The sequence below is a fragment of the Pelobates fuscus genome, chromosome 4 (genome assembly GCF_036172605.1).
Source record: "Pelobates fuscus isolate aPelFus1 chromosome 4, aPelFus1.pri, whole genome shotgun sequence".
Taxonomy (NCBI): Eukaryota; Metazoa; Chordata; class Amphibia; order Anura; family Pelobatidae; genus Pelobates; species Pelobates fuscus.
Window position 1 is genome coordinate 5,984,302 of NC_086320.1, and position 144,179 is coordinate 6,128,480.

The 144,179-nt window shown below is 46.0% G+C and overlaps 1 protein-coding gene across 2 annotated transcripts; it reads right to left on the minus strand.

The window, feature by feature from the left end:
- Nucleotides 1-29,521: 29,521 nt before the first annotated feature.
- On the minus strand, nucleotides 29,522-119,775 carry LOC134608257 (alanine aminotransferase 2-like). Of its 2 annotated transcripts, XM_063450939.1 has the most exons (14): nucleotides 119,688-119,775; nucleotides 90,561-90,694; nucleotides 60,627-60,716; nucleotides 60,087-60,195; nucleotides 58,034-58,167; nucleotides 55,891-56,134; nucleotides 53,369-53,448; nucleotides 45,840-45,976; nucleotides 45,543-45,714; nucleotides 44,875-45,030; nucleotides 42,163-42,275; nucleotides 31,150-31,417; nucleotides 30,429-31,108; nucleotides 29,522-30,114 (listed from the first exon to the last, which is right to left on the minus strand). In XM_063450939.1, the coding sequence occupies exons 2-12, from the start codon at nucleotides 90,681-90,683 to the stop codon at nucleotides 31,327-31,329; spliced, it is 1,449 nt and encodes a 482-aa protein (XP_063307009.1). In that variant the 5' UTR covers nucleotides 90,684-90,694; nucleotides 119,688-119,775; the 3' UTR covers nucleotides 29,522-30,114; nucleotides 30,429-31,108; nucleotides 31,150-31,326. The 2 variants fall into 2 exon arrangements, with proteins under 2 accessions (XP_063307009.1, XP_063307008.1); XM_063450938.1 differs by lacking the exon at nucleotides 29,522-30,114 and having other exon boundaries at nucleotides 30,366-31,108.
- Nucleotides 119,776-144,179: the final 24,404 nt, after the last annotated feature.

Sequence of the window (144,179 nt, forward strand, 5' to 3'; positions counted from 1 at the left end):
ATCCCTACGAGCGCACATCACACTCATCCCGAAGGAAGGGAAGGATGGCGACTACTGCCATAATTATAGACCCATCTCCCTTATAAACAGTGACGCGAAGCTTCTGGCAAAAATCCTGGCGACCCGCCTGCAGCCACATGTGCCCACCCTGGTCCACCCGGACCAGGTGGGGTTCGTGATGGGGCGGGAAGCCAGAGACAACAAGACCCGGGCTTTGTCAATAGCCCACGGGGAGACAGGGGGAGCCGGGGGCCTTCTCCTGCTATCTACGGACGCGGAGAAGGCCTTCGACAGGATAGGATGGCCCTATCTGTTCCAGGCGCTTACACACCTCGGGATGGGAACTTATATGCGGAGCTGGATCGAGGCATTGTATAGGCAACCCACAGCCCAAATACTTGTAAATGGGGTCCCCACGGAAGACGTCGCGATACAGAACGGCACCAGGCAAGGCTGCCCCCTATCCCCAATCCTTTTCGTCCTGGCACTAGAACCTTTCCTACAAGCGATTAGGACTAACCGAGACATCACAGGACTGACCAAGGGCACCACACAACACAAGGTCGCGGCATACGCCGACGACCTTCTCTTCTTTGTCACTAAACCTGAACTCACCCTCCCAAACATCATTAAAGCCTTCCGCGACTATGGAGAAATCTCTAATATGAAAATCAATTTTTCTAAATCGTATATCCTTAACATATCCATACCCCAACAACGAGAAGCACATCTCCGCACGAGTTTCTCGTTCCAATGGGCAGACTCTAGAATTAGGTACCTGGGCATCTGGCTCACGAGAAAAGACACGGACCTCTTCACAGCAAACTTCACCCAAATGCTGGCCGTACTCAAGAGAGATGCCGGGGAATGGTCATACCCCCACATCTCCTGGTTCGGCCGGGTCCAGGTTATTAAGATGAATTTTCTGCCAAGACTATTATACTTGATGCAGACAATCCCGGTACGTATCCCCAGAGCATTCTTCGCGGCCCTACACAAGACCATGAGAGAATACGTATGGAACGGGAAGAAGTCTAGGTTAAAATTCTCTCAACTCACACAACCCAGGGATAAGGGTGGCATGGCACTACCAGATTTCCACCTATATTACACAGCTTGTCATCTTCTCAGGATAGTGGAATGGTCAAAACCAAACGTCCACAAACAAGGGAAGTTGGTAGACGAGACAGACCTACAGATCCCCATAGCACTGGCCCCCTGGCTGCCCAGAGGGAGGAGAGACGGGACACCCATATACGTGAGGAACACACTACAAGTCTGGCATAACATAGCCGACAAATCAGGCCTGACCCCCTACCCGTCCCCCCTACTCCCCTTGACACATAACTCAGACTTCCCACCAGGACTCGCACCTCTAACCCTCAGATGCATCCTCCCGGACCGACTGCCTAGGCTACATCACATCCAACCACCGGCGGGACGAAAGACCCTCAGGGATCTCACAGACGGGCAACCTCCGTCCTTCTTACAGACGTTTACGTACGCGCAACTGACAAGCTACCTTCAGACCCTACCCCAGGGCAGGGCACTACGGCGCCCCCCTACGGAATTCGAGCAGCTATGCCTCGATCCGGAACCGCTCCCGCACGGGATATCCAAACTGTACGGCCTACTACAGAGACAGATCCCAACAGAAACCCCTCGGTTTAAAGGGAAATGGGAAACAGCTCTGAACCTCAAACTGAATGATGGGGAATGGGACAAAATATGCACACTGACGCATCACTGTGCGGTCTTCAGTAGATACCAAGAGAACGCATACAAGCTGCTTACACAATGGTATCGCACCCCGGACACCCTACATGACATGTACCCGGAACACGCCGCACACTGCTGGCGCTGCGGGACGGAGACGGGGACACACCTACACATTTGGTGGTCATGCGAGAAGATACAACCCTTCTGGCAGGGAATGTACAAAATAATACAGAAATTTACAGACAACCCCCCGCCCTTTAAACCAGCAGCCATGCTTCTACACCACAACACGGTACCTAGCAACACTTACAAACGATCAATGACCATAAGAATACTAAACATTGCTAAACAACTTATCCCCCTACACTGGAGAGACAAGGAGCCACCTACCCTTAGGGAATGGTTTGCAAAAATGGAGGACCTCAGGGTGACGGAAGACTTATACCTGAAGGCCACGGACAGGACACAGAGATACCTAGACACATGGACGCATTGGATCCTGACAACCCCAAAGGATGAATTCCTAGACACACTAGGGGGACCCCGACAGAACCAAGGCCCCCAGACATCCTCGACGACAGACTAGGCCGTGCATACTCGCAACCCATATTCGACCACCAGCCCCCGACAGCAGATCTGGGACCCCCCTACCCTCATTTCTCTCTTCCCCCCCCCCACTGTTCCTCCCCATACCCCATACCGACGGACGACTGACTGACCAACAGACGGAGCCACACAGGAACCTCCGACCACTGTTACACCACGCATATTGACATTTGACGGCAAAGGCTAGGACAAAACACCTCAAGGACTTAAGTAAGACATATGGACAGACATAACAAGACCCACAAGCATAAGGTGGGGCATGACAGGCTGAGCACGAGTGACCCGAGGGTCCCCCACAACAGACGAAGGGACAGGATAGGGCTGAAAGGGCCAATCCATCAGCTGGTAGTATAGACCCTACCTGAACCCAGGCCCCGTTTTACCAACGACAACCGACACCACAGGGGCCTGAACGCCCCAATATAACCTCAGATAACACCCAAGGTTGGGACTCCCGGGTCCACCACACACACCTCCTGAACGGACCGCAAAGCTATAAGCGCAAACTATGGCACGGAACCCTAGTTCACGGCGGGAAACACTTTGGAGATGATTCCACTGTACAAGGTGGTGTTTGGTACATGTAATAATACTGCGGCCTGACAGGCTCTAGACCTATACCACATGGCGAAGCCTGTAATTATGTACGGATCATAATTGTATACTTACTATGCATTGTTGGCCTCTGCGTAGGCAACCACACGTTTTTCTTTTATTACGATGTAACTGCTTCCTATTGTTATGCTAACAAAATAAAAATACTTAATTTGAAAAAAAAAAAAAATAATAATTAAGATTTCTAAATATGAAATCAAACATGATTTATCCAGTCATATATCATGCTATTAATTTTAATTAATTTTAATTAATTAATTAAATGCCTGTATATTTACCAGTTAAGTAGATATTTTCTCATCAGATATCCTCAGGTAGCTAAATGTCATAGATCTCTTTCTCTGCATGGAGTGTGAGAGTTTCTTGGTTACTCTGGTCGCCCGATTCTGCCTGGATCTCTCTGAATCCCCAGAGTGTCGTAATGTCTCTCTCTTCAGTCTTTGAATCTTTGAATCTCCCTCTCTTCCCTTGTCTTAACTTTTTAAAGGGAAAAATTCCTTAGGTGATAGCCAATCACAAATGTGGGGTGTGGTTGCCTTCTAAGTAATCATTTTAATTTTCAGACTCTAGATGGCAGTATTGTTCCACTAGACATACCTATCCAGGAAAGAGTTAACTTTTCCTGGTGGCTATTTTTTGACGTCATTTACGTTATCTTTATGATGGCTATTACTTATTTTATCTGTCAGAGCAAGAGAATTTCTTCAGACTATGCGTCTGCAAATTCTGCTATAATTCCTAAAATTGATAGTTTGTGAACTAAGTTTCACCTTAAACTATAATGGGACGTTGTACAATATCGAAAGTAAAATTTAATTGTTTAATCTCCTCTGTCACCTAAGTCTGGGAATAGAATTTATTATATTCCATTAGTAATTAGACAGTCTGTCTACCCCCATTCTCAATGTCTTATCTATTTGGTTTGGTTATATACACATTCCATTCAGCTTGGGCAAAGCAGTCAGTCAAAGAGAAAGGATAGAATTTTGTGTCTCTTTGTTAACTTGAAGATACAAAATGGAGTCTGGTCTGTTCATTTTGACTTCAGAATATACACTTTGTATTTCTATCATAGCACAAAATGTCTGCCGATATAAATACCCTGACAGCACTATTTCCTTGAGTGCTCAAAACAGGCCTGTCATGATGAGTTGTACCTCCACCAGTCTGAATAATTCTTTTTCGTAGTGTGGTATTCCCCCCTGGGAAGTGGCAGAAGAGCGGCCGGAGTAACATTTCTTCAAAATATTATGTCAGGTAGAGGCAGAGTTGTCTGTGGGCGGAAATGTCTTAGAGAAGTAAGGTGCTTTGGCTGGATACAATAGAGAATAGAATTAATATCATGAGGAGCAAGAATTATTAGGACCGGCACTAGAGGTGCCACACCACTGGGGGCTGCCATATTGGATGTGGGCACGACTTGAGCAGGTTGAGGCAGGGTAGGTGTGATCGGGGTAGGGGGTGTGGCAATGGAAGGTACATGGGAAGTGGCTGAATAGGGCGGAGTTGCGGGGTAAGGGTAGGAGAAGGGCGGAGGAGATGGGTAGGGATTAAGAAGGGAGGAAGCATATAAAGGATATAGATATGGTGGTGGGAAGATGGAGGAATGAGCGGCGGGTGGAGTAGGAGGGGAAGAAGGTGGAGTAGGAAGGACATGAGATGAGGGAGGAGAAGGTGGAGTAGGAAGGACAGGAGATGAGGGAGGAAGAGGAGAAGGTGGAGTAGGAAGGACGGGAGGAGTAGGAGAAGGAGAAGGTGGAGTAGGAAGGACGGGAGGAGGAGGAGGAGGTGGAGTAGGAAGGACGGAAGGAGGAGGAGAAGGTGGAGTAGGAAGGATGGGAGGAGGAGTAGGAGGAGGAGAAGGTGGAGTAGGAAGGATGGTAGGAGGAGGAGAAGGTGGAGTAGGAAGGATGGGAGGAGGAGGAGAAGGTGGAGTAGGAAGGATGGGAGGAGGAGGAGAAGGTGGAGTAGGAAGGATGGGGGGAGGAGGAGGAGGAGGAGAAGGTGGAGTAGGAAGGATGGGAGGAGGAGGAGGAGGAGGAGAAGGTGGAGTAGGAAGGATGGGAGGAGGAGTAGGAGGAGGAGAAGGTGGAGTAGGAAGGATAGTAGGAGGAGGAGAAGGTGGAGTAGGAAGGATGGGAGGAGGAGGAGTAGGAGGAGGAGAAGGTGGAGTAGGAAGGATGGGAGGAGAAGGTGGAGTAGGAAGGATGGGAGGAGTAGGAGGAGGAGAAGGTGGAGTAGGAAGGATGGGAGGAGGAGGAGGAGAAGGTGGAGTAGGAAGGATGGGAGGAGGAGGAGGAGAAGGTGGAGTAGGAAGGATAGGAGGAGGAGAAGGAAGAGCGGACGGGAGAAATGGATTGGAGGGGGAGGGTGGTAAAGGAGAGGATGAGGGTGACGAGATCTATGGGACTGATGGGGGGGGGGGGGGAGAATAAGGATCCATCAGCATTCAAGACCAGGTAGAAATGAGGAGGCAGGTAGGATTCTCTTTCGCTATGGAGGCCGCAAATAGCCCATTTACAACAACTATTAACTGACCCTATGCTTTCCCTATAGAAAAATAATAAAAAGCTAACAAGCACATCTGTCTGAACAGGCCTCGAACGCTTCACTCCGTGGGTATCCCGCAGTGGCTAACCCACTACATCTCCCACAACAGACTTTTGCCTGTGGAGACAGACGCTATCCCTGACTCTCTCCTTTTTTTTTTTTAATATATATATAACATATCTCAAAATATAGTTCTTACATACATCACAAATATACATTATCACAATTTTATGTCTCGCAAAAGGGATAAAACTTATTTTACTCTTCACTGATAATGTATTAAAACATACAAAATAGACAAATAACATTGTTTTCTACGAAATAAATGAAAAAGATAATGGAGATTTTTGTTAAGCTTTATAAATAGCTACACATTAATTTACCTTTTTTGGTTTCCAGTTTCTGGCTGTTAATGTATTTGCTGCTAGTAACAGATGTGGAATCAATACATTATAATGCCCAAAGTCTCGACTTAAATGTATATGCAATAATAAAATATCTGGGCTTACGTCAAAATTTAGTTAGTCAGTTTTTTTAATCTTGGAGGCTATCATTTTCCAATAAAGACAGATTGGAGCACACTCCCACCTTCATAGTTTATACTAGTATCTAAATCCTTATTCCATTTGTAAATAGTTTATAATGTTTTCTGGTTCCTTTTCAATTAGATCAAAACATTTTGAGACCAATCCTTTAACTGTATCACCATTTGTTCAAGAAATCTTTGTTTATTAGAAATGTATTTGAGTAAATATTCTTTAAGATAACCCTTTTCCAGCATGTTATCAATTTTTGTACACAAAGTTGAAACACATTTGTTACTTACACGTGAATCGATATATATATATATTCCTCATCATTAACTACCACTGTCACAGACACATTTCTGATACAGGGAAACAAATAGCAGGATTATTTCAGTAATTGTAACTTTCTTGTTCATAATATGTAGAGTTCCAGGAAAACAGTATATCTTAAGACAGGATGAGCATGATAGGGGTAGGCTTCTTGATGGAGGCAGCCATGACAGGGGCGGGTAAGGAAGGGTGGAAGTGACGACCATGATATGTGTGGGAAAGGAAGAGACAGGAGGTAAGGGCGGAAGTGAAGTTACTTTAGGAGTGTTTGTGACTGTAGATAATGGTAATTAGGTGGAGGTCACGGGACTGGCAGGGCCAACCTCCTTTTTTTTTTTTTTTTTTTTTTACTAGGCGCCATTTTTTAAGGTGTTGGCTGACGTACTTTCAACATTACACTATATTATAACTAATAAAATAAGTCAGAGAAGCAACATTCTGTTCTGCAAAATGAAATACTAAAGTATGAACAGACCTGGCGGGTTAAATAAGACAGTTGAGAACATTATGCATTTAACAGCCCATAAAGCTGTCTCTAGAAACATGTACTTTAAAATAACATGATGCAAAATTCAACCAATTTACCTTATCATCCAAAAGCCATTAATCACTTTCCTAAATTCCGTAATCAACTCCGAGCCATACCCCCACTCTCTGCCTTATCACAAAACACAATATATATAAAGTGCTACGGAATCTGTTGGCGTCATATAAATGGCAACAACAATAACAATATACAAACCCTAGAAACCTTTTATACGACACATCACTCCTTAACCATCCTATCAACTTCTATGTAAATAACAAAATACACAATTAGAATAGATTTTAGCAAAAATCCCATTTCTAACTCTTATCAGTAGCTCTGAATAACTTCACTGAACACAGACCTGCCACATTCTCACTGAAGGGGGGGGGGAGGGGAGGGGGATTGAGAGAGAGAGAGAAACGAGAAAAACTGCAGGCATGAAGTTTAACCATGTCAGCGCCGTAAAGTAACAAGACAGAAGGATAGTTACATTACAATTATTGTGAGCAAAGAGACACAAAAACACAATATTTAGACAATACACCACACCTAGGGTACCCACACTATAGCAACAGTTGAACAAAATCCACAGAATAGCAGAAAGTAATATGGCCATGTACATATTAGAACGATATGAACAGTAAAACACAGCGAATAATCCCTGATCCAGTCAGGTCAATACACAATACAGAACCCCAACCCTCTATCAGGGTGGTACCCGGCTCCTAAATCGGCCAACAAACATTACAAAAAACCCCACAGCATTTAAGACTGGATAAACAGGGGGGGCGGGGCCTGACAGCCAAGATGGCCGGCCGCATAATCTCAGAGCTCCTGCTACATTAGATCTAAGAGCGGAGATACTGGGCGATCCGACAGCGCTAACGACACACGGTGACCAGCAAAGGGCACGGGACGACATAAGCTTTATAACGATGCCTACCCGGCACCGGAGCGCCGAAGAAAGGCTGAAACCGGCCATGCGGCCTATGCAAGAGCGGGACCTGTGGTCCGGGGGTAGAGGCCGATCCCACGGCCCGGGACACGCTCACCGGCGATAAAGCATAGCAGCCCTACCACCCCCCCCTATGGACCGGTGGGGGATATCCCGGTGTCACGACAGTGACCCCTTCACGCAGAGTGCAACCTAACTATAGAACGTATACCGGACCTTAGAATGGCCGGGCTCACGTTAGAGTAGTCGAATGGGATAGCCAGAGGTCAAGGGATAACAGAAGTCGGAATAACGATTAACAAGCCAAAGTACAGGGAACCAGAGAGTAGAATAGTCAAATAGAGTAGCCAAAAGTCAAATACCAGGAGAGAATATCAATATTACATAAAGAGCACTAAGGGAACCAGCAAGAACCACACTAGGGCGTCTTACTGCTGTCAAGACAGCCCTTTTATAGTGTGGTGTGTTTTGCTTTAAAACCACGCCCCCAAAAGGTCCGGGTGCGTGGTTGCGTCATGATCTTGTCGGCTTCCAGCCGACGGCAGTGGCGCGCATGCGCCGAACTTAGAAATTCCGCTCTGAGTGAGCGGCCGGCGTCAGAGGTGCCGTGCCGCTCAGTGAAGGAGGATGTTGTACAGCGTGGGTCCGAGGATGACAGGTAAGGTATCGTGACAGTACCCCCCCCACAAGGACCGCCCCCAGGGCGGTTAGAACGCCTCCTTTCAAATAAACGAATCAGGCGGGGGGCGTGCACATCAGAAGCGTCCACCCACGAACGATCCTCAGGACCATAACCCTTCCAGTCTAAAAGGTATTGAAGTTTACCCCTAGAAAAACGAGAATCCAAAATAGACCTCACCTCATATTCGTTTTGTCCCTCCACAACTTCAGGAAGAGGAGGAGGGGTATTACGAGTAAACCGATTACAAATTAATGGTTTGAGAAGTGAGACATGGAACGAATTCGGTATTTTCATATTAGAGGGCAAACGAAGACTGTAACAAACAGGGTTGATACGTTTGAGAACCTGAAACGGACCAATGAATCTGGGAGCGAATTTCATAGATGGGACCTTAAGTCTAATGTTACGGGTACTTAACCACACTTTATCCCCGATCATGAACGTGGGAGCAGGTTTCCGATGCCTATCCGCATTGGTTTTGTACACAGTAGCCCTTTGAGTCAATATTTGTTTAACCCCTAACCAAGTCTCCCTCATGTTCCTAACGGTGTCATCAACACTTGGCACTCCGGTAGAATGAATGGAACTTGGTAAAGTTGTAGGATTAAACCCATAATTTATAAAAAAAAAAGGGCTGTGTAAAGTGGATTCATGGACATGATGATTGTGAGCAAATTCTGCCCATGGTAACAAGTCCGCCCAGTCATCTTGATGAACCGAAGTGAAACAACGGATGTATTGTTCCAGGCATTGGTTCATCCTTTCTGTAACCCCATTAGATTGGGGATGATAAGAAGAGGAAAGGTTAAGGTTGATACCTAACTGTCCACAAAATGATTTCCAGAAACGAGAAATAAATTGAGGTCCTCTATCAGAGACAATATCATGGGGTACCCCATGTAAACGGACCACTTCTCTTATAAATATATACGCCAGTTCAGATGATGTAGGCAATTTATAAAGAGGAACCAAATGAGACATCTTGGAGAATCTGTCAATTATCGTTAATACGACAGTGTAGTTTTTTGAAGGGGGTAGGTCTACTACGAAATCCATAGCAATACTTGACCATGGAGTCTCTGGAATAGGTAAGGGCATGAGGAGTCCTATAGGACGACCCTTAGGCGATTTTGTTGTGGAACAAATATTACAAGCAAGGACAAACTCACGCACATCCTTCTTGTAGGAAGGCCACCAGAACCGTTCCGCCAGCAATGATGTGGTTTTATGTATCCCTTGATGCCCTGCCATTTTGGAGTCATGCATGAGGGATAGTACTCTATTCCGATAGGTTAATGGCACATATAGTTTTCCTTGTGGAACAGTTAAGGTAGTACGATCTTGGAATGTAGAGATCTCCTCTATTAATCCCGATGAGACTTTAGCATGGACAGTTGCTACAATACGATTATGAGGAATTAAAGAGGACATAACTTCATTGGAGGAAGTAACAGGTTCATATTGGCGGGATAGAGCATCAGCCTTAATATTTTTTGACCCTGGCCTGTATGCAACAACATAATTGAAGCGATTGAGGTATAAGGACCAACGTACTTGTCTGTCAGACATTTTCTTGGCTTCACTGAAGTAAGAGAGGTTTTTATGATCTGTAAAAATGGTAACAGGGATGGGTGACCCTTCAAGCAAGTATCGCCATTCTTTAAGGGCAGAAATAATTGCCAACAACTCTCTCTCCCCTATATCGTATCTCTTCTCAGTTTCCGTAAATTTTTTAGAAAAAAACCCACAAGGATGCAATGGTTGATCATCCGAAGGTCTTTGAGATAGTATTGCTCCTATCCCTGACTCGGATGCATCTACTTCTAGTATGAAAGGACGAGAAGGATCAGGGTGTCTTAATACTGGTGCTGAGGAAAAGGCTTCTTTCAATAAATCAAAAGCTCTTTTAGCTTCAGTACCCCATTCCCTGTGATTTCTTCCCTTCTTAGTCATAGCAGTAATAGGGGCTGTTATTGAAGAGAATCCTTTTATGAATTTTCTATAGTAATTGGCAAACCCCAAGAAGCGTTGGATTGCTTTAAGTCCAACTGGTAAGGGCCATTGCTGAATGGCTTCTAACTTTTTCGGCTCCATTTGGAAACCCGTACTAGAAATGATATATCCCAGGAAATGCACTTCTTCCTTGTGGAACAAACATTTCTCCAATTTACAATAGAGACCATTCTCTAATAACCTTGAAAGAACCAATCTGACATGTTCATAGTGTTCGTTCATGTTTTTAGAGTAAATCAGGATATCATCCAAATATACGATTACAAACATTTGTAAAAAGTCTTGCAACACATCATTAATGAAGTCCTGAAAGACTGCTGGGGCGTTGCACAAGCCGAAGGGCATAACTCGATACTCATAATGACCATAACGAGTATTAAAAGCAGTCTTCCATTCATGCCCTTCTTTTATTCTGATTAAATTATATGCCCCCCGCAAATCTAGTTTAGAAAAGACAGTAGCTCCTTTTAACCTGTCAAATAGTTCAGTCACTAAGGGAATAGGATAAGCATTACGGATAGTAATCTTATTCAAACCTCTGTAATCAATACAGGGTCTTAAATCCCCTTCTTTCTTAGATACAAAGAAAAACCCAGCGCCCGCGGGCGATGAAGATTTAGTGATAAACCCTTTCTTTAAATTCTCGGCAATGTACTCCTCTAATACTTTATTCTCGGCCATCGACAGGGGATAAACCGTACCTCGTGGAGGCATAGTACCAGGCAACAGTTCAATAGGACAATCATAGGGACGATGGGGAGGTAATTTTTCTGCTTCTTTAGGTTCAAAGACATCTTTAAGATCAATATATTGGTTTGGTATTTGGGTGGTCAATGGTTCCATAGTAGGTATATTGATTAAGCCTACTGGTTTAATCGGAGTAATGCATTTACTGTGACAAGAATCTCCCCACTTAATTATCTCCTTCTTTTCCCAGTCAATCGACGGATTATGCTGGACTAACCAAGGAAACCCAAGTATTACAGGAAAAATAGGAGATGTTATCTGTTGCAGAATGATAACCTCCCTATGAAGAAGACCTGTAGATAATACTAGAGGAATGGTCTCCTGGGTAATAAGAGGTATCGATAATGGTCTACCATCTATGGCCTCAACGGCCAAGGGTGCCGATCTTTTTTGGAATGGAAGGGTATTTTTCTGCCCGAATGAGAGATCTACAAAATTCTCAGCAGCCCCAGAATCGATTAAAGCAAGGGTGGATACTTTCTTTCCCTCCCATTCTAAAGTAATAGGTAGAAGAAGCCGGAGATCTTTTTTATCATTGAAGGAGGACATACACATAACACCCAAGGCCTGTCCCCCTTGTGAACTTAGGTGCGTGAGTTTTCCGGCCGGTTAGGACAATTCACTCGTGTATGTCCCTTCCTGCCACAATACAAACATAAACCTTCCCTCCTACGGTATTGTCTCTCTGTCTCAGACAATCTTGTAGCCCCTAATTGCATGGGTTCTGGAGGGGTTTCGGACGAGGGATAGGTTAGAGCAAGACGTTCCGGTATTCTCCTAGGTCTCTCTCTGGTATTCTGCCTATACCTAAGACGTTCATCAATATGAGCTAAATAGGTTATTAGCTCCTCTAGAGTATCTGGTAAATCTCTTGTGGCCACTTCATCTAGGATTCTATCAGACACTCCATTCAGGAACACATCTACGAATGCTTGTTCGTTCCATCTGACTTCTGCAGCTAAAGTACGGAATTCCAAGGCATAATCTACTAGAGAACGGGTACTTTGTCTTAGACGCAATAAGGATTTGGCAGCGTTAGTCTTTCTGCCTGGGGTATCAAAAGTTCTCCTGAAAGCTGCAACAAAGTTAGTGTAATTAAAGACTATGGGGTTGTCATTCTCCCACAAGGGATTAGCCCAGGTTAAAGCCTTATCTACTAACAGGGTGATAATATACCCGATCTTAGCTCTATCGGTAGGGTAAGCTCTAGGATGGAGTTCAAAATATATGCTTATCTGATTTAGGAACCCCCTGCATCCGTTAGGATCACCCCCATACCTGAGAGGTGCTGTAGCCTGATTGGAAGTGCCTGTAGGTGGCACTTCCATGGGATGTTCTTGGGGTCTCAGACTAGGAGTCTGCTCCTCCGGCTGGAGATAAGCAGTGCGGTTGATTAATGTTTGTACGGCGAGGGCGATCTGGTCCATACGATGGTCCAGCTCCTCAAACCTATTGTCCGCACCAAGCCCAAGAGGGTTAACACCTGCAGGGTCCATGGCCCTAGTGTAATGTCACGACAGTGACCCCTTCACGCAGAGTGCAACCTAACTATAGAACGTATACCGGACCTTAGAATGGCCGGGCTCACGTTAGAGTAGTCGAATGGGATAGCCAGAGGTCAAGGGATAACAGAAGTCGGAATAACGATTAACAAGCCAAAGTACAGGGAACCAGAGAGTAGAATAGTCAAATAGAGTAGCCAAAAGTCAAATACCAGGAGAGAATATCAATATTACATAAAGAGCACTAAGGGAACCAGCAAGAACCACACTAGGGCGTCTTACTGCTGTCAAGACAGCCCTTTTATAGTGTGGTGTGTTTTGCTTTAAAACCACGCCCCCAAAAGGTCCGGGTGCGTGGTTGCGTCATGATCTTGTCGGCTTCCAGCCGACGGCAGTGGCGCACATGCGCCGAACTTAGAAATTCCGCTCTGAGTGAGCGGCCGGCGTCAGAGGTGCCGTGCCGCTCAGTGAAGGAGGATGTTGTACAGCGTGGGTCCGAGGATGACAGGTAAGGTATCGTGACACCCGGTCCTCGCCAGGGGCGAATACCCCCATATTGCGGAGAACTCAAGCGACGAAAACCTCAAGCACCCAGGGCCTAACCAAGATGGCGGCTCAGAGGCAGATTGAAACAAGGCACTCACTCACCAAACCGCCCAAGCATATCCCGGATTTCTATAACCAGCTCTGTACCTAGCTCTGGAAGAAGCTGCGTACACGGAGACAATTATTCAGACAGGCACTAAGAGATGCTGAGGCATGGATTCGCCCAGCTACCAGGCGCAGTCTGCGGGAAAATCTTACCCGCGACTATGGAGCAGCATCTCCAGCGCAACGGAGCCACAAAAATACAAGGCGGGAAACTGCGCCATGTTCCCTGGGCAGTACTGCTCCTGCTCCCGGGCCTCAAAGCAAGACGCACAACTGCACACGACAGGCCGATCACGCGGCATCCCCAGAAACTGCTAAACGGAGACCAGCCAGCATACCCAAGCTGTCTACCACACAGGGACTTCGGAGACTTCCGACCTCCATGCTAACCTCACCAGCCCCCCAAGCCCCAGCCTACGACAAGACTCACCAGAACGGTGAACACCACACAGGGACCTCGGGAAGAGCCCGGCAAGAGGAACAACCAAAAGCCTTAACCCCTGGCGCGCTGGCGATCGCGCGAACCAACAAGCAAGACTACCCCCAGAAGCACACCAGCGGCATCGGGTGAGGACTTACAACTACCCGCTGTCCAGCTACCTGCCTAGACACACAATGGGACTTGGGACGCTCTTATAACCATTGCTAACAAGTAATTTCACTACATGTCAGATCCAGCCGTTTTACCATTGTTAGATTTGTCTTATTTTTTTTTATTTAGTTCTCCCACCTTGTTTTTTGTGAAAGACGTTTCAAATGTCGAGCTAATCTTTAATGTAAATTTTCTACAGAATGTTTCTCTATGTTTGTTCATGCATAACTATTCAGGCAAGCAACAATACTGTAGATGTATCTCGCTAGCTAAACAATCTATGCCAGCATAAGTACCAATCGCTGGGAGCTAGACCTGATTGAATAGCCTGCATAATGGCCTAATTAACTACATGCTATAATCCCACTGAAGTCTACCGACTTCTTAACTACAAATCTTAGCATACTTAATACCTACCACGAATGCCCTATTAATTCCCCTACTAGTAGCATTCACTCTGCTGTAATCACGCTAGATGAACGGCTAGCAAATGCTTAGATGTTATGGTTGACTCTACATTGTACATAATGCTGGATTAAGACTAGCATTTAATTTTATTTTCTTCATACTCTTGTAAGCCTAATTCACAAGCCTGTTAACTAAGCATGATCTACACTAGGTCCAGGCTTTTCAGTCTACTAAAATGGGGTTTAGCGCAATTCCGCGCCCCACACTAGATACCCGCTAGTCTAATTTAGCCAGAGTACCTGACTGCCACTTTCAGTTCACCGCATTTCCCGACACGAGCAACATGGCATAGGGCTACACTAATAATCTGTCTTTGACCCGATAAGCTTGTTCAGACACACATCCACTAAGTAACATATATAACCTGCCAGTACAGGGTAATCTGTTAGTTTTCTCGTGGTATGTATACTTGCATCTTATACCTCACCTTTGGATCTTGGTTATTCTCACACCACTTGAAAATACACAGTTGTGAATCTTAAAAGGTCTCAGGGACCCACTGTTTATCAATATCTGACAATCCTGATGCATAACTTAACCTATTTTTATCTTGTTTCAAGCGTTAAACACTCCTCTAAGCTACAGCTCATGCAGTTGACTTCTCATGTTAAAATATAAAAAATGTGCAAAGTACCTATATACCCCAATGTTATAAATGTCAGTAAAACGTGTGTGGAATGCCGTCGGGGTACCACACATTCACTGTTATACCTTCATGCACTACAAAATAAAGAATTTATAAAAAAAAAAAAAAGACTGGGTAAACAGGGGCAATGGTAGGGTGGGGACCAGGGGTGGTGACCGTGGTCAGCTACATTTCGGTCATTACTGACAGGATGATGGGAGTGGTCACCTCCTGGGGCCATAATAGGGCGCTGGCTGGGAGAACTTCCCAGTAACACAATTATTATAATACACAAACGATCTTAAACCTTTGTGATTAATTTCTTCCTCAATGCATCCCTCTTGTTGAATAGCCTTTGCTACTTGGTACCAGGCTTCGGCTGTACGGACCAAATCATGGTCCGACAGCTTCCCTTTCTTTTCTGTCAGTAGCTTACACCAGCTCTCTGGCTGCAATCTGCCGCACGGAGGTACGGCAATTCCACACACTTCAGCAATTTTATCAACTTTCTTAACCATCTCTTCTCCTTCTCTATCTTCTACCAAAACACATGCTAACCAACCCGTATTGGGTTTATCTAACTTCTGTCCCATCCTCCCTATACAAGGCGTCCCAGATATAGAGAAAGAAAAAGGAACAGAAGGTCTACAGTGCTCGACTGCTACGTAAGAGTGGGTTCCTACATACGTCTTCCCAAAACGTAGACTAGTCACTAATTCCGCCTACACGAGGTAGCCGCGGATTGGAGCGTGGCAAGAAGTGTGTGACCAATCACTTCTCTCAACAAAGAGAAATAGGAGGGGAAAGTGTAAATAGTACAGAGAGTAAGATAAAAGTAAGCACAGGAATCTGTGTGACAGACAATTAAGACAACATTTCAGTGTAAATACAGTGCATGCATCACAGTTCAAATAAATTCAACAGTAATCCCTTTCCTTTACTCGTGTGTCAGAAGCCACCTCCCTCAACCTCGTAGTGTCCCCGCTCGGGGAATGACTACCGCTAGTCTCACTACCTGGCGGCCACTAGAAACAGCAACAATCTCCGACCCGAGTCCCGTATAACCTCCCTAGTTACAGTGGTTCGTAACCACCTCTTCCCTCACTCCCGTAGTGCCCCTGCAGACCCACCCGCAAGTCTCACTACCACGTGGTGATGGAGACAGCAATGCCTGCCCGAATCCACACGCCACATAAAGTAAAACCGGAACACTACCAGCTTCAGCGCTCGAGGCTGAAGTGTTCCACCTCTCTGCAAGCAGAGTAAAGTGTCCAATGAGGCTAGCTAAGCTGTCAAAGCGACACTATGGGAACCCCCAGGAAGCAGTGAGTCTACACCGACCTCCACAGATCCCCCCTCCTCTTTTTCCTTTCTGCCGTAGCCACTCGGCACCTAAAAGAGGTAAACAGGTAATAGAGGACCCCCAGGAAAACTTCCACAGATCCACACCCCTTTTTCCTTACTGCCACAGCCACGTGGCTCCTAAAAGGGGTAAACAGGCAATCACGCTACCCGGGCACTAAGCTAAGGACAAACCAATACAAACACACCCAGGTAACAGATAGTCAACATGTGCATGTAAAGTAAGTATTAACAGGTAAGATGTAAGGTCTCTGGGCAAGCTATTACCTGACTTTGATGTCCTCCCGGCAGCAGTCTCAGACACTGGGGCAGGTTAATCACAGGGGGCAGGAACATACCGGCTAGGTGCTGCAGCAATCTCTACCGTGTATTCAGAGGTGATCAGACTCCTTCCTTCCCCCAGGATTAACCCCCCCCAGCGTCTTCTTGGACAGCTGTCCGATAGGTCATAACCCAGAGCCCCACGTTGATGCGCCAAATTGTAGTGGATTCTTTTATGCAAACTAATAAGTTTGAATGACTATCTGTTCCTGTCCAAATTAGAAATAATAAAGTTGCGTGCACGCAGAAGTAAATTCACACTGAGACACGAGGTTCAGGTTAATGAAAGAACTTCAGGAAATGTAATGGCAAGAGCACAAAAAATGGGTGCGCAGACCCTTATAAAGGCATTATTACATCACTGGAGAATTCAAGATAACATAGAATTATAAATCCGTAATTGGTTTAGGTGTAAAGTGGTTCATTCAAATGCCCTCCCTACTGGGTGTGCCATCTTATGTCATTACTGTCGTCATGAAGTACTCCTCCGGATTCCAGCACCATCTTGTTAGCACGAGGTGTTCACTCGATGGGAGGGGTGCTTTGGCAGCCATTTTGAGTAGTTGGCACTGTTAGTCTCAAGGCTTTTAGTAACTTCACATTTTATTAAGACCAACATGCAAGCTAGTTGCTACAATGTTTCATTCAACAGGAATCTATGGTTCCGCTGACACACACTTTCTTCTAACAAAGCACAAAGCATTCTTTAAGACAATTTTATGAGGCCTAAAGGCAATTTTTATATGAGGCCTAATAATTCTACAACACCTCTAGTGGCTGTCTAGTAGACAGTCACTAGAGGAGGACTTAAAGCGGCACTGTCATGCCGAACTTACCTTTCCTCAATCTCTTCCTCTTGTCCCCCTCTCTCAGGATCTGTTATTATTTTCTTCCCGTCTTCTTTAGTTTTCTTTAAAATCATAAGACAAAGTAGGGACTGAAAGGGTTAATGCTGTAATGGACTCAACTCCCCTCAGTTCTCGATCCCTCGGTCACCATAATCAACGTTGAAAGAGAATTCATGAGGAATTGGATGGTGCTTGCTATGTGCCTGACTGATGAAAATAAAGCAGCTGGCTTGAAGTATGCCTATTCTCCCCTCTTTAGAGAAAAAATCATTCTGATCTTTCTCTAAACCAACCACTTAAGCGCTGGGCTGTCATGTGTTGTGTGGTGAGATTTTTTTATAAGCTGAGTTACCTGGTGACTGGCATGAAGTATTGTAGGATGCCCTAGTGTGATAGTATTAGCAGTTTCAACAGCCATTGCACATGCTGTCAATGCTCTGAGACACGCCGGCATACCCTGTATCGGAGCTGGAACTACTTTGGAAAAGAATGCTATGGGACGCATACCGCCTTCGTGCTCTTGTGCACAGACCGCAGCTATGGTTTTACAATTGTCCCAAGCATACAAATGAAATGGTTTACAATACACAGGTAGTCCTAAAGCCGGGGCTTGCAAATCGCTTGCTTGGAACTCGCTTCCCTCCTCCATTAGATGCTCACCCAGTCTCCACTCCTTCAAAAAATCATTAAAAACCCACTTTTTCATAAAAGCGTATCAATTAAACTCTTAAAAGCTCCCAACTGATTCCTATTCTGCAACTGTCACTAGTCTAATACTATCCTTACATTTTGTGTCATTTTACCCCACTCCCTCTAGCATGTAAGCTCATTGAGCAGGGCCCTCAACCTCTCTGTTCCTGTGTGTCCAACTTGTCTGGTTACAACTACATGTCTGTTCGTCCACCCATTGTAAAGCGCTGCGGAATTTGATGGCGCTCTATAAATAATATAATAATAATAATAATAATAACTTTAAGGGCAATATATGCAGCTAGCATGTCTGGTGACCAGCAGACATTTTCAGGGCTGTCAGAACGTACAGCCTCCCTTAGGATTGAGTCATAATGGGAGCATTCAGGGATCCACTGGCGGCAGTAATTAATCATGCCGAGGAAGGTGAGCAACTCCTTCCGAGTAGTGGGTGTAGGAATCCTCTGAATGACCTCAATACGTTTTGGACTCAATTGTCTGGAGCCTGAAGCCAGAACAAAACCTAAGTAATCAACCTTTGATTTACACAATTGCATTTTATGTTCAACAACCTTGTGACCCACAGTTGCTGACAGTATCCACAGTGCTTGCCTCATAGCTAGGGCTACATAACAACAAATCATCAACATTTTGCAAAAGGACGGAACCATGACCGGGGTCCATGTTTTTTAGAGTATGTTGGAGTACCAACGAATAAACAGCTGGGGAATCCACATAGCCTTGGGTAAGCGTGTCCAGGTAAACTGACAGCCTTCAAAAAGTAAAAAAACATAAGTAGCTGTGTCTCTTGATCAATAGGTATAGACAAAAAAAAAAAAGAAATGCATTACTTAAATTAATGACAGTGAAGCAAGTGGCATCATGTGGAATGGCTGTAATGAGGGATGTCACTTCAGGGACAATGGGTGAAATGGGCACAATTAAACTATTCAGGGCTCTAAAGTCCTGAACTAAGCGATATGCTGGCCAGTGGTGTTGGGAGTGGGTCTGGTGTTATTCTTGCCTACCGGGCATATTTTGAGAATTGTGGGGTTGTTGGGGCTGCTGGGGTTTCCTGGGGTGTGGACACTCATTCCTCCACTGGCCATTCTGCCCACAGTTAAAACAAGTCTTCCTGTCTATTCCCCCTGCCCCTATAACCCTGATTTCCCTGTCTCCATCCCCTTGCCCCTCTTTGACCACCCCTTCCATGGGCTCTATGTGTTCCATCCCATCCTCTCTTTCGGGTCTGTGTAGGTGGACAGTGTTGCAATCCCTGAGCATAATAAGCAACCTTACTTCCTAAATCTTTTCTTAAGTCAAAACAACCTGCATTTTCCTTTTCTATAACCTTGGTAAGAAAATCTTAGTCACCCAAATTGGCCCAGTCTGAAATCAATTATTTCACAAGCAAAGAATACTGTGGCAACATACTACCAAGGCATGACTGTATTTTAAGGAGATCCATATCATCTCCAGACTTCAGACCTGCCTCATCCTTCCAACACTTGTAAAATCTCTTTACAAAAATCATATTACCAATATCTTCCTTTGCATTTTGCTTATATGCCAAAGCAGTGAATATAGACTGCTTATTCTTCCATAATCCCAACATTTCAACTTCCACCTCATTCCACATTTTAGCACATCTTACTGAAGTACTAAGCTCATAAACAACAATTAATTTCAAACATATAACTCATACTCCGCATACAATGTCTCACAAAACAGTATCTTTGTAGAAACACATAATGGGTACCCAGCAGATATGCCAATACAGAAATCACATTTATGGGCACACAACTACACACTCTGTCTCCCTCCTAGGAAACACGGATAGACACAATATGAAAGCAATCTTAAACTAACACCTCCAAATCTCCATTCCCATATAGCTATAACAGACCACAACTCTAACTATACTCAGCCAAAACGCTAGTATTCAACAGCTAATAAAACTGTTATTTGCTAGGTTATTTGGCTGGCATTCTTATCAGTATCACTAGACTGAGACAAACTGATTCACATATAATTTAAAACCACACAGCAACATATAAATTAAACCACTTTCCAGTTAAGCTGCACACTTCACACATTATCACAGTCACCATTTACACAGAATAAACAGTTAACAGGTTAGTATCTAAGATAGATACAGGGTATCTCAGGTAGATACAGGTTTTGAGACCATAAGAGGTCTCCGGTTAATTAAGACTATAGGTGTTCTGAGGAGCACGGTTTATAGATCTATGAGTATACCCCAAACTTCTCTTTCTCCCGGTCACCTTTGTTTGTCTTAAGTGTTCCTTGTGGGTGATTGTTTGTCTATATTGGGGACACACTTTGGTAAGTTAGTAGTGTCTCCACTCTGAGTCAGCAGTATGGGAAATGTGAGTTCAGGTCCTGAGTGACCAATATGTGTACATGTATATGTGTGTATGTGTATATAAGATAGCAGTACTTTTAAACACATGGAGGTTTTAAAAAAATACATAGGGATTAAGGAAAGAACGCAGGTAACTTGTTTTTCTTTGGTTTTTATTATATATTGGGGCTGATGTGTATTGTAGTCTTGCTGCCGCCCAGTGATGGGAGTGAGCGCAGGACTTATCTTTCTGCAAGATAGCAGTACTGTATATTAGAAAAGAAATGACTCACAGGTTGTACCTGATAGACCTACTTAAATCTTTTTGCTTTATTCTTTCTGTCGCATAGAAGTATAAGTTTATTACTCTGTTTTATTGTAAGTTATTTCACATGGGATCTGTGTGCCTGGTATGATTGTTGCTTTAAAAATACCATAAGCCCACTAAACTTTCTATGAGAGTGGGATAAGTGTAAATTAGTTACATTGTTTAAATGATGAGCTCAGTAGTTTTATACTGAGACAACAAAGGCACTTCATTAGTATTTGAAAGTTAATTCCCCATATGGGATTAATTGTATAGAACACCAATCAGCACATCTGTAACGGACCGTTTCGCTCAGAAGGGGATAAAAAAACGTTTAGGCGATAATCCCCTTTCCCATAGACCAGCAGCTACTGCAAGCACCAATCTCCCGAACTGCAAACTGTACGAATCTTCCAACTCCCGAACTGGAAACACACGAACCCAGGAAAAGCATATAATCCACTTACACTCCTGGCAGTCAGCATACAATCAAATTCCCCCAACAACGAGACGACACTTCGTTTTGAGGGTCAAGCAGAATCTGAGGTGCTGGCACACTCAGCCTGGTTTTTATTGCAGTTGTTACAAATAAAGGTCCGCCCCCAGGGAGGTATAAAACAACCACTCACACATCAGTTACATCCCACATATTCCCTCCCCTTATCCTGAGAGGAAACTCAATTATACATACAGTTAAAACATACTTTCTACCCAACTTTCATAACTCTAAAACCATACATCACATTCACATAAAAATACATATCCACAATCAATCCATCCAGGGGAACAACATATTAAAAAATGGCATGAATCAGACCAGGGGTTCAAAAGTTAGTAAAGTATCTTTTAAAACCCCTGCCAGCATGGCTTTCCGGCTCAGACCGGTTTTACAGAGCCCTCTCTCCTGGAGAAGTAATCCAATTACCTCCCAGGACAGAGACAGGCTCCATTGAGCACATGGGGACACAAAGACAGTAAAACACTTTAAAATACATAAAGTCACCTTTTACACATAACACACAGACATTTCACATATCCCCAGATAGCTGGGATCTGAGCGCACAAAACTACCGAATAGCGCGCAGATCCTATTCACACAGTTCAATTGCCATGGAGCCGAAGTCTTTAACTACACGAATGGGCTCCATGGCATAGCTATCTGGGTTAACACATTCACATAAAGTCGGGTCCATAGTCCAAAGGCAAGAGGCGGGCAAGCAGCCCCCTCCAAGGACACGTGGTGAGGTCGGTTTCGCCACACTTCTCCCCTTTACCCCCCAGACTAACAGGGTATTGGACCTCCTGCCGGTCAGTGCCCTGGTTAGTCCAGCAACCCACCCACGAAGCACAAACAGCAGTACCTCCCACCCACAATAAATGTTTACTCCACCTGGATAAAGTAGCAACTTGTCCAGGTCCAGGTTCCTCACCACGGCTGTGCGGGGAGCTGGTAGACTGCCTTGGTGGGTTGCTGAGAGGGCAGTGACCAGCGGTACTACCACTGAAGTAGCCTGATGCTTTATGCCCGGGGTGCTGTAACAGTGGAGTATACCATTGTTAATGTTTATTTCCCCAACACCGGTCAATTAGGATTTTTAAGAGAATTATGGAGTTAGTGACAGCAAATTTACGAGGTAGATTGGTAATGTGTAGTGATACGAACTTTGTTATGGATGGAGAACTTGATAATGCCAGGGAATATCCTTCTCAATCTCATAGGAGAGATAGTGACAAGACAGCAGAATTTTTTTCGAAATATATGACTGAATGTGGATTGTTTGACTCTTGGAGACTTTTACATGAGGGTGAGAGGGATATTACTTATTACTCGGTTTCCAAAAATATGTACTCAAGGATAGACAAGTTTATGGTAGAGAGTTTTTTTATTTCCACATGTCTCAAAATCTGACATATTGGACATTAATTGGTCGATTCATGCTCCCATTATTATGCATATTGATGAGACCTTATCCTCAAGTTCATGCCGTATAGCGGAATACACGCTTGTTCTATACTTTTATTGCAGACTTTACCACCTATTTGTATGTTTTCCCTTATTTCATGTGTTTGAACCTTTTGCTGTGGATGTCAGAGGTGGACAAGGGGGAGATGTGTGACGGAATACCACCACTGAGTACCATGCCCACATGTGCCCACTCGCTTGCCTGCTTATTTTTTTCAGGTCCTAATGCTGGGGATCTCCCTATCTGCTCCTACAGGAGCAATAATCACTGTCTGGTGGAGATCCAGGAGCCTCATGCCTGCAGCCGGACTGTCTGTGGCAGAACTAATACTTATTCATAAGATTGTGCTTGTCCCATTCTAAATATGATATTTAATCTAAGAGGGGAATCAAGACATATGGCAGATGTGAGAGTTATTTGTACAGAAATCAGACTTCCAGGCCATTCATGTGTGACTTCTCACATCGTGCAGAGTAGCTCTGTTGGGGTCCCAGCTTCAAAGAGGAATTTGGGCTGTAAGCTCTGACCTCCCAGACAATCCAATTAACCCCTTTTGAATTGGCAATACCACCTCTCCCAGGCAGCCAATGCATATATGCCCTACACAAGTTACATTAAATGGCAATATTCTATAGTGCAACAATGAAATATTCAAATGTGTGTTTGGGGTGTTTGGAATTATTGTAGATTTTTCTGTACCTGAGAGATAATTAAATGAAAGAGTTTTTCTCACTGTAACGGCTACCCAGGTATTGAGAGGGTATCTGCCGCTGGAGACGTCCTTTTCCCTGCAAGCTGCTGTGGAGAAGTAAAGCTGGTACAATCCCATCCACGATATCCAGAGAGAGTCAGGTTCAGCTGTAAACAGGAGCAGAGTAATCTTCCCAAATAATCCCCTTCCAAGAACGAGACGAGGCTACGTTTTGAAGGGTCAAGATGAACTGAGGACTGGAACACCCAGCCTGCTTTTTATTAGGAACAGATACATACAGGACACTCCCAGGGGGAGGATGAAAACAACCAATAATACGTATGGTAACACCCCCACGTCTCCTCCCCTCAGATAACCACATAACATAATTAAAATGTCCACATTTTTACACAAGTTCTGGATGTACCCCAAAAACGCTGGATAGCTCTCCTTCAGGGGAACAATATGTCCAAAAATCAGCCCATTCGGATGTATAGTTCGGGAGATACAGAGTTCCAAAGTTTTGACCGACCGCACAGACCAACTAGCCGAAATTAGTTCCATGAGTTTTGGCCTTGCGGTCGGTCTCCGTTCGCACGGTAAAAAGATCCGAAAACCTGGTCATCCATACGAATCTCGGTGGTCGCTGAAATCCCCATAGATGGTTAAGCATAACTACCGAATGGTGGGACGTTCGGTAGTTTTAGTACGAATTTACGGAGGTCTGGAGGACTCAGCGGTATTCACCTGTTTGTGTATCCGTTTTCAGTTCCATGCGTTTACAGGCAAATACCGCTGTTCGTGCACAAGATGGCCGCGAACACGTGTAAAAGTCCCGAAATGGCGGCCACCTATACTTTACACACGGAATTCGGACTGAATCATGCGAACGGTTTATTCTTTCGAATCCTCTTATATTTTACACTGTGGATTCACTTAAATCATGCGAACAGGAGACAATGAAATGAATAGAGGTTTAAACTGTAATTCCCTTGCTTGCTTCACAGTTACCAGGGACTTGTAAGGATCCGTTACACTCACGCAATTATCTCTCAGGCACAGAGTATCTTGGGATTGAAACCCCTGTTGTATTGTGTTGGAGACCCCTCATAGGGGTCTGTGCATAAAAGCCATGTGTGACCAAATAAACTTCAGGTCAGTTGTACTCCCAAAACTGTGTGTCGTCCACTTACTAAGGAGGAGGGGGGATATTCCTTTGGGGTTTTTCTTGTTACTGTGGATCCACCAGAGAAGAGTCCCTGCTAGGACTTGGCCTCCGCTACAAGCCGCTCTTGGACATTTTAGTTAAAGGCTAATAGGGCCTCAACTCTTCTGGCGTCTAAACTCTGACACGGAAACGCTCAATCTAGAATAGCATATCTATTAAGTGATCAAGGGGATAAAATCGTTCATCCAACCAAAATAAGTAGTATGTTTGCTGAGTATTATAGCAAATTATATAACCTAAATTCAAATTAGGACATCAATCAGCCAACGGAGGAAATAATTGGTAGATTTTTAGATAAAGTGATATTGCCTCAGATATCCATGGATAAATTGGAAAGTTTAGAAAGGGATATATCAGCTGAAGAGATATCTGAGGAAATTAAGCTTATGCCATCTGGCAAAGCCTGGGTCCTGATGGATTTACTATTTTATATTATAAAATTTTTACTGAGGTTCTCTCGCTACATTGCCAGACAAGTCTCTTTATGTACAGATAGTTACCTTGCCAAAACTGGGCTAAACCCCAAATAAATGTGCTAACTTTAGGCCTATTTCACTAATTAATAACAACGAAAAAATGTATGCTAAAGTTTTGGCCAATAGATTGGCTAAAATTATCCCATCCATAATGAATAGGGACCAAGTAGGGTTTGTGCATGGAAGACAATCTCCTTGGTTTATTAATCTAATCCAGCATATTAATTCTGACAAGGCGCCTTCTCTGCTCTTATCTTTAGATGCGGAGAAGGCGATTGATAGGATACACTGGGGTTATTTATGGAAAACTTTGCAAAACTGTAATGCTCCCTTATCCTTTATTAAAGTGACCTCTGCCCTATATGGTATTCCTCCGGCTCATGTATCGGCTTCAAGATTCCGATCAGAAAAATTATCTCTTACAAACAAAACTAGACAGGGCTTCCCTTTATCTCCCCTTTTGTTTATTCTAGCGATGGAACCTTTGGCAGAATTAATTAGAACCACACCTGAGATAGAGGGAATTGAAATCGGAGGCTCAGTTTATAAGATTGTATTATTTGCAGACGATATTATTTTGGCTGTGAGGAACCCAATTAAATCATTAACTTATTTAAAATATATTTTAAAACAATTTGGAGAGGCTTTGTATTACAAATTGGAACTGTGGCAGAACAGACCTCGCCACGTGTTCTTGGAGGGGGCTGCTTGCCCACCTCCTACCTTCTGACTATGGCCCTGGGATATATGGCATTTGAAAACACTATTTGTGCCCTGTGACAAAACTGGAGATTGTGCACAAATATGACTATTGTCCATATTTTTTAGGATTCCCTTCGTTTGTTGCACTGTTCCCCATGTGTTTCATCTGTTGGTTCGGCTGGATAGACTACCAGACAAAATGTGGAGTTACTGGGTGGCCACCATTTCATGTATCACAGGCACATGGTGAGAACAATGGATGGTGGCCATTTTAACTCACAGACACTGTTTTGACTTTTCTACACGGTGCCATCTCGCCAGTATTTGGTACACAAAGACATCGTTCAGTAGTTTTAAACTACAGAATAGGGGACACATTTAACAGTAATTATTTTTCATATAGCCTGTATATGTTCTACGGAATCTGCATTAAACCGTATCTTCCAAACTACTGAACGGATCTGGGTGAATTTTGAAAATGTGGTTCTGGGGTTATTGCATGTTTTGGGGTCCCTGTGATATGTTTAATATTACTGTATTTTCCTGCCTGTGATAATTAAGTTAGTCTATTGTGTTGAGATAATTGTATCACAGGCAAAGGGGAGGATTTCTGATGTAATGAATGGGAGTGTTAGCTGTGTTGTAATGTGTTGATTGGTTGTTCTTCAAAACCCTGTGGGCAGTACTATGTTTGTAGAATGTGAATAAAAGAGGCTGTATGTGCCAGTACAGTCAGTTCTTCTTTACCCTTCAAAACGTAGCCTTGTCTCGTTATTGGAGGGAACTACTATAATCACACTGGGGATTGCTATGCTCTGCATACTCCCTTGAGCTTTAATCACTTAGCTCTTTTAAGAGCTTGTTCCTGATACACTTTCCTAGAGGAGAGATCTTCCCCACACTGTCCTGGAGGACAGAAGCCGATCCAGGGTGGACAGAAGACAGCGAGACTCCAGTTAAGCTACGGCGGTTGTGGAGTCTGCGGTGGTTGTGGTGTCCAGTGCGGTGCTTGTGGTCCTCGGCGCAGGCTAGGAAGCGTCCATCAACGGAAGGTACTCGGTCGGAGTACGGGGAGGTCCGTTACAGGAACGAATCAAAAACGCAGGCCCTCCCACTTCATATCATTTATTTAGACTTGATAATCTTAAAAAGAACATATCCCTATGATTGGAGAGTGGACTATTTAGAATACCAAGGCATCAATCTATGTAAAAATGTAACCAATATGCACAGGTATAATTTGAACAAAGCGTGGCCCGACTTACAAAAGGAGATGGAGAGTTGGTGTGGAAGGAACTCTCTTGGTTGGGAAGGGTTGCATAAGGGTTGCATCTATTAAGATATTTTATGACCAGACCCCTGTCTAGCTCATTATCTTTTACAGCATCAAAAAATCTACGGTGGCATTAGTTTACCAGACATCTGTAAATATTACTAACGCTGCTACAGCAGTCGGCTTTAACATACACAATTACAAGCCCAGATGGTTGGAGATGGAGAAAACCAAAGTTTTACCATTCTCTCTAAAATGGTACTATGGCTTAATAGGGAAAAGAGACCCAAAACCACCAAAATGGTTTTATCTACTAGAACCACACCTAAGGCCTGGGATATTGTTTTCAAGGGTAAGAATCCAAGTTCAGGTTTATATTGTAGCCCCCTGTAGCCAAGGCGCAGCTTAGCGGAAAAGGGCCTTGACAGGGGTTAGGAGGCTGGCATAGGAGGAAGCAAGCAGGGATTGGGGTTTTGTTGGTAAGGGGTGTGGCTATTTAAATGGTCACTTTTAATTTAAATGGTCACTTTTGTCCCACCCTCTCTGGGGTTTTTGGTTAAGTGGGGTTATCCCATTTTTGTCACAGCGGTGGGATAGGGAGCTGAAGGAGAGGAAATAGGCTCCCCATGAGGAACGTTATGGAAATGGAAAATTGTGGTTATTGGTGGTTGGTAGGTTTCGAGTCCTGTTGGTGGCCCAGAACCTGGTGGGGTAGGGGTATCCGGGTATTCCCCTGCCGTGGTTAATTTATGTTTGGCACTTTAAGTTATGTTCATGTTGGAAGAATGTTATATATATATGTGTGTTATTTATATTGGGGTCATTGCATTTTATATAAACAGAAGGATACGGATGTGAGGGCGGAGTATGGGGGCAATGACCCGTGTTTTTCTATGTTAAGTTATTATTATTATTATATTATGATTGTTTAATAAAAGCTGTGGACAGTTTTGACCCATATACCATAGTGTCAGTGTCTTATTGGGATAGGTATGTGGGATGGTTGTCCAAGGTTTCCGACTGCCCATATGGCGACTATGCCAATCTCACTGTTATTGATCATTTACCTTCAATAAATATAACCTTTTGGCATAGTTACTCTATGACACACGTGGATGATATTTCTTTTCAGGGAAATTCCATTCTTTCCTTTGAAAATATACAATATAAATATAATCTACCTGGTAACTCAAGAACAGATTACATAGAAATTAGTGAAAACTGAAAGAAACGTTAGAGACGTGGATCTAAACTACACAATCCTGGAAATTTCAACATTAGAAAAGTTATTTATACACTACCCAGGACGAAAAGGGATATTATCCATATGCTACTCAACACACAATGCTAAACCATCATCTAAACTAAGACACAGGTTGTCATGGGAGAGGGAGCTGGGCACACAATATAGTTTGGAGAAATGGTTTCATTTTTTCATAACTCTCATTACTTACTGCACAAATCATCTTGTGAACCATTATAAAATCCTTCATAGATGGAACCCAGCTCCATCTCGACTGCACAATATGAATGGCAGATACTCTGACCGGTGTTGGAGGGACTGTGTATGTGTAGGTAATATGGCTCATATTTGGTAGTTCTGCCCAAAATTGTCAAAATATTGGAAGGAAATCCATAGAGTAATAATAAAAGTAGACTCCTCTATTAGTATCTTAACATCGGAACTAGCTCTACTTAAAGGGACACTATAGTCACCAGAACGACTACAGCTTATTGAATTTGTTCTGGTGAGTAGAATCATTACCTTCAGGCTTTTTGCTGTAAACACTGTCTTTTCAGAGAAAATGCAGTGTTTACATTACAGCCTAGTGATAACTTCACTGGCCACTCCTCAGATGGCTGTTAGAGATCCTTCCTGGGTCATGGCTGCCTAAATTGCATCCAAACATTCAGTATCTCCTCCCTCTGCATGCAGACACTGAACTTTCCTCATAGAGATTCATTGATTCAATTCATCTCTATGAGGAGATGCTGATTGGCCAGGGCTGTGTTTGAATCATGCTGGCTCTGCCCCGGATCTGCCTCTTTGTCAGTCTCAGCCAATCCTATGGGGAAGCATTGTGATTGGATCAGGCTACTCCTTCTGATGATGTCAGCAGACTGTTTGTCTTTTTTGAGGCAAACAGCATGCAGAGCTACAGCTTCAGGCTTGAATACAGTAAGATTTTGCTATATTTATGGAGGCATGAGGGGCCCAGGGGGGCTAGATGGTGGTTTCAACCCTATAGGGTAAGGAATACATGTTTGTGTTCCTGACCCTATAGTGATCCTTTAAGCACTTCCCGGAATCTGGTACCAAAATTGATAGAATCATCATAGGCCACATCCTAATTGCTGCTACCTCGTGTTTACCACAATACTGGAAATCGGATGATACTCCAACACTTAAAGAAGTTTTGAATCTGGTTTTAGAAAATAAAAGGCACAAAATGTCATATAGACAAAACTCAGACTTACCTAAACAACTTCATCACAGTTGGGATAAATAGGAAAACATCATTAAAATAATTTACCATTTATAATCGAAATTCACTGTCATGATTATGCAATGTATAACAAAATGTTAATGTAATATTAAGTTAATTCTCTTTATTGTGGATGGATACCCTTCCCTTTTACCACCTTTCACTCTTCCTCCCTCCCCTGAAAAGCAGATTTATTATCTTTGTTGTAAAGATTTTAATACTTCAATAAACAATATTTGAAAAGAACATAGCTGGTGGCTGGGAGAACTAATGGTCCACAGAGAGCAGAGCTGGTGGGAGAGCTAATGGACCACAGAGAGCAGAGCTGGTGGGAGAACTAATGAACCACAGAGAGCATAGTGGGTGGGAGAACTAATGGACCACAGAGAGCATAGTGGGTGGGAGAACTAATGGTCCACAGAGAGCATAGTGGGTGGGAGAACTAATGGACCACAGAGAGCATAGTGGGTGGGTGGGAGAACTAGTTAGTGACTGGGCAAACGAATGGTCCACAGAAAGCATAGCTGGTAGCTGGGGAGAACTAATGGCCCACAGAGAGCAGAGCTGGTAGCTGGGGAGAACTAATGGCCCACAGAGAGCAGACCTGGTGACTGGGAGAACTAATGGTCCACAGAGAGCATAGCTGGTGGCTGGGAGAACTAATGGTCCACAGAGAGCATAGCTGGTGGCTGGGAGAACTAATGGTCCACAGAGAGCAGAGCTGGCGGCTGGGAGAACTAATGGTCCACAGAGGGCAGAGCTAGCGGCTGGAAGAACTAATGGTCCACAGAGAGCATAGCTGGTGGCGGGGAGAACTAATGGTCCACAGAGAGCATAGCTGGTGGTTGGGAGAACTAATGGTCCACAGAGAGCATAGCTGGTGGCTGGGAAAACTAATGGTCCACAGAGAGCAGAGCTGGCGGCTGGAAGAACTAATGGTCCACAGAGAGCATAGCTGGTGGCTGGGAGAACTAACGGTCCACAGAGAGCATAGCTGGTGGCTGGGAGAACTAATGGTCCACAGAGGGCAGAGCTGGTGAATGGGAGAATTAATGGTCCACAGAGAGCATAGCTGGTGGCTGGGAGAACTAATGGTCCACAGAGAGCAGAGCTGGTGGCTGGGGAGAACTAATGGTCCACAGAGGGCAGAGCTGGTGGCTGGGAGAGCTAATGGTCCACAGAGAGCAGAGCTGGTGGCTGGAAGAACTAATGGTCCACAGAGAGCAGAGCTGGTGGCTGGGAGAACTAATGGTCCACAGAGAGCATTGCTGTTGGCGGGAAGAACTAATGGACCATAGAGAGCAGTGCCGGTGGCAGGGGAGAACTAATGGTCCACAGAGGGCAGAGCTGGTGATTGGGGAGAAGTAACGGCCCACAGAGAGCAGAGCTGGTGACTGGGAGAACTAATGGTCCACAGAGGGCATAGCTGGCGGCTGGGAGAACTAATGGTCCACAGAGCGCATAGCTGGTGGTTGATGTGGCTGGAAGCACCTCCTTGAATGTCACTGATATTTCTTCATGAATTTTGCGTGGAATTCTGTTATAGTTCTCAAAATAGTCTTTAGTTTATTGATGGGAGAGAGCAGAGTGATCCTGGAACACAAAATATTGTGTTTATAGTTATTAACGGTATCTGATAATCACTTTATTCTTAGCATGTGTCAAGCAATGGTCCCCAATATGCCAGTTACAAGTTACTCTGTCCTGTTAATCCCGCTCGGACTGACCCTAGTGGGTCATTGCAAGCTTCTATTATTATTGGTTAACAATTCTAATTTCCAAATATCCAGGCATTAAATCAGTAAATTGCTCAGAAAGTGCTGTAACAAGTTAGACATGTCGCCTGTACAATACAGAGATAGATCACAATTCATTTTCTTAAAAAGTCCCCCCCTCCCCCCCCCCCCCCCCCCCCCCATTATTCATCCATTCTACTGGATGGTGTAAATGGGAATTTGGAGATCTGTCTGCCTGCAGCTCCTTGCTCCAATTGTCTGAGCCCAATGTGCCCCATAGTATCCTGTGCCCCATGGTATCCTGAGGCCCATGGTATCCTGAACTCCATGGCTCACTCCAGGGGGCCTGGGCGCCCTGTCGACCCCTGCGACCAGGGTGCCTGCCAACATTGTTGTGCGGTCCCGGCCGCGCGGAGCTACCGCCAGGGCCGCAATGAAGGGACCCATCGGGTGGTCCATGCTCTTGGGGCTACCCGATGGCAATGAATTACCTGGGGCCCGGTCAGCACTGGGGTGCTTTAGGAGCGCGACCAAGCCCCATTGTTGATATCAGAGCGCCCACTGGGAGGAAGCCGTCACTTCCTCCCAGCATACACAGAGCAGAGCTGCGCAGGAGGAGAATGCAAGGAGAGGAGGGAGTCAGAGTGGGAGCTCTGACTCCCACCAGCATTAGGCAGCCACTAGACCCCAGGGATGTCACCCACCTGCACCTAAAAGTAGGAAACAGGAGGGTGACTAAAATTTTTAACAGTTTGTGTGTGTGAATGTCTGTATGTGTGTGTGTCTGCATGTGTGTCTGTATCTGTATAGCTGTGTGTCTGCATGTGTGTGTCTGTATCTGTGTGGGTGTGTTTGTGAATGTCTGTATATCTGTGTGTGTGTGTGTCTGCATGTGTGTGTGTGTGTGTGAATGTCTGTATCTGTATATCTGTGTCTGTATGTGTGAATTTCTGTATCTGTATATCTGTGTGTCTGTGTGTGTGCGTGTGTGAATGTCTGTATATGTGTGTCTGCATGTGTGTGTATCTGTATGTATATCTCTTTGTAGATGTACAAAGCAACAACATATGTGAGGAAGGCTGAACTTGATGGACGCAAGTCTCTTTTTAGCTATGTAACTATGTACTATGTACCATGTATGTATATGTGTATATCTTTGCATGTGTGTCCATGTAAAGCTTACACTTTAATGGCCATTGCAGTGATACGAACATCTTCCAGTTATTCAAATATACAGTTGCAAGAAAAAGTATATGAACCCTTTGGAATGATATGGATTCCTGCACAAATTGGTCATAAAATGTGATCTGATCATCATCTAAGTCACAACAATAGACAATCACAGTCTGCTTAAACTAATAACACACAAAGAATGAAATGTTGCCATGTTTTTACTGAACACACCATGTAAACATTCACAGTGCAGGTGGAAAAAGTATGTGAACCCTTGGATTTAATAACTGGTTGAATCTCCTTTGGCAGCAATAACTTCAACTAAACGTTTCCTGTAGTTGCAGATCAGACGTGCACAACGGTCGGGAGTAATTCTTGACCATTCCTCTTTACAGAACTGTTTCAGTAGGAAAGGAAGGCACCGAAGGGCTGGGTTCCCAACAAAGGGAAATAGAGTGTGTCTGCAGAACTCAAGAGGGGATAACCCTTGTATTTACACAGAGATAAAGAAAATAGGCGTGGTCCCTGGCTAAAAAGCTTCAGGAGCGCCAAGGAAAGGAGTCCTGCTTTAAATAATGGTCTAAAATGATTTAATTGCGGGTACCATTGAAAACATGATCCCAATGAAAAATAAATAAACAAATAAAACGTAATATACCACAACCACTATATACACTGGGGTGGGTCTAGACCACAATATGTATTTAGTTGTATTAAGTGTAGCTGATGCCACAGAGGGACAACTCTGCTGCCTGAATCATGCTGTGTTTAAAGTAACTTCTGACAGAAGAGACACAGGCAAATAGCAGCTGAATGTGTCCCAGGTATCAGACTGTAGAAAAATTCGAAAGTATCAGCTTCGAAGCAACAAAGTATCCCTTGGTAACACAAGAAATATTGAGTTACCAAGTGGTATGCTGGAGAGTCTATGTATCAACCAATATGCTACTGTAAGACTAGCAAAGTCCGCTAATATAGTGATTGCCCCTAGTCTTAAAGGAGCTGTAGATTTGCTGCTGAAAAAGAAAAACAGATTCTATACTGAACACTTGTAAACTAGTGGTATGCTGGAGAGTCTTAGTATCAACCAAGTTTCTATTGTCAGACTAGTAAAGTCCGCTAGTACAGTAATTGCCCCTAGTCTTGAGGGAGCTGTAGATTGTCTGCTGAAAAAGAAAAGAGATTCTATACTGAACACTTGTAAACTAATAGTGGCTAGCTCTAACATCGGTTAGGCGACCAATAGACCCACTTCGCAACCCCAGTGATCACATCAATCCGTGCTGGTTAAAATAAAAAAGAGAGTAACCAGCAATCCGTGCTGGTTAAAATAAAAAAGAGAGTAACGACCTAACGTCCGTTTCGGCGCTGTAGGAGCGCCTTTGTCAAAGGTGAACCGGGTTATGCCCGCCACTTGGTTTAAATACCCAGACCGGCAGATCAGACAACCAATCATGGCGCTGGGCGTGCCTGCCTCTTCGCGCCAAATTTCCAAGTGACATGAAGCCAGTCAATCGTCAATGCGTCAGCCCACGGGGGTGTGAGTGGGGCGGGCACATAGACGCGGAGGGGATGTCAATCATCGGCCAGATTCAGTATGCCGAAAAAAGGCTCCTCCCCCGTGTGGAAAATTAACTTATAGCTCTCACTGTTCGTCGGAAGACATCATGCGTTGAATCGCATTGTACACAAGGACGGGATGCCCGTCTAGGGAAGGATTAATGTCTAAGAGATCAGCAAAATAAATGTCATAAATATAGATATGTACCCCTTGATCAGGAATGCTAGACAGAACTGTCTAGATGAGTCTAAGATCCTGTACTGGGACTCCAAAATGAATTGAATATATAGTCACACCTTATAGAGATATAGGAGAAAGGGAGGGGTTGACTGTGAACCTGAACGTTATTAGGCTCCCATTATCATCATAAACATGTGAAGTGGGATGCACAATTTCAAAGTACACAGGGCACTGCTGTAAAATTTAATGTAAGGTGGACAGTGTTCATTACTGCAAAGAGCTCATCCAAATTGAAGGAAAAATGCCAATGTGTGAATACAGAGCCCCTACTCCATGCACGATAAAACGTGTTCTATTAAAGGGGACATGAATCTTACTTCACACATTGGGGGCCAGATTGAAAAAGGGGTATAATGGAAATGTTGGTCCATATGGAATGGATAATGAACGGTGACTGCTTCTAAGTCAGATGGGTACCCGGTTGAACACGCTCTATGTGTACACAAAGTGATATCTGTTAGAAGGAAGACATAAATAAAAGACTGAACAACACATATCTATATACATATATACAGTGGTAAATCATCATGATTCAATAAAAGGAGTGAAGGTAAAACCCTCATTGAGGCCTTTGGGGGCTAATGTGTCAAATTTGTAAATCCAATAGCACTCCCTTCGTTTAAGGGTCTGATCTAAATCTCCACCTCTTTTGCCCAGCTGGATTTTTTCTATTCCCGCAAACTTGATGCATTTTGGGGTGTCCATATGGATTGGTTCTAATGTGTCTGGCAACTGACGTGTCTCTATTAGAGGTTACAGAGTGGACATGTTCCATAATGCGTCTTTTGAATGGGCGTATGGTTTTTCCCACATATTTCATGCCACACTTACACATTAGTAAGTAGATCATTCCCTGAGTGTTGCAGTTAAAGAACTGTTTTATGGGGATGTCGACAGAGTTGTTGTGGTTTGAGAGGGTTTTTGATCCTTTAGCGATATATGTACACGCAACACATCTCCCACATTGGTACGTGCCGTGTATAGTCATCCAGGTGGTGTTAGTCTTAATAGGTGTAGCGAGGTGACTAGGTACCAGCATTTCTTTAATATTTTTGCCTCTTCTGGCTGTGATGGACACCTTAGTGGAAATTGTGTCCTTTAGGTGTGGGTCTTGTGTTAATAACGGCCAAAAACGGCCCATCACCTTCTTTACCTCATTCCATCCGGCATCGTAGCTTGCTACACATCTGATCTGTTTCTTTGAGTCCAACTTAGGCTCATTATTGAGCAGATTTTCACGATTGCAATTCAATGCTCTCTGGTAGGCGTGTTTTAGACATCTATTTGGATAGCCTCTCTGTTTGAATCTAGCTCTTAGTTCAGTGGCTTTTAGTTTAAAGTCCTCAATAGATGAGCAATTCCTTCTCAGTCGGAGATATTGGCCCACCGGTATCCCTCTCTTGAGGGGGATGGGGTGGTGACTCTCCCATCGTAGCATACTGTTGGTAGAGGTGGGCTTACGATATAGGGTGGTAGCAATCTCGAGGTTATCAGTTATCCTGAATGTGCAGTCCAAGAAGTTAAGTGCCTGATCTCCAAACTCCATGGTAAATCTGAGATTCAGATTATTACTGTTTAGTGTCTCTACAAAGGCTACAAACTGAGATTGAGTGCCTGTCCAAATGATAAGGATGTCGTCTATATATCTTTTCCATAGAAAGATACAATCGATAAAGTTGGTGTTGTGCTCAGTAAAGACCCATTCACTCTCCCACCATCCAAGGTGCAGGTTAGCGTATGATGGGGCACACGATGTCCCCAATCGCTGTCACCTGCACCTGGTGGTAATATTTGCTCAACAGGTCTAACACAAAAGTAGTGTGAGCATTGTGTTCTGCACCCCTCTTCTTGAGGAAGTATTCAATGTGATCCAAGCCACTGGAGTGTGGAATGGAGGAGTATAAGGCCTCTACATCTAGACTGCATAGTGTTGAGCCCTTAGGTCGGCCAAAACCATCTATTGAGGTTTTTGGCCGTTATTAACACAAGACCCACACCTAAAGGACACAATTTACACTAAGGTGTCCATCACAGCCAGAAGAGGCAAAATATTAAAGAAATGCTGGTACCTAGTCACCTCGCTACACCTATTAAGACTAACACCACCTGGATGACTATACACGGCACGCACCAATGTGGGAGATGTGTCGCGTGTACATATATCGTTAAAGGATCAAAAACCCTCTCAAACCACAACAACTCTGTCGACATCCCCATAAAACAGTTCTTTAACTGCAACACTCAGGGAATGATCTACTTACTAATGTGTAAGTGTGGCATGAAATATGTGGGAAAAACCATACGCCCATTCAAAAGACGCATTATGGAACATGTCCACTCTGTAACCTCTAATAGAGACACGTCAGTTGCCAGACACATTAGAACCAATCCATATGGACACCCCAAAATGCATCAAGTTTGCGGGAATAGAAAAAATCCAGCTGGGCAAAAGAGGTAGAGATTCAGATCAGACCCTTAAACGAAGGGAGTGCTATTGGATTTACAAATTTGACACATTAGCCCCCAAAGGCCTCAATGAGGGTTTTACCTTCACTCCTTTTATTGAATCATGATGATTTACCACTGTATATATGTATATAGATATGTGTTGTTCAGTCTTTTATTTATGTCTTCCTTCTAACAGATATCACTTTGTGTACACATAGAGCGTGTTCAACCGGGTACCCATCTGACTTAGTAGCAGTCACCGTTCATTATCCATTCCATATGGACCAACATTTCCATTATACCCCTTTTTCAATCTGGCCCCCAATGTGTGAAGTAAGATTCATGTCCCCTTTAATAGAACACGTTTTATCGTGCATGGAGTAGGGGCTCTGTATTCACACATTGGCATTTTTCCTTCAATTTGGATGAGCTCTTTGCAGTAATGAACGCTGTCCACCTTACATTAAATTTTACAGCAGTGCCCTGTGTACTTTGAAATTGTGCATCCCACTTCACATGTTTATGATGATAATGGGAGCCTAATAACGTTCAGGTTCACAGTCAACCCCCCCCCCCTTTCTCCTATATCTCTATAAGGTGTGACTATATATTCAATTCATTTTGGAGTCCCAGTACAGGATCTTAGACTCATCTAGACAATTCTGTCTAGCATTCCTGATCAAGGGGTACATATCTATATTTATGACATTTATTTTGCTGATCTCTTAGACATTAATCCTTCCCTAGACGGGCATCCCGTCCTTGTGTACAATGCGATTCAACGCATGATGTCTTCCGACGAACAGTGAGAGCTATAAGTTAATTTTCCACACGGGGGAGGAGCCTTTTTTTGGCATACTGAATCTGGCCGATGATTGACATCCCCTCCGCGTCTATGTGCCCGCCCCACTCACACCCACGTGGGCTGACGCATTGACGATTGACTGGCTACATGTCACTCGGAAATTTGGCGCGAAGAGGCAGGCACGCCCAGCGCCATGATTGGTTGTCTGATCTGCCGGTCTGGGTATTTAAACCAAGTGGCGGGCATAACCCGGTTCACCTTTGACAAAGGCGCTCCTACAGCGCCGAAACGGACGTTAGGTCGTTACTCTCTTTTTTATTTTAACCAGCACGGATTGATGTGATCACTGGGGTTGCGAAGTGGGTCTATTGGTCGCCTAACCGATGTTAGAGCTAGCCACTATTAGTTTACAAGTGTTCAGTATAGAATCTCTTTTCTTTTTCAGCAGACAATCTACAGCTCCCTCAAGACTAGGGGCAATTACTGTACTAGCGGACTTTACTAGTCTGACAATAGAAACTTGGTTGATACTAAGACTCTCCAGCATACCACTAGTTTACAAGTGTTCAGTATAGAATCTGTTTTTCTTTTTCAGCAGCAAATCTACAGCTCCTTTAAGACTAGGGGCAATCACTATATTAGCGGACTTTGCTAGTCTTACAGTAGCATATTGGTTGATACATAGACTCTCCAGCATACCACTTGGTAACTCAATATTTCTTGTGTTACCAAGGGATACTTTGTTGCTTCGAAGCTGATACTTTCGAATTTTTCTACAGTCTGATACCTGGGACACATTCAGCTGCTATTTGCCTGTGTCTCTTCTGTCAGAAGTTACTTTAAACACAGCATGATTCAGGCAGCAGAGTTGTCCCTCTGTGGCATCAGCTACACTTAATACAACTAAATACATATTGTGGTCTAGACCCACCCCAGTGTATATAGTGGTTGTGGTATGTTAAGTTTTATTTGTTTATTTATTTTTCATTGGGATCATGTTTTCAATGGTACCCGCAATTAAATCATTTTAGACCATTATTTAAAGCAGGACTCCTTTCCTTGGCGCTCCTGGAGCTCTTTAGTCAGGGACCACGCCTATTTTCTTTAGAACTGTTTCAGTTCAACAATATTCTTGGGATGTCTGGTGTGAATCGCTTTTTTTTTTTTGTAAATCTGTTTATTAAGGTGTAATAATCCGCAAAGAGGTGGCTCGCAGGCCAGACAAAAAGATAACATTTCCGAAGTAAGGTAAAGCGAGTATAAAATTTCCGATAACCAATTTTCGGCAAGTGAAACAGGACTAGTACAATTAAACGTTTTAAAATCAGGAATTCTGAGTATTGATCAATATGACAAGTCCCGTGTTTCCTTCCCACTAGATGTGGGTGCAGAGAGCGAGCTTCATCTTAGATTGCCTTAGTGATGTATGTGTGAGTGTATGAGTGTTTACACATGTCGTGCTGTTGCTTTTGGTTGGACATAGACTATATCTGGAGCTCACCCGTGGAGAACAGGGTTTAAATATGTCGGATGAGCAGTCACCACCTCAGGGGATTGGGATCAGGTCAGATAACGGTATAGTAAAGGAGAGGGAGACCAGCGAGTCTCGAGGGTAGCTCTATATAAGGTCGGGCCAGCAAGAGTTGGGTGGTAGGTTACGGCCAATGACACCATCGAGTCTTCCATATACGTGGTAGTGTCAAGAGTGGGGTCCTATCTACGTTCCGGAGTGCGCGTGTAGAAAATTAGCATCTATTCAGTGGTGCTTAGGTACCCCGAACTAAGTAAGTTAAATTAAAGGCCCATCACACAACACACCCATGTCCCCACCCAGGATGTCCAAGTGCGTGGACCTATGGTAGGAAATCAAGTCCTAATGCGGGCGCCGACCCTTCCCACGCGACATTCATCCATAGCAGAGCCCGAGACATGTTCACCAGCCACCCCCGCCTCCACATCGTTGAGTTGTGAATCACTTTCTTGAGGTCATGCCACAGCATCTCAATCGGGTTGAGGTCAGGACTCTGACTGGGCCACTTCAGAAGGCGTATTTTCTTCTGTTTAAGCCATTCTGTTGTTGATTTACTTCTATGCTTTGGGTCATTGTCCTGTTGCAACACCCATCTTCTGTTGAGCTTCAGCTGGTAGACAGATTGCCTTGTTCTCCTGCAAAATGTCTTGATAAACTTGGGAATTCATTTTTCCTTCGATGATAGCAATCTGTCCAGGCCCTGACGCAGGAAAGCAGCCCCAAACCATGATGCCCCCACCACCATACTTCACAGTTGGGATGAGGTTTTGATGGTGGTGTGCTGTGCCTCTTTTTCGCCACACATAGTGTTGTGTGTTTCTTCCAAACAACTCAACTTTGGTTTCATCTGTCGACAGAATATTTTGCCAGTACTGCTGTGGAACATCCAGGTGCTCTTGTGCAAACTGTAAACGTGCAGCAATGTTTTTTTTGGACAGCAGTGGCTTCCTCTGTGGTATCCTCCCATGAAATCAATTTTTGTTTAGTGTTTTACATATTGTAGATTCGCTAACAGGGATGTTAGCATTTGCCAGTGACTTTTGTAAGTCTTTAGCTGACACTCTAGGATTCTTCTTCACCTCATTGAGCAGTCTGCGCTGTGCTCTTGCAGTCATCTTTAAAGGACGGCCACTCCTAGGGAGAGTAGCAGCAGTGCTGAACTTTCTCCATTTGTAGACAATTTGTCTTACCGTGAACTGATGAACAGCAAGGCTTTTGGAGATACTTTTATAACCCTTTCCAGCTTTATGCAAGTCAACAATTCTTAATTGTAGGTCTTCTGAGAGCTCTTTTGTGCGAGGCATCATTCACATCAGGCAATGCTTCTTGTGAAAAGCAAACCCAGAACTGGTGTGTGTTTTTTATAGGGCAGGGCAGCTGTTACCAACACCTCCAATCTCATCTCATTGATTGGACTCCAGTTGGCTGACATCTCACTCCAATTAGCTCTTGGAGATGTCATTAGTCTAGGGGTTCACATACTTTTTCCACCTGCACTGTGAATGTTTACATGGTGTGTTCAATAAAAACATGGCAACATTTCATTCTTTGTGTGTTATTAGTTTAAGCAGACTGTGATTGTCTATTGTTGTGACTTAGATGATGATCAGATCACATTTTATGACCAATTTGTGCAGAAATCCATATCATTCCAAAGGGTTCACATACTTTTTCTTGCAACTGTAAATAGGGATGTGGGATAGTGCGCAGGTAACGTTTGTTGTTTTTAAGTTACAACTTTGTAATTATATGATCAGTTAAATAAACTGAATCTCGTTAACGCTATGTTATCAATGGACATCAGAATAATCACTGTAACAGATCCCTGTTCCTACATTACTATGACTGGATAGGTATACCGAACAGATTGCCCCATTTGGTTTGTATACCGAATAAAGTACTGACCACCCAGAACAGTTGTGTGCCGCTCGTTAACCCACTTGAACTCACTAACACCTTCACAAACCGTAATCACTTCAACAGCTGTCGGCTGGGTTGCCATCGTTCATATGTATGAACACGAGGCGGCGGCCATCTTGGTTTTTGAACGCTCCCCACGGTGTTTGGTCATCGAGTGTATGGAACTATTATCGGGCACTCAGCGGCGTGAACACCGCTGGAAGTTCCACGTCCACCTGCGTTCATTTCCATTGGTCTAAGATGAGCGGCGTTCAGTGGGAGTAAACTCCAGAACAAGATACACAGTGTAAGCGTACGCACGAACAGTTTATTTGTATATATGGTTATATTTCATACTCCCGAAAGAGACCAAACGCACAGGCTGAATTCATGGAACTCTTTTGGGCAGGCACCTTGTGTGTGGTCGGTCTAAACTATACCTCAGTGGCGATTTGGCTACGTTCGTGGGATCTGAGCGCTTTTCGGATATGTTGGGCGCTCAGATCCAGGCTGTCCGGGGATATAGTACTTGAGGGGGTACCACACTGTTAAAAGGGTGTTGAGGGGTTAATACATATATGTCCTATACATGTCCTGGACCTGAGAGTTAATATAATTATGTTGTGTACTTTGTGTCTGTCCCCTCTCAGGTCCAGTGGGGAATGCCCCTCAAATATGTTATTGTAGACCCCTTGCATGGGGATTCACATAAAAGGCCATGTGTGGTCCCAATAAAACCAGTTCCTGCTTACCCTCAACACAGAGCCTTGTCTCGTGATTGATGGAACCGCTATACCTGCTTTGATTACCGCTTGGGATTACTACATGCGAAATACTTTGCTCAGACTAGGGAAAAGGACATCTCTAGTGGCGGAAACCCCTCTTCACTCAGGGTGGCCACCACAATCACACATTATACCCAGGATAACAGACATGGTGACATACCTAATGTGATAGGTGTCCTTTACTTGTCCAAAGCAACTTCCAGGAGCCAAAGCAATACCAGTCTCCTCCAGCAGGTGGTGGCAGAACATGTTGTCTGGTTCCAGGCCTTGAGTCTGACAATGAAGACACAGCATTGGTAAATGGTCTAATAAGTGGGATGTGTTAACATATTCCCTGTAACAATCTCTCCATCAGACAGTCTGTAGAAATACTTTCATTCATTTAGGATTTAATCAGACTGTTAGCCGGTGTCACCTTGAAAATACAAATATCTAAACAGGTGTTATCGCTAGATCTCCATGGTAACATGTGTTTTCTGTCCCATGACAACCTTCGAAAAGTTGCTAAAATAAGGTGAAAATTCCCTCGAGTTTCCATAATGGGATCGTGTGATCTGTGGGCTATCAGAGATATAGAAAGTCACGTTGAAGACACATCTGACAGTCGGAGATTATTTTTGATATATTCAGTTTAGACTCCGGCTATTAGGAGCGCAGGGCAGTCTACACCTTCATCTTTCGAAAAGCTGTGTATTTCAGGGAGATGTAAGAAAGGTCCAATTTAAACTCTATACTTATATCTAAGTCAGGAACCATCAGTGTGGGGCACACTTAGATATGTGTCACATTGGGAATCAGATTTAGGTGAAGCCCCAGAGATGGGAGTGTGGACAGATATCTGGAGAACAGCGTCTAGAATATCAATTTGCGTGTTCTCACAGGAGCGAATGTTTACGATTTTGTTTAGGTGGAATGTTACTCCGGTTTTTATGTATAGAATTGGTAGAAAAACATCAGATCTTTTCTGGCGATTATGTGCACCTACCTACATATGTGGTGGGAGTGTCCTAAAATTACTCACTTTTGGAAACCAGTAAAAGGTCAATTGAATTCTCGCCTTGGATATATTTAATCTCTCAACCTATAGAGGGGATGTCAAAGCATTCACAGAAACTACTACATTCCATAACATTCGCAGCCCGTAGAGTTATTGCTCCTGGATGGTTGAAACCTGATATTCCCCCAATAAGTAAAGTTATTTTAAAAATTGAAGATAATTTACTCAGGATTAACTAACTTCAAAAATCAGACATTCAACCCCATCCTTTATTAAAATTTGGGATCCCTGGTGAAAGTTTATTACTAATAAAAATAGATAAGAAAACCGAACTGTATCTGTGACAAACTCCCCTTTTTACGTGAGTTTGCCACGAGCTCCTGGAGGAGCCTGCTTGCCAGCCTCCTGCCCACAGACTATGGACCCTTTGGAAAATAATGTAAAAGTCTATGTTCGTATATTTTTGGAGTTAAATGGCCACACTTCAACCTTTCAAAGCGGCACTTCGAACTACCAAACAACCGCACAAACCAGAGACCACCCTGGAGCTTGTTAACACCTATTAACACCTTGGAACGTTTCTCATCGCAGTGACGAGGTGCTGGCCATCTTGTTCGCATGAACGCAGGCAGCAGTGTTTGGGCATGAATCTCCTGGAACTAAAATCAGATACAGAAACTTCCGAACACCGCTGGACTTCCATCATCGCCTGCATTTGTTTCTATTTAGCTTAGAAGGGCACTGTTTGGTGAGATCATTCATCTGGATGAAGGAAACAAGCTCCAGGGTAAGACTATTGACTCTGTTCGGTAGTTTGTTCGGTTTCAAACTAATGAACTAGACCGACCGCAAGCCCTGATTCTCTGGAACTGTTTTGGGCATGGGACCATGCCTGTGATTGGTCAAATAAATGACTTCCATAGAATTTCTGAACCCCTGAACTGATCTGGGTGATTTTTGGATACGTTGGTCACCCATATCAGGTCTATCAGGGGATGTAACATTTGTGGTGTTTTATGTATGTTTGGGGTACTTTTGGGACTTTTTAGAAATGTGTGTTTTTCCTGCCTGGAGATAATTGGGTTAATGCAGTATCTGATCCAATTATCTCCCAGGCCGAGGGGAGGGATTGTGTGCTATGTGTGGGAGTGCCTTACATTGTAAATGTGTTATTATTGGTTTGCAAGATTGTGTCCCTGTCCCCAACAAGGTCCATGTGGGTGTACCCCTTGCTTGAGAACTTGCATAAAAGGCCAAGTGTGGCACCATTAAAATCTATTCTAGCTTACACTCCAAAACTGTGTGTCCTGTGTGTCCTGTTATTGGAGGGAAATAAGATTTACTCCTGTGTCTGCTGTTCCAGCTTGCAGGGGATTCAACAGGGAAAGCCCTTGTAAGGACTAGAGCTCCCTGGACTGAGTATCGCTCAGATCCTGGGGGTGTCTAGAGCTAATTCCCCATTTGGCTCCAGGAGAGAGCGGTTCCAGGAACCCCAGTCAAGCCATGGTGACTGAGTGCAAGAGTGCTGAGGTTTTTCCCCTGTTCCAGCTAGGAAGCAGTCCTTGGCGGAGATACCCAGCCGGGGTACAGGGAGCTCCGTCACAGTATGTTTTAAGGGGAATTACACAGGCATGAATATTTATTTATTTTTGTTTGTTCAATATTTTGTCTCTTCTCTCTCTCTGAGATTAAGTATTTTTAGTCTATACTTGAAAAAATTGGGGGGAAATCAATTTTGTAAAATGTTATAAAGCAATTCATATGTACTGCATAATTAATGTATTTTGCATATGCCTATAATATATAATATTTGTTTGTTTTTGACTTCCTCACATATATAGAGAATAAAAAAAAAAAGAACGTCATGTTGGTTACCTGCGCCAGTTTCACGGCTCTCTCTGGGATGTGGATCCTGGGAAAGGCGTACATTGCGCCCAGGATCAGATTACAGCGGATCCCGGGCGCCTGGTTTAAAATCTCCTCGGTTAGCCTGGCATTCTCTGCTAGCGCACTGAGCACGGCCTTCTTCTCCTGGGAAAATACAATTAAACAGGACAATACGATATGAGACAGAATCGTATCTATTATTCTATTTGTGAGGCCAGGTTCCCAATGTATCATTCCAGATAAAACATTTTATTAATACAGAATTCATCAAGGAGATAATGGATAATGTTATAAACTAAAAGAGCCTTTTCATGAAATTTCACATCAATCTGTGGAATCCCTTCGGACTACTTAATCTGTTTACACCATAGCGCCCCCTATGGACTCATTCCAACTCACCCCCTACACTCAGTGCCAGGCTGATATTATAACAGACACCACTCGCAATTCTTCAGCTTAACTGGGGGTCAGTCTACAAAGAGGGAAGCCATTGTCCATCTTGATCATTTTGTGACACATGGGTTTTACTATAAACAGAGAAAAGGGGGCATCCCTGGCCAATCCATCAGCCCATGGGTAAAGGAAAGGGTTCGTCCACGTATCCATCAGCTTGAATAGTTTACCAATACCTTATTATGTCCGGTCATGATTCTCACCTCCATGAAGGTTTTATAAGATGGATCTGCTGGCTGTGGGGGGTCCATCATTATATCCATGGCCAGCATCCCAATGACATTGGGTAGAGCGAAGGACTTCAATGTGAATAGTTTCTGAAACACAGCTGGGTCAATATTCACAAACTCAATGTACCCACAGCGCAGTCCACACCTGCAGGGGAGAGTTAGGTAGTTTTGGTCAAAACGTTGTGTTGTGGAATTAATGTTTATACAATGTCACTTAGCACAATATAAAGAATCGGCTGAGATAAGAAACCTCGAGTGATCTGTACTCACTCTCCACTGACCCCCTTGGAGACAGAATTGACTGAAACGAGCTGGATCTGCTGGGAGTATCGGGGTCCCATCTCAAATAGAACTTTCTTGAAGGAATGGAAAGTGGCACCCACACCAAAAACATTCTCCTGATAGACCTGTGCAATGGACGCAAGAAAAGAAGAAGAAAGCAATGAACGAGAAAAGGAAGGAAGAATGGAAAATATATAATATACGCCTCTTTCCCCTTTTTCCTTCCCACTGGATAACTGTTTCCCACTTACATCAGTGATTCCGCCTCGTGTTTCCCCCAGTGTTGCTCCGGTCGAGTTAAAGAGTGCCATTAAATTCCATCTATACAGTGTACAAGCTGAATTGCGAGTAAATGTATATATTGAGAGAAAAGACTATTTAAAGATATATCTATCTCCCACCTGTCAGACGATTATTCGTCATGGACTCTATGCAGACAATTTGACTGACAAAGGAGAGCAAAAAAGGCCAACCACGGTACTTCTACTCTACACACTTAGCAACCACAGCGCATGCACTGTGGTTGCTATGATACCTGCCTGGAGGCTGTCCTTTTTTTCAGAGGCTGGCATGCTGGCAATGAAGCCGGTGTGTCTGCATTGCATAGGAGGTATTCCCTGTTTGGATGAAGATCCCCCAATCAGGACAAAATAAAGAAAAGACCAGGGGGAGCGGAGAAGGCGTTGCAGAACTGTAGACACATAGCTCTGTGAGGGCATAGCAGCACTGGACTGGAGACACATAGCTCTGTGAGGGCATAGCAGCACTGGACTGGAGACACATAGCTCTGTGAGGGCATAGCAGTGCTGGACTGGAGACACATAGCTCTATGAGGGCATAGCAGGACTGGACTGGAGACACATAGCTCTGTGAGGGCATAGCAGCACTGGACTGGAGACACATAGCTCTGTGAGGGCATAGCAGTGCTGGACTGGAGACACATAGCTCTATGAGGGCATAGCAGGACTGGACTGGAGACACGTAGCTCTGTGAGGGCATAGCAGTGCTGGACTGGAGACACATAGCTCTATGAGGGTATAGCAGGACTGGACTGGAGACACGTAGCTCTGTGAGGGCATAGCAGGACTGGACTGGAGACACATAGCTTTGTGAGGGCATAGCAGGACTGGAGACACATAGCTCTGTGAGGGCATAGCAGGACTGGACTGGAGACACATAGCTCTATGAGGGTATAGCAGGACTGGACTGGAGACACGTAGCTCTGTGAGGGCATAGCAGGACTGGACTGGAGACACATAGCTTTGTGAGGGCATAGCAGGACTGGAGACACATAGCTCTGTGAGGGCATAGCAGGACTGGACTGGAGACACATAGCTCTGTGAGGGTATAGCAGGACTGGACTGGAGACACATAGCTCTGTGAGGGCATAGCAGCGCTGGACTGGAGACACATTGCTCTGTGATGGCATAGCAGGACTGGACTGGAGACATATAGCTCTGTGAGGGCATAGCAGGACTGGACTGGAGACACATAGCTCTGTGAGGGCATAGCAGGACTGGACTGGAGACACATAGCTCTGTGAGGGCATAGCAGGACTGGACTGGAGACACATAGCTCTGTGAGGGTATAGCAGGACTGGACTGGAGACACATAGCTCTGTGAGGGCATAGCAGGACTGGACTGGAGACACATAGCTCTGTGATGGCATAGCAGTACTGGAGACACATAGCTCTGTGAGGGCATAGCAGGACTGGACTGGAGACACATAGCTCTGTGAGGGCATAGCAGGACTGGACTGGAGACACATAGCTCTATGAGGGCATAGCAGGACTGGACTGGAGACACATAGCTCTGTGAGGGCATAGCAGCACTGGACTGGAGACACATAGCTCTGTGAGGCATAGCAGGACTGGACTGGAGACACATAGCTCTGTGAGGGCATAGCAGCACTGGACTGGAGACACATAGCTCTGTGAGGGCATAGCAGTGCTGGACTGGAGACACATAGCTCTATGAGGGCATAGCAGGACTGGACTGGAGACACGTAGCTCTGTGAGGGCATAGCAGTGCTGGACTGGAGACACATAGCTCTATGAGGGTATAGCAGGACTGGACTGGAGACACGTAGCTCTGTGAGGGCATAGCAGGACTGGACTGGAGACACATAGCTTTGTGAGGGCATAGCAGGACTGGAGACACATAGCTCTGTGAGGGCATAGCAGTGCTGGACTGGAGACACATAGCTCTATGAGGGTATAGCAGGACTGGACTGGAGACACGTAGCTCTGTGAGGGCATAGCAGGACTGGACTGGAGACACATAGCTTTGTGAGGGCATAGCAGGACTGGAGACACATAGCTCTGTGAGGGCATAGCAGGACTGGACTGGAGACACATAGCTCTGTGAGGGTATAGCAGGACTGGACTGGAGACACATAGCTCTGTGAGGGCATAGCAGCGCTGGACTGGAGACACATTGCTCTGTGATGGCATAGCAGGACTGGACTGGAGACATATAGCTCTGTGAGGGCATAGCAGGACTGGACTGGAGACACATAGCTTTGTGAGGGCATAGCAGGACTGGACTGGAGACACATAGCTCTGTGAGGGCATAGCAGGACTGGACTGGAGACACATAGCTCTGTGAGGGTATAGCAGGACTGGACTGGAGACACATAGCTCTGTGAGGGCATAGCAGGACTGGACTGGAGACACATAGCTCTGTGATGGCATAGCAGTACTGGAGACACATAGCTCTGTGAGGGCATAGCAGGACTGGACTGGAGACACATAGCTCTGTGAGGGCATAGCAGGACTGGACTGGAGACACATAGCTCTGTGAGGGCATAGCAGCGCTGGACTGGAGACACATTGCTCTGTGAGGGCATAGCAGGACTGGACTAGAGACACATAGCTCTGTGAGGGCATAGCAGGACTGGACTGGAGACACGTAGCTCTGTGAGGGTATAGCAGGACTGGACTGGAGACACATAGCTCTGTGAGGGCATAGCAGGACTGGACTGGAGACACATAGCTCTGTGATGGCATAGCAGTACTGGAGACACATAGCTCTGTGAGGGCATAGCAGGACTGGACTGGAGACACATAGCTCTGTGAAGGCATAGCAGGACTGGACTGGAGACACATAGCTCTGTGAGGGCATAGCAGCGCTGGACTGGAGACACATTGCTCTGTGAGGGCATAGCAGGACTGGACTGGAGACACATAGCTCTGTGATGGCATAGCAGTACTGGAGACACATAGCTCTGTGAGGGCATAGCAGGACTGGACTGGAGACACATAGCTCTGTGAAGGCATAGCAGGACTGGACTGGAGACACATAGCTCTGTGAGGGCATAGCAGCACTGGACTGGAGACACATAGCTCTGTGAGGGCATAGCAGCACTGGACTGGAGACACATAGCTCTGTGAGGGCATAGCAGTGCTGGACTGGAGACACATAGCTCTATGAGGGCATAGCAGGACTGGACTGGAGACACATAGCTCTGTGAGGGCATAGCAGCACTGGACTGGAGACACATAGCTCTGTGAGGGCATAGCAGTGCTGGACTGGAGACACATAGCTCTATGAGGGCATAGCAGGACTGGACTGGAGACACGTAGCTCTGTGAGGGCATAGCAGTGCTGGACTGGAGACACATAGCTCTATGAGGGTATAGCAGGACTGGACTGGAGACACGTAGCTCTGTGAGGGCATAGCAGGACTGGACTGGAGACACATAGCTTTGTGAGGGCATAGCAGGACTGGAGACACATAGCTCTGTGAGGGCATAGCAGGACTGGACTGGAGACACATAGCTCTATGAGGGTATAGCAGGACTGGACTGGAGACACGTAGCTCTGTGAGGGCATAGCAGGACTGGACTGGAGACACATAGCTTTGTGAGGGCATAGCAGGACTGGAGACACATAGCTCTGTGAGGGCATAGCAGGACTGGACTGGAGACACATAGCTCTGTGAGGGTATAGCAGGACTGGACTGGAGACACATAGCTCTGTGAGGGCATAGCAGCGCTGGACTGGAGACACATTGCTCTGTGATGGCATAGCAGGACTGGACTGGAGACATATAGCTCTGTGAGGGCATAGCAGGACTGGACTGGAGACACATAGCTCTGTGAGGGCATAGCAGGACTGGACTGGAGACACATAGCTCTGTGAGGGCATAGCAGGACTGGACTGGAGACACATAGCTCTGTGAGGGTATAGCAGGACTGGACTGGAGACACATAGCTCTGTGAGGGCATAGCAGGACTGGACTGGAGACACATAGCTCTGTGATGGCATAGCAGTACTGGAGACACATAGCTCTGTGAGGGCATAGCAGGACTGGACTGGAGACACATAGCTCTGTGAGGGCATAGCAGGACTGGACTGGAGACACATAGCTCTATGAGGGCATAGCAGGACTGGACTGGAGACACATAGCTCTGTGAGGGCATAGCAGCACTGGACTGGAGACACATAGCTCTGTGAGGCATAGCAGGACTGGACTGGAGACACATAGCTCTGTGAGGGCATAGCAGCACTGGACTGGAGACACATAGCTCTGTGAGGGCATAGCAGTGCTGGACTGGAGACACATAGCTCTATGAGGGCATAGCAGGACTGGACTGGAGACACGTAGCTCTGTGAGGGCATAGCAGTGCTGGACTGGAGACACATAGCTCTATGAGGGTATAGCAGGACTGGACTGGAGACACGTAGCTCTGTGAGGGCATAGCAGGACTGGACTGGAGACACATAGCTTTGTGAGGGCATAGCAGGACTGGAGACACATAGCTCTGTGAGGGCATAGCAGTGCTGGACTGGAGACACATAGCTCTATGAGGGTATAGCAGGACTGGACTGGAGACACGTAGCTCTGTGAGGGCATAGCAGGACTGGACTGGAGACACATAGCTTTGTGAGGGCATAGCAGGACTGGAGACACATAGCTCTGTGAGGGCATAGCAGGACTGGACTGGAGACACATAGCTCTGTGAGGGTATAGCAGGACTGGACTGGAGACACATAGCTCTGTGAGGGCATAGCAGCGCTGGACTGGAGACACATTGCTCTGTGATGGCATAGCAGGACTGGACTGGAGACATATAGCTCTGTGAGGGCATAGCAGGACTGGACTGGAGACACATAGCTTTGTGAGGGCATAGCAGGACTGGACTGGAGACACATAGCTCTGTGAGGGCATAGCAGGACTGGACTGGAGACACATAGCTCTGTGAGGGTATAGCAGGACTGGACTGGAGACACATAGCTCTGTGAGGGCATAGCAGGACTGGACTGGAGACACATAGCTCTGTGATGGCATAGCAGTACTGGAGACACATAGCTCTGTGAGGGCATAGCAGGACTGGACTGGAGACACATAGCTCTGTGAGGGCATAGCAGGACTGGACTGGAGACACATAGCTCTGTGAGGGCATAGCAGCGCTGGACTGGAGACACATTGCTCTGTGAGGGCATAGCAGGACTGGACTAGAGACACATAGCTCTGTGAGGGCATAGCAGGACTGGACTGGAGACACGTAGCTCTGTGAGGGTATAGCAGGACTGGACTGGAGACACATAGCTCTGTGAGGGCATAGCAGGACTGGACTGGAGACACATAGCTCTGTGATGGCATAGCAGTACTGGAGACACATAGCTCTGTGAGGGCATAGCAGGACTGGACTGGAGACACATAGCTCTGTGAAGGCATAGCAGGACTGGACTGGAGACACATAGCTCTGTGAGGGCATAGCAGCGCTGGACTGGAGACACATTGCTCTGTGAGGGCATAGCAGGACTGGACTGGAGACACATAGCTCTGTGATGGCATAGCAGTACTGGAGACACATAGCTCTGTGAGGGCATAGCAGGACTGGACTGGAGACACATAGCTCTGTGAGGGCATAGCAGGACTGGACTGGAGACACATAGCTCTGTGAGGGCATAGCAGGACTGGACTGGAGACACATAGCTCTGTGAGGGCATAGCAGGACTGGACTGGAGACACATAGCTCTGTGAGGGCATAGCAGGACTGGACTGGAGACACATAGCTCTGTGATGGCATAGCAGGACTGGACTGGAGACACATAGCTCTGTGAGGGCATAGCAGGACTGGAGACACATAGCTCTGTGAGGGCATAGCAGGACTGGACTGGAGACACATAGCTTTGTGAGGGCATAGCAGGACTGGAGACACATAGCTCTGTGAGGGCATAGCAGGACTGGACTGGAGACACATAGCTCTGTGAGGGTATAGCAGGACTGGACTGGAGACACATAGCTCTGTGAGGGCATAGCAGCGCTGGACTGGAGACACATTGCTCTGTGATGGCATAGCAGGACTGGACTGGAGACATATAGCTCTGTGAGGGCATAGCAGGACTGGACTGGAGACACATAGCTCTGTGAGGGCATAGCAGGACTGGACTGGAGACACATAGCTCTGTGAGGGCATAGCAGGACTGGACTGGAGACACATAGCTCTGTGAGGGTATAGCAGGACTGGACTGGAGACACATAGCTCTGTGAGGGCATAGCAGCGCTGGACTGGAGACACATTGCTCTGTGAGGGCATAGCAGCGCTGGACTGGAGACACATTGCTCTGTGAGGGCATAGCAGGACTGGACTGGAGACACATAGCTCTGTGAGGGCATAGCAGGACTGGAGACACATAGCTCTGTGAGGGCATAGCAGGACTGGATTAGAGACACATAGCTCTGTGAGGGCATAGCAGGACTGGACTGGACACACATAGCTCTGTGAGGGCATAGCAGGACTGGACTGGAGACACATAACTCTGTGAGGGCATAGCAGGACTGGAGACACATAGCTCTATGAGGGCATTGCAGGACTGGACTGGAGACACATAGCTCTGTGAGGGCATAGCAGGACTGGAGACACATAGCTCTGTGAGGGCATAGCAGGACTGGATTAGAGACACATAGCTCTGTGAGGGCATAGCAGGACTGGACTGGAGACACATAACTCTGTGAGGGCATAGCAGGACTGGAGACACATAGCTCTATGAGGGCATTGCAGGACTGGACTGGAGACACATAGCTCTGTGAGGGCATAGCAGCGCTAGACTGGAGACACATAGCTCTGTGAGGGCATAGTAGGACTGGAGACACATAGCTCTGTGAGGGCATAGCAGGACTGGAGACACATAGCTCTGTGAGGGCATAGCAGGACTGGACTGGAGACACATAGCTCTGTGAGGGCATAGCAGGACTGGACTGGAGACACATAGCTCTGTGAGGGCATAGCAGGACTGGACTGGAGACACATAGCTCTGTGAGGGCATAGCAGGACTGGAAAAAACTAGCTCTGTGAGGGCATAGCAGGACTGGAGACACGTAGCTCTGTGTGGGCATTGCAGGGCTGGACTGGAGCTCTGTAAGACACATAGCTCTGTGAGGGCATAGCAGGACTGGAGACACATAGCTCTGTGAGGGCATAGCAGGACTGGAGACACATAGCTCTGTGAGGGCATAGCAGGACTGGAGACACATAGCTCTGTGAGGGCATAGCAGGACTGGCTTACCTCATCCACGAAGAGGAGCAGGTTTTCTTCTGCAGCCAGTCGGATCACATCCTCAATAGATTCTCTGCTCTCTACCCGTCCTGTGAACACATAGCGTTATATCCTACTAATCTGATACTTACTAACAAGAAACACATCAAGTTATTAACTAACGTGCGAACTGTGTGCTTTAAGGTCAAATTAGTCAAACTGCTAAAATGTCAGCTCGTTTTTCAATTTAGGCTATTTTGACCCAAAAGATAAATTTGCGATGAATTCTGACAATTCATTCTTTAGTGAATCACCTGATAAGTAATGTCAAGAATTGCGTGGAAACAAAGTTATAGTAAATGGAATTGTAACAAACCCCTACCATGTTGCCTGGGAACCTCTACCTTTTGTTTGTTTTATCATCATCCATTTTATTTATCATCATGCATTTTGGCCCTTTAACTGTTTTGTACAAAGGATTGGTACTTCGATATGGCACTTCGGATACAGCCGAAGTGCCGAAGTAGTCGAAGTGGCCGCCATTAGACAGTCGAACACGTTAACGGTGTGTGCCGTCAAATCTCTGGAACGGAAATCGGCCACACAATTGAACGAACACCGCTGACCTGTACCTTCCCCTACCCTTCGACACTGCGGCTGGAGACTAAGTCCCGATCGAAGATTCGAACGCCCGTTCAAACGGGACTTTGTCAGTTTGGCGTAAAATAGACTACCATTATACTATTGAACACTGCTAAAACGCGACCCCGGTTCCACTTCGACACTTCGACAGAAGTCGAAGTGAGTTTAACGATTCGAACGCCGCCTTTGGATGGGACTTTGTTATTTTCAGGGCAGAAATAGGTCCAAAGAGATTAATATTTCTGGAACCGCTGAACGGATTTTCACAAATTTTGAATATGTTGTTCCACAAGTTGTGTTGGTCATAAAAATGTAAGTTTATTCATGTACGATGTAAAATGAGAACGTTATAAAAATGTCTAAAAGTATACGTTTTAGCTTGGAGATAATCGAGTAGATACAGTAAGAAACTCAATTATCTCCCAAGCAGAGGGGAGGGAATCTGTGGGTTGTAACCATTGTTTGATTGGTTAACGTCTAATTGGTTGTGGGTGTCTCCCTTGCATGGGAGCACTGCATTAAAGGAGAATCCCTGTCATTAAACCTCAGTTCTACTTCACCCTTCAAAACTTAGATTTGTCTCGTTATTGAAAGGGAACCTGCTCAGCTAATCACTAGCTCTTTTAAGAGTTCTACCTCTCTCTCCACTTGGATCCAGCTGATAGAAAGAATGCTACTCCATTACTGCACAGCATCTTGCCGGGAAAAAGGACGTCTCCAACGGCTGATACCCCCTCTCCACTGGGGTAGCCGTTACAGGAATGAAGGGACGTTCTGATACTTTGTGTCTATGTGATAGATAGAAAGTGAAGGTCCCAAACTGAGATCTGTGAAGGTAACATAGCTGGTTTAATTACTGTTTGTGGATTGAATTAAGAAAATAATCCAAGTTCCATTCCACCTATCAGGAGCCATATCTTTCTACCAGCCTGCCACATTTATCCTTCATTTGGCTTCATGAATGGACCTGGGACAGGTAGCAATGTATGAGCAAGGAGGGCCTTTATGGAAATAGTGAGATGTCTCCAAGTTGTCCAAGCGGTCTACAGTCTGGGTTTGGTGTATACTGATAGTATCTCAGCTTACTTAGTACTTCAACAAGATGTGTGTCTGGGGATAAACTACATATCCCTTAAGCTCCAGCTAGACAAACATAGGATACAAATAAACATGGACCAGAATTAAAGGCTTCTGATTGGTGGAGTTTATTCCTGAAAAAGAGAACCCTTTCTGGGTTTCAATGGTCTATGTTGCAATATCTTGTTATTTAGCCCATTTTGGTAGTTTGAGAAGAAATTTCCATAAAGAAGATATAAGAAAAACATTCATTAAACTGTGAATCGTGTAGATTGCAGGATTGTAGAATTCTTTAGTTTAGCTATTTCTGACCCAAATGTTTCTAAATTCCCAATAATTCTCCTGGTTTATTAAAATAGTTTCCTGGAATTCTGAGTAATTCTGAGCAGAATTTCCCAGCAGGATTAACAATAATGTGACCCTCGGTAGGGTTGACCCCATTAACCATCCCTTGGCAAATAATTAAATGGGGGACGGACCGATATCCTGTATAGGGCCAGGGGGGTCTTGTTTGTAAAGTAAATGCTTACATTCAGACTTACTGAAACATAATTTGTGGAATTTATCCTGTAATGGTGTCAGTAAATGATATATATGTCTTGCTGTAATTACCACCTGCACAGGAATGCCGTTCCAGTGATTTACTACTCTTTTTTTTTCCATTTTGCACATACAATTGTACCAAGACCCTGTGCTATGTTACAGCACAGGCAGCCAGCCATTGGCTAGCAGGTATCTTCATGTTGAATTGCAAGCTCTGGGGATCAGAAAACTCCCTTTCCAAGCAGTGCCAGAACATACACCATGCCGTTAATACACGTTAGTTATGGTACCAGTTGGGTTTCCTGGGTTCATGACACAGAGGACCTTCGGATTGCAGTGCGTCCTGGCTTTGTAAAGAGATTGGCGAATATTGTCCACATTCAGAGACCATCCATTCTCTTCATCTAGGTTATATTCCACCTTCACTGCAGCAGACAGCATAATGGTGTCCACGTACACTGGGTACTGGGGCACTGAAAGCATGATACCGGTTCTTAATGGCTCGTCTTCATTTACCACCATGGTGAGCACGCTCTGCGAAGGGATAATAATTACACTGAGCGAGTCCAATTAATGTGCATTCGTCTCATCATTAACATCATGTAGCAATACATTACATATTATATAAACTATAACCACTACATGCCATTTTAGTGGCTGCTAATAGGCTGCATGTGCTGTCCACCAGTTCTAAGCCAAACATTTGTTAAAGGGACACTCCAGGCACCCAGACCATTTAAGCCCATTGAAGTGGTCTGGGTGCCAACTCCCACTACCCTTAACCCTGCAAGTGTAATTATTGCAGTTTTCATAGCCAGCAATATTTACCTTGCAGGGTTAAAGGACCACTCTAGTGCCAGGAAAACATACTAGTTTTCCTGGCACTAGAGTGCCCTGAGGGTGCCCCCACCCTCAGGGACCCCCTCCCGCCCGGCTCTGGAAAGGGGAAAGGGGTTAAATCTTACCTTTTTCCAGCGCTGGGCGGAGAGCTCTCCTCCTCCGATCCGCCTCTTCTCCTCCCCGTCGGCTGAATGCGCACGCGCGGCAAGAGCTGCGCGCGCATTCAGCCGGTCACATAGGAAAGCATTCATAATGCTTTCCTATGGACGCTGGCGTGCTCTCACTGTGAAAATCACAGTGAGAAGCACGCAAGCGCCTCTAGCGGCTGTCAATGAGACAGCCACTAGAGGACATAGGGGGAAGGCTTAACCCATTCATAAACATAGCAGTTTCTCTGAAACTGCTATGTTTATGAAAAAATGGGTTAACCCTAGAAGGACCTGGCACCCAGACCACCTCATTAAGCTGAAGTGGTCTGGGTGCCTAGAGTGGTCCTTTAAGTCCGCCTCTAGTGACTGTCTATCAGACAGCCACTAGAGGACTTCCGTGTTCTTAGAACACGAAAAGTGTGTTATATGACGCTGGGTATCCTCCGCTATGCAGAATCCCCTTAGGAAAGCATTGAATAATGCTTTCTTATGGGGAGGTCTAGTGAGCGCGCGGCCATTGCCGTGCATGCGCATTAACTCTCCACTCGCCGGTTGACAGCGGGGCAGGAGAGTAGGTGGAGAGTTGGCGGAGCCTGACCAGCGCCGAGGGACATCGTCGCTGGACTCCAGTAAGTCACTGAAAGGGTTTTACCTCCTTCAGCAACATGGGATGGGAGGTGGGAGGGAGAGGGGCACTACAGGGTCACTGGAGAATCCCTTTAAGCGTTGTAACAAAAACTAGGGGACCCTGACACTCAGCCTGTCAATGAAATCCAAAAATGGATAAAACGCATATTGTTAATACAGAAGTTCCACGTTAGCAATAGGTAGAGCAGGAGGTGTTTAAGGATCCCCATGTTTGGTAAAACCGCTTTAAAAGAGTTTTACCGAAAACCGAGGGATGTTGCCAGAGGGCTAATGGTACCATAGATACTAGAGCAGTCTCTAATGGATACAGTGATTAGACTATATTAAACATCTCGTTGGTATTTGGGTGGTTCCTAACATGTGACTCACCCTGTATATTAAACCTGCTATGTATTAATTAACAAGGCAGTCATGCCTGGATATAATTAATTATCAAGCTACAAAGTCAGTAATTGGTGGAAATATTTAACTTTGGGCAAGGTAAGACATTGTGATTTAACTTGTTTTGAGCTAGGTGGCTTTTATATTTAAATTGCATAATGATTTGAGAGCTTTAACTCTTTTTTTCTCTTTATTCGAGATTAAAATAAAGCATGTTAGTAGGTACTCCCTAAACTCGGACACAGGATGGTGCAGCTGCAGGAGGATTATATTTCCATTGATTTCTAGACACAAACTGTCTAACTGGGTAGTGTTCTGGATGATAGGTAGTGTAATGTTTATTGCAGGAGCCTATTTGTAAATAATATATTTATATATATATAAATGTAATATGTGACCCAGAACAGCCTCGTACCACAATCGCTGCCGTGGCTCCACTAGACACCACCACATTCTTTGGGTCACAGGGGATCCCGCCATCCCTTCTCTGGATGAAGTGGGCGATCCTTTGTGGCAGTGTTTCCCATGAATAAAACTCATTGTAACTTCCTGTAAAGACATTGAAACACAATCCAGAGACATAGGAAGGATTTTCTTTTGGGATTACCCTTAACCCCTTCAGGACACATGACCAGAAATTTGGTCCCTAAGGGGTTAATGAAGGTCTTTCAATTTATCTTTCCTTATTACTTACCAAGGTGTGATGGCTGATCGTTTATCTTTAATGGTTGATCAACACTTGAAACCTGAAATTACTAATGTTTTTACTACTGCTCCTTTACATTCTGTCCACTCTAATGTCTCCTTGGACATTACTCAAGCTTTCTTTGATGTCCACAAATTATATAAGAAGCAGATCAGTGCTTGGTGGGAGATCTCTAGTCTGGAGTCTTATCTCACACAAAACATGGTAACGAGATGCTCAGTACTGAGATCCCTCCAGCTTACAAAATCATAACTGAAAAGCAAACTGGAATGAGGAATTAGATGCTCATTGAATTCTCTTTCGATTTGAGGCGTTTTTCAAATTGAAAAAAAAAACAAAACTCAAAGATGGTAATGAAAGCTTAGAAGGAGAATTGTGAGGAAGTTTAAAAATTATTCATTTTATACATCTATCAATTCAAAATGAAAGAAACATTTTGATAATTTTTGTAGGTCTATTAAGAAAAAGAAACACAAAATATTTTAATCTTTAATCTATCCTGAGAGCATTTTAGACCCCCACATCCCAGGATATCCAGTTGTTTCTGGAAGCATTCTTTAACTGAGAAGTGCAGAGTCTTTGTTGACCTTACTCAAATTTATCCTCACCCACAAATATTTGACTTATTATGATGGAAAGATCTATTTATAAACAAAGGGCATGGGGACATGTTGTGCTCCTAATTATGCCAATTTGTACAAGGCCAAGTGGAAAGCAAAGTGGGTTTTTAATTACCTCCCTATATTGGTCATGTGAAATTCTGGGTCAGAAACATTGATGATATCCTCTTGTTGTTTGATGAAAGTGTCGAGATGTACCAGAACTGGGTGGCTTTTCTTATGGCGTTAGCTTGACTTCTGTCATTGGGTCCAGTGAGATTGAATTTTGAAACTTTTAGATTATCAACTCTTCAGGGAAAATTAATCTCCAGAATTGTATTTAAAGGAAGAGCCAACAACAATTTGGACTGGAGAAGTCTCCATCTGGAAACCCTGAAACAGGGTAATCCTTACGGCCTGTTTATTAGATCATTCCATAAATCAAATTGGTACCCTTATCTGGGATTACCATATTTAAGCATACCAAGTATTCAGATATCTAACAAGCACTGATCCCTCCCTAATTTGGTACCGTTAAATATGGTAATCCCATATAAGATTATCAAATTCATTAAATTTTGCCAGCGCCAGATTTTTCGTTCATTTCATTCTTCCGATGTGACGTTCAGAGAGTCAGAATGTGGATGAATGGCTGAGCTGATTTTTTGTCTGAATTCCAATTCTTCTGAAAACTAACGCCCAAGTTGAACCAATTCTTTTTTCTCAGAGACAAACTGATGATAGTAGGGAGACACCTTGTAACAAAGTTTTAAAATGCAGTTTCAATGAAACCATTTGGTGTGTTTATTTTCCTTACTATTGCTGCTGTTTATTTAATCGAGAAGAGATTATACCCAATCTTATTAATGAATCATAGTTCATAAGTTACTTTCAGGTTTATACAACTAACAAATTATATAACAATTCATTAATAAGTCTAACAAATAAGTTTATTTTTAAAGGAAATAAAAGTTATATTTTAATTGCTAGGCTATTCACTTTTAAAATTTGTTGTCCTGTTGTATGAAGGGCTTTAACCTCTCTGTAAGTTAGCTCATGGCGTTAGACCCCACACCATGATTTTTTAAACAATGGAGTATAATGTGAAATATCATGTGATTGCTGGGACTCCTCGGGCCCAGCTCACACATCTCTTCCTTTACCCACTGATCCATTTTCTAACGTCTGCAGGAGAGACCGAGCTTTCCGCTTGGCATCTTCAGGGAACTCGCTATTGTCCAGGAGAGCTGGGTACATACACAGGGCCATCACCTAGAGAGGGTGAAATGTGTGTAAAGGTTTATGGGTGATGAGAACCAACAACCAAAAAAACGCCATCCGACGCTCTCCATCAAACACCCTCCACCAGACACCCTAAATAAGACACGCTCCAAGAGATACCCCCAAACAGATATTTTCTATCAGACACCATCCATTAGGCACTCTCCATCAGACACCTTCCATCAGACACTTGACATCAGATGCCCTAAATCAGACATCCTCCAAGAGATATTCTCCATCAGAGACCTTCCATCAGACTTCTCCATCAGACACCCTTCATATATATCCACTCTCACATTACCCAGTCCATTCAGCTCCGTTTTGTGGTATTATTTTTTATTTAAATCATGAGGGCTATATTAGCTGTGATCCCCCCAACCTGTCCATTATCCTTGGCAATGTGTCATAAAGGGGTTCAATACCTGTCTCAGGAAGGTACAGGGCTTTTGGCCCATGGCATGAAGGTCCCCAAAGTGACAAAAGATGATCTCCTTAAAGGGTTTCTGCTTACCCTAAAGAAACAAGAGATGATTTAAGTTATTTTGGATCTTCGATTCATTACATACCCCAGTGCATGCTGAGATATCATTTGATGTTTTGGTTTGGTAGAAGAATTACAGAAATTATTAAAAAGAGACGTGCAGAGGGAAGCACATGCCTTTTTTTTAGCACCCTGGGATCAACGAAGATCGGTGGGGGATGGAGGTGACTTTTTTCATAATAATCACCGCACTTAGCAAGCACTTATCACTAGAGAGTAGAATGGGATAACCAAGTCTTTTAACATGTTGTTTTTCTTATCTTTCTTAAATAGTGAAACATATTCAAATTTTTCTACACCATTTTTCACGGTCATCATGGTCATTGAAAATGGAAAATTAGAAAGATCGCATTTGTTGTCAGTACTCGACCAATGGACCATGTCACAGGAATGAAAATTTGAGAGCAAACGAGTAACTGCAAAAAAAAAGAACAATACATACAAAACACTCTAGAGGAAATAGTTGAACTTTAAAGGACCACATACTCGTTTTCCTGGCACTATAGGGCAGAGACGTTTTAGCCGCGAGGCAAACAAGGCATTTGCCTTGGGCGTCATTTTCCAGGGGGAGGCAAAAAACGCCGCCCCCAAATGCCCAGGGCAAATGCTTTTTTAGCCTTGCGGCTAACTTACATGCTGGGCTGGCGGACGGTGCTGGCGGGTGGCTGGCGAGGGAGTACTTCCCCTGAGCTGTCTGCTCAGCTCCCTTGCGCGCCGCAGAGTGAGGCTGGGAGCCGAAATGTGAAGTCAAATTCCGGCTCCGCCTCCCAGCCTCACTCTGCGGCGCACGAGGGAGCTGAGCAGACAGCTCAGGAGAAGTGCTCCCTCGCCAGCCACCCACCCTGCAACCAGCCCAACAGCCCGACCTGCAGCCCTACTAGACCCCAGGGAGATAGAGAATCACCCCCAGCATTCCCAAAGGTAAGGAGGCTGGGGGGGGTAAATTAAAAAAAAAATGTGTTAATGTGAGTGAGTGAGTGTGTATGTATATGTCTGTCTGTTAGTGAGTGAGTGTGTATGTATATGTCTGTCTGTTTGTGAGTGAGTGTGTGTGTATATGTCTGTCTGTTAGTTAGTGAGTGAGTGTATTTGTATATGTCTGTCTGTTAGTGAGTGTGAGTGTGTTTGTTAGTGTGTGTGTGTGTCAGTCTGTTAGTGTGTGAGTGTGTGTGTGTGTATATGTCTGTCTGTTAGTGAGTGTGAGTGTGTATGTTATTGTGTGTGTGTGTGTGTGTCTGTTAGTGAGTGTGTGTGTGTGTCTGTTAGTCCACTAGAGGCTGGATTAACCCTATTATAAACATAGCAGTTTCTCTGAAACTGCTATGTTTATAGGAGAAAGGGTTAATCCTAGCTGGACCTGGCACCCAGACCACTTCATTAAGCTGAAGTGGTCTGGGTGCCTTAATAGCCTAGGGTCCTGTAATACTCCATCCCCCAGACTCCCATCCTGTAATACTCTATCCCCAGACTCCCATCCAGTAATAGCCTAGCATCCTGTAATACTCCATCCCCCAGACTCCCATCCTGTAATAGCCTAGCATCCTGTAATACTCCATCCCCAGACTCCCATCCAGTAATAGCCTAGCATCCTGTAATACTCCATCCCCCAGACTCACATTCAGTAATAGCCTAGCATCCTGTAATACTCCATCCCCCAGACTCCCATCCTGTAATACTCCATCCCCCAGACTCCCATCCAGTAATAGCCTAGGGTCCTGTAATACTCAATCCCCCAGACTCCCATCCAGTAATAGCCTAGCATCCTGTAATACTCCATCCCCCAGACTCACATTCAGTAATAGCCTAGCATCCTGTAATACTCCATCCCCCAGACTCCCATCCTGTAATACTCCATCCCCCAGACTCCCATCCAGTAATAGCCTAGGGTCCTGTAATACTCAATCCCCCAGACTCCCATCCAGTAATAGCCTAGCATCCTGTAATACTCCATCCCCAGACTCCCATCCAGTAATAGCCTAGCATCCTGTAATACTCCATCCCTCAGACTCCCATCCAGTAATAGCCTAGGGTCCTGTAATACTCAATCCCCCAGACTCCCATCCAGTAATAGCCTAGCATCCTGTAATACTCCATCCCCAGACTCCCATCCAGTAATAACCTAGCATCCTGTAATACTCCATCCCACAGACTCCCATCCAGTAATAGCCTAGGGTCCTGTAATACTCCATCCCCAGACTCCCATCCAGTAATAGCCTAGCATCCTGTAATACTCCATCCCCAGACTCCCATCCAGTAATAGCCTAGCATCCTGTAATACTCCATCCCACAGACTCCCATCCAGTAATAGCCTAGCATCCTGTAATACTCCATCCCCCAGACTCCCATTCAGTAATAGCCTAGCATCCTGTAATACTCCATCCCCCAGACTCCCATTCAGTAATAGCCTAGGATCCTGTAATACTCCATCCCCAGACTCCCATCCAGTAATAGCCTAGCATCCTGTAATACTCCATCCCCAGACTCCCATCCAGTAATAGCCTAGCATCCTGTAATACTCCATCCCCCAGACTCCCATTCAGTAATAGCCTAGCATCCTGTAATACTCCATCCCCCAGACTCCCATTCAGTAATAGCCTAGGATCCTGTAATACTCCATCCCCAGACTCCCATCCAGTAATAGCCTAGCATCCTGTAATACTCCATCCCCAGACTCCCATCCAGTAATAGCCTAGCATCCTGTAATACTCCATCCCCCAGACTCCCATTCAGTAATAGCCTAGCATCCTGTAATACTCCATCCCCCAGACTCCCATTCAGTAATAGCCTAGCATCCTGTAATACTCCATCCCCAGACTCCCATCCAGTAATAGCCTAGCATCCTGTAATACTCCATCCCCCAGACTCCCATTCAGTAATAGCCTAGCATCCTGTAATACTCCATCCCCCAGACTCCCATTCAGTAATAGCCTAGCATCCTGTAATACTCCATCCCCCAGACTCCCATCCTGTAATACTCCATCCCCAGACTCCCATCTAGTAATAGCCTAGCATCCTGTAATACTCCATCCCCAGACTCCCATCCAGTAATAGCCTAGCATCCTGTAATACTCCATCCCCAGACTCCCATCCAGTAATAGCCTAGCATCCTGTAATACTCCATCCCCCAGACTCCCATCCAGTAATAGCCTAGCATCCTGTAATACTCCATCCCCCAGACTCCCATCCAGTAATAGCCTAGCATCCTGTAATACTCCATCCCTCAGACTCCCATCCAGTAATAGCCTACCATCCTGTAATACTCCATCCCCCAGACTCCCATCCAGTAATAGCCTAGCATCCAGTAATACTCCATCCCACAGACTCCCATCCAGTAATAGCCTAGCATCCTGTAATACTCCATCCCACAGACTCCCATTCAGTAATAGCCTAGCATCCTGTAATACTCCATCCCCAGACTCCCATCCAGTAATAGCCTAGCATCCTGTAATACTCCATCCCCAGACTCCCATCCAGTAATAGCCTAGCATCCTGTGATACTCCATCCCCCAGACTCCCATCCTGTAATAGCCTAGCATCCTGTAATACTCCATCCCACAGACTCCCATTCAGTAATAGCCTAGCATCCTGTAATACTCCATCCCCAGACTCCCATCCAGTAATAGCCTAGCATCCTGTAATACTCCATCCCCAGACTCCCATCCAGTAATAGCCTAGCATCCTGTGATACTCCATCCCCAGACTCCCATCCTGTAATACTCCATCCCCAGACTCCCATCCAGTAATAGCCTAGCATCCTGTAATACTCCATCCCCAGACTCCCATCCAGTATTAGCATAGCATCCTGTAATACTCCATCCCCAGACTCCCATCCAGTATTAGCAAAGCATCCTGTAATACTCCATCCCCAGACTCCCATCCAGTAATAGCCTAGCATCCTGTAATACTCCATCCCCAGACTCCCATCCAGTAATAGCCTAGCATCCTGTAATACTCCATCCCCAGACTCCCATCCAGTAATAGCCTAGCATCCTGTAATACTCCATCCCCAGACTCCCATCCAGTATTAGCATAGCATCCTGTAATACTCCATCCCCAGACTCCCATCCAGTATTAGCATAGCATCCTGTAATACTCCATCCCCAGACTCCCATCCAGTATTAGCATAGCATCCTGTAATACTCCATCCCCCAGACTCCCATCCAGTAATAGCCTAGCATCCTGTAATACTCCATCCCCCAGACTCCCATCCAGTAATAGCCTAGCATCCAGTAATACTCCATCCCACAGACTCCCATCCAGTAATAGCCTAGCATCCTGTAATACTCCATCCCCCAGACTACCATCGAGTAATAGTCTAGCATCCTGTAATACTCCATCCCCCAGACTCCCATCCAGTAATACTCCATCCCCCAGACTCCCATCCAGTAATAGCCTAGCATCCTGTAATACTCCATCCCCAGACTCCCATCCAGTAATAGCCTAGCATCCTGTAATACTCAATCCCCAGACTCCCATCCAGTAATAGCCTAGCATCCTGTAATACTCCATCCCCAGACTCCCATCCAGTATTAGCATAGCATCCTGTAATACTCCATCCCCCAGACTCCCATCCAGTCTAGCATCCTGTAATACTCCATCCCCCAGACTCCCATCCTGTAATACTCCATCCCCCAGACTCCCATCCACTAATAGCCTAGCATCCTGTAATACTCCATCCCCTAGACTAATAGCCTAGCATCCTGTAATACTCCATCCCCAGACTCCCATCCAGTAATAGCCTAGCATCCTGTAATACTCCATCCCCCAGACTCCCATCCAGTAATAGCCTAGCATCCTGTAATACTCCATCCCCAGACTCCCATCCAGTAATAGCCTAGCGTCCTGTAATACTCCATCCCCCAGACTCCCATCCAGTAATAGCCTAGCATCCTGTAATACTCCAGCCCACAGGCTCCCATTCAGTAATAGCCTAGCATCCTGTAATACTCCATCCCACAGACTCCCATTCAGTAATAGCCTAGCATCCTGTAATACTCCATCCCCAGACTCCCATCCAGTAATAGCCTAGCATCCTGTAATACTCCATCCCCAGACTCCCATCCAGTAATAGCCTAGCATCCTGTAATACTCCATCCCCAGACTCCCATCCAGTAATAGCCTAGCATCCTGTAATACTCCATCCCCAGACTCCCATCCAGTAATAGCCTAGCATCCTGTAATACTCCATCCCCCAGACTGCCATCGGGTAATAGCCTAGCATCCTGTAATATTCCATCCTTCAGACTACCATCGAGTAATAGCTTAGCATCCTGTAATACTCCGTCCCCAGACTCCCATTCAGTAATAGCCTAGCATCCTGTAATACTCCATCCCACAGACTCCCATCCAGTAATAGCCTAGCATCCTGTAATGCTCCATCCCCAGACTCCCATCCAGTAATAGCCTAGCATCCTGTAATACTTCATCCCCCAGACTCCCATCCAGTAATAGCCTAGCATCCTGTAATACTCCATCCCCAGACTCCCATCCAGTAATAGCCTAGTATCCTGTAATACTCCATCCCCCATACTCCCATTCAGTAATAGCCTAGCATCCTGTAATATTCTTTCCCCCAGACTCCCATGCAGTAATAGCCTAGCATCCTGTAATACTCCATCTCCCAGACTCCCATCCAGTAATAGTCTAGCATCCTCTACTACTCCATCCCCCAGACTCCCATTCAGTAATAGCCTAGCATCCTGTAATACTCCATCCCCCAGACTCCCATCCTGTAATACTCCATCCCCCAGACTCCCATTCAGTAATAACCTAGCATCCTGTAATACTCCATCTCCCAGACTCCCATCCAGTAAAAGTCTAGCATCCTGTAATACTCCATCCCCCAGACTCCCATTCAGTAATAGCCTAGCATCCTGTAATACTCCATCCCCCAGACTCCCATCCTGTAATACTCCATCCCCCAGACTCCCATTCAGTAATAACCTAGCATCCTGTAATACTCCATCCCCAGACTCCCATCCAGTAATAGCCTAGCATCCTGTAATACTCCATCCCCAGACTCCCATCCAGTAATAGCCTAGCATCCTGTAATACTCCATCCCACAGACTCCCATCCAGTAATAGCCTAGGGTCCTGTAATACTCCATCCCCAGACTCCCATCCAGTAATAGCCTAGCATCCTGTAATAATCCATCCCCAGACTCCCATCCAGTAATAGCCTAGCATCCTGTAATACTCCATCCCACAGACTCCCATCCAGTAATAGCCTAGCATCCTGTAATACTCCATCCCCCAGACTCCCATTCAGTAATAGCCTAGCATCCTGTAATACTCCATCCCCCAGACTCCCATTCAGTAATAGCCTAGGATCCTGTAATACTCCATCCCCAGACTCCCATCCAGTAATAGCCTAGCATCCTGTAATACTCCATCCCCAGACTCCCATCCAGTAATAGCCTAGCATCCTGTAATACTCCATCCCCCAGACTCCCATTCAGTAATAGCCTAGCATCCTGTAATACTCCATCCCCCAGACTCCCATTCAGTAATAGCCTAGGATCCTGTAATACTCCATCCCCAGACTCCCATCCAGTAATAGCCTAGCATCCTGTAATACTCCATCCCCAGACTCCCATCCAGTAATAGCCTAGCATCCTGTAATACTCCATCCCCCAGACTCCCATTCAGTAATAGCCTAGCATCCTGTAATACTCCATCCCCCAGACTCCCATTCAGTAATAGCCTAGCATCCTGTAATACTCCATCCCCAGACTCCCATCCAGTAATAGCCTAGCATCCTGTAATACTCCATCCCCCAGACTCCCATTCAGTAATAGCCTAGCATCCTGTAATACTCCATCCCCCAGACTCCCATTCAGTAATAGCCTAGCATCCTGTCATACTCCATCCCCCAGACTCCCATCCTGTAATACTCCATCCCCAGACTCCCATCTAGTAATAGCCTAGCATCCTGTAATACTCCATCCCCAGACTCCCATCCAGTAATAGCCTAGCATCCTGTAATACTCCATCCCCAGACTCCCATCCAGTAATAGCCTAGCATCCTGTAATACTCCATCCCCCAGACTCCCATCCAGTAATAGCCTAGCATCCTGTAATACTCCATCCCCCAGACTCCCATCCAGTAATAGCCTAGCATCCTGTAATACTCCATCCCTCAGACTCCCATCCAGTAATAGCCTACCATCCTGTAATACTCCATCCCCCAGACTCCCATCCAGTAATAGCCTAGCATCCAGAAATACTCCATCCCACAGACTCCCATCCAGTAATAGCCTAGCATCCTGTAATACTCCATCCCACAGACTCCCATTCAGTAATAGCCTAGCATCCTGTAATACTCCATCCCCAGACTCCCATCCAGTAATAGCCTAGCATCCTGTAATACTCCATCCCCAGACTCCCATCCAGTAATAGCCTAGCATCCTGTGATACTCCATCCCCCAGACTCCCATCCTGTAATAGCCTAGCATCCTGTAATACTCCATCCCACAGACTCCCATTCAGTAATAGCCTAGCATCCTGTAATACTCCATCCCCAGACTCCCATTTAGTAATAGCCTAGCATCCTGTAATACTCCATCCCCAGACTCCCATCCAGTAATAGCCTAGCATCCTGTGATACTCCATCCCCAGACTCCCATCCTGTAATACTCCATCCCCAGACTCCCATCCAGTAATAGCCTAGCATCCTGTAATACTCCATCCCCAGACTCCCATCCAGTATTAGCATAGCATCCTGTAATACTCCATCCCCAGACTCCCATCCAGTATTAGCATAGCATCCTGTAATACTCCATCCCCAGACTCCCATCCAGTAATAGCCTAGCATCCTGTAATACTCCATCCCCAGACTCCCATCCAGTAATAGCCTAGCATCCTGTAATACTCCATCCCCAGACTCCCATCCAGTAATAGCCTAGCATCCTGTAATACTCCATCCCCAGACTCCCATCCAGTATTAGCATAGCATCCTGTAATACTCCATCCCCAGACTCCCATCCAGTATTAGCATAGCATCCTGTAATACTCCATCCCCAGACTCCCATCCAGTATTAGCATAGCATCCTGTAATACTCCATCCCCCAGACTCCCATCCAGTAATAGCCTAGCATCCTGTAATACTCCATCCCCCAGACTCCCATCCAGTAATAGCCTAGCATCCAGTAATACTCCATCCCACAGACTCCCATCCAGTAATAGCCTAGCATCCTGTAATACTCCATCCCCCAGACTACCATCGAGTAATAGTCTAGCATCCTGTAATACTCCATCCCCCAGACTCCCATCCAGTAATACTCCATCCCCCAGACTCCCATCCAGTAATAGCCTAGCATCCTGTAATACTCCATCCCCAGACTCCCATCCAGTAATAGCCTAGCATCCTGTGATACTCCATCCCCAGACTCCCATCCTGTAATACTCCATCCCCAGACTCCCATCCAGTAATAGCCTAGCATCCTGTAATACTCCATCCCCAGACTCCCATCCAGTATTAGCATAGCATCCTGTAATACTCCATCCCCAGACTCCCATCCAGTATTAGCATAGCATCCTGTAATACTCCATCCCCAGACTCCCATCCAGTAATAGCCTAGCATCCTGTAATACTCCATCCCCCAGACTCCCATTCAGTAATAGCCTAGCATCCTGTAATACTCCATCCCCCAGACTCCCATCCTGTAATACTCCATCCCCAGACTCCCATCTAGTAATAGCCTAGCATCCTGTAATACTCCATCCCCAGACTCCCATCCAGTAATAGCCTAGCATCCTGTAATACTCCATCCCCAGACTCCCATCCAGTAATAGCCTAGCATCCTGTAATACTCCATCCCCCAGACTCCCATCCAGTAATAGCCTAGCATCCTGTAATACTCCATCCCCCAGACTCCCATCCAGTAATAGCCTAGCATCCTGTAATACTCCATCCCTCAGACTCCCATCCAGTAATAGCCTACCATCCTGTAATACTCCATCCCCCAGACTCCCATCCAGTAATAGCCTAGTGTAACGGACCGTTTCAGCATAAAAGGGAATAAAATCCGTTTAGGCGATAATCCCCTTTCCTAGAGACAGGCACAGCTACTGCGGAACACCAAACTCCCGAACTGGATACAAGATAACACTCCGAACTGGAACAGCTGAACAAGAAAAGCATACAATCCGCTTACACTCCTGGCAGTCAGCTTACAATCCAATTCCCCCCAAGAACGAGACGACACTTCATTTTGAGGGTTAAACAGGAACTCAGGACTGGCTCCTCCAGCCTGGCTTTTATTACAATAATCCACATACAGGCCACACCCAGGGGGAGGCATAAAATAACCAATCCGAGATATGGTACAACCCACACATCCCCTCCCCTTAGCCTGAGAGATAATCCACTTATTATACAGTTTAAAACATAACTTTTACACAATATCTGTAACTTCAAAACCATACATCATATTCGCATAAAAATACATATTCGCAATCAATCCATTCGGGGGAACAACATACTCAAAAATTGCATGAATCAGACCAGGGGTTCAAAAGTTACTAAAAGTATCTTTTGGGCCCTGGCTTGCAGCATGGCACAATCTGGCTCAAACAGAAGTAAAACATCCCCCACAATGCATCCCGGCTTCCTCCCTTCTGCCCTGGAGATAATTGGAGAAGTAATCCAATTATCTAGGACTAGAGTCAGACTCCATTAACCACATGGTTGCAAAAAGACAGTAAAAGACATAAAATTACATACTGATACATTTAACACATAAAACACACATTTCTACATATCCCCAGTTTAACTGAACACATAAATACCTACATAATATTTAAGACAGTATTACTGTGATATGTTACAAAGTCTTAAAGGGACATTAGTCCCAAAAGTCCCAATATGTCCATCGCTGATTTTAAAGGGCCAGTAGCAGCAATATAAATTATTACATGCCCAAATATAGTGTTTATAGAGCAATATGTCCATGGGCCGTAGTCGCAGGGCAGGAGGCTAGCAACCAGGCTTCTCCAGTTCACAGTGGCGAAGTTGGTTTCGCCACAATTCTCCCCTTTACCAATTAGACTAACAGGGTATCTGACCTCCTGCCGGTCAGTGCCCTGGTTAGTCCAGCAACCCACCCACAAAACAGAAATAGTAGAGCAGCCCACCCACAATAAATAGTTACTACACCTGGGTGAGGGAGGATCTTGTCCGGGTTCAGGTGCCTCACCACGGCTGTGTGGGGGGCTGGTAGGCTGCCTTGGTAGGTTGCTGAGGGGGCAGAGACCAGCAGTACTCTGTCCTGTTGCCAGCACTACCACGGGAGTAGTCTGGTTGGAGCCTGGTTGCTGGAGACTGACTGTCTCCCCTTTGGATATATCGCTCTGTGGCTGGGGAACAGGACCGACCGTCCCTACCCCTGGTGCTGTAAGTGCAGAGACTACGGTCCCATCTGCACAGCTGTGGGGCTTAACATCTCCCCTTGATGGGTTAGGCTGCCGCTGGAGAGAGGGTGTAACAAGCTCCTCTCTCTGGATGGTAAACTGCCGCTGGGGAGAGGGGTTAGCAGGCTCCTCTCCCTGGCACTCTCTCTGCTGGTGGAAAGGGGAACCAGCTGTCTCCCCTTTCATTCTCTTGTCCGGCTGCTGGGGTGCGAGACTGACTGTCTCTGCTCCCTGCAGGACACACTGCCGCTGGGGAGGATGTACGACACCATCAGCTCCCTGGGGTACACACTGCCGCTGGGGAGGGAGGACGCTGCTCTCCTCTCCCTTCACTTCACACTGCCTTCTTGGCATATCACTTTGCTGCTGGGGGGCAGGAACAACAACCTCTGCCCCCTGTAACTCAGCCTGCCGCTGGGGAGGGAGGACGACACCATCCGCTCCCTGGGTTACACACTGCCGCTGGGGAGGAAGGACGGCACCTTCTGCTCCCTGGGACACACACTGCCGCTGGGGAGGATGGACGACACCATCAGCTCCCTGGGGTACACACTGCCGCTGGGGAGGAAGGACTGCACCTTCTGCTCCCTGGGACACACACTGCCGTTGGGGATCTGGGCCGGAATTTAATAGTTCTACATAGTCCATCTCCAGCCCTTGTTCCATGGCAGCGAAACGGCGGAGGTCTCGTCCCAGTCCAATAGATCTCGGGCCCTGTAACATCTCACTCCGGTAATGCACGATAGCCCAGTACCGTGACTCTGCTGGACTGCCGAAGTCGGCGTCTTCTGTTAGGGCCTTCCACAACAGGCCAGGGCTAGTGTAGTGATCCCCCTCCGGCTGGATGCCCTCTGCCCTCCACGTCTCTGGCTGGACAGTGCACCACCACAGTGCCCGGTATGAGACGTCCAGGCTCAGTTCCCTTTCCACGAGGTACTCAAGTTGTCTTACCCGCTCCCCTCCGGGTTGGTCCCCCAGAAGCGGCATCCGCCAGGCCATTTGTTCCTCCAACAGGTATGCGGTACCAGGAAAGCGCTGCTGCCGTTGATACTGGACTTCTTCCCGGGCATCATACCATAATCTTATCCGGGCATTATCTCTCCATTCTAATTCACTCTCTTCCTCAGGTGTGTGTGTTGCCCAGGTGTGCGTGTTGCCCATTTTCCCAAAATCCTTCGTAGATAGGGGCGCTGTACGGGTACTGGCGTTGCCCTCACTTTGTAATCCAGGAATAGTGTTGTCTGTAGCTGTCCCTCTGGTTGTAGGAACGATCCCACCGCTGCCACCAATTGTAACGGACCGTTTCAGCATAAAAGGGAATAAAATCCGTTTAGGCGATAATCCCCTTTCCTAGAGACAGGCACAGCTACTGCGGAACACCAAACTCCCGAACTGGATACAAGATAACACTCCGAACTGGAACAGCTGAACAAGAAAAGCATACAATCCGCTTACACTCCTGGCAGTCAGCTTACAATCCAATTCCCCCCAAGAACGAGACGACACTTCATTTTGAGGGTTAAACAGGAACTCAGGACTGGCTCCTCCAGCCTGGCTTTTATTACAATAATCCACATACAGGCCACACCCAGGGGGAGGCATAAAATAACCAATCCGAGATATGGTACAACCCACACATCCCCTCCCCTTAGCCTGAGAGATAATCCACTTATTATACAGTTTAAAACATAACTTTTACACAATATCTGTAACTTCAAAACCATACATCATATTCGCATACAAATACATATTCGCAATCAATCCATTCGGGGGAACAACATACTCAAAAATTGCATGAATCAGACCAGGGGTTCAAAAGTTACTAAAAGTATCTTTTGTGCCCTGGCTTGCAGCATGGCACAATCTGGCTCAAACAGAAGTAAAACATCCCCCACAATGCATCCCGGCTTCCTCCCTTCTGCCCTGGAGATAATTGGAGAAGTAATCCAATTATCTAGGACTAGAGTCAGACTCCATTAACCACATGGTTGCAAAAAGACAGTAAAAGACATAAAATTACATACTGATACATTTAACACATAAAACACACATTTCTACATATCCCCAGTTTAACTGAACACATAAATACCTACATAATATTTAAGACAGTATTACTGTGATATGTTACAAAGTCTTAAAGGGACATTAGTCCCAAAAGTCCCAATATGTCCATCGCTGATTTTAAAGGGCCAGTAGCAGCAATATAAATTATTACATGCCCAAATATAGTGTTTATAGAGCAATATGTCCATGGGCCGTAGTCGCAGGGCAGGAGGCTAGCAACCAGGCTTCTCCAGTTCACAGTGGCGAAGTTGGTTTCGCCACACCTAGCATCCAGTAATACTCCATCCCACAGACTCCCATCCAGTAATAGCCTAGCATCCTGTAATACTCCATCCCACAGACTCCCATTCAGTAATAGCCTAGCATCCTGTAATACTCCATCCCCAGACTCCCATCCAGTAATAGCCTAGCATCCTGTAATACTCCATCCCCAGACTCCCATCCAGTAATAGCCTAGCATCCTGTGATACTCCATCCCCCAGACTCCCATCCTGTAATAGCCTAGCATCCTGTAATACTCCATCCCACAGACTCCCATTCAGTAATAGCCTAGCATCCTGTAATACTCCATCCCCAGACTCCCATTTAGTAATAGCCTAGCATCCTGTAATACTCCATCCCCAGACTCCCATCCAGTAATAGCCTAGCATCCTGTGATACTCCATCCCCAGACTCCCATCCTGTAATACTCCATCCCCAGACTCCCATCCAGTAATAGCCTAGCATCCTGTAATACTCCATCCCCAGACTCCCATCCAGTATTAGCATAGCATCCTGTAATACTCCATCCCCAGACTCCCATCCAGTATTAGCAAAGCATCCTGTAATACTCCATCCCCAGACTCCCATCCAGTAATAGCCTAGCATCCTGTAATACTCCATCCCCAGACTCCCATCCAGTAATAGCCTAGCATCCTGTAATACTCCATCCCCAGACTCCCATCCAGTAATAGCCTAGCATCCTGTAATACTCCATCCCCAGACTCCCATCCAGTATTAGCATAGCATCCTGTAATACTCCATCCCCAGACTCCCATCCAGTATTAGCATAGCATCCTGTAATACTCCATCCCCAGACTCCCATCCAGTATTAGCATAGCATCCTGTAATACTCCATCCCCCAGACTCCCATCCAGTAATAGCCTAGCATCCTGTAATACTCCATCCCCCAGACTCCCATCCAGTAATAGCCTAGCATCCAGTAATACTCCATCCCACAGACTCCCATCCAGTAATAGCCTAGCATCCTGTAATACTCCATCCCCCAGACTACCATCGAGTAATAGTCTAGCATCCTGTAATACTCCATCCCCCAGACTCCCATCCAGTAATACTCCATCCCCCAGACTCCCATCCAGTAATAGCCTAGCATCCTGTAATACTCCATCCCCAGACTCCCATCCAGTAATAGCCTAGCATCCTGTAATACTCAATCCCCAGACTCCCATCCAGTAATAGCCTAGCATCCTGTAATACTCCATCCCCAGACTCCCATCCAGTATTAGCATAGCATCCTGTAATACTCCATCCCCCAGACTCCCATCCAGTCTAGCATCCTGTAATACTCCATCCCCCAGACTCCCATCCTGTAATACTCCATCCCCCAGACTCCCATCCACTAATAGCCTAGCATCCTGTAATACTCCATCCCCTAGACTAATAGCCTAGCATCCTGTAATACTCCATCCCCAGACTCCCATCCAGTAATAGCCTAGCATCCTGTAATACTCCATCCCCCAGACTCCCATCCAGTAATAGCCTAGCATCCTGTAATACTCCATCCCCAGACTCCCATCCAGTAATAGCCTAGCGTCCTGTAATACTCCATCCCCCAGACTCCCATCCAGTAATAGCCTAGCATCCTGTAATACTCCAGCCCACAGGCTCCCATTCAGTAATAGCCTAGCATCCTGTAATACTCCATCCCACAGACTCCCATTCAGTAATAGCCTAGCATCCTGTAATACTCCATCCCCAGACTCCCATCCAGTAATAGCCTAGCATCCTGTAATACTCCATCCCCAGACTCCCATCCAGTAATAGCCTAGCATCCTGTAATACTCCATCCCCAGACTCCCATCCAGTAATAGCCTAGCATCCTGTAATACTCCATCCCCAGACTCCCATCCAGTAATAGCCTAGCATCCTGTAATACTCCATCCCCCAGACTCCCATCGGGTAATAGCCTAGCATCCTGTAATATTCCATCCTTCAGACTACCATCGAGTAATAGCTTAGCATCCTGTAATACTCCGTCCCCAGACTCCCATTCAGTAATAGCCTAGCATCCTGTAATACTCCATCCCACAGACTCCCATCCAGTAATAGCCTAGCATCCTGTAATGCTCCATCCCCAGACTCCCATCCAGTAATAGCCTAGCATCCTGTAATACTTCATCCCCCAGACTCCCATCCAGTAATAGCCTAGCATCCTGTAATACTCCATCCCCAGACTCCCATCCAGTAATAGCCTAGCATCCTGTAATACTCCATCCCCCATACTCCCATTCAGTAATAGCCTAGCATCCTGTAATATTCTGTCCCCCAGACTCCCATGCAGTAATAGCCTAGCATCCTGTAATACTCCATCTCCCAGACTCCCATCCAGTAATAGTCTAGCATCCTCTACTACTCCATCCCCCAGACTCCCATTCAGTAATAGCCTAGCATCCTGTAATACTCCATCCCCCAGACTCCCATCCTGTAATACTCCATCCCCCAGACTCCCATTCAGTAATAACCTAGCATCCTGTAATACTCCATCTCCCAGACTCCCATCCAGTAAAAGTCTAGCATCCTGTAATACTCCATCCCCCAGACTCCCATTCAGTAATAGCCTAGCATCCTGTAATACTCCATCCCCCAGACTCCCATCCTGTAATACTCCATCCCCCAGACTTCCATTCAGTAATAACCTAGCATCCTGTAATACTCCATCCCCAGACTCCCATCCAGTAATAGCCTAGCATCCTGTAATACTCCATCCCCAGACTCCCATCCAGTAATAGCCTAGCATCCTGTAATACTCCATCCCACAGACTCCCATCCAGTAATAGCCTAGGGTCCTGTAATACTCCATCCCCAGACTCCCATCCAGTAATAGCCTAGCATCCTGTAATAATCCATCCCCAGACTCCCATCCAGTAATAGCCTAGCATCCTGTAATACTCCATCCCACAGACTCCCATCCAGTAATAGCCTAGCATCCTGTAATACTCCATCCCCCAGACTCCCATTCAGTAATAGCCTAGCATCCTGTAATACTCCATCCCCCAGACTCCCATTCAGTAATAGCCTAGGATCCTGTAATACTCCATCCCCAGACTCCCATCCAGTAATAGCCTAGCATCCTGTAATACTCCATCCCCAGACTCCCATCCAGTAATAGCCTAGCATCCTGTAATACTCCATCCCCCAGACTCCCATTCAGTAATAGCCTAGCATCCTGTAATACTCCATCCCCCAGACTCCCATTCAGTAATAGCCTAGGATCCTGTAATACTCCATCCCCAGACTCCCATCCAGTAATAGCCTAGCATCCTGTAATACTCCATCCCCAGACTCCCATCCAGTAATAGCCTAGCATCCTGTAATACTCCATCCCCCAGACTCCCATTCAGTAATAGCCTAGCATCCTGTAATACTCCATCCCCCAGACTCCCATTCAGTAATAGCCTAGCATCCTGTAATACTCCATCCCCAGACTCCCATCCAGTAATAGCCTAGCATCCTGTAATACTCCATCCCCCAGACTCCCATTCAGTAATAGCCTAGCATCCTGTAATACTCCATCCCCCAGACTCCCATTCAGTAATAGCCTAGCATCCTGTCATACTCCATCCCCCAGACTCCCATCCTGTAATACTCCATCCCCAGACTCCCATCTAGTAATAGCCTAGCATCCTGTAATACTCCATCCCCAGACTCCCATCCAGTAATAGCCTAGCATCCTGTAATACTCCATCCCCAGACTCCCATCCAGTAATAGCCTAGCATCCTGTAATACTCCATCCCCCAGACTCCCATCCAGTAATAGCCTAGCATCCTGTAATACTCCATCCCCCAGACTCCCATCCAGTAATAGCCTAGCATCCTGTAATACTCCATCCCTCAGACTCCCATCCAGTAATAGCCTACCATCCTGTAATACTCCATCCCCCAGACTCCCATCCAGTAATAGCCTAGCATCCAGAAATACTCCATCCCACAGACTCCCATCCAGTAATAGCCTAGCATCCTGTAATACTCCATCCCACAGACTCCCATTCAGTAATAGCCTAGCATCCTGTAATACTCCATCCCCAGACTCCCATCCAGTAATAGCCTAGCATCCTGTAATACTCCATCCCCAGACTCCCATCCAGTAATAGCCTAGCATCCTGTGATACTCCATCCCCCAGACTCCCATCCTGTAATAGCCTAGCATCCTGTAATACTCCATCCCACAGACTCCCATTCAGTAATAGCCTAGCATCCTGTAATACTCCATCCCCAGACTCCCATTTAGTAATAGCCTAGCATCCTGTAATACTCCATCCCCAGACTCCCATCCAGTAATAGCCTAGCATCCTGTGATACTCCATCCCCAGACTCCCATCCTGTAATACTCCATCCCCAGACTCCCATCCAGTAATAGCCTAGCATCCTGTAATACTCCATCCCCAGACTCCCATCCAGTATTAGCATAGCATCCTGTAATACTCCATCCCCAGACTCCCATCCAGTATTAGCATAGCATCCTGTAATACTCCATCCCCAGACTCCCATCCAGTAATAGCCTAGCATCCTGTAATACTCCATCCCCAGACTCCCATCCAGTAATAGCCTAGCATCCTGTAATACTCCATCCCCAGACTCCCATCCAGTAATAGCCTAGCATCCTGTAATACTCCATCCCCAGACTCCCATCCAGTATTAGCATAGCATCCTGTAATACTCCATCCCCAGACTCCCATCCAGTATTAGCATAGCATCCTGTAATACTCCATCCCCAGACTCCCATCCAGTATTAGCATAGCATCCTGTAATACTCCATCCCCCAGACTCCCATCCAGTAATAGCCTAGCATCCTGTAATACTCCATCCCCCAGACTCCCATCCAGTAATAGCCTAGCATCCAGTAATACTCCATCCCACAGACTCCCATCCAGTAATAGCCTAGCATCCTGTAATACTCCATCCCCCAGACTACCATCGAGTAATAGTCTAGCATCCTGTAATACTCCATCCCCCAGACTCCCATCCAGTAATACTCCATCCCCCAGACTCCCATCCAGTAATAGCCTAGCATCCTGTAATACTCCATCCCCAGACTCCCATCCAGTAATAGCCTAGCATCCTGTGATACTCCACCCCCAGACTCCCATCCTGTAATACTCCATCCCCAGACTCCCATCCAGTAATAGCCTAGCATCCTGTAATACTCCATCCCCAGACTCCCATCCAGTATTAGCATAGCATCCTGTAATACTCCATCCCCAGACTCCCATCCAGTATTAGCATAGCATCCTGTAATACTCCATCCCCAGACTCCCATCCAGTAATAGCCTAGCATCCTGTAATACTCCATCCCCAGACTCCCATCCAGTAATAGCCTAGCATCCTGTAATACTCCATCCCCAGACTCCCATCCAGTAATAGCCTAGCATCCTGTAATACTCCATCCCCAGACTCCCATCCAGTATTAGCATAGCATCCTGTAATACTCCATCCCCAGACTCCCATCCAGTATTAGCATAGCATCCTGTAATACTCCATCCCCAGACTCCCATCCAGTATTAGCATAGCATCCTGTAATACTCCATCCCCCAGACTCCCATCCAGTAATAGCCTAGCATCCTGTAATACTCCATCCCCCAGACTCCCATCCAGTAATAGCCTAGCATTCAGTAATACTCCATCCCACAGACTCCCATCCAGTAATAGCCTAGCATCCTGTAATACTCCATCCCCCAGACTACCATCGAGTAATAGTCTAGCATCCTGTAATACTCCATCCCCCAGACTCCCATCCAGTAATACTCCATCCCCCAGACTCCCATCCAGTAATAGCCTAGCATCCTGTAATACTCCATCCCCAGACTCCCATCCAGTAATAGCCTAGCATCCTGTAATACTCCATCCCCAGACTCCCATCCAGTAATAGCCTAGCATCCTGTAATACTCCATCCCCAGACTCCCATCCAGTATTAGCATAGCATCCTGTAATACTCCATCCCCCAGACTCCCATCCAGTCTAGCATCCTGTAATACTCCATCCCCCAGACTCCCATCCTGTAATACTCCATCCCCCAGACTCCCATCCACTAATAGCCTAGCATCCTGTAATACTCCATCCCCTAGACTAATAGCCTAGCATCCTGTAATACTCCATCCCCAGACTCCCATCCAGTAATAGCCTAGCATCCTGTAATACTCCATCCCCCAGACTCCCATCCAGTAATAGCCTAGCTTCCTGTAATACTCCATCCCCAGACTCCCATCCAGTAATAGCCTAGCGTCCTGTAATACTCCATCCCCCAGACTCCCATCCAGTAATAGCCTAGCATCCTGTAATACTCCAGCCCACAGGCTCCCATTCAGTAATAGCCTAGCATCCTGTAATACTCCATCCCCCAGACTACCATCGAGTAATAGTCTAGCATCCTGTAATACTCCATCCCCCAGACTCCCATCCAGTAATACTCCATCCCCCAGACTCCCATCCAGTAATAGCCTAGCATCCTGTAATACTCCATCCCCAGACTCCCATCCAGTAATAGCCTAGCATCCTGTAATACTCCATCCCCAGACTCCCATCCAGTAATAGCTTAGCATCCTGTAATACTCCATCCCCAGACTCCCATCCAGTATTAGCATAGCATCCTGTAATACTCCATCCCCCAGACTCCCATCCAGTCTAGCATCCTGTAATACTCCATCCCCCAGACTCCCATCCTGTAATACTCCATCCCCCAGACTCCCATCCACTAATAGCCTAGCATCCTGTAATACTCCATCCCCTAGACTAATAGCCTAGCATCCTGTAATACTCCATCCCCAGACTCCCATCCAGTAATAGCCTAGCATCCTGTAATACTCCATCCCCCAGACTCCCATCCAGTAATAGCCTAGCATCCTGTAATACTCCATCCCCAGACTCCCATCCAGTAATAGCCTAGCGTCCTGTAATACTCCATCCCCCAGACTCCCATCCAGTAATAGCCTAGCATCCTGTAATACTCCAGCCCACAGGCTCCCATTCAGTAATAGCCTAGCATCCTGTAATACTCCATCCCACAGACTCCCATTCAGTAATAGCCTAGCATCCTGTAATACTCCATCCCCAGACTCCCATCCAGTAATAGCCTAGCATCCTGTAATACTCCATCCCCAGACTCCCATCCAGTAATAGCCTAGCATCCTGTAATACTCCATCCCCAGACTCCCATCCAGTAATAGCCTAGCATCCTGTAATACTCCATCCCCAGACTCCCATCCAGTAATAGCCTAGCATCCTGTAATACTCCATCCCCCAGACTCCCATCGGGTAATAGCCTAGCATCCTGTAATATTCCATCCTTCAGACTACCATCGAGTAATAGCTTAGCATCCTGTAATACTCCGTCCCCAGACTCCCATTCAGTAATAGCCTAGCATCCTGTAATACTCCAGCCCACAGGCTCCCATTCAGTAATAGCCTAGCATCCTGTAATACTCCATCCCACAGACTCCCATTCAGTAATAGCCTAGCATCCTGTAATACTCCATCCCCAGACTCCCATCCAGTAATAGCCTAGCATCCTGTAATACTCCATCCCCAGACTCCCATCCAGTAATAGCCTAGCATCCTGTAATACTCCATCCCCAGACTCCCATCCAGTAATAGCCTAGCATCCTGTAATACTCCATCCCCAGACTCCCATCCAGTAATAGCCTAGCATCCTGTAATACTCCATCCCCCAGACTCCCATCGGGTAATAGCCTAGCATCCTGTAATATTCCATCCTTCAGACTACCATCGAGTAATAGCTTAGCATCCTGTAATACTCCGTCCCCAGACTCCCATTCAGTAATAGCCTAGCATCCTGTAATACTCCATCCCACAGACTCCCATCCAGTAATAGCCTAGCATCCTGTAATGCTCCATCCCCAGACTCCCATCCAGTAATAGCCTAGCATCCTGTAATACTGCGTCCCCAGACTCCCATCCAGTAATAGCCTAGCATCCTGTAATACTTCATCCCCCAGACTCCCATCCAGTAATAGCCTAGCATCCTGTAATACTCCATCCCCAGACTCCCATCCAGTAATAGCCTAGCATTCTGTAATACTCCATCCCCCATACTCCCATTCAGTAATAGCCTAGCATCCTGTAATATTCTGTCCCCCAGACTCCCATGCAGTAATAGCCTAGCATCCTGTAATACTCCATCTCCCAGACTCCCATCCAGTAATAGTCTAGCATCCTCTACTACTCCATCCCCCAGACTCCCATTCAGTAATAGCCTAGCATCCTGTAATACTCCATCCCCCAGACTCCCATCCTGTAATACTCCATCCCCCAGACTCCCATTCAGTAATAACCTAGCATCCTGTAATACTCCATCTCCCAGACTCCCATCCAGTAAAAGTCTAGCATCCTGTAATACTCCATCCCCCAGACTCCCATTCAGTAATAGCCTAGCATCCTGTAATACTCCATCCCCCAGACTCCCATCCTGTAATACTCCATCCCCCAGACTCCCATTCAGTAATAACCTAGCATCCTGTAATACTCCATCCCTCAGACTCCCATCCAGTAATAGCCTAGCATCCAGTAATACTCCATCCCACAGACTCCCATCCAGTAATAGCCTAGCATCCTGTAATTCTCCATCCCCCAGACTACCATCGAGTAATAGTCTAGCATCCTGTAATACTCCATCCCCCAGACTCCCATCCAGTAATACTCCATCCCCCAGACTCCCATCCAGTAATAGCCTAGCATCCTGTAATACTCCATCCCCAGACTCCCATCCAGTAATAGCCTAGCATCCTGTAATACTCCATCCCCAGACTCCCATCCAGTAATAGCCTAGCATCCTGTAATACTCCATCCCCAGACTCCCATCCAGTATTAGCATAGCATCCTGTAATACTCCATCCCCCAGACTCCCATCCAGTCTAGCATCCTGTAATACTCCATCCCCCAGACTCCCATCCTGTAATACTCCATCCCCCAGACTCCCATCCACTAATAGCCTAGCATCCTGTAATACTCCATCCCCTAGACTAATAGCCTAGCATCCTGTAATACTCCATCCCCAGACTCCCATCCAGTAATAGCCTAGCATCCTGTAATACTCCATCCCCCAGACTCCCATCCAGTAATAGCCTAGCATCCTGTAATACTCCATCCCCAGACTCCCATCCAGTAATAGCCTAGCGTCCTGTAATACTCCATCCCCCAGACTCCCATCCAGTAATAGCCTAGCATCCTGTAATACTCCAGCCCACAGGCTCCCATTCAGTAATAGCCTAGCATCCTGTAATACTCCATCCCACAGACTCCCATTCAGTAATAGCCTAGCATCCTGTAATACTCCATCCCCAGACTCCCATCCAGTAATAGCCTAGCATCCTGTAATACTCCATTCCCCAGACTCCCATCCAGTAATAGCCTAGCATCCTGTAATACTCCATCCCCAGACTCCCATCCAGTAATAGCCTAGCATCCTGTAATACTCCATCCCCAGACTCCCATCCAGTAATAGCCTAGCATCCTGTAATACTCCATCCCCCAGACTCCCATCGGGTAATAGCCTAGCATCCTGTAATATTCCATCCTTCAGACTACCATCGAGTAATAGCTTAGCATCCTGTAATACTCCGTCCCCAGACTCCCATTCAGTAATAGCCTAGCATCCTGTAATACTCCATCCCACAGACTCCCATCCAGTAATAGCCTAGCATCCTGTAATGCTCCATCCCCAGACTCCCATCCAGTAATAGCCTAGCATCCTGTAATACTGCGTCCCCAGACTCCCATCCAGTAATAGCCTAGCATCCTGTAATACTTCATCCCCCAGACTCCCATCCAGTAATAGCCTAGCATCCTGTAATACTCCATCCCCAGACTCCCATCCAGTAATAGCCTAGCATCCTGTAATACTCCATCCCCCATACTCCCATTCAGTAATAGCCTAGCATCCTGTAATATTCTGTCCCCCAGACTCCCATGCAGTAATAGCCTAGCATCCTGTAATACTCCATCTCCCAGACTCCCATCCAGTAATAGTCTAGCATCCTCTACTACTCCATCCCCCAGACTCCCATTCAGTAATAGCCTAGCATCCTGTAATACTCCATCCCCCAGACTCCCATCCTGTAATACTCCATCCCCCAGACTCCCATTCAGTAATAACCTAGCATCCTGTAATACTCCATCTCCCAGACTCCCATCCAGTAAAAGTCTAGCATCCTGTAATACTCCATCCCCCAGACTCCCATTCAGTAATAGCCTAGCATCCTGTAATACTCCATCCCCCAGACTCCCATCCTGTAATACTCCATCCCCCAGACTCCCATTCAGTAATAACCTAGCATCCTGTAATACTCCATCCCCAGACTCCCATCCAGTAATAGCCTAGTATCCTGTAATTCTCCATCCCCAGACTCCCATCCAATAATAGCCTAGCATCCTGTAATACTCCATCCCCCAGACTCCCATGCAGTAATAGCCTAGCATCCTGTAATACTCCATCCCCCAGACTCACATCCAGTAATAGCCTAGCATCCTGTAATACTCCATCCCCCAGACTCCCATCCTGCAATACTCCATCCCACTGACTCCCATCCAGTAATAGCCTAGCATCCTGTAATACTCTATCCCACAGACTCCCATCCAGTAATAGCCTAGCATCCTGTAATACTCCATCCCTCAGACTCCCATCCAGTAATAGCCTAGCATCCTGTAATACTCCATCCCACAGACTCCCATCCAGTAATAGCCTAGCATCCTGTAATACTTGATCCCCCAGACTCCCATCCTGTAATACTCCATCCCCCAGACTCCCATCCAGTAATAGCCTAGCATCGTGTAATATTCCATCCCCCAGACTCCCATCCAGTAATAGCCTAGCATCCTGTAATACTCCATCCCCCATACTCCCATTCAGTAATAGCCTAGCATCCTGTAATACTCCATCCCCAGACTCCCATCCAGTAATAGCCTAGCATCCTGTAATACTCCATCCCCAGACTCCCATCCAGTAATAGCCTAGCATCCTGTAATACTCCATCCCGCAGACTCACATTCAGTAGTAGCCTAGCATCCTGTAATACTCCATCCCCCAGACTCCCATCCAGTAATAGCTTAGGGTCCTGTAATACTCCATCCCCCAGACTCCCATCCAGTATTAGCCTAGCATCCTGCAATACTTCATCCCCCAGACTCCCATCCTGCAATACTCCATCCCACAGACTCCCATCCAGTAATAGCCTAGCATCCTGTATTACTCCATCCCCCAGACTCCCATCCTGTAATACTCCATCCCCCAGACTCCCATCCTGTAATACTCCATCCCCCAGACTCCCATTCAGTAATAACCTAGCATCCTGTAATACTCCATCCCCAGACTCCCATCCAGTAATAGCCTAGTATCCTGTAATACTCCATCCCCAGACTCCCATCCAATAATAGCCTAGCATCCTGTAATACTCCATCCCCCAGACTCCCATGCAGTAATAGCCTAGCATCCTGTAATACTCCATCCCCCAGACTCACATCCAGTAATAGCCTAGCATCCTGTAATACTCCATCCCCCAGACTCCCATCCTGCAATACTCCATCCCACTGACTCCAATCCAGTAATAGCTTAGGGTCCTGTAATACTCCATCCCCCAGACTCCCATCCAGTATTAGCCTAGCATCCTGTAATACTCCATCCCCAGACTCCCATCCAGTAATAGCCTAATATCCTGTAATACTCCATCCCCCAGACTCCCATCCAGTATTAGCCTAGCATCCTGCAATACTCCATCCCACAGACTCACATTCAGTAATAGCCTAGCATCCTGTAATACTCCCTTCCCCAGACTCCCATCCAGTAATAGCTTAGGGTCCTGTAATACTCCATCCCCCAGACTCCCATCCAGTATTAGCCTAGCATCCCGCAATACTTCATCCCCCAGACTCCCATCCTGCAATACTCCATCCCACAGACTCCCATCCAGTAATAGCCTAGCATCCTGTATTACTCCATCCCCCAGACTCCCATCCTGTAATACTCCATCCCCCAGACTCCCATCCTGTAATACTCCATCCCCCAGACTCCCATTCAGTAATAACCTAGCATCCTGTAATACTCCATCCCCAGACTCCCATCCAGTAATAGCCTAGTATCCTGTAATACTCCATCCCCAGACTCCCATCCAATAATAGCCTAGCATCCTGAAATACTCCATCCCCCAGACTCCCATGCAGTAATAGCCTAGCATCCTGTAATACTCCATCCCCCAGACTCACATCCAGTAATAGCCTAGCATCCTGTAATACTCCATCCCCCAGACTACCATCCTGCAATACTCCATCCCACTGACTCCAATCCAGTAATAGCTTAGGGTCCTGCAATACTCCATCCCACAGACTCCCATCCAGTAATAGCCTAGCATCCTGTATTACTCCATCCCCCAGACTACCATCCTGTAATACTCCATCCCCCAGACTCCCATGCAGTAATAGCCTAGCATCCTGTAATACTCCATCCCCCAGACTCCCATCCTGCAATACTCCATCCCACTGACTCCCATCCAGTAATAGCTTAGGGTCCTGTAATACTCCATCCCCCAGACTCCCATCCAGTATTAGCCTAGCATCCTGCAATACTTCATCCCCCAGACTCCCATCCTGCAATACTCCATCCCACAGACTCACATTCAGTAATAGCCTAGCATCCTGTAATACTCCATCCCCCAGACTCCCATCCAGTAATAGCCTAGCATCCTGTAATACTCCATCCCCAGACTCCCATCCAGTAATAGCCTAGCGTCCTGTAATACTCCATCCCACAGGCTCCCATTCAGTAATAGCCTAGCATCCTGTAATACTCCATCCCACAGGCTCCCATTCAGTAATAGCCTAGCATCCTGTAATACTCCCACAGACTCCCACAGACTCCCATTCAGTAATAGCCTAGCATCCTGTAATACTCCATCCCCCAGACTCCCATCCAGTAATAGCCTAGCATCCTGTAATACTCCATCCCTCGACTCCCATCCAGTAATAGCTTAGCATCCTGTAATACTCCGTCCCCAGACTCCCATTCAGTAATAGCCTAGCATCCTGTAATACTCCATCCCCCAGACTCCCATCCAGTAATAGCCTAGCATCCTGTAATGCTCCATCCCCAGACTCCCATCCAGTAATAGCCTAGCATCCTGTAATACTCCGTCCCCAGACTCCCATCCAGTAATAGCCTAGCATACTGTAATACTTCATCCCCCAGACTCCCATCCAGTAATAGCCTAGCATCCTGTAATACTCCATCCCCAGACTCCCATCCAGTAATAGCCTAGCATCCTGTAATACTCCATCCCCCATACTCCCATTCAGTAATAGCCTAGCATCCTGTAATATTCCGTCCCCCAGACTCCCATGCAGTAATAGCCTAGCATCCTGTAACACTCCATCTCCCAGACACCCATCCAGTAATAGTCTAGCATCCTGTAATACTCCATCTCCCAGACTCCCATTCAGTAATAGCCTAGCATCCTGTAATACTCCATCCCCCAGACTCCCATCCTGTAATACTCCATCCCCCAGACTCCCATTCAGTGATAACCTAGCATCCTGTAATACTCCATCCCCAGACCCCATCCAGTAATAGCCTAGCATCCTGTAATACTCCATCCCCCAGAATCCCATCCAGTAATAGCCTGGGTCCTGTAATACTCCATCCCCCATACTCCCATTCAGTAATAACCTAGCATCCTGTAATACTCCATCCCCCAGACTCCCATCCTGTAATACTCCATCCCCCAGACTCCCATCCAGTAATAGTCTAGCATCCTGTAATACTCCATCCCCCAGACTCCCATCCAGTAATAGCCTAGCATCCTGTAATACTCCATCCCCCAGACTCACATTCAGTAATAGCCTAGCATCCTGTAATACTCCATCCCCCAGACTCCCATCCAGTCTAGCATCCTGTAATACTCCATCCCCCAGACTCCCATCCTGTAATACTCCATCCCCCAGACTCCCATCCACTAATAGCCTAGCATCCTGTAATACTCCATCCCCAGACTCCCATCCAGTAATAGCCTAGCATCCTGTAATACTCCATCCCCAGACTCCCATCCAGTAATAGCCTAGCGTCCTGTAATACTCCATTCCCCAGACTCCCATCCAGTAATAGCCTAGCATCCTGTAATACTCCATCCCAAAGGCTCCCATTCAGTAATAGCCTAGCATCCTGTAATACTCCATCCCACAGACTCCCATTCAGTAATAGCCTAGCATCCTGTAATACTCCATTCCCCAGACTCCCATCCAGTAATAGCCTAGCATCCTGTAATACTCCATCCCACAGGCTCCCATTCAGTAATAGCCTAGCATCCTGTAATATTCCATCCCACAGACTCCCATTCAGTAATAGCCTAGCATCCTGTAATACTCAATCCCCAGACTCCCATCCAGTAATAGCCTAGCATCCTGTAATACTCCATCCCCAGACTCCCATCCAGTAATAGCCTAGCATCCTGTAATACTCCATCCCCAGACTCCCATCCAGTAATAGCCTAGCATCCTGTAATACTCCATCCCTCAGACTACCATCCAGTAATAGCTTAGCATCCTGTAATACTCCGTCCCCAGACTCCCATTCAGTAATAGCCTAGCATCCTGTAATACTCCATCCCACAGACTCCCATCCAGTAATAGCCTAGCATCCTGTAATGCTCCATCCCCAGACTCCCATCCAGTAATAGCCTAGCATCCTGTAATACTCCGTCCCCAGACTCCCATCCAGTAATAGCCTAGCATCCTGTAATACTTCATCCCCCAGACTCCCATCCAGCAATAGCCTAGCATCCTGTAATACTCCATCCCCAGACTCCCATCCAGTAATAGCCTAGCATCCTGTAATACTCCATCCCCCATACTCCCATTCAGTAATAGCCTAGCATCCTGTAATACTCCATCCCCCAGACTCCCATGCAGTAATAGCCTAGCATCCTGTAACACTCCATCTCCCAGACTCCCATCCAGTAATAGCCTAGCATCCTGAAATACTCCATCCCCCAGACTCCCATCCTGTAATACTCCATCCCCCAGACTCCCATTCAGTAATAGCCTAGCATCCTGAAATACTCCATCCACCAGACTCCCATCCTGTAATACTCCATCCCCCAGTCTCCCATTCAGTAATAACCTAGCATCCTGTAATACTCCATCCCCAGACTCCCATCCAGTAATAGTCTAGGGTCCTGTAATACTCCATCCCCCAGACTCTTATCCAGTAATAGCCTGGGGTCCTGTAATACTCCGTCCCTCAGACTCCCATCCAGTAATAGCCTAGCATCCTGTAATACTCCATCCCTCAGACTCCCATCCAGTAATAGCCTAGCATCCTGTAATACTCCATCCCACAGACTCCCATCCAGTAATAGCCTAGCATCCTGTAATACTCCATCCCTCAGACTCCTATCCAGTAATAGCCTAGCATCCTGTAATACTCCATCCCACAGACTCCCATCCATTAATAGCCTTGCATCCTGTAATACTCCATCCCTCAGACTCCCATCCAGTTATAGCCTAGCATCCTGTAATACTCCATCCCCCAGACTAATAGCCTAGCATCCTGTAATACTCCATCCCACAGACTCCCATCCAGTAATAGCCTAGGATCCTGTAATACTCCCTACCCAGACTCCCATTCAGTAATAGCCTAGCATCCTGTAATACTCCATCCCTCAGACTCCCATCCAGTAATAGCCTAGCATCCTGTAATACTCCATCCCACAGACTCCCATCCAGTAATAGCCTAGCATCCTGTAATACTCCATCCCTCAGACTCCCATCCTGCAATACTCCATCCCACAGACTCCCATCCAGTAATAGCCTAGCATCCTGTAATACTCCATCCCACATACTCCCATCCAGTAATAGCCTAGCATCCTGTAATACTCCATCCCACAGACTCCCATCCAGTAATAGCCTAGCATCCTGTAATACTCCATCCCCAGACTCCCATCCAGTAATAGCCTAGCATCCTGTAATACTCCATCCCACAGACTCCCATCCAGTAATAGCCTAGCATCCTGTAATACTCCATCCCCAGACTCCTATCCACTAATAGCCTAGCATCCTGTAATACTCCATCCCCCAGACTCCCATCCAGTAATAGCCTAGCATCCTGTAATACTCCATCCCCAGACTCCCATCCAGTAATAGCCTAGCATCCTGTAATACTCCATCCCCAGACTCCCATCCAGTAATAGCCTAGCATCCTGTAATACTCCATCCCCCAGACTCATATCCAGTAATAGCCTAGCATCCTGTAATACTCCATCCCCAGACTCCCATCCAGTAATAGCCTAGCATCCTGTAATACTTGATCCCCCAGACTCCCATCCAGTAATAGCCTAGCATCCTGTAATACTTGATCCCCCAGACTCCCATCCAGTAATAGCCTAGCATCCTGTAATACTTCATCCCCCAGACTCCCATCCAGTAATAGCCTAGCATCCTGTAATACTTGATCCCCCAGACTCCCATCCAGTATTAGCCTAGCATCCTGTAATACTTGATCCCCCAGACTCCCATCCAGTAATAGCCTAGCATCCTGTAATACTTCATCCCCCAGACTCCCATCCAGTAATAGCCTAGCATCCTGTAATACTCCATCCCCCAGACTCCCATCCAGTAATAGCCTAGCATCCTGTAATACTTGATCCCCCAGACTCCCATCCAGTAATAGCCTAGCATCCTGTAATACTCCATCCCCCAGACTCCCATCCAGTAATAGCCTAGCATCCTGTAATACTCCATCCCACAGACTCCCATCCAGTAATAGCCTAGCATCCTGTAATACTCCATCCCCCAGACTCCCATCCAGTAATAGCCTAGCATCCTGTAATACTTCATCCCCCAGACTCCCATCCAGTAATAGCCTAGCATCCTGTAATACTTGATCCCCCAGACTCCCATCCAGTAATAGCCTAGCATCCTGTAATACTCCAACCCACAGACTCCCATCCTAAACTGGGCTCTATTGTTAAAAACTCAGTTCTGATATCTGTTTCCAGTAATTTATTATTGATGTGGTCTCTTTGTATAAGTGTTTAATAACTGTCCCCCCTGTGCTATATCCTCTCTTACCTCCTCTATTTCCCTTTTGATGTCCATCGCTCGTTGTGTCACCGATCCTAAGATAGGGACGTTGATATTTGTGATGGATGGACTCAGGGTCTCCAAGCGCAAAACTCTGTGCGGAGAGGCCATTTTGACCTCAACTGCAGAGAAAAAAAGAAATATTATCCTTAATAATTCCCAGTTCCCTTGTGTTCTCCGTGCCTTTTTAATCCCCAGGGAGAAGTGGTAACAAGACTGAAAACATCAACGTAATAACATGTTTACTGGTGCAAATTAACACCAGCACCACTATTGGTGTAATTTAATTCACTAATGCAGATATTTGAAATGCAGGTCATTCTGTACCTCATACTCTTACCAAGTCTATTCAATGGCCTGTATCTAGCGTGGGCCTGACTGCAATGTGCTATGTGGCTAAATGTCTTCTGTTTACACCTTGACATGTCGATGGCCTAGAACCAGCCTTTTGGAACTGGTGTCTACCTCTTCTCTAGGGAGATTGATTTAAGGAGAATTTACTAGATAGTCACCTTAAAAGACAATGTTCCGGCAGAGCCTGGCTGCTGTAGTGACTGGTCGCATGATCCTAGAGCTACCAACCATAACTGCCTATATAACTGCACCCAGTGTTTTGCGGGACCCCCCTTGTCACCAAGACTAAGATAGGACGAAAAACCAAGAAGCCCAGAACAGACAAGCCCAGTCCGAGGCTAACAATTGGCGATCTGTGGCAGCAAGCACATTGTGCAACTGGGCCACCCTCTCAGGAGCATGCACATACTTAGCCCGATAGTAGTCAAGGAAGAAGGCCCCTAGGCAGAACATATCCCTCTAGAGACCTAGTCCAACATACTGGGATCCAGTAAACTCGGAGGGACCGGTCCATAGGTAGGGTCGCTCCCTAGGAAGAACTCCACACTTCCCTATTAGCAATCTCTCCAGCAACATAACATTACTTATCCGCCTAGCCGATCTGAAGAACACGACCCAACAGGCGGTGCTTCCTTGTCTGAAAGTGTTACACTACAAAACCCCTACCCCTTAGCTAGATAAAAAGGACGATTCAAAGGATTTGATCACTGAAACAAGATATTCTATTAGAGACCTGGGTAGCCTGGACCCCGAGGAGGGCAGGCTGACCCTCACACTGCATTTATGTTCTACCTTGGTTATTTTTATCGTTTTATCGCTATCCTTAACGTTGTTTTTCTTTCTTTACAAACGTTGGTCATGGGAATGACTGTATAATTGTAATTCCCTTGATGCTTACTGTACAGCTTGCATTGTTAGGAATGGCACAGCATATTAGTTGGCATGCATAGCCTGTCATCTAACTGCATCACCTGCTTTAACCTCACAGACCAAGCCAGCTGAACAAACATTATCTTATTAGGTGAGCCTTAAATGGTCATCTGAAAAAATGAAGCTTCATAATCCAAGGAGGCGAACTCCTATTACGCTAACCGCTTAGCGGATGAGATAGAACTTGTAGGAATATGTGTAACGGAGCTCCGTGTACTCCGACCGAGTACCCTCCGTTGATGGATGCTCCTAGCGCTTCCAGAGGACTCCAGTCACTCCACCAGACACCATAAGCACCGCAGGCTGCAGCTATCTCCCTTCAGAACGAAGCAGGAACAAGCTCTTACAAGAGCTCAGTGACTATAGCAAGGGAATATGCCTAGCATAGCAATCCCTTGTAGCAGATTCCCCCAATAAGAGACAGGACTCAAGTTGAGGGTAAAAATAGAACTCTCTGGCTGCTAGCTTGCAGCCCTTTTTATTAGGTGCTCCCATGAAGGGGAGGGACACACACAGTAACGTACATTAACCAATCACACAATAGTTACATCCCACACATAGCCCTCCCCTCTACCTGTAAACTAATTATCTGTACACACAGGAAAATACAATTATCATAGGTAGGGAAAATACAGTTTTTACACAACATTCATAACTCCCAAAATATACATCACATTCACATAAAAATACATATACACAATCAATCCATTCGGGGGAACAACATACTCAAAAATCATACGAATTGGACCAGGGGTTCAAAAGTTAGTACAAATGTGCATTTGACCTTCTGTAAGCATGGTTTTTAGAAGCTCAAACTAGTTCCCCAGAATCCTCTATCCTGGAGACAATGGAGAAGCTGATTTAATTATATCCAGGGACAAACACAGCCTCCATTAAGCACATGTTACCAGCAACCACCAAAAGACATAAAAATACATAACTCCTGTTATACTAAACAGAACCCCCACATTCAACCCATCCCCAGATGGCTTGGATCTGAGCGCTCAACATATCCAAACAGCGTTTAGATGCCACAAACACAGTTCAAACGCCATGGGGTTTAAGTTTCGTATGGGCTGATGAGAGGGCCCATAATCCTGGGGCAGCCCAATAACCCACAGTATGCCCAAATACCGTGCATAAAGGGCCAAATCGCCCAGGGACCGTAGTCACAGGGTAAGAGGCGGGCAAGCAGCCCCCTCCAAAACACAGTGGCGAAGTGGCTTTCGCTACAATATGAAATAGTTAACTTTTCTTGTCCATATGTATTTTATGCTTAGATAAGGTTTATAATCATTATTGCTGACTGAAAGGATATGAAACAGTTAAACTCTTTTTGCTTTGAATGCTTTAAAATAATGTTTGAAATAGTTATGCTGACTTTGGCAGATGTATTTTGTACCAATGTCTTCCTTCTAGAGGATGTGCGACCTTGCTTGACCTCCGGATGTTCCTGTCCCGTCTTTATTCAAATGCTTATCTTTATGCGTCGGGTTGTGTACCGAGGTGTGTGGTTGTGGCATAGCAGGTGGGGGGTTGTGTGGGAGGGGATAGGGAGGTCGTGCTTGTAGGCTGTTCTGTTTTACCATCTTGTTTGTCTCCCCGTGTTAGTACGTGGTAGGCTTGTGTAGCTATAGTCGGTACTTTCGTCCGTTGTAGGTTTGGTTTTTGTAGCTCTTGTCTGGGTGTGTCTGGGTTTGCGTATTGCGTTCAATAGGTCTGCTGATGATTATGTTTGTCGTACAAAAGGTGAGATGGTGGGGTCAGGAGTAGTGGGTTGATCTTAAGGTGGTTTGTCCCTACTGAGGGCTTTTTGGCCGTGTATGGGACAGGGCGGTGCACGGGGCCCCAGTCCGAGGAGGTTCGGTGGTATACATGCTCTGGGTATTCCTCTTGGTTATAGGGCTATTCCCTGTCCGTGCACTTTGGGGTGCTGCAGGGGCGTTAAGTCCTTTATTTGTTTTATTGCATTTACCAGGGTAAAGATGTGTCTCCCTCAATCCATGGGTCCCAAATTTTGTGGAAGCGGTTAGGCGTGTCATGTAGTAAGGATGTGAGTTTGTCCATTTGTATGTGTTCTAATATTTTTTTCGTGATAATCGTCGGGGATGGGATTCGGGGAGTCGACCATAGTTCCGCTATTGCTCTCCTAGCTGCGAGGGCTATGCGGGCGCTAAGTTTATTTTCAGCTCTTGTGAGGTCTTCCAGGGGTTTTGATAGCAGTAACGCCCAAGGGTCTAGTGGGTATGGTTTATGCAGTATCTTGGACAGTAGGTTTGTGACTTTTGTCCATAGGGGTTTGAGTTTGGGGCAAGTCCACCAACAGTGGATAAACGTTCCTTGTTCACCACATAGTTTCCAGCAAGTGTCTGGTGTTTTGTGTATAATTGCTAGTCGCTTAGGTGTGAGGTACCATCGGAATAGCATCTTATATGCTTGTTCCGTATGTGTTACACAGATAGATATGGTTGCCGTAGCTTCCCATATTTCTGCCCAGTCTGTGTTTTCTCCTGGAGGTCCCAGATCCTTTTCCCACGCCGCGATATATGGGAGAATGACCTGGGTAGAGTGAGTCGCTAGGGTCGTGTATAGGTCGGAGATTTGTCCTTTTCTGGTCGGGTGTTTCATGCAATCTTTTTCAAATCGGGAGAGTGTTGCTGTGCCTGCTTGTTTTATCATCGGGTTGGAGGCGAAGCTCCGTAATTGGATGAATCTAAAGTGATCGAATGTCGTCAGTGTGTCAGCGTCTTTGATTTCTGTGAATTGGATCACTTTGTTGTGTAGATATAGGTGTTTTAATCTCTCTATGTCTCTCTGATCAAAACTGGCAAAATGTGTTGGGGTAAGCCCAGGTGGGAATAGCTTGTTCCTCCATATTGGGGTCATAGGGGAGAGGAATGAGGATAGGTCAAATTTATCCTGTAGCTTGTCCCATAGGTCTAGAGAATGAGTGATGGTTGGGGCGGTTGGGGGGGGCAGTGGTCTATGGGGTCTGGGGACCCACATGTAGAGGGATGGAAGGTCTCTTCCAAATATAGTGTGTTCAATGTCGACCCACCGCTTAGTTTGCGGGGGTGCGTGCCATTGTTGAATTTGGGCCAGTTGGGCTGCTGCATGATAGTGGAAGAAGTTTGGTAGTCCTAGGCCTCCTTGCTTCTTAGGGACATAGAGTGTGGTTCTACGGACCCGGGGTTTACGGCCATTCCAGATGAATTTGTCAACCGCTGTTTGTAACGATTTGATGTCTGTTGTGCGGAGGGGGATGGGTAGTGTCTGAAAAAGATATAGTAATCTGGGGAGTAAGTTCATTTTTATAGTTGTAACTCGGCCTAGCCACGATATTCCCAGGGTCTCCCATTTTCGGAGGTCGGCATGTGCTTGGCGTATCAGAGGTGTATAGTTTTTCTCGTAAAGGGTGTGTAGGTCGGCTGGGAGCTGGATTCCCAGGTACGTGATGTCCGCAGGGCATATTCGGAACGGGTATTTGCGTTTTAGATCAATTAGTTGTGTTTCTGAGATCTGTATAGGTAGTATTTCTGATTTCGCGATGTTTAGTTTGTACCCTGCCACTGCTGCGTATTCGTTTATGGTGTCTAATAATGGATCTATGGAGTGATCCGGGTCGGTGAGCGTGAGGAGTATATCGTCTGCGTATGCGGATATCGTATATGATTCACCTCTGATATTTACACCCATTATACTAGGGTTGTCGCGAATAGCCTGGAGTAGCGGTTCCAGGGACAACGCGAACATGAGGGGCGAGAGTGGACAGCCTTGCCTTGTACCGTTGAGGATTGGGAATCTGGGTGGTGAGATGTTAGGGAGCAGTAGGGCTCCCTGTGGTGAGTGGTACGTGGCCCGTAGAAACGCTAGGAATGAATTTGGAAAGTTCATGTGTTCCAATGTGCGATATAGGAAGGGCCAAAGAAGGCGGTCAAACGCCTTCTCGGCATCTAAGGCTATTACTGTGGTGGGGATTTTGCGGTGTTGGGCCAACCATATGATGTCTATATTTCGGCGTGTGTTATCTAAAGCCTGCCTGTTGGGGATGAAGCCCACCTGATCTGGGTGGATTAGCATATCTAGGTATGGGTTGAGTCTGGTGGCCATCATTTTGCTCATGATTTTGAGGTCTACGTTTAGTAGAGAAATGGGTCTATAGTGATCCGGTTCTGTGAGGTCTTTGTTAGGTTTGGGGAGCAAACATATGTTCGCCATTGTCATGTCAGGCGGGAGGTGGTCCCCTTTCAGGGTAGCATTAAAGACTGCGCAGAGATGTTTAAGGAGCAGAGGGCTAAATTCTTTATAATAGAGGGCGGTGTATCCGTCAGGGCCTGGGCTTTTGTTAGGTTTACAGGCTCCTAATGCCGTCGCCATCTCTTCTACCGTCGCTTCAGCTTCTATGGCTTGTCTGGCGTCTTGGGACAAGGTGGGTAGTTTTATGCGTTGTAAATATTTATCCAGTAAATCCCGGTATGTAATGGACTCGTGGTTTAGGTGGGGGGAGTGGTTGTATAGTGATTTAAAGTATTGTTGGAATGTATCTCCTATCTGATCAGGTATGTCGCTAATGGTGCCTGTCTTTGTGCGTATAGATGAGATTTTTTTGGCTTCTATGCGTTTTTTGAGTCGTCGGGCAAGCATAGTGTCGGCTTTATTGCCCTTTTCATAGAATTTTTGTTTGAGCCACATCATTGCTTTGGTCGTGTCTGTGAGGGTGAGTTGTTTGAGGAGATCTCTAGTGGCTGTTAGATCGCGTAGTGTTTGTGACTGAGGGTTGTGTTTGTGGTTCATTTCTAGTCTTCTTAGGTCTGTTAGCGTGTCCGTTATTTGTTGCATTTTCCTTTTTTTATGGGCTGAAGCTAAGCTAATGAGGGTTCCCCTTATCACTGGCTTGTGCGCCGCCCAAAGCGTTATCGGGGAGGCTACCGAGGTTGCGTTGGTATCGAAGTATTCTTTTATGGATTGAGCAAGTGAGAGTCTTATTTGGTTATCATGGAGAAGTAGAGGGTTCAGTCTCCAAGTCCAAGGCCTTTTCAGGTCTGGTATGCGGATGGTAATTGTTATGTCCGCATGATCCGACCATGAGATATTGCCTATGGATGTGTGGGTTATCTGGGTTGTCAGGTTCGGGGAGATTAGGAAATGGTCTATGCGTGAGTATGTATTGTGTGGGTTCGAGTAAAAGGTATAGTCGCGGTCAGATGGATGTTGTGCCCTCCATATATCTATCAGTGTTTGTGTGGCTAGGAATTGTGCAAAGTATACGTCGTTTCTGGAAGGTTGTGGGGCAGTTGCCTCGCGAGTCGACCTGTCTATGGCCGGGATATGTGTGGCGTTACAATCCCCACCTATTATCAGCCTCTTGCCTGCGTAGGCTTGTATGTGTGATGCGTAGTGGCTCCAGAACGTGCCATTTGGTACCGATGGGGCATACACTGAGCTGATGACATAGGGGGTTGCGCCCAACTTCCCTTCTATCGTGACATATCGCCCTTGTGGGTCTGTGGTGCACCTGATGTCCGTCAGGGGGCATGTAGATTTAAGTAAGATCGCTACTCCCTTTGTTTTTGTGCCTGGGGAATGGGCCATGTAGCTCCGGTTATAATATCGGTTGGTGAGTGGGAACGATCTTTTGGTCGTGAAGTGCGTTTCCTGTAGGAGTAATATATCTATGTGTTGCCTGTGCGCCCATCGTAGTAGGCCGTGTCTTTTGGTGGGTGCGTTGAGACCCCTGGAATTGATGGAGACACATTTCAGTGTGAGAGGCATTATGGTGGCTGTGTGTCCAAGGTGGTATTGCTATTCGCCTGGACGTGCTGAGCATCGGTAGGTATTAACCAGAGTGGTGGTAGAGCTGAGGAGCGGGCCGGGGTCCCGTGCCCTGGTTATGGGTTAGTAGGGGAGGTGTGTGGTAGGGGTGCGGGGTGGGAAAGGTGGGGGTAACAAAGAACTGGGGGTGGGGTTCTATCTGTGAGGGCCCTGTGGGGCCTGTCTACTGGTCTTATACGTTGCCAGTAGGTGGTGGGACTGGTCGCCTGACGGCTCCTTGGGGGGTAAGGGTGGTTGTGGGTGGTGTGATGGTCTATAGTGGCGGGTGGCCAGAGTCGCGTTCCGGTCCTTTGGTCAGGTTATTGCAATTATCTAGTAGTGTGTAGTTGTATGTGCCAGGTGTCGGTTACTGAGGCATCGCCCCCTCCCCCCCGCCGCCCCCCCATGGGGTGGGGCAGCCGGGGGGGGAGGGGGAAAGGCCCCCTGTGTGTTTTGCCATGGAGTGGGCAGTGGAGTTGTTTACAGTACCCAGGTTCCGTCGTCAGTCAAGGGTTGTGGGTCATCCCCAGGGGATGTTGTGTTTTAGTGCGGTTGTCTTCTAGCGTTGCTGTCGCCATAGGTGTGTATATATTGCCTCGAGAGGGGGTCACTGAGTAGGCAGTCGTAGTCCTGTGTGAGATAAAGCAGTGAACATCTAAGCATCATCACATATCATTAGTACAGTTTGGATTCATAACAGTGTTAGTACATCCCCATTATATTCTCATTACGGTCACATTCCTATCGGTATTACATTTTAACCATATTTTCATCACATGTCCTTTATGTTACCTATATGGGCGCTTCTTCCAAATGATAGAATTTTCGTGGTAGCTATGTTGAGGATGAGCAGAATTCAGTGCGCTTGTGAGCTTTAGGCTGCTGGATGGCAATATGCTGGGAGATCTAAGGCATCCCTTCTGCTCATGATAGTAGGCCTCCAGGTATGACCTGTTTGCAATAGCACCCCTATATAGTTATGCTCCTGTATGGTGTTTTACTCGGTTTCACTAGTATCCCTGAGTCTCGCCCTTTCCATAGTGCAATCTGTGTGGGCTGGGACATTTGTGTTAATTAGGATTGGTTATTTATTTAATTTTTATCCTTTTTTTTTTTTTTTTTTTTTTTTGTTTATATAATGTATTTTGATTTTTAACATTAGATTGCATGAGCGTCCTAGGGATCTTCTGCAAGCATCTAGGGGTCACTATGCCTCCTTGTTAGCCCAGTTTCCACGTCAATGATGCGTGTCTTAGGTTCGAGCCCTATGCTGGCACCTGTACGCAGCGTGCCTATGTCATGCCAAGTAAAATTATTGCATTATTGCGTTGTGTGGGGTACATCAGCCGTGGTGGCCGATCTTGCCATATGCCTTACGGGTTAACAGAGTAGCCTATATGTTATCATCATGTGTACAGGTTAGCAGCAGTAGAGCGGGTAATGATTCTAGGCCCTATCCCGTTTTTGTTTCATGCGGGTATTTAGGCCTGGGAGATGACATTCAAATGGGCTGTAGAGAGAAATTACGTTTTGTTCCAATTTCATAAGTTAGTTTTAAATATTAGATTGTGCGTGCGTCCTAGGGATCATTTGCATATGTCTAGGGGTCGCAATGCTTGCTTTGTGAGCCCTGTAGCCATATCAATTATGTGTGTCTCGGTATGGAGCCCTATGCTGGCATCTGTATATAGTGTGCCTATATCATATTGAGTGAAATTAAGTTGCATGCGGGTATTTAGGTCTGGGAGAGGCCAATCAGGGGTGCTGCAGAAATAGAATGTATTTTATTCTAGTTACGCTAGTGTGGGTAACCCGTAAGTTGGGGGTCACATAAGTACAGTGATTCAGAAGCTAGGGTGCTTGAGCTATATCGCTCGGGTGTGTCATGTCCCCGTTAGGTCCCTGTACGACACTTTCATGGAGATATCTCATTAGGGGGTGCTGGTTGGTGCTGGCCCATATATTTGGAGGACTTATGGGTGTATAAGTGTTCGGGAACGTATAGGCATTCGAACTATGTGTGTCAAATATTATCGGTAGTGTCATACAAATAAATAACGATACTTAAGTGTCCGTAATGGGGGATCATCTTCCGATTGCTATGTTGAGGATGGTGGCGTCGGAGGCAGTCGGTTCTTCTTCTCTGGGTAAGTCTCAGCGTGTTGGTCGTAGGAGTCTCTGGGTAGGGTAGTAGATACAGTCCATGGTATGTTGTGAAAGTCTCGTAAGTGGTATTTTCTTGTTAGTCGGTGGTAATCAGTTCTGGGCGCTGGGGTTCATGTCGTCGGGAGGTAAACGGCGTCGGTGGGAGATGTCCTCCTCTCTCCTGGTAGGTGGTATCTGGGCCTGGTTGGATCCTTCTCCGCTGTTGTTCGCAGGGTAAGGGAGGCCTAGTCGTTCTGCGAAGTTGGGTGCATCTGCGACATCATGCAGTGTGTATGTTTGATTATTTCGGCGTACCGTTAGTTTAAACGGGTGCCCCCAAGCGTACCTTATTCGTCTTCGTGTTAGTTCCAGGGTGAGTGGTTTTAGCTCCCTGCGTTTTCTCAGAGTGCTGGGGGCCAAGTCCTGGAAAAACATTACCGGGTGGCCTTCAATTTGGAGGGGATTGTCCCTGGCCGCTCTCATTATGGCCTCTTTAATGTGGAAGTAGTGCAGCCTGACGATCACGTCTCTCGGCCGGGCTGTGCCTGTTGTAGGGGCTCGCAGAGCCCTGTGAGCTCGATCCAATAGGAGTTCGGCTGGAGGCGCTTCTGGGAGCAGGCTGCAGAACGTTTCCCTAATGGTAGAGGCTAGGGACTCCATATCGATCGCCTCAGGTACACCTCGTATCCGTATATTATTCCGACGTGACCTGTTGTTGAGGTCCTCCTGTGCGTCTTCAAGTTGTTTCATTTGATCTCTGAGCCCTTGGATGGCTTGTTCTTGTGTGTCCGCCCTGGTAGTGGTGGCGTCCATTTTGTCCTCCAGGGAGCTGGTGCGTTGCACGAGGTCAGTGAGGCCTTCTCGTATGGGCGCTAGATGTTTAGCGAATTCTGCGGCCATGTTAGCCTTGATATCGAGCAGTAAGCCTCGAAGGTCTTCTCTCGTGAGAGGATTGGAGTTGTGGTGGTGGCTAATGTCACTCGCCGTCGAGTCGGAGTCATACTCCTTTTGGTCCCCGGCCTTGTGTTCCTCCTCCGGCCTGCGGGTTTTGAAGATCGGGGCCACAGCCGACCCCTGCTTGGATTTACGTCCTCCGCCCATATTTCTATGCGCACCTCCGACTGTAGGTATTAAGGTGAGTAACCGAAGTAGTTTTAGTTATTAATTGCGGCTAATAGTAGCTTTTGTAGGACCAGGCTGCGTGGAGCTCTAGCAAGACACCGCCATTCACACCGGAAGTCAGGCGCCGCCCCCAATTTCTATAAGATTTAAATTGATGCAGCATCATCTCAGATTAGTTAATGGAAGTTTTATACAAATAGTTGAGTTATGAGCACGCTGTATAAATGGATCCTTTCTTTATATACAATACTATAGTAGATTAAAGTAATGAAGTTAATTAAGAAAATGTATACATAAGAATCCCTAAAATGAATCTAAACTAAAATTGGTATACCATAAAAAATATGTTCTGATTACAGCTGTTAACTGTCCTTTATCCTCTACCATAGAACCAAAAGTCAACAACGACACACACACACACACCTATTCCATCCACATGTGTTAATACTAGTGCCTTCTTACAAGCTGTACATGTGTCATTAAAAATCACTACTCCTGTTGTAAAATTATGTAACACAGCAAACAAAAGGCAGAAAAGGGAATGGTATGACACACTGTTAGGAGGTGCTGGAACCACTATGGGTATACTAAATAGTTATAGATATGGAGACCCTCAAGAATAAGTTAAACACAGCCAGTATGCATATAGGGACTGGTTTCCATGCTACTGCAAACTGGGCTCCAACTGTTGTTAAATCACAGGTTATAGGATTGGATTTAGATAAATCAATGTATAACTATTTAGGTAATTTAACTGTTGCAACTATGAAATTCACTACAGGTCTAAGTAACTAGAGTACTTGTGCCATCAGGTATTTATGGATGCAACAACAAAGATTGGCATTAGAAAACACACTAATAATTCCTAAACTAGAGAAGATTAGAGGAATGCTTAACCTCACAGATAATGAATGGTTACTTCTAAAACCCCAATCCACTAAATGCAATGAATGGTTAACTGGTAATGTTTCACATTTTTCATGCTCATGCTATTTTACATTATATCATGCATCATCAAAGGATGTTAAATTAGCTTGTCAATTTAACACGTTACCAGTACCAGTTTATGATCTCTTTGCCAGAAATGTAACCTGGTGGGCACCCACATACACAGGGGACTATATTTTTCCCAAAGATAACACACACAGGTAGCCACACATATCCTAAAAGGAGAACTCCTTAAGGTGAGTTCACAAATTCAGAATGATTTAGCCCATCATTGGTACGATGCTTTTACTGGTTCCCAGATAATGAAATCATTCTTCTATCCTCTTGTTATTATAGTCCTGATTTTATTGTGTATGATTTTATATAACTGCCACCTTACTTGTATATTGAGGAAGAGAATACAGAAATTAATCCATAATGCAGAACAGAAACAATTGGAAATTCTCCTCTCTGCAACTGGAGGGTATCAACCCATCTTTATAACTGGGCCTTAGGAATTACCACATGGGAATCGAGGTGAAGAAATAAATGAAAGTCCCGCAGGGAGTGACTAGCACCCCTGAAAATACCATGTGGAAGTTTCTCTGTCCTGGGAAGATTTTATCGATAATATGAGCAATTTTATTGCTCAAAGAGGGGGTTGTAGGAATATGAAATAGTTAACTTTTCTTGTCCATATGTATTTTATGCTTAGATAAGGTTTATAATCATTATTGCTGACTGAAAGGATATGAAACAGTTAAACTCTTTTTGCTTTGTATGCTTTAAAATAATGTTTGAAATAGTTATGCTGACTATGCAGATGTATTTTGTACCAAGGTCTTCCTTCTAGAGGATGTGCGACCTTGCTTGACCTCCGGATGTTCCTGTCCCGTCTTTATTCAAATGCTTATCTTTTAATGTCAGACAAGTATGTACTATTAACTACAAGGAAACAATAAATTTCACGGCTTACGTGAGAAACTGTGTATAAATGCTAGCTTCGAAGTAATACAGAGCGAGAAATCATGTCAAAGCATCTTGTTGGTGTCCGTGTCTTTTTGCTGACAATGATTCTCCATCAACGTTGATTTTGGTGACCGAGGGATCGAGAACCGAGGGGAGTTGAGTCCATTACAGCATTAACCCTTTCAGAACTCACTTATCACACCAGTATGTCTGACTGGCATTGCATGTCACCAAGCTTCCCTCGGCCAGGAAGCTTGATCGACTCACAGGTGAGGCAAACCTGTGGTATCAGCTCAAGCAGCATTAATGACCCATTTTACGGCTATCCACACAGTTATGGCTCACCAAGCTTCAAGGTAAATGTTTTAGTTTTCACTTTGTGTTATGAGTCAATGTAGCATCTGACTTTGTCACTCTTGTGTCACTAACTATGCCAAATCAAGTTGGCCACAACCTGGTGGTATATCGCTCATTACTTAACTAGAGGCAGACCTCAACAGTGACTTAAACTATTGGCAAAGTCTACTTAAATCTGCACTATGGCTATCTCATTGTAACAAAAATGTGATGATTTCTATGTACAACTGTTTGATATATTTGTATATTAAACATTTTTAGTTTTTTCTCATGCACAACAAAAATAAAGAATAAAAATAAAAAAGACAATGTTCCAAAGTGAGGGTTTCAACTTGTCCTGCTTGAATGGACCTGGTCTCTCCAAGCCTCTGGGCTCCCACACATTCCAGTGGGGATAATGCGGGTACCTCCGGTGGACCTAACACACCCATATATCACTTTGGGATTTGTCTTTGTATACACGGTCACAATGTCTATCATGTAAAACCCTGGGAAGTCACTGTCAATGCAGCTGTCAGGTTATCATTGTGTGCACATGGGGAGCTCTGGAGAATCAGAGAGTCCACTCCCTTCACAGTAATGTTTCAGGAAGCTGCCAATAGTATTAACCTGGACATTGCGACTGGGCTAGTGTACAGACCAGAAGATGAGCCAAAGCAATCCATATCCTTTCTCCATAACCAAGTGTAATAGATGCCCTGTTTGTTGGATTTAAAATTTTGTTGCTGCTCTGAACTAATTGTTACAATACCCTTCACCTAAACCGGCATACGAATTCAAACGAACAAACTGTACTCAATGGGTCCATTTACCAAACATTTTGCTGAACGTTCGACCACCCAAGCCAGTCGTGTGCCGTCAATTAACTTATTTGACTCTGTACCAAACCACAACTTTAAAGTTCTAAGTGGTTCACTGGGTGGCCGTCGATGCATGAACACGTGGCGGCGGCCATCTTGTTTTTTTAACACATCTAGTGGGATTTGGTCGTCGAGTCTGGAACTAATTTCGGACACTCGATCTCCCAAACACCACTGAGACTTCCAGGACCACTTAGATTTATGATAATCCATCCGAAGAAGGCTGCATTCGGTAGAAACAATATATACGAATGAAGCGGCACACGACCATCAAATGCACAACATTTTATAATCCACGAAAGAGAACGGCCACACCAGTTAAATTCATGGTACTATTCTGGGCAGGAGCCTCATGTGGGGCCGGGCAGAAATGGGATTCCAGCTAACTCCCGAACCCCTGAACCGATTTGCAGGATTTGTTAACTTGTTGTTCCCCTAACTATGGACTATCAGAAAATATATGTTTTATGGGGTTTGGATGTCATTTTGGGGTATTTCTGAAAATGGGAAAACATTGTCATTTTTTAGTTTGGAGATAATTGAGTTGATACAGTAATTAACTCAATTATGTCCTAAGTGGAGGGGAGGAATTGTGTGTAATGAATGGGAGTGTTTCATTATGTGACTTACTGTTTATTGGTTGTAAACTGTTTTTCCCTGTGCCCAACTAAGTCCACCTTAGTGGTATACTTAGGGTAATCTTGTGGGAATAATTGCATAATTAAAAATTAGTTCTGCTCAACCCTCAACGTAGCCTTGTCTCATGCTTGTAGGGAACCTGCTTCACAGCTAATCACTAGCTCTTGTACGAGCTCTACTACACCTACTGCTGGTTCGGCTGAGATGACATCCGGAGAATCTGCAGCACAGCTTCTCTCAAGGGAAAAGGACGTCTCCAAAGGCATACAACACTCCTCTGATACTCTGGGTGGTTGTTACAACAAGCAACAACCAGCTTTATTTCCTTGGTCTACAAAGACACATTAAACCTTTTCTATGTCTATAGTTTCTCATCCCATGGCGGAGGATCAGAGACCCACGACACTGGCTGTACCCTAAGTGAACATCCTACAAAGAACGTGCTGCACAAGGGCAGGAGTTTCATCCAGAGGTCTAGATGAATGTGATTAAGGTTTTGTAACCCCTTCCTCTGTCCTATACATCTGAAGGTAGTTTCAGCAATTGCTGTTTTTCTGTGCTTCGAAGGTCAATTTGGCCTCTCCCCCTATGAGTGTTTTATATTGTGTGCCTATTTCCTGACAGCCAGGTTGTTTTGACCTCAGTCCTGACATGGCCTTGGCTCCTGCAGTCTGTGGCTTGCTTCTAAAAAGGTTTATTTATACAGCCGCCTGCTACTCCTACAGACAAGCCAGGAGAGCACTCTTCAGGGAAAGAAACTCAGTGAACTATAAGGCCAGTCAAAACTTTTACACTGAATGGATCTGAGCATTATTTGGACAACCTGGGTGATCGGGTCCAGGCTATCCGGGGATATAGGACATGGGGGGGTTCCCGTGTGGATTTAATGTTTTTTTTGTGTGTAAAATCTGTATGTATCCCTGTAACTGGAAGATCATTGAATTACCAGGCTTTTGACTTAATTATCAGGGCAGATTTGTCGAGATTCAATGTACGATATACAAGTGATGCATAGCAGTAATTTCTGAATGTGCATCAAATTTAGGGGAGATTCATTTATTTGGTCTTATTGCAACTTAATTCACCTACATATACATCCAACATATGACATATCTATAATGTTTGAGTGAAAGGGGGATACTGTGTCTGTGTATCACTTTATAGCTCTAATCCTAGCTTTACTTCTAAATCTGATCCTCATGATAATTGTAGCCATAATTCTAGCTCTAATCCTAAACCCAACTCTTTTTTGTAATCATCAAATCCTAATCCTTCCTCTACTTCTAAACCTAACCCTTGCTCTAATTGTATCCCTAACCCTAGCTCTAACCATAACCCAATCCTAGCTCTAATCCTAAACCCACCCTAGATCTAAACCTGATCCTAGCTCTACTTCTATACCTAACCCTAGCTCTAATTGTAACCCTAATCCTAGCTCTAATACTAAAACTAGCTCTAATTGTAACCCTAATCCAAACTCTAATTGTAACCCTAATCCTAGCTCTAATACTAAAACTAGCTCTTACTGTAACCCTGATCCTAGCTCTAATACTAAAACTAACCCTAGCTCTAATTGTAACCCCAACCCTAGCTCTAATCTTAAACCCAACCCTAGCTCTAACCATAACCCAATCCGAGCTCTAATCCTAAGCCTAACCCTAGCTCTAATCCTGATCCTAGCTCTACTTCTATACCAAACGGTAGCTCTAATTGTAACCCTAACCCAGCTCTAAATGTAACCCTAATCCTAGCTCTAATCATGATCTTAGCTCTACTTCTAAATCTAAGACAAGCTCTAATTGTAACTGTGATCCCAGCTCTAATCCTAAACCTAACCACAATCCTAGCTATAATTCTAACCCTAGTTCTTATTCTAACCCTAGCTCTAATTTTAAACCTAACCATAATCCTTGCTTTAATTGTAACCCTAATCCTAGCTCTAATCACATTCCAACCTTACCTCTAATATTTGCTCTACTTCTAACCCCAACTTTAACTCTGCAGAGCCCTCTGTTGACAGAATGGACATGTGTAAATTGGCATAGAGTTGGTATGTAAATTAGTGTTATATTTCTATATCAGTAACACAGCAATATGTGTCACAGGAATTACATCAAAACACAAAAATAAAACCAGAACAAACAGTGCTCAAACTTGGGACAATAGGTGAAAAAAAGAGCTTTGCAAGCTGACTTTATTAAGCGTATATATGTGTATCTAATGGATGATTTCTCTCTCTCGCAGCCGCTGATATAAAGAATATATTACTGAAAAATAGTGTCATAAAATGATCACTGGGGGAACATGGGGAACACTAACAGTGCGGGGAAAGGGTTAGTCCCAATATCCCCGACCGCCATGATACTACCCCCGTCCAACACGCAGAGTCACGAATAGAGAATGGATAGATTCATATTACCAGTCCTTAGATTTGGCCAGGCTTAACACAGAGATAAGAAACAGGCACAGGGAGAGGTTAAGGCTTACAGAACGGTACATGAACGGTTAAATGGGTCAAGGGTGTAATGACATGAAGGGGTGCTGCCCTGGAACAGAACTGTCACTTTAAATGTGGGAACCCATTCAGCAGAGAAATAAATGCCAAGTATATATATATATATACACACACACACACACACACACACACACACACATACACACAGGGAGTGCAGAATTATTAGGCAAATGAGTATTTTGACCACATCATCCTCTTTATGCATGTTGTCTTACTCCAAGCTGTATAGGCTCGAAAGCCTACTACCAATTAAGCATATTAGGTGATGTGCATCTCTGTAATGAGAAGGGGTGTGGTCTAATGACATCAACACCCTATATCAGGTGTGCATAATTATTAGGCAACTTCCTTTCCTTTGGCAAAATGGGTCAAAAGAAGGACTTGACAGGCTCAGAAAAGTCAAAAATAGTGAGATATCTTGCAGAGGGATGCAGCACTCTTAAAATTGCAAAGCTTCTGAAGCGTGATCATCGAACAATCAAGCGTTTCATTCAAAATAGTCAACAGGGTCGCAAGAAGAGTGTGGAGAAACCAAGGCGCAAAATAACTGCCCATGAACTGAGAAAAGTAAAGCGTGCAGCTGCCAAGATGCCACTTGCCCCCAGTTTGGCCATATTTCAGAGCTGCAACATCACTGGAGTGCCCAAAAGCACAAGGTGTGCAATACTCAGAGACATGGCCAAGGTAAGAAAGGCTGAAAGACGACCACCACTGAACAAGACACACAAGCTGAAACGTCAAGACTGGGCCAAGAAATATCTCAAGACTGATTTTTCTAAGGTTTTATGGACTGATGAAATGAGAGTGAGTCTTGATGGGCCAGATGGATGGGCCCGTGGCTGGATTGGTAAAGGGCAGAGAGCTCCAGTCCGACTCAGACGCCAGCAAGGTGGAGGTGGAGTACTGGTTTGGGCTGGTATCATCAAAGATGAGATTGTGGGGCCTTTTCGGGTTGAGGATGGAGTCAAGCTCAACTCCCAGTCCTACTGCCAGTTTCTGGAAGACACCTTCTTCAAGCAGTGGTACAGGAAGAAGTCTGCATCCTTCAAGAAAAACATGATTTTAATGCAGGACAATGCTCCATCACACGCGTCCAAGTATTCCACAGCGTGGCTGGCAAGAAAGGGTATAAAAGAAGAAAATCTAATGACATGGCCTCCTTGTTCACCTGATCTGAACCCCATTGAGAACATGTGGTCCATCATCAAATGTGAGATTTACAAGGAGGGAAAACAGTACACCTCTCTGAACAGTGTCTGGGAGGCTGTGGTTGCTGCTGCACGCAATGTTGATGGTGAACAGATCAAAACACTGACAGAATCCATGGATGGCAGGCTTTTGAGTGTCCTTGCAAAGAAAGGTGGCTATATTGGTCACTGATTTGTTTTTGTTATGTTTTTGAATGTCAGAAATGTATATTTGTGAATGTTGAGATGTTATATTGGTTTCACTGGTAAAAATAAATAATTGAAATGGGTATATATTTGTTTTTTGTTAAGTTGCCTAATAATTATGCACAGTAATAGTCACCTGAACACACAGATATCCCCCGAAAATAGCTAAAACTAAAAACAAACTAAAAACTACTTCCAAAAATATTCAGCTTTGATATTAATGAGTTTTTTGGGTTCATTGAGAACATGGTTGTTGTTCAATAATAAAATTAATCCTCAAAAATACAACTTGCCTAATAATTGTGCACTCCCTGTATATACACACACACACACACACAGACAAGGCCACAAAATATATACAGTAAATCAAAAATAAGCACGAATCGTGCAGGTAACAAATACTGTAAGTCCTTTGGTAAGGGCAGGATTGTGCAGCTACCACGAGTATCAGGTAGGGCACACATCCAGAGTCACAAGACTAATATAGTGACATCAAGATCAAAAGTTGAATAAATGAACAAGTCTGCAGGGACAGGATCACTGGTAGTAAAGCCGGGACCACAGAACCAGAACATAGGGTTAGAGGACACAGCAACGAAGGACCAGGAGGACACAATAACGCAGGATCAGGAGGACACAGGATGAAGACCAGTAGACGCAGGACACAGGACCAAATCACAGTATGCAGGAGCCAGGAGCCAGGAACACAGGAAACCAGGGAAACAGGAAACAAAAGGCAATGATCTGGCCAGGAGTGAGGGGAGAACCCAAACTAAATAGGTGCTAAACAAGGACCAGGTGAAGTGCTTAATGAAAAGAAATCAGGAACAGTGCCAAACAGAAACAGTGGTGAGTATGAGTACTGCACGAGTGCAAATCGGCTAAGGAGTGTCGTGACAAAGGCATACGCAATGGCGAATGGAGGAACTAGCTGCAGTCAAAATACCCAGAGACACAACAAACAGAATTCACTGTGAGATCTCCTTAACAGAGCATGGCACAACCTGCAGAATGGGTTTATATGGCCTTAGAGATAGTCTGAGAGGTTGGTGTCATTTCTGCAACACTAACCCAGTACAGACATAATCAAAGAGAGAGAACACTGTCCTAAAGAATGAAAACACAATAGTGAATATTGGTATCACAAGGGACGTTCCCAACGTCAAGTGTCACAATTATTCAAAATAATGTGCTCTAGAATATAAAACGTTTAAAAATCAATATTTAATGAGTAACAGAAAAACGTTCCTAAGGTAAACTGTCCCCAGTGTATTTAATCCAGTGTATCATGGCTAACTAGTAGCTGGTAGCCAGAGTAATGGATATAACACCTATGGAGGCGTGTACCTAGGGGGTGAGGTGGGAAACAGGAAAACAAATGGGGGAGGGTTGGGAGGACAAAAAGACACAAAGTGTAGCAGAAGATGTGTTGCCACGATAAGTGTGATCCACTACACCAATACTCCCATAATAGTTAAATCTCTCACTAAATTGGTAAGCTTGTAGTGACAACCATTCAAATAATTTGTTGGTTCCAGTACAGGTAGTCTGGATGGACCGGGATGAGGGTATACCTCTGAGAATCCCTGTGGTCCAGACCTTATAGCCAAACTATTAGCCAGTGTCAAAGCCTCAGTAGGAAATCACTTAGTGAATCTCTAGCGCTACAGGAAGTGTCCAAGCCTCAGTAGGAAATCACTTAGTGAATCTCTAGCGCTACAGGAAGTTAACCAAGTTATCCTGAGGTGGTCACTGTAATAATGTATTGTTATTGATACTGTGTTACAATGGGGGTGATCCGTACAAGTGAGTCTAGCGGTCTCAGCAATTTCACAGGTGCTATGGTAAGCAGTGTAGCCCTTGGCACCACACCAAGATACTTTGGGGGGTCCGTATAGAGGGATAACTATTGCACGGATCATAGAAATCCTATTGATCCTGATAGTTCTCAATGCTACAGAAGTTTTGTTGGCTAGATACGGAGTGTGGTAATATCTAGTCCAGCATAGGGTGATAGCTGAGAGAGCGCCATAGAGATACAAATCAAAGCCTTAGGATTGCTACAAAGTAGGAAAAAATGCCTTCATGGGCATTTAGTCATAGGGAAGAGAGGTTTAGAAAGGGTTTGAAAGAACTTGCTGGTATAAAAAGTTTAACCCTAATCCTAGTTTAGGGGCTCATCAGGGGAAAGAAATGAATCCCCCCAGTGGCAGAGTTATATATCCCACCCTTGCAGCCGATTGGTCCGTTTTCAGCCGGCAAAAAATGGAGAACTACGGTGGCTCAGTAGGGTCAAAAATCTGTCGGTGTCAAAAAAACAACAAAAACTTAGTGACTGAGTTTCCAAACGAGTTCTCATCGTATCCATTTCTGAGCATATCTGTAGTGCTAGTAATCCTCTCAGAAGTTGTTAGGGATCCTAGAGTGTGGCATAATACGCAGATTATTGTTATTATGCCAAGAGGAGGTGAAGTATGATAAACAGGAGTATTTAAGCCAGATACGGCTGAAGCACCCCTCATTATAGATGCATAAAGGTACCGTAATCCCTAGTTGCGATGTTAGAAATTATATGTTGAATATATTTTACAAGGAAAGTTTTGTGATAAGGAAGTAGTGCACAGATCAAAAAGTGAACATCCCTTGGTGAACATCCTAGCGATGTTTATAGAAAGGAAGTTCATGACATTTATTGGTCAATTAAAGCATGCCGTGTTTGAGAGCACGAGATGAGGTCACTTGTAAGTACATGATAATTATTGGCTATTTACATATTTACAAAAGGACCAGAGGAGGGAGGAACAGTGGTGCTCGATGACCTCCAATTATCGGTGTATGAATGGTGTGTAATTAAATTCTTCGTTTAAGCCACAAGGGGTTAAGGTCTTAAAGATAAATATCCAGCGGGATTCTTTTTGTAATAGAGTCTTATTGAAGTCGCCTTTTCTTGGATTAGGCATTTGTTTCTCGATGGCTTGAAAACGTAGATTGTCAGCAATGATTGTCAGCAATGCCGTTGTGGAAATTCTGGATATGTCTTGTGTGAAGAAATGACTATATTATTCGATATTTTGTTGCATAGTTCTTGTTTTTTGTGTACCTTTCATTCGGCAGATGGGACTGCCGAACCGAGACCACCCCTGGCTCACTTAACTTCAAAGCCGGCATCACTTTCACCCTCTATGTGTGCGGTCAGCGTTCGTACTGTCGAACGCCACGTGGCAGAGAAAACCGCGGCCATCTTGTTTTCGCCAAACAAAGGCAGCGGGACTTGGTCGTCGAGTGTCTGGAACTAAAATCGGACACTCGACTTCCCAAACACCGGTCTCCATCATGCGAACGCTGGAACTAGTGATACCGATTAGCTAGGAGAGCGCTATTCGGTACAAATATGCACACGAATGAGGGGAACAATCGCTGCTAGGAGCCAGGGGAATTCATTCGGTACTTTTATGCATTTCTTCCCTTTTTCTGAAGTGACCGGCAAAACCACACGAACCTCTGGAACTATTTTGGGCAGTCCGCCCCCAGTGGACCGGTCACAAAGGACTTCCATACTTTTTGCGAACCCCTGAACCGATCCGGGTGAAATTTGGATATGTTGGTCACCCGGATCGGGGCTATCAGGGGATATAGTATTTGTGGGGATACCCCAGGTATAAAGGGGTGTTCCAGAAGTTGGGGAAAATGGTGAATTTTCAGCCTGGAGATAATTAGGTTGGCACTATATCAGACCTGATTATCTCCAGGACTAGGGGAGGGAACTGCCTGTTTGTATTAGGTGTGTTTTATATTTTTACTGTCCAGGATTGGATAAATATTACTCCTCCCTGTGGGATGTCCCCTTGCATGGGGACCTGCATAAAAAGCCATGTGTGTGAATAAACGTTAGTTCTGCTTGTATCCTGAATCTGGACTCTGACTGTTATTTTGGAATTCGTATGCTGTAACAAGGGAATTATCTTATGCAGCTGTTATATTCCGTAGGGATTTCGTTCCTGGGACTACCGAACCGGACTCTCGCTACCTTAGGCTCGGACCATCCGGGAGGAAACTACCGAACTCGGTTTGGTTAAACTTGGTTTCCTTACAACTGGTGGCAAGCGGAGGGATTCGAATCCCGAATGGACATTGCAAACCAAGCAAGGGAATGAATGGCTCAGCAGTACCAGCTACTTAAAAGAACCACACTAAAGGATTTACTGGAAGCTCGAGGCAGAGTGGCAAGTAACAAGACAAAAGCCACGTTAATTGCAGAATTAATGCAGAGCGATAATACCAGCAACACAGAAATGGATCAAGAGGAAGAAAATGTGATGCAAAAGGACATCCGATGGATGCTCAGTCTGTTGGGACCCAACCCAGCTACAGAGGCGGTTCTGCAGGTCATGGCACAAGCCAGACAATCGCAAAAAGAGCGAGAGGACCGGGACAGACCGTCACAGGGGGATTTACTACACTCCCCGGGAAGTACTGGGGAAATCCCAAAGAAGGTAAACTATGCAGCCTTTAAATCTTTCAATGACAATGAGATGGAAATTGACAGTTACTTGCAAGACTTTGAACGCCAATGTGCACTGGAGGGATTAGACTCCACGAAATGGGCTGCAGTCATTAGCTGTAAATTGTCAGGTAGAGCAGCCGAGGCGCTGCGAGCAGTACCTGAGGGGGACATACATAATTATGAAAAAATAAAAGACATTTTGTTGGCCAGATATGCTGTAACTCCGGAGGCATACCGGAAAAAGTTTAGAGATCTGAGAAAGACTGGGAGAGATTCCCATACGGAATGGGCGTTTCGGCTACAACGGGCGGCCCGCAATTGGATGAAGGGCTGCCAAGCAACCACCCTGGAGGATGCTTTGCAACTTATGTTACTGGAGCAATTTTTTAATCACGCTGCAGAGGACATAAAAGACTGGGTTAAAGATAGAAAACCAAAAACTGTGGAGGAAGCCGCCAGGTTAGCGGATGAGTATCAGGATAATAGGAGGAAGGAGCAAGGGGTGAGCAGACCACCTTTTAAGCCTAACTACCAGGCTCCAACAACCCCTACCCCTCCTAGACCCGCCATGAGTAACCCTTCACCGAACCCAGCAAACACACCACGTCCCCCTGCAGTGTGTCATTATTGCAAACAACCAGGGCATTACAAGAATCAGTGCCCTCGCTTAAACCGGGGAAGCTGGGAAAGGCAACCCCCACAACAACCCAGGGCAGCTGCTCATTGTGTGCAACAGGAAGGCACAACCGGTGTTCCTAACCAAGAAGAACAGTGGAGTGTATTGCACGAGGTCAACCCAGTTCAAGCTGGGGGTGACAACCGGGACCACCACCGCCAATGGATTACCGTAGATGGCGTGGGGGCCCGGGCTCTGAGAGACTCTGGGGCTACTTTGACTGTGGTGCAACCTCACACGATCAGAGCGCAAGCTCGCACCGGACGCACAGTCGCTGTGAGGGTGGCTGGGGGCGCTATTCACAAACTGCCCACCGCTAATATCCTTGTTGATTGGGGTTCCGGGTCGAAACAGCTAGAGGTGGGGATTATGCAAGAACTACCCGCCGAGGTTTTGTTGGGGAATGATGTAGGATGCTTGACCTCCCAACTGGCCCGAGACCCCCCTGCTGAGGCATACCCAGTGACCACCCGAGCTCAAGCCAGACTGGAAGCTCCGCTGCACTCTGAGGAAAACCAGGTAAGAGTCGAAATACCCCCCTTACCCGATCCTACCTTCCCTTTCTGGGATACCCCCCAGGGGTTTGAACAAGAGCAGCGTACCGACCCCACATTAGAGGGTTATAGGAAGGCAGCGGCCGTTACCCCAGGGAACAACCCGCACGAAAAGTTTGAGTGGTATAAGGGGTTACTATATAGAGTGACCGAGGGGGTGGGACAGGGGGCCACCCAGGTCATCAAAAGACAATTAATTGTACCCCGTAAATTCCGGGCTGAGTTGTTAAAACTCAGTCATGACATTCCCCTAGCAGGACATTTAGGGGTTAAAAAGACAAGAGACAGGTTAACCCAAACCTTCTTCTGGCCCAGGGTCACCCAGGACCTCAAGTATTATTGCAGGACGTGCGACGTCTGCCAAAGGGTGGGAAAAAGGGGAGATCTTCGGAAGGCCAAACTTCACCCATTGCCCATTATAGAACAGCCCTTTCACCGAGTAGCGGTAGATTTAATAGGACCCCTCAGCCGACCCAGCCAGTCGGGCAAAAAGTTCATACTAACCGTGGTCGACTACGCCACTAGGTACCCGGAGGCAGTCGCCCTCACCAATATAGAGGCCGAGACCGTGGCCGAAGCCCTTATTCAGATTTTCACCCGAGTAGGTTTCCCACAAGAGATCCTATCCGATCGGGGAACTCAGTTCACGGCTACCCTGACACAACAATTGTGGCAGAGCTGTGGAGTGAAACCCCTGTTCAGCGCCCCGTACCATCCCCAGACTAACGGGCTCTGTGAACGTTTCAATGGCACTCTAAAACAGATGCTAAAAACCTTTACGGAGTCCCACAAGAACTGGGAAAAATTCCTCCCCCACCTTCTGTTTGCCTACCGTGAGGTGCCCCAGGCCTCCACTGGGTTTTCCCCCTTCGAACTCCTGTATGGGAGAAAAGTTCGGGGCCCACTGGAGCTCGTACGGGAGCACTGGGAGGGCAATACAGACGAGGGGGGAGTCCCTATCGTCCAGTATGTTCTGGAGTTCCGGGACCGTCTGCGGGCGCTCACCGCATCGGTTCGGGAGAACCTGCAGACGGCCCAGGAGGACCAGAGGAAATGGTACGATAGGGGAGCCCAAGATAGAGTACTAGAATTGGGGCAGAAGGTGTTAGCTTTGAGGCCAGTTAAAAAGGATAAGCTACAAGCCGCATGGCAGGGACCATTTAAGGTAGTAGAACGGGTTAGCGAGACCACCTACATCGTGAGCAAATGCTCAGATGAAAGGCTGACCAAAGCCTTCCATGTGAATATGCTCAAACCATACTTTGAGAGAACAGAGGATGTGGGCGCCGTGTGTGCGCCCGCCACAGAAGATAGTGAGGGACTACCCCTTCCCGATTTACTAGACACCGCTCCCTGTACCATTGACCAAGTAAGCTTGGGTCAAAATTTAAACCCCCTGGAGAAAGGTGAGGCCACGCAACTGCTGCAAAGATATCAAGAGATGTTTTCAGCCACCCCAGGCTATACCTCCGCTGCGGTACACCGCGTGGAAACCCAGGGAGAGACGCCACTGCGGCAACAACCCTATCGGATCCCGGAAGCAGTGCGTGAGAGTATGCTCACCGAGTTAAGGGATATGTTACAGTTAGGGGTAATAGAACCCTCGCAAAGTCCTTGGGCCTCCCCGGTAGTCCTAGTACCGAAGCGCGACGGTACCACGCGCTTCTGTGTAGACTATCGGAGGCTTAACGATCGTACCATAACAGACGCCTACCCCATGCCCAGAATAGATGAGCTCTTAGACCGTATGGCGGGGGGGAACTACTTGACTACCCTGGACCTGTGCAAAGGTTATTGGCAGATCCCCTTGGAGCCTGCGGCCATCCCCAAGTCGGCATTCGTCACCCCTTTCGGGCTATACCAATTCAAGGTTATGCCCTTTGGGATGAAGAATGCCCCGGCTACCTTTCAGAGGATGGCCGATAGGCTCCTGGAGGGATTTCAGGACTTCGCATGCGCGTATCTAGATGATATTGCCGTCTACAGCCGCACATGGGGAGACCATCTGGGCCATGTGTCCAGGGTACTCCAACGAATCCACCTCGCCGGGCTCACGTTAAAACCCGACAAATGTCACGTAGGTCTGGCCGAGGTACAGTATCTCGGCCACAGGGTGGGCTCCGGTAGACAGCGTCCAGAGCCAGCGAAGGTAGAGGCCATAGCGAACTGGCCCCAACCTAGGACCAAAACCCAGGTACTAGCTTTCTTAGGGACGGCCGGTTATTATAGAAAGTTTGTCCCAGAGTACAGCGCCCTGGCCAAACCCCTCACCGACCTTACCAAAAAGGCCCTCCCCAAACAGGTTTCCTGGACCCCAGAGTGCACGGACGCTTTCCAGAAGCTTAAAGCGGCATTGAGTGAGGCTCCTGTGTTGGCAGCACCTGACTACACTAAACAATTTCTTGTACACACAGATGCCTCCATGTTCGGACTGGGAGCCGTGCTAAGCCAAGTGGGCACAGACGGCATGGACCACCCGGTGGCATACCTCAGCCGTAAACTGTTACCCCGAGAGGTCAGCTATGCCACCGTAGAAAAAGAATGCTTGGCCCTTGTGTGGGCACTCAAGAAGCTCCAGCCCTATTTGTATGGGCGGGCATTTACCCTTATGACGGACCACAACCCCCTGGTATGGCTTAACCGGGTAGCTGGAGACAATCCCAGGCTATTACGGTGGAGCCTAGCCCTTCAACCTTATAATTTTACTATGCAGTACCGGCCTGGAAAACAAAATGGTAATGCGGATGGCCTGTCACGCCAGACCGAACTGGACTCCTAAACCGCTACTTTTCTCGGACATCCCCAAGCCAACCCGACAGGGTCTAGGCGGGTATGCCGACCTATGGACTTATAGGGGAGCAGTGTGAAGAAATGACTATATTATTCGATATTTTGTTGCATAGTTCTTGTTTTTTGTGTACCTTTCATTCGGCAGATGGGACTGCCGAACCGAGACCACCCCTGGCTCACTTAACTTCAAAGCCGGCATCACTTTCACCCTCTATGTGTGCGGTCAGCGTTCGTACTGTCGAACGCCACGTGGCAGAGAAAACCGCGGCCATCTTGTTTTCGCCAAACAAAGGCAGCGGGACTTGGTCGTCGAGTGTCTGGAACTAAAATCGGACACTCGACTTCCCAAACACCGGTCTCCATCATGCGAACGCTGGAACTAGTGATACCGATTAGCTAGGAGAGCGCTATTCGGTACAAATATGCACACGAATGAGGGGAACAATCGCTGCTAGGAGCCAGGGGAATTCATTCGGTACTTTTATGCATTTCTTCCCTTTTTCTGAAGTGACCGGCAAAACCACACGAACCTCTGGAACTATTTTGGGCAGTCCGCCCCCAGTGGACCGGTCACAAAGGACTTCCATACTTTTTGCGAACCCCTGAACCGATCCGGGTGAAATTTGGATATGTTGGTCACCCGGATCGGGGCTATCAGGGGATATAGTATTTGTGGGGATACCCCAGGTATAAAGGGGTGTTCCAGAAGTTGGGGAAAATGGTGAATTTTCAGCCTGGAGATAATTAGGTTGGCACTATATCAGACCTGATTATCTCCAGGACTAGGGGAGGGAACTGCCTGTTTGTATTAGGTGTGTTTTATATTTTTACTGTCCAGGATTGGATAAATATTACTCCTCCCTGTGGGATGTCCCCTTGCATGGGGACCTGCATAAAAAGCCATGTGTGTGAATAAACGTTAGTTCTGCTTGTATCCTGAATCTGGACTCTGACTGTTATTTTGGAATTCGTATGCTGTAACAAGGGAATTATCTTATGCAGCTGTTATATTCCGTAGGGATTTCGTTCCTGGGACTACCGAACCGGACTCTCGCTACCTTAGGCTCGGACCATCCGGGAGGAAACTACCGAACTCGGTTTGGTTAAACTTGGTTTCCTTACATCTTGCAACTGTGGTTGGGGTGACCGTACTCTTGATGGAATTGACGTGCTGCAGCATCCTCCTTCTAAATTGTTGATAGGTCTTCCCGATATATTGGATTCCACAGCTACAGGTGATAAGATAGATGAGCCGGGTGGTGCCGCAGTTTATTAAGGCATTTGTGTCAATGCTGATACGCGTCTGAGTGGAAACCACCGACTTGCTAGGTGAGACGTATTGGCAGGCCTTGCAATGGCCGCATTTATAGGTTCCCTTGAGATCAGACAGCCAGTTGGATGGTGTTGCGGGGGATGAAAGGTAGCTATGGACAAGTTGATCCTGAAGGTTGGAAGGTCTCCGTGCTGTTAGGGAAGGGTGACCAGGAAGTATTTTTTGGAGAACTGGGTCATGTTGCAGAATTGGCCAGTTCCTTTTAAAGATGTTGATCGAAAGTGGCTATGCATCGAGGAGCCTTGGATTCCTGAGCTGGTCTTGTGAGATGGAGACTAGAGTTTCTGTCAATGCTGTTAGCCCTTTGGAATGCCCGTTTCAAGACCCGATTTGGGTATTGTAATTCTTTGAAATGGGATTTGAGGATCCTGCATTCTTTGTAAAAGGTTTCATCCTGTGAGCAGTTACGTCTTGCCCTCAAATATTGGCCATAGGGGATTGAAGCTTTGAGGCGATAAGGGTGGTGGCTGGTCCAATGTAACAAACTATTTGTAGACGTTTCCTTTCTAAACACTAACCCAGTACAGACATAATGTTTCACAGGTGATGCAGGTACGTAGGCGTTTATATTTACACAGGACAACCAAGTGGGTTTACAGCAACCAGTGTCCATAATAAGCCCAGAATGACACGGGTCACCGGAATCTGTGGCAAAGTGACCCACAGGAGGGGGAGACCTAACAGGTACTGTGACAAAGACGTAAATAACGCTGTGTATGGAGGTTTCATCTAACGGAGGTAAAATAGCTGCATAAAACAGTATTAATATGACTTCGTAAATAACCTTGGGCTGCCCATTGTTTTTAAATATATATATTTACTTTTAGGAGACATATCAAACAGGGGGAAACAACGTTTCCCAAACAGTAAGTTACTCGTAAAATAAGAAAACTGCAATCCACCCCCCACCCCCCGACCCCCAAAATCGGTCCAGAATCTTCCATATCAACATGATAAATGAATGTTTTTCAGGTATTCCCGTACTCAGGATGTAGAACAACACAAGCCAGTATTTCACAAAAATGACTCAATATTAGCAACTATGGAGAAATGAAGCATTGTGGTATTACTATAGCTAGAGATTCGAACAGAATGTGAGTGATACAATGTCCTGCTAACTGTGTGAAAACAAAGCAGGTATTCTCCTATAGGTACACATCATTGAACGAATCTAGTCTAATATAGTGTTCCTCCCTGGACCCTGTCCAGTGACTCTCCCATGGCGTTCTCATTACCTCTGCTCAGCCGCTCTCCGATCTATGGGACTCTGGATATTAATGTTCAGGTTTCCAGGTTCTGTAGCTACCTCTTGCTTAATGAATGAGCATTCCAGGAAGTTTATTAATAAATGTCACGCAAGTTGGACATTACAAAATCTTTGACCCCTGGTGTCTGTGTTTACACAATGTCAGCAATTTGTTAGAACATGGGCTCTAATGGCTTAACATGATAAATCTGCTCTACTTTCCACATCCATGGAATTAAAATGTAATATTAACTGACGGAGAAAAATAAACAAATATTCATGTAGCATTGATAAAATCTAACCTTATAGCTGCAGTTATAATACACTGTGTGCGGGGAGACAGGGGACCTCCTTACACCATAACCTTATAGCTGCAGTTATAATACACTGTGCGCGGGGAGACAGGGGCCCTCCTTACACCATAACCTTATAGCTGCAGTTATAATACACCGTGTGTGGGGAGACAGGGGACCTCCTTACACCGTAACCTTATAGCTGCAGTTATAATACACTGTGTGCGGGGAGACAGGAGACCTCCTTACACCATAACCTTATAGCTGCAGTTATAATACACTGTGTGCGGGGAGACAGGGGACCTCCTTACACCATAACCTTATAGCTGCAGTTATAATACACCGTGTGTGGGGAGACAGGGGACCTCCTTACACCGTAACCTTATAGCTGCAGTTATAATACACTGTGTGCGGGGAGACAGGAGACCTCCTTACACCATAACCTTATAGCTGCAGTTATAATACACTGTGTGCAGGGAGACAGGGGACCTCCTTACACCATAACCTTATAGCTGCAGTTATAATACACTGTGTGCGGGGAGACAGGGACCTCCTTACACCGTAACCTTATAGCTGCAGTTATAATACACTGTGTGCGGGGAGACAGGGGACCTCCTTACACCATAACCTTATAGCTGCAGTTATAATACACTGTGTGCGGGGAGACAGGGGACCTCCTTACACCATAACCTTATAGCTACAGTTATAATACACTGTGTGCGGGGAGACAGGGGACCTCCTTACACCATAACCTTATAGCTGCAGTTATAATACACTGTGTGCGGGGAGACGGGGGACCTCCTTACACCATAACCTTATAGCTGCAGTTATAATACACTGTGTGCGGGGAGACAGGGGACCTCCTTACACCATAACCTTATAGCTGCAGTTATAATACACTGTGTGCGGGGAGACAGGGGACCTCCTCACACCATAACCTTATGGCTGCAGTTATAATACACTGTGTGCAGGGAGACAGGGGACCTCCTTATACCATAACCTTATAGCTGCATTTATAATACACTGTGTGCGGGGAGACAGGGGATCTCCTTACACCATAACCTTATAGCTGCAGTTATAATACACTGTGTGCGGGGAGACAGGGGACCTCGTTACACCATAACCTTATAGCTGCAGTTATAATACACTGTGGGGAGACAGGGGACCTCCTTACACCATAGCCTTATAGCTGCAGTTATAATACACTGTGTGGGGGGAGACAGCATAACCTTATAGCTGCAGTTATAATACACTGTGTGCGGGGAGACAGGGGACCTCCTTACACCATAACCTTATAGCTGCAGTTATAATACACTATGTGCTGGGAGACAGGGGACCTCCTTACATCATAACCTTATAGCTGCAGTTATAATACACTGTGTGCGGGGAGACAGGGGACCTCCATACACCATAACCTTGTAGCTGCAGTTATAATACACTGTGTGTGGGGAGACAGGGGACCTCCTTACACCATAACCTTATAGCGGCAGTTATAATACACTGTGTGCGGGGAGACAGGGGACCTCCTTACACCATAACCTTATAGCTGCACACAGTGTATTATAAATGGGGAATTTACGGTTAGTGCTGCTTACTGCTAGTTAGGGGTTAACGGTAAAAAAAAAAAAGCTTAGAAAAATGTTAAAAAACTGAATGGCTGCGTCTCAAATGTGCCCCTTCAACATCCACATATACCTGGCAAAGGTACATACGGGGGTATTGCTGTACTCTGTACTGACCACATAGCTGAGCAACATATAAGGTATTATACAGTCGTAGCACACATAAGGTTTGCAAAATATACTGTGCAAACTCACTTTGTGTGTCAAAAAGGCAGAAAAAACGCTTATTACCACTACACCTGGTACAAGCTAGCGGAAAAATGATCCCACGCTAAGGTTCAAAATATGCCTTTTGAAATACCCTGGGGTGTATTCTTTAATAAATAGTATGTGTTTGTGGGGAAGTTTCAATAACCAATCATCTAAACTACTCCAAATTGGAACATGGACACAGCGTAAAACTTCAAAGTTAGAAAAAAACTGAATGGCTGCGTCTCAAATGTGCCCCTTCAACATCCTACTTCATCCTACTCCAACATTGTCTACTTTTAGAAATGGTAGGCCTAGGGGGCGTGGTTTGCAGCCGAGCGAGCTGGACGTGTCCGGGTAGAGCTCCGCTGCGACCGCGGTGCCAACAGCATACAAAGGCGGAGATAAATTGCCAAATAGACCGATTCAGGCGGGGGAGACGTGATGGATAGGAGAGCCACGAAAAAACAAGCGAAGAAGGCGGTGGAAACGGGCGTTATTGTGCCGTATATGTTTGCGGCCTCTCGCGCCGTGCGACTAAGCACACAAGATGGCGGACGAGAAGGCCAAGGTACGCCCCGTTCACCCGCGAGCCCAGCTAGCGGTGTGGCATCGGACTCCGATACCAGCCAGATCCTGGCAAAACTTGCGGAGGTCCGTAGCTATCTGGCCACAGAAATAGTACGTACTACCTCTGAGGTGAAAGCAGAAATACAAGCTCTGGGGGTGAGGACGACGGCACTTGAGCAGCGGGTTGAATCCACGGTTGTGGCCCACAATGCTGCAGCCGCCCAGATCAACCACCTCACCTCCCAACTGCTCACTGCAGAATCGGCTATAGATGACCTGGGGAATAGAACGCGGCGCAACAATATACGCCTTCAGGGATTACCTGAGCAGGAAGGGGAAGGGTCCCTGACTGAGGTCGTCCTGGGGATTTTCAAGCCGCTACTCCCTGACATCCCGGAGCACTTGTGGCACATCGAACGGGTGCATAGGGCCCTCAGGGCTAGGAGGGCGGAAGACCGGCGTCCCAGGGATGTAATAATCAAATTCCTGTCGTTCCAAACGAAGGAGGCCCTGATGAGGTATGGCAGAGACCGACAGATCCTCTATAATGGGGTAAGCCTTACTCTCTATCAGGATCTTACCCCACTGACCTTGCAGAGGCGGAGGGAATGGCGTCCGATCACCAAACTCTTGCAGCGCCATTCCATCAAGTACGCCTGGGGGCACCCCTTCCGGCTGATGGCCTTCAGGGATGGCCGCACAAAGCTTCTGTTCCCTGATGGCGACCCGAGGAAGTTCCTGTCCGAGCTGGGGATCCAAACCCCTGATGATTTTTCGGTGTCGAGGGTGTCGGCGGAGGCTCTTGCCGCTCTCCCCCGAGAGTGGTACGCGGCGGATGAATGAGGAGGGCGGCTATTCCGTCGCCGTATCTGATCGGCAGGCTGTTATCCTGGATGGTAAGACCTCGCGGGTGGGATTAGGTTGCTTGGGTGGGCGACGCCGGGGTCCTGCTTAACGTGCCTTTCGGGTCTCTTATGGGACTTTGTTATTAGTTTTTCTGGTTGCGGAAGGTCCAGGCTGTCGGGATCTTATGCGAGGCGCATTTGGGTCAGTGGGCTACCTAATCTGCGGGTGGGCCTGATCATTATGGGGAGGGTTAGGGCTTCTCACCATCCCCAGTCCTCGCCCTGGTTCCCACGCTCCTGTCTTAATGCTGCCCCTTCCCCAAAGGACTCTTTTCATGTTGGCCCACTATTTTTCATCGCATGATTTTGGGCTTCATGCCTGGTCCCTATTCTTTCGATAGAGTCAAATAGACACTGTTTTTCTGGGGAGTGGGTTCGGAGTGGGGCGGCGGGCGGCGGGATGCGGTTTTCATTGTGTTCATGTTATTTATTATTTGCTGCCCCTTCCCCAAAGGACTCTTTTCAGGTTGGCCCACTATTTTTCATTGCATGATTTTTGGGTTTCATGCCTGGTCCTTTGGGGCCGGAGGCAATGTACATGTAAACACTGTTTTTCTGGGGAGTGGGTTCGGAGTGGGGCGGCGGGCGGCGGGATGCGGTTTTTCATTGTGTTCATGTTATTTTTTCGTTATATATTCTCATACATCAGGTTATGACGTTGTTTATTATTTGTTCCCCCCCTCCCCCTTCGCTCCTGTCTTGATGCAAGGGTTTTCCTCAATCCCCCCATAGGATTTTTCTCGGGTCGGCCCACCATTTTTTGGTTTCATAGCTGGTCCCTCTGGGCCGGGGGTAATGTACATTTTTGTCACTATTTTTTACAGGGGGGTGGGTTCGGGATGGGGCGGCGGGCGGCGGGATACGGTTCACATTATGTTCACGATTATTTTTATGCTACATACACTCCTATGTCGGGTTATGACGCTGTTCATTGTACGTTCCTGGGCGGGGGGTTGTATGGGGGAGGGGGGGATGCGCTGTGTATAGGTGTAAGTTTAAAGCACCTGTTAGATTTTTTTGTTTTGTTTTTTGATTCTGGATGTCGCCTCGGTGCGGCCCAGCGGTTTCCCCCTTCATTTAGGTACTTTTATATGACATTTTCGAATTTTGTCTCCAATTGGGGTTCATCTGGCACCCTGGGGGTGTTATTCGTTGTTGGTCTATGTTGATGCGGTTCTGGGGCCGTTTCGGTTCTCTGGAAACGCCTCGACATATATCCCATTTTGTCCTGGCAACAGGTAAGACCAGGCTACTGTTTTTTATGTTTTTTTTCTCTTTCTCTTACTACTCTATTCCACTGTCCTACCACCCCTTGTCATCCTCTTTACCTTCCTTACCCCTCTTCCCTGTTCGAACCCTGTTGGGGGAGGTGTCATTGTGCCCGTTACGCATTATCTGGGTCGATCCATGGAGGATCCGACTTGTATGACAAGCCGATCTCTTAGTTCACTACAATGCCATTGAAACTTTTATCTCTGAATGTTAAAGGCCTTAACGCCCCGAGTAAACGGCGCCTCATGTTTAGGGAACTTAAACGCCTGAACCCTGATATAGCGTTCCTGCAGGAAACACATATACCAGCGCCAGCAAAATTTATGTTGAGGGACCATACATTCCGCATTGTACATGAGGCGAGAGCTTTAAACAAAAGGAATGGCGTAGCCATCCTCATCCATCATAGATGCCCCTTTCGGATGGGGAATGTGATAGCTGATCCGGCGGGACGCTTTTTATTGCTTTCTGGGAGTTTGCACTCCCACACGATCCACTTCCTCAATATATATGCCCCCAATGTCCCCTCTGCCGAATTTTGGGACGCCATGGCCCAAATGGTTAACAACTTACCGCATGGAATGATAGTTGTGGGAGGCGATCTCAATGCCACTCCGTGCCCAGCTGTGGACCGGAGCCGTAGCGGCGGGTTGCCAAGATCGCACGGTAGGGGGAGCCAGGACAAACTACTCCGCACATTTATCCAGCGTACCGGCCTCTTAGACATTTGGAGAGCTCACCATCCCGATGACCGTGATTATACGTTTTATTCTGCACCCCACGACTCTTACTCTAGGATTTACCTATTCCTAGTTAACTCGCACTCGGCATCCAAGACCTCTGATTCCACGATCGGTTCTATAACATGGTCGGACCACGCGGAGATCTCGTTAACGATGGACAAATTATGCACCGCGTCTCCGTGGTCCTGGAAACTGAACACTTCGTTACTACAGGACCCGGTCGTGGTGTAGACAGTCCGTCAGGAATTGTCCGATTACTTTCTTCGGAACGTAATGCCTGACCTCCGCCCGGCTACGGTTTGGGTCGCTCACAAAGCGGTTATCCGGGGAATATTTATTTGCGAAGCTACGTTAAAAAAGAAGCGTAAAATGCAACTATTGTCATCCCTTCTGGAGGCCCTGGGACGAGCGGAAGAGAAGCATAAGGCAGCCCCGTCTGCTACCACATTGGCGGACGTACAGAAATTGCGTATGTCTGTACGAGAGACGCTCATAGACGATACAGCTAGAGCAGTGGTATGGTCCAAGAGGACATACTACGAAAAATCTAATAAAATGGATACACTGTTAGCTAGGTCCCTCCGCCCGAGACAGGGTCACTCTCATATCACGAGCATCAAAGACGCTGCAGGTAAGTATTGCACAGATCCCACTGATATAGCAACGGTCTTCACAGCATACTACTCTAACTTGTATAACCACTCTGGGGGAGCTGACGGGGATCAACAACAGCGTGAGACGGAGGAAACAAGGGTTTTCCTCAATCAACTGGCCCTACCAAAGCTGGGGGGTGGTGACGCTGCCACCTTGGGAGCTCAAATCACGGCTGACGAAATAGACGCGGCAATTTCATCCTTGAAAGGCAATAAAGCCCCAGGCCCAGATGGTTTTGAGGGTGGTTATTATAAGATTTTTCGGGAAGAGCTGGTACCGCATCTTGAGACGTTGTTTAACGATTTAATGAAGGGGGGCATACCAGACAGGGACATGTCGCTGGCCGACGTGGTCCTGTTGCCAAAGCCAGGCAGGGACGATTCGCTCCCTGAGAATTTTCGACCGATCTCACTGATAAACCCCAACTCTAAGATTCTAGCTAAGATTTTAGCGACTCGCCTGAACCCCTTTTTAACTCATTTGGTCCACCCGGACCAGGTGGGTTTCATCCCTGGCAGACAATTGTACGAAAACACTCGACTTAACATCGACCTTCTCTGGCGGCAGGCGACTAGGAAGATCCCAACATTGGTCCTGTCACTTGACGCAGAGAAGGCTTTCGATAGAGTCAAATGGCCATACTTATTCGAGGTCCTGCGGCACTTTGGCCTCCCTAACATGTTTATCACTGCGATTAGGGCTATGTATACGGACGTCCAGGCATGGGTACGTATAGCAGGATCAAAAGCTCTACCGTTTACTTTGGCAACGGAACCAGACAGGGCTGCCCTTTGTCGCCCTTACTCTTTGCCTTATCACTGGAACCCCTATTGCAATGAGTGCGTTGTACCAGTGAAATTCATGGAATTTCGATTGGGGACCAGCGATATGTTGTATCCGCATTCGCGGATGACGTTCTGCTGACTCTGATGGAACCGACTGAGTCAATGGATGCGCTGACAACAGTCTTAGAGACATATGGTGAATTGGCCAGATACAAAGTGAATCTGCCCAAGTCGTGCGCTCTGCCTATAAGTATGAGTGACCCTGATATCGCTCACGTGGGGAATAAACACAATATTCGTATTGATAGAAACCACATCAAATATCTGGGGATCCATCTGACGGCAGATCCTGCCCAGCTCTTCCAGCAGAATTACACCCCCATGCTACGCACCCTTATCTCGGATATGGAAAACTGGCAGGATAAACCAATTTCATGGATTGGTAGAATCCACTCAGTGAAGATGAATGTCCTCCCCCGAATTTTGTTCCTGTTCCAATCTCTCCCAGTTTGACTCACCAGGTCTGACTTGGGTGCGCTCCAGCAAGCCGCAGGGAAATTCATTTGGCAGAACAGGAAGCAAAGAGTTTCCCGCAATATCCTATACAGATCAAAGTCCAGGGGGGGCCTGGGGTTGCCAAATTTTTATTTTTATTACTTGGCGGCCCAGCTTACGCAAATAGCGTTTTGGCACACTCCTCCAGATGAAAGGAGGTGGGTTGACCTAGAGTCGTCCCTCCTGGGACCTGATATACCCCAATTCCTTATGTGGGTTCCTCGTGAACATAGACCGACAACACGCGTTGAATGCCCGGCCATAGCGAACTCGATGAAAATATGGGACACTGCGTCGGTCAAATATGGGTTGTCCTCCCGGACATCCCCATTGACTCCCTATCTTAGAAACAAAGCTTTCCCCCCTGGACTAAATGCTAGGGAATTCAAAGGAATAGAGGGTACGGGCGTCCAGCGCTTATGCCAACTCTATGAAGGTGGCTCACTGCTCCAGTTTGAGGATTTAAAGGCCAGGGCAAATCTGCGCCCTCCTGACTTCTTTCGCTTTCTACAAATTAGGGATTTTGCTTAGACCCTAACCAATAGGTCTTGTGCACTGCAACCGCTTACCTTTTTCGAAGCCATGTGCCTCAGGGAACAATTCCCGAGGGGCCTTATAACAGCTTTATATGCGCATTTAAGCACTTCCACGTCAGAATGGGGGGACCTCACATACATAGCACAATGGGAGGCGGATCTTGGCGAAGAATTGGAAGGGGTGGATTGGCAGGAGATTTGGGAAGCTGCAGCAACTTCGTCTATCTGTGTTTCAATGCAGGAGCAAGCATATAAAACCATGTTTAGGTGGTATACCACCCCGGTGAAGTTGTGTAGGATGAACAGGGCATCCACGGATGTATGCTGGAGAGGCTGCGGTCATAAAGGGACCTACTTACACATGTGGTGGGAATGCCCTAGGATCAAATCGTTTTGGAAGGGGGTGGCGGACTTACTGAAGGATATCTTTGGTAGGGAGATTGAACTAGACCCATGGGTTTTCCTTCTGGCCAGACCTCTAGAGGACTGGACCAGAACGGAACTGAAACTGTTAAATAAAGTAAACCTGGCGGCAAGGCGGGCATTGGCTCAGGCGTGGCTTCAACCTTCCTCCCCCCCCATTTCACAGGGTGATACAAAAGATTAAGGATACGTTCCTTATGGACAAACTTACAGTGAAGGTCAGAGGCACGACAGCCAAATTTGATAAAGTTTGGGCACCGTGGATAGATAGTGGCGCGGGAGAATAGGCGATAAGGGAATTGGATCCGGGACTCCGCACTCCCTTCTTCCGTCACCTCTTACCGAACAGGATACCTACCTGACTTTCGCCCCTTGCAGAGGATGTAATGGGGCTCCCATTGGGAGCCTCTAGGATACGGCTGGTCTTCGGGGATAGGTCAGGCTGTGTACAAGGAATAGTGTGACGCGGCTGTGAATGAGGGCACTGCCTCATGGGCTGGTGCTGAGGACAAATGACTACTCTGTCCCTTCCTACCCTTCATACCTCCCCTCCCCCCCCCCTTGACCCTCTTTTCTATACTTTTCTCTATCCCCACTTTTTTCTGTCTGTATTGTTATTTGTTTTCTCTTTCCTCTACTTCTTTATCATCTGAATAGCTTTAATTTCGCATTTTTCTCTACCTTGGACTGGGCCTTGTCCTATCTGGTGGGGATCGCGATTATCTAGAGATATTCTTAGGTATATGCAACTATATTGATCAGCGTCCCCCCTGGCGAGGCTGTAAAAGGGCCTTATGTAATCGGTAAGATATAGGATTATGTATGCATACTTAACGACAAAATGCCTCCTGTACTGCAGCCATTCATGTTCTTTTCGAATTTTATGTAAATGGAAATTGGAGAGATACCGTGCACACATATTGACGTTTCGTGGCTAGTGTGCCGAAGATATTGACAAAGCTACGAATAACATATGCTTTACTTTGAACAAATTGTTCATTACTCACACTGGATCATGCTAATGTCTCTACAAATGTGATGTGTATCTATGTATATTGTGCAAACGGTGTTTCACCTTGTTATAAATAAAGAATTTTTTAAAAAAAAAAGAAATGGTAGGCCTTTGTGGGGTAGTTTGAATTTAAAACCTGCGAAGATGCTTGGAAATTGCACATAGGCCCAGCGTCAAAATTCAAAGTTCGGTAAAAACTGATATGGCTTGGTCTCCTATATGGCACTGCAGCTTCACGAAATTGTGCCAAAGACATTCATTGGGGATGTATTTTTACTCAGAAGACTTAGCTGAACATAATTTGGGGGTTTTGAACTTAGTGGCACATATGAAATATACAAAATGCCCAGCAAAAATGCAATCCGTATGTAAAAAATGCACAAAATTATTTTTTACCCCATACTTTGGCATATATTGGTGAAAAAATGGGGGCATGTTAAGGCACAATATGCACCTTATGATATTCCCTGGAGTGTCTACTTTTACAAATGGTAGGCCTTTGTGGGGTTTTTTTCAACAGTCAAACTGTTATAATACCCCAAATGGAAGCATAGGCTCATTAAATCCGTCTCTCAAAATTCTACTGTGAAAACTGAAAAGGACAGGTCTCCTGTATGGCACTGTAGCTTCACGAAATAGTGCCATAGACATACAATGGGGGTGTCCTTTTACTCAGAAGACTTAGCTGACCATAATTTGGGGGGTTTGAACTTAGTGGCACATATGAAATATACTAAATGCCCAGCAAAAATGCAATCCGTATGTAAAAAATGCACAAAATTATTTTTTACCACATACTTTGGCATGTAATGGTAAAATAAGGGGGGCATGTTAAGGCACAATATGCACCTTATGAGATACCCTGGAGTGTCTACTTTTACAAATGGTAGGCCTTTGTGGGGGTTTATGAGATACCCTGGATTACTACGGCAACGCTCTGATTGGGTCTTGCGAGATCCATGGTCTGCAGCTCTGCGGAGCTGCAGACCGGAAATGAGGGCCACCGGACCACCAGGGACCCCACCGGACCACCAGGCAGCCCCCACTGGACCACTAGGGATTTAAGGTAATTTTTTTAGTCACCCCCCTCTCCTCATCACCCTCCTCCCTCTCACAATCACCCCCCTCTCCTCATCACCCCCCTCCCTCTCACAATCACCCCCCCTCTTACAATCACCCCCACTCACAATCACCCCACTCTCCTCATCACCCTCTCACAATCACCCCCCCTCTCCTCATCACCCCCTCGCTCTCACAATCACCCCCCTCTTCTCATCACCACCCTCCCTCTTACAATCACCCCCTCTCCTCATCATCCCCTCCCTCTTACAATCACCCCCTCCTCATCAACCCCCTCCCTCTCACAATCACCCCCCCTCCTAAAATCACCCCCTCTCACAATCACCCCCCTCTCCTCATCACCCCCTCCCTCTCACAATCACCCCCCTCTCCTCATCACCCCCTCCCTCTCACAATCACCCCCCCCTCTCTCACAATCACCCCCCCTCCCTCTCACAATCACCCCCCCCTCTCCTCATCACCCCCCTCCCTCTCACAATCACCCCCTCTCTCTCACAATCACCCCCCTCTCCTCATCACCCCCCTCCCTCTCACAATCACCCCCTCTCTCTCACAATCACCCCCCCTCTCCTCATCACCCCCCTCCCTCTCACAATCACCCCCTCTCTCTCACAATCACCCCCCCCTCTCCTCATCACCCCCCTCCCTCTCACAATCACCCCCTCTCTCTCACAATCACCCCCCCTCTCCTCATCACCCCCCTCCCTCTCACAATCATCCCCCTCTCCTCATCACCCCCCCCCTCTCACAATCACCCCCCCTCCTCATCACCCCCCTCCCTCTCACAATCACCCCCCCCCCCCTCCTCATCTCGACTTTTTTCAAATGTATTATCCGTGCCACATTTTTTATAAAGGTTAGTACCAATCACAACATGTTTCATTTAACATATTGATATATATCACAGTAATGATGTATTTTATTGTCTCTCATGTAATTTACAAACTTAAAAATGGGAGGTGAAAGGGCCTCATAAGTGGAATAGCCTAGGGCCTCTTTTAATCTAAATCCGGCCCTGCTTATAGAATAGATTTTAAGCTCATACGTTAACAACCCATAAAAGAGGGTGATCTGAAAATGAAGGATAGAAAACCGAGTGTAGGTTAGTTTTAGTACGTCTAACTATAGAAAATGTAACCCCATCCGGAGTATATCGTCTATTTTGAGGTCCAAAGTCTTAACATCAGAGACTCTTTTAAAAGAAATAGTGCGTTTAAATGAAAGGAATTTCAACGATAATTAATAATTTTCTCCCCAAGATTCTAATAACTGGAGAACCAGGTTAACCATGCACCAATTAAGTCAAATTTTCCAGGCTGATCCGTAACTTGCACGAGTACCTGGTTCTCATGCTTCTGAGAGAATGTTTCTAGTTAAATCTGAAAATTGTGAATCTGAGTTTTGTGACCCTAGATAAATGATGCTACTAGAGGTAGTTGGTCTGACACCACAAGGGGATAGAGGTTCCTGTGTGGGTCGCGAAGAGAATCCCAACACATATGTATGAGTCTCGGATAATCTATCAGCATGCTGAAAAGTTGAGGGAACCACAGCTGTAATGGCCAAAGGGGAGTCACTAACACTAGGGTTGGTCTCTGAGACCATGCTTTCAGAAGAACCCAAAATATCATTGCAAACGGTGGAAATCCATAATTGACTCAGCTTTTTCAGCATTGCAGAAATGCATCTTGCTCTAATGCTTCTGGGTCTGGACGCCAGCTGAAATCTTTCTAATTGCAGATTGAGATGTGATGCAAAAAGGTTGTATTGCAATGGGACCCAATGGGAAAAAATACATTTAAAAATGATTGGATCCAACATCTAGTCGCTGTAATCCACTAGGAAACGGGAATTCTAATCTGCTATCGTATTGGACAGACCGGGAAGATATTCTGTTAGCAAAAGTATGTTTCTATCAAAGCAAAAATGCCAAAAATATTTGGCAATGCCTACCAGTTGTTCGGATTTCATGCCTCCTAATTGATTCACGTAATACACCGCTGAAATATTGTCCATCTTGAGAAGGACACAACTATTAAATTTTTCCTTTGCAAAACTGCGCAAGGCAAAAAATCTTGCCATGAGTTCCAGGCAATTTATATGCATGCGTGTCTCTGTTAAAGACCATTTGCCTCCCGTGGAAATTCTTCCGTGTTGGACTGTATAATAAGATCTGGGAACAATGTGAAAATGGCTTTCCCGATCCATGTTTGATCTAGCCACCAGAAAAGTTCTGTTCTTGTATCTGGAGTCAAAGTGCTTTCATCCAAGTTGCAAAGACCATTGCGTAAGTGTTCTCTCTTTAGCCTGTGAAGGGCACGATAATATAGAGGGGCCAGAAATATTGCTTGAAATTAAGCTGATAACGGAACTATGATCCGTGCTAGATATCTGATTGAAAAAAGTTCCTTGATCAAAATTGATCTAAACTCTTTCCGAATTGTCTTCAATTTCCTTGCCATAGACTGAGAAAAGCCAATTTGGTGCTTACTAAAACCCCAGATATTCTATCTACTGTAAGGGAGTTAAAGTAGACTTTTTGTAAAAAAATATGAAGCTCAGACTCGTTAAAAGATTCAGTGTCCATTGAGCATGTATTTGAAGAGTATGTAAATTCTGTGACATGATTAGAATATCGTATAAATATATTATCATTCTTACTCCTCTGCTTCGAAGAAGGGATACAACTGGTTTGAGTAATCTGGTGAAACACCAAGGTGCAGAGGATAAACCAAATGGCAATGATTGAATGGCCATTTCTTCCCTTCCCATATGAATTGTAAGTAACTCTGACAAGAGTGGTGAATAGGTACTCTGAGGTACGAATCTTTCAAGTCTATTTTTTTTTTAATTTATGTTTTATTAAAAGTTTTTATAGTTTAACATCATTATCTGTCGTAAGCATTACATAGATTCGTATATGACAATTAGTGTAAAACATTTAGTTAACATATGACTGGTCTAGAGGTATGCATGGGTTCGTTGTGAAGAGGAAACTCCCGCTGTATTAGTCGCTATCCTGAGCAACAGACAATCAGTTATTTAGTTAGTCTGTATTCTGGCTCTCCTCTGGGTGCAGGTGTCAGTCTCTTTATTGTCACAGTGCCCGTTGCCTTGTTTTGCTTGCACTTGTGGTAGATACAGTGCTCCGGTTCCACTGGTGCTTCTTTGGGCAGAGCGGTCCCTTGCTGCTGCCGCGTCGTCAGACCTGCGAGTTGTAAGAAGCTGTCAGGGTCATCTGTTGAGGTGAGTGTGTGGCTTTCCCCTGTGATGACAGTGGAGAGGGATCCATCCATGCCCCAACGGTATCTCAGGTTAGCGTCTCTTAATTTCTTGGCTATAGGTGCCAATTTCCGTTTTTCTATTAGCGCTGAAAACGGTGTGTCAGGGTACACTGCCACTCTGTGACCTTCGTGATTCACCGTTCCCAGTTCCCTTCATCGGGTCATGATTGCGGCCCGCACGGAGATGTCCCTGGTGACAATAATGACGTCTCTAGGTGCTTCTTTGGGTGCTACTGCGGATTTCCGCACCCTGAAAGCCGTGGTGATTTGTGCCCTGTCTGTAAGGCCTTTAATGCTCATGGCTGTCGTGAGGTCATGGACATAGGGCAGGAGCTGTGCGTCTTCTATGTGTTCGGGGACACCTCTAAGGCGCAGGTTTTTTCGCCTGTGCCTTGCCTCTATAATAGACACCGAGCGTCTCAGGTCTCGTACCTGTAGTGTGAGCTCCTGTAGGCTCTGATCCGTGTCACAGAGTTTTTTGTCCCTGGTTGCCTCCAGTGTCTCTAGGTCGCGGAATGTGCGGCGCACGTCCTCTACTTCTGTCTGGACCTTCTGGAGGTCCTCTCTCCAAATCTGCCTTAGGTCGATCAGGAGCCTCTTTATATCCCCTTTGTGGCTGGGGTCTCGTCAGCTTCAGGGTCCGGTGAGCTGTCTCGGACCTCTGAGCGAGACGAGGGTAGTGAGTCCTCTTCTTCTGCAGAGCATTCGGGTGAGTAGTAGGCCTCAGGCGCCATTTTGGGTCTCCGTGGGGGCTCAAAGGAGAGTCTAATATCGGGTTGCCGAGGCGTAGCTGATCCCAGATTCTTTCTGTTTTTCTTCCCCATTGTCTCTGTTGTAGTCTATGATTTCGAGCGGAGCTCCGTGAAGAGACGTCCGCTCGGTTCAGACGCTGGTCACGCCCCTCAAGTCTATTTTTATCAACTAGTCAATGAGTATTAACAAATCTTTGAGATAACAAATACCTTCCATCTTGAAATTATGGTATCTGATAAAATTATTTAGGTATTTTAAATTAATGACAGGTCTGTGACCAGCATCTTTCTTTTTTACCAGGAATAAATACGTTTTGAGATACAAAAAGGTCCTATGTATTTGGGACCTAGCTTTTTGGTTGGACAAGATAACTTGAGATGTTTTTTAGATAGCCAGACGAGTTGATTTTCCTTGTATACCGGAGGTGTTATTCTTTTGAGATCAGCATAGTTTTTGTATGTTTGTTGGCTTTCTTGTAACATTTGTTGAGCTCGTTGGAAGCTTTGTGTTAATTGTTGTAAGTGAGTAGCGATGTTTGGGACTGAAGACTCCCAGGAAGAGTGTCGGGATGGAAACCATAGTTTATTAAAAAGGGGGAACTGTGTGTGGAATCATGCTGCTTGGAATTGTAAGTGAACTTGGCTGTAGAGAGCAAATCTTTCCAATCAGATTGTAAGTGGGTACAATAGCAGTGGAGATTTGTCTCCAGAGTTTGATTTGTTCTTTCAATTTGTCCGTTGGATTGTGGATGAAAGGCTGTTGAAAGATCTACTGAGCTCTTGAGAGATTGACAAAATGCTCTCCAGAAAGAGGAAGTAAATTGTGTTCCTCTGTCAGAGAAAATAGATTCAGGTATCCCATGTAGTCGGAAGATGTTACCAAGGAAGAGAGAGGCAGTTTGTTTAGCAATGGGGAGTCCTTGAGCAGGAATGAAATGTGCCATTTTTGTCAGACGATCAACTGCAACCATAATGGTGTCATATCTTTGTGATGGTGGTACATCTACAATGAAGTCAACCGTTAGATGGCTCCAGGATCTGGATGGTATTGGTAGTGGTTGTAAAAGACCAGCTATTTTAGAAGTGCAACCTTTAACACGAGCACAAGTTGTGCATGATCCAACATAATCTTTGACATCCTGTTGAAGAGAGGGCCACCAGAATTATCGTTGGATACTGTGCAGTGTTTTTCTTTGTCCCCCATGACCAGCGATTAGCAAGTCATGAAAGTGGGACAGTACTTTCAGATGTGTTTTTTCTGGTACGTAAATTTTCCCATGTGATAATGGAGAGCCTTCAGATGAAGTGTATTAATTTGGATCACCTGTTGGATATGAGACATGAGGCCAGCAAAGTGCTGATTCTGCAGGATGGTTTCATTCTGTCTGGGTTGTGGACTGCCTGTTGTGTGGATTCTGAGAGAGCATCAGCCTTTAAATGTTTTGATCCAGGATGGTAGGTGATATGAAATGAAAAATGTGAAAAGAACAATGCCCACCTGGCTTGATGGGGATTAAGATTGTGGCGGAACCAACCTCGCCACTGAGAACTGGAGAAGCCTGGTTGCTAGCCTCCTGCCCAGTGATTATGGTCCCTGGGAGAGATTGCCCTTTAAGGGACTGAATTGGGGCTTATGGACTGCTACCATAATGTACTGACCCTTTAAGAACTACTTTTGGGCAGGTGGATTGTATTATACTGTCCCTAGCTCTTTAAATACTTTGGGGACAGATTGGTACTTTTGTATATGGCACTTTGGACACATTCGAAGCTGTCGAAGCTGTCGAAGCTGTCGAAGCTGTCGAAGCTGTCGAAGCGGTCGAAGCGGTCGAAGCTGTCGAAGCGGTCGAAGTTACCGAAGTCGTCAAAGTGGCCGGTATCGGACAAAGGACCACGTGGCGGCGGCCATTTTAACTTCGAACACTGCCGACCCTTAACATCAACTCCACTTCGACACTTCGACTAAAGTCGAAGTACAGGCACACTTCGAATGGGACTTAGCCGTTTTTATGCCAGGAATTGACCGACCGCACAGCCCAAATCTATGGAACTGTTTTGGGCAAGAAAATGTGCTTGCGGTCGGTCATAAAAGGACTTCCGTGTAACTTTTGATCCACTGGAGGGATTTGCCTGAATTTTGGAAGTGTTTATGTTTAAAGTATGCTGAGTCTGAATATGTGATTTGTATGTGAATGTGATGTATGGTTTTGAAGTTATAGATATTGTGTAAAAGTTATGTTTTAAACTGTATAATAAGTGGATTATCTCTCAGGCTAAGGGGAGGGGATGTGTGGGTTGTACCATATCTCGGATTGGTTATTTTATGCCTCCCCCTGGGTGTGGCCTGTATGTGTGAAATGGAAATAAAAGCCAGGCTGGATGAGCCAGTCCAGAGTTCCTGTTTTACCCTCAAAGTGAAGTGTCGTCTCATTATTGGGGGAAGGATTTATTGCATGCTGTTCCAGTTTGACTGCTAGGAGTACAAGCCTATTCGTATGGTTCCTATTCAATGGTCTACAGCATTCATATGCCTGGGAGAATTTAAAAAGTTTCTCGGATTCGGTGATTGTGGTGTCTGCCAGAGTGCTTGGAGTCATCAGGAAGCACTAGGAGCATCCATTAATGGAGGTACCAAGTCGGGGTGCCAGGCGATCCGTTACAAAGATGTTTAGCTGTTCAGATGTATTCCAAGTTTTTATGATCAGTATAAATAGTTATGGGGAATTTGGCTCCATTCTTCGAGTGCTGTACTTAATTTTAAAGGTGATGTGATTGAGAACCCTATAGTCTACGCAGGGTCGTAGGCTTCCATCCTTTTTTCCGGCAAAGAAAATTAATTTTTTTAGATTTTCTTGTATATACTCTTTAAAGGATCACTAGAGGGATTATCCAATTTGTGTAGGAGTGTCAGGGGCGTGTCTGAAATTGTATAAAAGCAGGCCATCTGGTCAGATTAAAACATTCCAGCTTGTACTCCCAGAACTATGTGTCGTCTGGTTACTGGGAGGGGAAAGGGCTAATCACTGTTCCAGTGTGGAGGATTCAACGGGGAAAGTCCTTGTAAGGACTAGAGCTCCCACGACTGAGTGTCGTCCAGTGCCTGGGGGTGGATAGAGCGAGTTCATGTCAGGGTACCTGTGGTCTCTACCTCCGAAAGAGGTAGAGACTTAGCAGTTCCTCCATCCGGACGGTCTGATGGCTCCCTTCCTCGCGGTCTATCCGGTCATGCAAAGCCGGCCGCGAGGGAGTGACTGCCTTTTACAGCATCACGTCCGGAAGTACGTCAGGACACTACCGGAACGACCTGTCAGTCAATTGCTGCAGGACCAATCTGGACGCCTCAGAGGTGTGGTTACTTTTCTGAACAGGGTATTTAACGGAGCTTCTTTCGTCAGCTCATTGCCCTGTCGTGGTTCTAGCTTGTTCTAGTCACTCAGTGCTTGTATTCTGCTTATCCCCTTTGGTTTTGACCCGGCTTGTTTATTTTACTCTGCTTACCTCTGTATCCTTGATTCGGCTTGTCTCTCGCTCTCCTGTCTTCTGTTACCCTCGACCTCGGCTTGTCTTTGACTATTCTCTCAGTACTACTTACGTTAGTCCGGCCATTCTAAGGTCCGGTATACGTATCTGGCTACTGTTTGTACGCTGCGTGTTGGATCCCTGTCCCGATCCTGACATTACGACAGGGCCAATGGATCCTGCAAGTACAAACAGTCAGCTTGCTTCTCCTGATCCTAGGTTTGAAGCCATGGATCACAGAATGGATCAGATGGCACTTGCGCTACAGGCACTATTATCTCGTGCCAATAACCCACCAGAGGAGATACGTAATACCCCTATTTCTCCTGTCAGTTCAGGTTTAGAGGTAGCCACAGTGGGTGCTTCTTCTCGCATTACCCCCCCAGTACGCTATGGTGGAGCGCCTGAGAAGTGTCGTGGTTTTTTAAACCAAATTAGTATCCACTTTGAATTGCAACCTCGCTCCTATCCTACAGATAGGGCAAAGGTAGGATTTATTATCACCCTACTTATTGAGAGGGCTCTGAGATGGGCCAATCCACTATGGGAGAACGATAACCCATTAGTATATAACTATAACGCATTTGTAGCTGCTTTTAGAAGAACATTTGACCCTCCAGGTAGAAAGGTTAATGCAGCCAGATTACTATTGCGCCTGAGACAGGAGAACCGAACACTTGTGGATTATGCACTAGAGTTCAGGTCTCTGGCGTCAGAAGTCAAGTGGAACGAGCAGGCGTATATGGATGTATTTTTGAATGGCCTATCTGATGTAATCCTTGATGAGGTTGCTACTAGAGAACTCCCTGAGAATTTAGAAGATTTAATTTCGTTCATCTCTCGTATAGATGAACGTTTAAGAGAGAGACAGAACACTCGAGAGAGGAACCGGAGACCTTCTTTTAGGTTAGCTCCCTCTTTTCCAAGTCCTGACTCCACGGTATCTTTGCTTCCTGAACCTATGCAGATAGGGTATACCCGCCTCTCTGAGGAGGAAAGACAGTACAGAAGAAGAGAGGGTTTGTGTATGTATTGTGGAGCCAAAGGTCATTTACTCTCGAACTGTTCTGACCGTCCGGGAAACGCTCGCACCTAAGTCTCTCTAGAGGACAGGCCTTGGGTGTTTCTATTTTGTCCTCTACTCCTAATTATAAAGATCACAGGCTTCTGCTACCAGTTTCCTTGACTTGGGAGAGGGAAGTAGTAAGGGCTATGGCATTGATAGATTCCGGTGCTGCGGAGAATTTTATCGACCAAGCCTTTGCGATTAAAAACAACATCCCATCCCAGCTAAGGGAGACACCCTTGGCCGTTGAGGCCATAGATGGTAGACCACTACTAGACCCTGTTATCTTTCGTGAAACCATACCCATTGAGTTAAATGTTGGTATCCTACACGTGGAGAATTTATCTCTTATGCTCATTTCGTCCCCTTCCGTTCCCATAGTTCTAGGGTACCCATGGTTGAAGAAACATAACCCTATTATTGATTGGGAGTTAGGGGAGATACTCTCGTGGGGCCAGGGCTGCCAGGATAGGTGTTTAAGCAAGGTTTCTCCATTAGCTAATATTAACATACCGGAGAATCCTACTCAGTCCACAGAAAGACAGATACCAGACCTTTACCTAGACTTAAAGGCAGTATTTGACAAGAAGAATGCCGATTCTTTGCCGCCACACAGGTCATTTGATTGTAAGATTAAGCTTCTACCCGGGACGATGCCTCCGAGGAGCCATGTATATCCTTTGTCTGTTCAGGAAAACTCGGTTCTAGAGGAGTATATTCGGGAGAATTTAGAAAAGGGATTCATTAGGAGGTCTTCTTCTCCGGCCGGGGCTGGGTTCTTTTTCATTAAGAAAAAGGATGGCACGCTGAGACCTTGTATCGATTACCGAGGCTTGAATAAAATAACTGTCAGAAATGCCTATCCTATCCCACTGATTACCGAGTTATTTGATCGTCTTAAGGGCTCCAAGATCTTCACCAAGTTAGATCTTAGAGGGGCATACAATTTGGTGAGAATCCAGCATGGTCACGAGTGGATGACGGCATTCAATACCCGGTATGGCCACTACGAATACACGGTTATGCCATTTGGACTTTGCAATGCTCCTGCAGTATTTCAAGATTTGATTAATGAGGTACTTAGGTAGTTTCAACATGATTGTGTTATTGTTTACCTGGACGACATACTAATACACTCTAAGGAGATTGAGACTCACCATAAACAGGTCAGAAAGGTATTACACAAACTTCTGCAACATGGTCTATACTGCAAATTGGAGAAATGCAGTTTTGATCAGTCTCAGACAGACTTTCTTGGGTACGTGATTTCTGGGGAAGGCTTTAAAATGGACCCTGAAAAACTCCAATCTATTTTAGACTGGCCTTTGCCCAAAGGACTCAAGGCTATCTTTTTCCAACTACTATAGGCGCTTCATTAAGGGATACTCCTCTATCATTGCGCCTATTACCAATATGACCAAACAAGGGGCTGATACTAAGGTCTGGTCTAAGGAGGCTCTTGTTGCTTTCAAGACTCTCAAGGAACTTTTTGCTTCGGCTCCCATTCTAGTTCATCCTGATACGACTCTGCCTTTCTTGCTCGAGGTCGATGCCTCTGAGACAGGAGTTGGGGCTGTTCTATCTCAAAGGTTAGGGGTGGACAAACCGTTACACCCTTGTGGTTTCTTCTCTAAGAAATTATCTGGGCCTGAGAGCAGATATGACATTGGGGAGAGGGAACTGTTAGCGGTCATTAAGGCTTTAAAGGAGTGGAGACATTTACTGGAAGGGACATTACACCCTGTTACTATATTAACGGATCATAAGAACTTGTTTTATATTGGGGAGGCTAAGCGCTTATCCGCCAGACAGGCTCGCTGGTCCTTGTTCCTCACTCACTTTAATTATGTACTTACTTATAGACCTGGTTCTAAGAACTCTAAAGCCGATGCTTTGTCTCGTCAATATGAACCATCCACTATAACTGAACCAGTCCTGTCCTCCATAGTTCCTAAGGGAAATATCATCGCAAACACGAATCTCAGGATTCACTCTCCATTGCTTTCCGAGATCATGAAGTCTCAGCATTTGGCACCCAAACAGACTCCTGGGGATCGACACTTCGTTCCTGCCACTCTCCAACTGGAGGTGCTACGCTGTCTCCATAACAGCAAAGTGGCGGGGCATCCGGGCATCCGCAAAACATATGCTCTGGTCTCTAAAGATTTTTGGTGGCCTGACTTACGTAAAGATATTAAAGAATTCATCGGGGCATGTGAGGTTTGTACCAAGACTAAGCAACCTCATTCGCTCCCATGCGGATTTCTGCATCCTTTAGAGGTCCCTGAAAAGCCATGGTCCTGTTTGGCTATGGACTTCATTGTTGATTTGCCTATCTCTAAAAAGCAGACTGTTATCCTCACTGTGGTGGACAGATTTACTAAGATGGCTCACTTCATTCCCTTACCTAAACTCCCATCTTCGCCTGAATTAGCGGAGATATTCGCTAGGGAGATTTTCCGTTTGCATGGGATACCTTCCCAAATTGTCTCTGACAGAGGCTCCCAATTTGTTTCCCGTTTTTGGAAATCTTTCTGCTCCCAACTAGGCATCGAATTTCTCCTCTGCCTATCATCCTCAGTCCAATGGAGCTGCTGAACGCACTAACCAAAAAGTTGGACAATATTTACGTTGTTTCGTTTCTGAACACCAGGACGATTGGGTCGGTTTGATTCCTTGGGCGGAGTTTGCACATAACAATCTCGTTTGTGATTCTACGCAGTCTAGCCCTTTTTTCTTGAATTATGGCTTTCATCCTTCCATCCTTCCTTCGGAGTCTTCTTCTCAAGGGGTACCGTCGGTGGATATTCATGTTGCCAATTTAAGGAAGTTGTGGGATCAGACTCGACAAATCCTTCTGCACAATTCCATGCTGGTTAAAAAACACGCTGACAAACGTAGAAGGGCAGCACCGGTGTTTGTTCCAGGCGATAGAGTATGGTTAAGTACTAGAAACATTCGGTTAAAGGTGCCGTCCATGAAGTTTGCTCCTCGATATATTGGACCTTACAGGGTACTGTCTCAAATTAACCCAGTTGCGTATCGTTTAGCGTTGCCTAATGCCTTACGCATTCCGAATTCATTTCATGTTTCCTTGCTAAAACCACTAATATGTAACAGGTTCTCCTCCACGATTGCCTGGTCGATTGGAAGGGTTATGGTCCTGAGGAGAGAAGTTGGGTACCTCAGGAGGAGGTGCATGCTCCCCGTCTCCGCAGGGCGTTTCACTCTCGCTTCCCTTCTCGCCCTGGTGTCTTCCGCCCGGTGGGCGTATCTGAGAGGGGGGGTACTGTCAGGGTGCCTGTGGTCTCTACCTCCGAAAGAGGTAGAGACTTAGCAGTTCCTCCATCAGGACGGTCTGATGGCTCCCTTTCTCGCGGTCTATCCGGTCATGCAAAGCCGGCCGCGAGGGAGTGACTGCCTTTTACAGCATCACGTCCGGAAGTACGTCAGGACACTACCGGAACGACCTGTCAGTCAATTGCTGCAGGACCAATCTGGACGCCTCAGAGGCGTGGTTACTTTTCTGAACAGGGTATTTAACGGAGCTTCTTTCGTCAGCTCATTGCCCTGTCGTGGTTCTAGCTTGTTCTAGTCACTCAGTGCTTGTATTCTGCTTATCCCCTTTGGTTTTGACCCGGCTTGTTTATTTTACTCTGCTTACCTCTGTATCCTTGATTCGGCTTGTCTCTCGCTCTCCTGTCTTCTGTTACCCTCGACCTCGGCTTGTCTTTGACTATTCTCTCAGTACTACTTACGTTAGTCCGGCCATTCTAAGGTCCGGTATACGTATCTGGCTACTGTTTGTACGCTGCGTGTTGGATCCCTGTCCCGATCCTGACAGTTCACCATTCGGCTCCAGGAGGGAGCGGTTCCAGGGCCCCAGTCAAGTCACGGCGACTGTGGGCAGAAGTGCTACGTTTTTACCCTGTTCCAGCTAGGAAGCGGTCCTTGGCGGAGGAACCCAGGTACCGGTACAGGGAGCTCTGTTACAAAGATATAGCAACAGGGTTGGATTTCTTGCCCTGTGAATTCTTCAGCTTCTGAGTGCAGTCATTCACCATGTGGTTAGATCGCCCTCAATAGGGACAAATTCTCTCTCTTTCTTCTTTGCAATTCAGCAGGAGGGAGTTTTCCTCGAACTAGACCAACTTGCATTGATTCTTCTGTAGTTGCAGTGGGGGCTGAGGTCATAGGGGTATAACCAAAAGGGGTGGATCTTGAAGCAGATGTATAAGTTGCTGCTCTTTATTGTCGCCGTTCTCTTAGGCATCCATCTAGTTGTATCGCTTGTTGCATAAATTCCTGTGTTTGGTATACCAAAGTGATCGAACAGCCCCAAACGCAATTGGTTGATGAGTCCAATTACGTTCCAACATGTGTCTGTGGTATATCGCTTAAATTCTGTTATATACTCTTCAGCTGGTCTGCGACCCTTGCATAACGAGCTGTTTGTGCAGTGTCTTGACGATTGGGATCATCGTACATGGCTGTCCTTGCTTCAACAAAAGCAGTCCAAGTTTGGATACTTAGATCATCAATACTCAGGAGATCATGGGCCCATTCTTGTGGGGAGCCAGAGAGGAGGATAATAACAGTACGAATTTTCACAGCATCACAATAGTAGGTTCTAGGCTTTAAATCAAATAACAGTTCACAAGTCATAATAAAGTTGCGGTACTTGGAACGGTCTCCTGTGAACCGTTTAGGCAGTGATACCTGAGGTTCTGGAGCAATAGCATGGTCCTCTGGCAGGGGTACCAGATGGGCAGCAGGAAAAGCTTGTGGGGCTCTGGAGGTAGTAGCTGTGGCAGACCACCTGGACCCAAGACCAGAATCCAGCTTCCAGTGGGTAGACCTCTCCTAGCCCAGAGAGTAAAGCAGGCTGCTCCTACAAGAGCAAGTGTTGTAATCCAAGTATAGTGATTATAGCAATCCCAAGAGTGAACATAGCTCCTTTAATAGCAGCCACAACTGGCCTTATATGCAGGTCCCCATGCAAGGGGTTTACTCTAACATATTCCAGGGGTATTCCCCACTGGACCTGAGAGGGGACTATGGAAAAGTACACACTGTTATCACATTGGCTCTCAGGTCCAGGACACTCCCACACAAAACAGGGTAATCCCTTCCCTGTGCCTGCGAGATAATTAGGTCAGGAACTGTACTAAACTCAATTATCTCCAGGCACAGAAAACACACATTTTATCAACCTCCCAAA

What these genes read in the sequence shown, in the direction of transcription:
- LOC134608257 (XM_063450939.1), bottom strand. Translation starts at nt 90,683, where the DNA reads ATGGCCTCTCCGCACAGAGTTTTGCGCTTGGAGACCCTGAGTCCATCC. An exon ending in GAACCCAGGAAACCCAACTG is followed by an intron (nt 53,449 to 55,890) that starts GTACCATAACTA and finishes ATGTGTTCACAG; the next exon opens with GACGGGTAGAGAGCAGAGAA. An exon ending in TGCTCCTCTTCGTGGATGAG is followed by an intron (nt 45,977 to 53,368) that starts GTAAGCCAGTCC and finishes TCCATTGCACAG; the next exon opens with GTCTATCAGGAGAATGTTTT.